This window comes from Stegodyphus dumicola, chromosome 2 (assembly GCF_044657685.1).
Source record: "Stegodyphus dumicola isolate Sdum_Otavi_A_Nest chromosome 2, ASM4465768v1".
NCBI lineage: Eukaryota > Metazoa > Arthropoda > Arachnida > Araneae > Eresidae > Stegodyphus > Stegodyphus dumicola.
Window position 1 is genome coordinate 187,478,439 of NC_140769.1, and position 144,179 is coordinate 187,622,617.

The 144,179-nt window shown below is 33.3% G+C and overlaps 1 protein-coding gene across 1 annotated transcript; it reads left to right on the plus strand.

Moving 5' to 3' along the window:
* The first annotated feature begins 24,002 nt into the window (after nt 1-24,002).
* On the plus strand, nt 24,003-120,437 carry LOC118188113 (uncharacterized). The gene is made up of 7 exons (XM_035358471.2): nt 24,003-25,683; nt 71,977-72,161; nt 74,556-74,815; nt 102,717-103,014; nt 107,267-107,434; nt 110,961-111,037; nt 113,625-120,437. The coding sequence occupies exons 1-7, from the start codon at nt 25,521-25,523 to the stop codon at nt 114,082-114,084; spliced, it is 1,611 nt and encodes a 536-aa protein (XP_035214362.1). The 5' UTR covers nt 24,003-25,520; the 3' UTR covers nt 114,085-120,437.
* The last annotated feature ends 23,742 nt before the right edge of the window (nt 120,438-144,179 follow it).

Below are 144,179 nucleotides of genomic sequence, written 5' to 3' on the forward strand. Positions count from 1 at the left end.
ACTCAGAAGAAAGTTTAAAATAAATTACTATCTTCCTAACAGTTAGTATAACTTTCCATTAGGTCACCTAACCTGTGTACTCAGGTTAAAAAATCTCAAATGGAGTTTGAAATGGAGTTTGTAGCCAGAGGATACTTAAGAAAATAAAACATCAAATCTTTAAAAATAAACGTTTACAGTAGCAAAATTTCCCATTATTGGCTGAAATTTGTAGTGATCAAACAGTAGATCATTGCACAATCTTTCGTTTGGCTACTAAGCTTTCATGAAGGACTTGTCAGACGGACATGATGATTGAAAATTAGGAGGGCAAATACCAACAAATTAAAAGAATAATGCTGGCAGAGCCAGGGCAACCGGTGTAGCTGCAGAGCGGCAGTACTAAGGGGTGAAACATTTTAGATATGCTGGGAAGCAAAATACCTCAAACCTAGTGCGATGTTTACCGGTGACTCTAAACTAGTGCCGCAGAATGCCTCTAAACTAGAAAGAAGGAAGGTCATCAAACAAGAAATCGAAAAATGCGAGAAAATATCACAAGCTAAAGAAATTTAACCGATATCAGTACGCCGGTTTTGACAGAAACTTGGGAGAAGAGAGAGGTTTGCGGTTTGTTGATCCCTCATTGCTTGATGCAACATTATTCATATGAAGATTTGATGATTAAGGTGAAAGATCTCTAGCTGGAATAACAATCTTTGATAAAATGGGAATTAAACATTTTGACTAAAATTTGAATCATTGTCTAACCAGTGGTTCTTCCTACGACTCCAAATATTTCAGCATACACAACCACTGGTGAAATAAATTATGACCTCTACTTAGGACTACCAATGAATTATAACGAAAGATAGAGTTTCATGTTGGAAAAATATTCATTAAGCATAATTATTGTGAATAGGTTTGAAATACATGAAGTAAATGCATAAAAATGCCTGTCTTGTTTAGGGATAGGAAATTAATTTTGATGGAGTCCGCAGATAATTGAGACAAGTCGCCTAACCAAGTAAGAAGTTGAAGGTTCTCTATACCAAAAATAAAAATCCTTGTAAAATTCTTCCACAGGTTAAAAGAGCTCTATATGGATTGCAAGGCAAAACAGCTTTCTTCAGCAGTTTACTCATGCCATTCAAGGACTGAATAAAAGTAGTACCTTATAACGAACAGCAAATCTTCCAGATGGATCACAACTGTTGTGAACAATAGGATCACACTGGAATGTAACAGATGTTGCCTGAAGTACAATTAACTTGGGAGAAAAAATATTAGGGAGAATTATTAAATAAAAATATTAGCATCGAGTTTTAGATTAACTTCGTATTAGTGTATTCCGATGACCATTATGTTCAAAAAGTAACATAACCGGAATAGTAATTACCAGAAATGGAATTATCGTTAATTTTACTTATTTGTTGCACTGACAATAAACCAGCAGTGGACAGTTTGAAATCTATCAAATTTTTACATACATAATATCAGAAATCAAATTAGCAATTAGTAAAGAAACGCTGCACTGCATTATTTGTATTTCAAATTCCATTTGTATTAAGAGATTGCACTATATTTATTCAAAACAAGTCGCATATCAGATAGCAAAAGATCGCAAGTAGCTCGCGAGCCGCAGTTTGGCCATGTCCTGTTATATACTTATAACAGTGAATATAGTATTTTCTGATCTTCACTGTTTTCTGATCCACTGATGATATTTTCTCGCTTACCCACAATCACTGGCACAGCGTGGTGGGGTGGCGGGGATAGCCCGCCCCGGGTGGCACTTTTTGGGCGCGGACAAATTTCTCAATAAATAATAGTAATATTTTGTTACCTGAGCTAAAACTTTGAACCATTTCTTTTGTCACACCTACAATTCGGACCTATAAATATGAACTCGAAACTTTGTAATTGTACTATAAACCGTGACGGAATCGGAGAATCTCCTTTAAGTGAGTGCAGTCATGTCGCTCGCTTTAGCAACTGCCAACACCATCTGTACTAACCAGCTGCCTTGCGGTAATTCACCGTGTTTTATTTTGTGCCCGGTTTGTTCACGACTAATATTCAGGCAGAACTTATTCTTTATATAAAGAATGGAGTTTCACTATTGTATAATAACACTTGCAACATAACCTGCTACAGTTCATGATTTTCTTTAAGTGTGTGTTGTGATCATTAAATTACTGAATTTTGTCGAAAAATTGTACTAAACTATAAATCAATGGACCCTGCGCATTAAGCTGCAAAATTTAAAAAACAAGTTAAAAGAATATGGTATGGCCAGAAAACAGCGATATTAAATAATAAATTTAATAATTTAACTGAATGTCTGTGCCAATTAAGAGAAAAATTGAGACAGTAGAAGAAAATTATTTTACACTTTTACATTAGATCAATTGAATTAGCCATCCATCATCTTCCCTTGAGATTTAAATAAAAATTTCAATTCAAATAATATAAATATGAGGTAAATGCCAGCTTTTTTTAAAGAATTTTTAATGATAGCTTTTGCAAGATTGCTTTGTAAGATTTTAATGAAGTAGAGTATTTCTTCTTGCAGGAGGTCTGCGTTATTACAGATTCTTTTAATTCTAAGAAGTGCATTAATTGCATTGATAATGACTTTTTTAGAAATGTTAGAAAACCAGTTAGTAAGTTTTAGTGTATGAAAATTGAAGTCTCTGCGTTTGTCAGATATTTTAATAAGATTGTAATTAAGAACTTGAAGATCGAGATAAATAATATCATTTTGAATAGCATTAGTGGCAGTAAGTTTGAGGCAAGTAGGGTAAATATTTGCATTTTCTAGTTTATTAAAGTTGTTAAAGGCAATAACATCATCATATCGAATGATGTGTTGATAATATTTTCGTTCTTCAAGATTAAGTGAACGTACAAATTTAAATTCTTGCGTGAAAAGGAATAGCCCACAGAATGTAGTTGAGCAGTTTCCTCCCATAGGTATTCCCTGTACTTGCTTAAAGATTAAGTTATCAAATTGCAAATAATTGTCGAAAAGTACACTTTTGAGGAACAGTTTCCATTCTTCTAGAAAAATTATTGTAAGAATCTGTGGAAAGAAATTGGGGAGAGTAAGTAGGCTACTATGAATTTCTAAAGGTAAAGTGGTATAAAGGTTCTCGAAGTCGTAACATTGTATTGTTCTATTTCAAGCAAATTTAAAGTCTCGAAAATTTTTTCTTTGTTACTAATCCTCCAATTGCAGTGTAGATCTTGAAAATCATAATTATTAACAACATTCAGAATTAGTTTAAGTTTCTGGACAAAGAGATAATCAATTTCTTTTAGATAACTTTTAGTACTATTAGCAATGAATCTGAATTTGACTGGAGTTTTATGAAATTTAGGAAGAGCATACTTATTATTTAATTTGTTAGGACGAATTTTGAGTCTCTTATTTGAGTCTAATTTTCTTAGTGAATTTTTTTAAGAGAATTTTAGTTGTTGGAGGAAACTTGTTGATAGGTGCTAGTGCTAAGCAACTCTTTTTGTATAAGACCAAAATAAAATTTTCTTCAAGTAATACTGAAATTATTACTCGTTTTGTCTATTTTGGTAATGATGAAACGCTTTTGCAACTTCTAGATGTCTTTCTAGACTAATTTGAGATTCTAGATGTCTTTTATCGTGCAGTTGATTATAGCTTGTTAGATTAAAGAGAATTTGTTCAAAATCTTTACAAATGGCAGCTTTCCATTCTAGAAAGGTAGTAGTTGGTAAGCTAGTTTGATTGCTAGCTAAAATAATAAATTTATTCAAATCATTGCAAAATTGCATTAAGCATAAGTATTTATTCAGATAGAAAGTGGGGACAATCTTGAAGGATGCTAAGATCACCTGTAACGATGTGCTTGTGATAAGAATTCATAAATTTATTGTTATCAAGAAATTGGCAATAACATGTGCTAGAAGCTACTACATTGTGGTGATTAACAATCATACTTCCTAAAGGTTTTTCAAACTTAAACCATGGTGTCATTTGGAGCTGTTGGCTTGGGGGCAGATTTTGGTATTTTTTGAAAATTTGAGGAATTTGGAGTTGATCATACATTGGGCGCTTGAACTGTACAGTACAGAAAATGTTTTTATGGAAAAAATTGCTTTTCTTTAATTTAAAATTGCAAAAGTCGATGATCAAATCCTTGACAATATGTAGACCTAGAAAATGCTTCTTAACTTTACCAAGTAGATTCCATAAAGTGACATTTTTAAAAACATGTAATAAGTTAATGGAATTTTTAGCAAAGGACTCTTTTTGAAAGAAGGTACAAATTCTTTTAATTATTAAATCCACATCCTTGATTAGAAAAAAAAAATATTGCTTGAATTTCCTCCTCTTTCACCTCTGGAAGTAAAACGGAGTTTAAAATACATATTAAAAGGTGTATGGCATATTTACCCCATAGCAAAAGAATATCATTTGAAAATTTTAATGGAAAATGATGTTTCGAAATTTAAATTAATAAAAATTACCAACTGAATTTATATACCATTTATATATCACTTATGTTTGGAGCAGCAGCTCTTGGTAACTTTTAGGCGAGCTTACTACAATTTTTATATTTTACTTATTTTGCAGCATATTGCGCAAGATGTTTTCTAGACCAAAATTAGTTTTTCAAAATGGTAATTACTACCTTGCTTGATATATTATGTATATATATTTTAAACAACAAGACTTTTCAACAATTTAACGGATGCGTATTTCAAATTAACACTTTGCTGAGCGTTATTGCGAAACACTGCAGAAACTGAGATCCCGGCACTAAGCATTTCGCGCCATTTAGAACAAATAGCATGAAATGCTTATTACAGGCCCAATATAGCCAGCAGATGAACTGGTTCAGACGGTGAAGGCTCCAGTTCAGACGGTGGTGTAACTATCATATCTCGTTTAAACCGAGCTTCGTTGCTAGGTAACCAGACTTTGCTACGTCCTAAAAATTGGCTTTTTAAGCAATTTTTAAGCATTTTGGCATAAAGTTCGAAGTTTTCAATTTTGCCGACTTGATATAAGAGTTGACCAATCAGAATGAACACACGAAACTTATTGAGCGGAAAAGCTGTAGACACATTCCCGCAAGCGCAAATTTAGCTTCTCTACTTGGCTACGGCTTAGATCCTGACTCGCAGGTGCGAACGGAACTTCCGCATTTTATGCCTTATGACTATGCCTCTATGACATTTATGCCACCGTCTTAACGGAGCTTAACGTCTAAGCACATAGATCAAAGCAGCACATTTCTTTAAGCTTTACAAAAAACAATATCGACAACACTTAACTTGTATAAATTAAATTACAGAAATAAATTAATTACTTCACTGCATCAATATGAAAAATCCAAGGTACTTACCCGCCTGGTTTTGTAGACTTCGTGTCCCGCTTAGGCTGGAATCTGTGGTTGTTTATCCCGATTTAAAATTTTTATGGACGCTTATGGTCCTTACACTTTATTAAAGCACTTCTCACAAAACACACACAGTTTCGGAAAATAACGGTGCCACACTTAGACACAATGCTGTAGATCTTCGGACAATGCTTGTCTCACAAAACTTAAGGTGAGCTAAACTGAGCTTAAGGTGATTTCGGAGTTCGGCGATCTTCTTCTCTTCAGTAAAACATTTACGGACACTGGCAGTCGCACAAAACAATGCTTAAGATCATTTCGCAAAACTTGAGATGAGTGGAATTTCGGAATCTGAATCTACTTTCTTTACCTGGGCTGACGTTTGCAATCTTTTTGAGTAAAACAGTTTTTAAGTTTTATGGCGACATCGTTTGTCATACTGAAGCGCCTTCTGTGAAACTCTTCGCGTGAGATTTCTCTTTCGCCGATGTGGCAAGGAAAAAAAAAAAGACTATTGGAAAGATAAATATTCGTTGGATTTTCGATTTCAAAGGCTACTTATCATTTGTATCAATTCTGTTTTCTCGTTAATAAAATCGTTTAAAGAAGTTTGTTCTTTATAGTATATTATTGGTTCTTTATAGTTTATTCTTGATTTTATTCAACGAACTTCAAGCCTAATGATAAAATGCAGCAAATCCAGTTTAATACGTTTACAAATGCCTTCTTGATGCTACATCCGGTCAAACATTTTTGCTAGGTGCAAAATGATAGCACTAGTAAACAGTTTGGAGTTGAAGCCTTCTGTAGCAGTATTGATAACCTCCAGCAGTTGCCACACACAGAAGTCAAACTGTTCAGAAGGAAAGTGAACAATGATACTATATTTTTGGATGAAAATATTTAGTATGAGCCTTTCTGCTACTTAAGAAGGTCTGATAAGTCTGTAGTTTTGCGAAAAAGTACGATTGACATTTAGCTTTGGGAAAGTCATTATGGCTGCAATCTTCCAAGAATCAGGGAAATGACAGAGCCGCAGACAATGATCTTGATAGTCAATTATCTTGATAAAGCAAGTCACTGTTTTTAAGGGAAGATACCTGAGAGCTTTATTTTAAATTTTAACAGTTTCTGTGGTCATTTTAATTTTTAATCCATTGATAACTTCTTCAACGTAAATAAGAAGAACGTGGAATGATGGAATTGTGCGGGCTTACTTGTTTCAGGTAACTATAAACTACTGAGTTGAGCTATTAACATAAGGGGAAGCATTATTTTGGAAGGTGCTTTCAAATATATTAGCCAGACAGTTTAGTTTTATGCAGCATCCAAATAGACATGCCCCTTGAGCATGTCTAGTTGGATGCTGCATATGTTTTCGTATGCAGTAACTCTGCGCATGTGATTTCGTAAGTTTCTGATTAAGATTATATAGGGCGTTGTTCTCTGTCGAAAAGGAGTTCTTTACATCTTTCTTTTCTTTCCTAAAGACATTTATTAAGATTCTTGTCACACTTTGTCTGCCATCTCTCGCATACTCGAGTTCTTAGTTTAAGAAGTTCTTTGATTTCTCTCGGGATTCTACCTGGAGTTCTATTTAGTCTCGTGTTATTGCAGGAGGTCGTGATTACAAAACTGATTATCGTTGGTGCCCTTTGTCATTGCTTCTTCTATTTCACTTTTGTTGGTAATCTTGGGATTTGCATGAGATCTATCATGAAGACTATCTCAGAAATGATGGAGAATGTAACAGCACCACAGGTCGGGGGTTCGATCCCTGGGCTGGGCAAGGTCGACTCAGCCTTTCATCCCTTAAATGGGTTGATAAAATGAGTAACAAGTTCGCTTGGAGACTAAACACCGGAGGTCCTGTGACAAACTAAACACTTGTCCAGGGCAGATGCTCATGCACCTAGGAGCCTGCGGTCAAGAAAGCAGATTTCGAGGCACTGCAGGCCTTGGTTCACTAGGGTTGTTGCACCACTGGGTTCAGTTTATTAGATGGAGAGTATTTTAATAGTAAAATTTCTGAAGGAAAATATAGACTAAATTATAGTGCTACAAATTTTAATGCTGAACTTTCTGCTTTTGCAAAAGCATTCGGATTGACTGATCGTGAGAGCAATACAGACTTTATCATTGGTAATGAGATTTTCGTTTATACTGACTCACAAAGTATTTTAAAAGCTTTGAATTCTCGAAAATGCCTTTTAGTGAAAGTGGCAGGAATAAGAGATCTTGTGAATGAAATGAATGCAAAGTTTAAAATAAATATTAATTGATTAAAAGGACACTCAAACATACCAGGAAGTGAAGCAACAGACGAAGCTGCAAAAGACGCCACAAAGAAGAATTTAATAGATATTTATATACCATTATCTATACACTCAATTAAAACTACTTTACAGGATAAAATATTTCAAAAGTGGCAAGAAAGGTTTGACTATGATATGTCTGGGAGACATGTATATAATGTTCTTCCAAAGGATAACTCGAAAATACTATATTGTAATAGATTGCTCAATCAATTATTAGCGGGACATGGTTAATTTCTTAATTACTATTATAGATTTCATAAAAGATACATGAATCGTCTCTGTGGTCAGCTGGGCCACCCGGCAACAAGTTCACGCTATATATGGGATTGTTCACTTAACCTATCAGAGCAAAATATTATGAAAACATTGCGAAAATTTATGAAAAATTCCTATATACAACTGAAAAGGCTAAACTGGGCATTACAAGAATTATCATGATCTTAAATAGATATGAAATATTTTATTTTAGGAGATCAATAAATACTGTTATATTAGTAAAACTATTTGAGTTATGTACAGAAGCCAGAATTGTTCAACCCTAATCAAAGATTGATTATTCTGTAGAATTAAGTAATAATACGTTTATAATATGAGTAATGATTGGATTATTTTGTAATACAGTAAGAAACGTTAACACAGTAAGAATTTTATATAAACAGAAAATCTCTGTATATATTATTTTTTATAAAATATGTGCGCAAATACGATTATGTTATTTCTAATAGTAATGTTTAATATTATTATCTTGCTTGCTGTCTGTAACTGAATATAACTGTTTACATCGTAATTTTAATTATATTTCTTTTATATGTATCCTTATCCTCGGAATGTATTCACATCCTCGGAAAGCAATTGGAAGGACGAGTTGTCTTCATTTGTAGTTTCAGTTCCAGTCTTTCGTTATTTGGTTTGTTTTAATTTTCCGGTTGTGCTATTTTGGCGATACGGCTTATTATCTTTAGGTTAGGTTAGTTAGGTCTCTGCTACAGCGTTAAGAGCCACAACAATGATGGCCGTGCTGACAGTCCGTGGTGCTGCAGATGTCGCATTGCCCATGAGGACACTTGTTCTGCACACGGGCCAAGTTCCTCACTCAGGATACGTGACGTGGCTGTAAGATCCTGCAAGCCCGACAGGACAACATGTCTGTCCTCTCGGGCTTTGAAACAGTTGAGGTGTTGAGACCGTGGCTTGGGACAGTTGAGATCTTGTACGGCGTTCCACTTGACTTTTCAATAGATTCCATATTCGCCTGATAATTATGGAATCCCAATTAACATGAGCAGCAATTTCGCAGACGATAAAACACAATCCCGATAGGTGTGATCCTGCCACGGTCAGTTTACGACATGTGCTGGTAATAATTTCTCTTTCTTATATGAACCAACTAACTAAATTTTGGTTATCCACCCCATTCACTTAAGAACACTGCAGGGAATGAAATTTAGACACCTCTTGCCGAAAAAGCCGAAACAAATACCTCATACCAGGCGGCCTGTTAAAACGAAGAGCATGGCGGACATGCAACTCTCACTGGAAGATTTGTTGACGTAGTCAGCTTCGTATGTGGACCTTCTGGTCCTTTATTAAACAAGCATATGCACAAAAAAAAAATGGAAGAAAATGTATACAATATGTACATTATTTACAGATGTAAAGATTGTCCTTTACAATATTGGTTGTCATACAGATGGATAAACGTTTATTCAAAATTATTTCTTCTTCTCTTTGAAAAGTATGCATGAGTCCGAAGATACACTTTTACGTCTTGAGTCAGCACTTTCTTAGGCATGGAAGGAGCGTTGTTTGGCAGGAACTTCTACCTTATATCCGAAAGCAATGGGCATCGCTGAATATAATGATCTGCATCAAACAGTTTTGCTATTGTTCCGCATTCGCCCTTTACATTGCGGTGGAAGAATTGTTTGATGTAGGAAGGAAATTTCCCATGATTTGTTATTAGTTGGATGAGGAGCTTTTCAGCCTTGTTCCTCTTTAATGTCACTTTCGGGAAGTATTGGAAGGCGAGCCTGCTCGTATCGGCATCTTCCCACCTGTCTTGTTATTGCTCCATTACTTTAACTAGAACCATGTGCTTGATAACTCTATAAGGATTTTAAGTTTTACTAACGTTTATTTTATTTTAAAACTTTGCTATCCTCTCTTGTTTTCCATTTCCGGCCAAAATAAGCGCTCGTAGAATTGCTTATGTTAATGAGGTTGCAAACTGTCTAGGTATTTAGGCAACAAGAAAATTCTTATTCCCACTTTTAATTTTGTGGGGTTAATATTCCGAACCAGCTTTTGTTTGATTTCTTCTGAAGTTTTGTTCTCATTCTTGAGATACACTCGGACTGTTCCTCTTCTGGTTTTCTACGTCTTGAGACCGATCGGATTTTGATCTGGGTCTTGCTGGTTTTGAGACTTTTCCTGCATAGGTCTCTTTTCTCTGTGTTATTGATTCCACTTGATCATGGATTTTATCGGCCAGTTCTGCTTTACCTTCCAGTGTAACTCCGGGGCAGTGGTTTATTAGTAGCGATTCTTGTGATCTTGGTATTGATAGTGAAAAAGTTGGATATTTTCTAACTTATATTTGGAGCATATAAGTTATTATTAATTTATTTATTATTTTTGGAGAATCATTTGCTAGTATTCACTTCCACGTACTTTGACGTAGTCGAGGGGGCTCCCTCGTAAGAGGGTCTAAAGCTGGACTCATCTCTCTGGTGTGAACCTCAGGGTACCAGAGAGAACCAGTGCATACACGGAGTGCATAATTTTCATAAAAAGCGTTTATAGAATTATGGAAAACATCTAGAGAAATACTTCCATTAGTGAAATAGTGGACTCGAAAGACTTCTTAAATGAAGCAAATAAAAACATGGACAAAACGAATGAGTTCCTGAGTACAGAACATATACCAAAAGACTGTAAAAATGACACAATGCCTAAAAATGGCTGAGCTTGCAGGTAAAGTGGAAATGACAGCACAGAAAGTAGAAACATAAGCGCAGAAGGCCGCAAAGGGAGCAAAAGTAAAAAGAGGCAAATCGATGTCCCGATCGCTCTCAAGAAAAAGAAGGTCACAGGAAGAACTCATAGTGATGGTCTATCCTAAGGACGGTACAAAACCTCAGAAGAGACGAAGAGCAAATTAGTGCCCAACATGAATCCGACAAAACTCAAAGTCGAAATTAAGAAAGTGAGAAAGATTAACAAAGGAAACGTGTTAATCAAAGTAGCGAAGAAGGATGATATGGCAATCATCGAAGAAGCTATTAAAGAAAATGAGGCACTTAAAGAGTCAATGGACGTAAAACGTCCGACAAAAATAAGTCCTTAAGTCATAATATTCAATGTAGGAGAAGAAGTTATAAAAGAAGCGTTGGTGTAGACCAGTGGTGCGCAAACTTTTTTCGACTGCGACCCTTTCTGTAGAGAGAAATTTTTGGCGACCCCTAGAGATAAATGTTCACAAATACGATGTATATTTCGCGCATTTCTTTCGTTTCGAATAAAAACATCATCATATCTGACTCATATTAATTTTATTTATAATTTTAAGAAAATACTTTTTGTATAACACAAAAATCAGTAAATTGCCCTATAATGAGACGTATGTGGCTGCAAGTTTCTAATTATCTCATCGATGTTTGGATGTATGTTGCTAATTGCAATTCGCATATCATCTTCAGGGTCTAAACGCGAGCGGTATTTAGTTTTTATTGAAACTAGTTTGCTAAATCCAGTTTCACATAAATACGTTGATGCAAATTGTATTAACACTCTGATGGCATTCTTGCATGAAACGGGATATTGTTTTTCCCCGGATAGCCAACATTTTTGGCAAGGCTGAGTCTTAAATTGATTTAGAAGAGTATAATCACTAATTAGATCTATCAATTGCTCTTTCTCACTAATTTGAAGAGTTGAACTGCACATGTCAAAGGAAAATGGATCACGAATCCAACCAAGATCGTTTTCAGGAAAATCCTCGAATCTTCTCGAAAAATTTTCCTTTAACTTTTCAATGTGATTGGAAACGATGTTTTTAAATGTAAATATATCTATATTATTTTCCTTGATAAAATCGTTAAAGCAAGGGAACATGCCGGTGTTTTTTTTATTCAGTTCAGTTTGCCAGAGACTAAGCTTATTCTTAAAAGCTTGAATTTTACTGTCTTAAGTTATGATAGTTGAATTCTCACCCTGAAGCTCAAATTTAAGTCGTTAAGTTTTTCGAAAATATCAACTAAATAGCTCAGCTTCCCTAGCCAAACTTCATTGATATAATAACTTGCCAATCTATGTTTCTTTTCGATTAAAAACATATACACTTCATTTATCAAATATCCGTCGTAGTATTTTCCCACGTGAAAGCCATCTGACTTCGGTGTGTAACAGTAATCTCTCATACATTGAGTTCATCTCATTGCAAAGTATTGAAAAGAGACGGCTGTTGTGGCTGTTGCATTTAATGTAGTTAATTGAACTAACAGCGTCTTATTATATGTTGTGCAACTCTTCATCCATATCTTTTGCAACAAGAGTTTGCCGATGAATCATGCACTGATTAAGCCTCTGAGCCCTTTATTCGAACTTGTTAATGCTGCAGCACCATCAGTACAAACCGCAAAACAGTTTGCCCAGGTAAGGGACTTTGTTTCAAAATATTCATTTATTATTTCGAATATTTTTTCTCCGGTTGTTTTTCCCTTCCAAACTTTTGCAACATAAAAACGTTTCTGTTATATCTTCATTAAAAATAAACCTAACGTAAATAATTAGTTGTGACATGACATTTTAGTAATATCGGTAGTCTCGTCCAGTTGTAAATCAAATACAAATGAATTTTGCATGCGTTTTATGACTTCTGAGTCGTTATTTCGTGACATTTCGGAAATCCGCCGAGACACGGTATCTCTTGATAATGGTATTGTTTTTAGTTCATTTCCATATTTATTGCCATGCATAATTGATGTCATCTTAGTTGCTGCAGGAAGGATAAGGGATTCTCCAATTGTATGGGGTTTCATTGTTTTTCCTATTAGATAAGAAACTTCTAAAGAAGCTCGTAATGCTTTCTGAGGTATTGTTGTAAATTTTTTTAAATGTGCACTTTGAATTTTCAGATTTTCAGCTCGTCTTTGAAAAAAATCGGCATGTTTATTTTGAAGTTCTTTATGTTTAATTTCCAGGTGCCTTTTTAATTTAACTGGTTTCATGCTCTCATTTGCTAATTTTTCGTTGCAAATGATACATATCGGGCAAATGACACATAACAAATAATATATAAAATTTTATCATTTTTTTTTTCGGGAAATTCAATAAAATTAACAGAGATCTTTCTCTAATGATAGTACATACCTGATAACAAAGAGTAGCAAAGCCCGATAAAAATATAAAAAATCATAATTACACAACGTCACACGATAAAACTTGAGGATAAACTAAAAAAATTGCAGGCCAACAGCTACATGCTACAACTTCATGCGAACACTTCACGTCTTCACTCTGACTATCAGATACACTGCGTACCTCGCCATCTGATTGGCTGATCACGGAAGCGAATTTTTCCCCTTTCCCTGCGGTTAACGTCTAGTCAAATAGGCGCTTTACAGTAAAACTGTCAAATTATCGCGAAGAGGGCGCTATCTACCGGAGTGAAAAACTTGCGTCTTCACACTTTACATACATTACGCATTACGGTCAAAGAACGAGCGGACAGCATAAAATTGCAATTAAACAGTGAGTGACGGCGCTTCACTCTTTATATGTACACTGTATGGTATGCAGCATGCAGGCATAATGCATTTCATAAAAATTTGGTGACCCCCAAAAAACTTCTGGCGACCCCTAGTTTGCGCACCACTGGTGTAGACAATACGCACTCAGAACGAAGAGAACGAAGAGGCAGAACTGGATGTGAAATTCCCTATGAAATGAAGATATGGGAATAATTGGATAGTGTCGATTGATTCCGACACATTCAGAAGAATGACGAAGAACCAGAGGGTGAACCTGCGGTGAACACGGAACACTGTCAGGGAGTTCTTCAGAGTGACACAATGTCACAACTGTTTTGGGTTTGGCCATACGAAGCGTAACTGCAAAGAGGAGACAAGATGCTCTAAATGTGGAGAATCTGAGAACTTAAGAAACGCCTGCAAGGCAAAGGAAGCTGCTTGCATTAACTGTAAAACGGTGAATGGTAGGCTCAACTTAGGACTAAATGTCAAACACGACGCCAAGTCGAAATCGTGCAGTTGTCTAAAACGGGAGTCTGAAATTCTTAAAAAAAGATAAACTATGGGTAAAGCACGAATAACGCATATTAATACCCAGCACTGTAAGAGTGCAAATGTACAACTTAATGTGTACATAGAAAAAGACGATACGATTTTAGATTGCGTTCAAGCACCTTACCATTATAAAGGGAAGCTAATAGGCTTTCCCCAAAAATTTCGGAAGTATATGTGGAGTACTGATCCAAAAGCAGCAATTGTAGTGACAAGCCCAGATCTCTCTGTCATGGAGATTTTATGCACCCAGTATGTCTCAGCAGTTCTAATCTCGGGAAGTACGTCCTTTATATTACGTTCTGCATACTGTCCTCCTTCTATGCAACTCAATGAAATACCGAATGATCTAGAGACAATTGTTCACAAATACAAAGAGATAACGGTTATTCTTTCCGGTGATTTTAATACCAAGCATCCATTCTGGGGTCCTTCCCAAGAGGACCCTAGAGGGATAGAATTATGCGACTTCATAGCGGCTACGAAGTTTTCTGCAATGATCCCGGTCCCGCTACCTGTACAGCCAATAGAGGCTGCTACCTGTACAGCTAGTACTACCTGTACAGCTAGTAAATACTAGTCCTGCTACCTGTACAGCCAATAGAGGAAAATTGTGGGTAGATCTTACCCTCATTAGGTGCTGCGGAGACCTAAATATTGAGAACTGGACAGTCGAAGACGTCACAACTCTCAGTGACCATCGAAAAATAAAGTACGATATCTCAGACATCGTAGTGGTTAATAAGTTAAGAAAGAAATTGAAGCTGAAAAGGACCAACTGGTTGGATTTTAGGATCAAATTGTCTGAAAGTTTTATTAAGGACAGTAACCTAACCATGCTGGCAGATACTGATAGAAAAATTGAAAGTACTACCAAAGTACTATATGAGGCATTCGAGCAAACGGACCGATCGCCGAAAGATAGCCACTCAATATCCTAAATCCCACCCATGGTGGAATAGGGAACTAACAGAGTTAAGAAAGAAGGTCAGAGCTTGCAGAAGGAGGTACAGAAATTGTAACTGGAGCGAAGAGGACAGAGTGAGACTCAGACAAATCTATAAAAGGAAAGAATCGCTGTATAAGCGGAAGATTTATAATGAGAAAATGAATACATGGAACTCATACTGGGAGAACCTATCTCCCACATCCACATTTGGCACCTACTACTCAAAAGCCAAGGGGAAGAGTCTGGCTCCTCTCCAGCTGTATCCTATAAAGAAAGAAGATGGTACTCTCACTAAGGACATACAAGAGACAATCCATTGCATTATTGGCCATCACTTCCCGAGTGACGACACTCACGCGGACAACGATACCCATAGAGTGATTAGAGATGGTGCGCGTCAGATTCCAGATACCCCAGATGACCTTCCTTTCAGTCAGGAAGAAGTCAAAGCAGTAATAGCTACTGCCAAGAAAGGAAAAGCTCCGGGTCTTGTTCATATAATTCTAGTGTGCGTAGAGGAGCTGTACCTAGCAAATAGTGATCTATTTTTAGAGATACTAAACAAATGCTTAGAATTGGGGTTTTGGAAAATAGCAGAACTGGTGTTATTCCCGAAAGAAGGCAAAGAAAGATCAGACCCAAGGGCTTACCGGCTGATCTGCTTACTCTCCTCATGGGTGAAAAATCTGGACAAACTTATAGCACAACTGCTTACTTATCACCTAATCAGCAATGGCCTTCTAAACCCACTGCAGTACGGGTTCAGCCCTGAAGAGAGTACGATTGATGCACTAGATAACCTAGTAAGGTTTATCAAAGAGAACTACAGGAAGAATTGGCATACCTGTGTCATCTCGCTGGACGTCATGTCAGCTTTCAATAATCTGTGTGGCCAGGCCTCCTCTCCACACTCAAAGACCTGGACTGCCCTCGTAACATCTATCTTTTCTGAAAGGACTATTTGAATAATAGAAAAGTAGTATACAAAGGGACGGAGTGTACATCAGCAAAGCCTATTAAAGGAGCTCCACAAAGATCCAATTTGGGACCTATACTATGGAACGTTATAGCAAACACGGCGCTGAACCTAGATCTGGGAGAGGATACTGTTTTACAAGCGTACGCTGACGACTTCGTAATCATCGTTGGAGGTGGTAACTAGACCACGATTGAAAGAAAGGCAAAGTTTGCCTTAGAGGAAATAGAAAAATGGAGCAACAAATATAAATAAAATTTCAGCTAAGACAAAATCAGCATGATTACCTTCCCAAAAGGGACGAGTTGCTCAGAGATTCCCCCAGAGTGAAGTGGATGAACACTCCGATCCAGAATAAGGATACAAAGAAGTATCTAGGTTTCATACTCGATAAAAAGCTGACATGGGTTTCGCACCTAACGGAGATTAGAGATCTTCCCATGCACTAATCAACAATCTCAACAGATTTATGACTCACAAGTGGAGTCTCAAAGGAAAATTTATGATGCAACTGTATACTCGTGCAATTGAAAGACTCATTCTCTATGGTTGTCCAATATGGCGGCACTACAGCGACACAGTTCGTGTCCAGACGAAATTATTACAGATTCAAAGGATAATACTACTAAACAATACCAAAGAATTTAGTACAACTCCTACAGCGGCTCTCCAAGTGGTGGTTGGGGCCCTTCCGTTGGATCTAAAAGCAGATCAAAAATCTTTAGACTCACTCACTGTAAAGAAGATGTGATCCTATTACGCTCACAAGAGCAATAATAGAAGAGGGCATACCAAGGATGAGCAGGCATCCCGCCCAGGACTCAATCAAGTGGTATAATAATCTTTCAACAGAAAGAGGTATTGAGATCTTTACAGACGGATCCAAAAGTGCAGCTTTCGTTGCTTACCATAATGGGCAAATTTGTAATCCCCCTTAATTGATAGCATGCTCTTTTTCTGATGCTCTTTTTTCTTTCAATTTTATTTCGGTTGATTCATCTTGTTTGGACTATGATCTTTTTCGATTAATGATATTGTAGACGATTCGTTTTTCGTCATCAGTGATAATTCGTTTCGAAAAAGGGTCGATTCCATTACGTTTGAGACTCGTAATACGCAAGCAAATACTACTAATAATAGTTTCTTTCAAATCATGTAAAACTCAAATATCGAGCTTCTTAACGAGTCCAAGACATCTTATGCGTGATTTTCAGTTGCTGTGTGTGGTACCTTTAATCTTTTTGCAGTCTCTCGCACAAATATATGATGATTCGATTCAATTACGTCTTAGATTCTGTCATCAACTTGTAAGTTCGGCCAGAACGTTGGTCATCTTCAGGTGAAAAATTTCCAGAACGAAATTTTTTATACAAATTCTGGCACATGGGTTGTGTAAAGCAATCAACATCATAAACTTCACATATCTCATTGTGAACCCCAGCGATTTTCTTACCCTTATGAAACTAAAAAGTAAAATATGTTGAAAATGTTTATTTTTGCATTCCATGTTAAAACTGATTGTAAACAAACAGTTATAAACAAAAATACAAGAAATTTGTTTTCTATAGTAACTTAAAAGTGTCAGCTGCCAAATCTCGAAAGAAAGAAAAAAAAAAAAGAAAAAAAAATATGAGATTGATAGAAAAATAACAAAACGAACATGACTTTATCCATTTGTGCAAATCGAAATTACTTTCTCGACAACCGAATAACTCCTTCTGTATTTGTGCTGTGGGTTTTTACATACTAGTCAATAATCTGGTGTTAGCAAATACTATCAAAAAAAAAATAATAATTGTTTTACATAATCGTTTAAATGTTTATTTGAAAATCCTTAGGCAACTAAATTTTCCTAGCGTATTCTTATTGCCAAATGGCTTTTTAATGCCCCTTGAACTGCTCTTCTCAGTGCTCACTCTGGGAAACACTATTTTTACGTACCAGAAAGGAAAGACTACTGAGAAAATTTTTATCTTTATAAACATTTTCAATTAAAATTTTTATATTGTTATGTAGGTTCTGTGATGAATTAAATTTTACAATATTATGAAATTAAAGCAGATAATTTCTGAAAGGCAGTGCTTTGCAAAATTCACACCATGTCTCATTTCTGTTTAACGGAGTTATGGCCACGGTAGCTTTTACTCAATAAATTGCACTCATTGACGCTTCTGTTGCGTTCTTTAAAAACCTTCATCCGCCATTTTGTTTACAAATCTGTAGTTTTGTAATGAAATTACTGGAATGAAAGTTTGTTAAATTTGAAGAGTTTATACCTTTAATTTAATCCGAATTTGTAGCTTCCGAAGTTTTGGATGTTTGAAGCTCATTTAATTGAAGGAGAAATCTCAAAATAATAAATTTCAAAACGTAACTTAATTTTTTAATGCATTTCATATTATAATTCTTTGAAACAAAAGACTTTATTCTTATTACTGCCGAATAACAAAATGGCGAAGTCCTTGTACATGGAAGCGCTAAAAAAAAGGGGGTGGAGACATCTATGATAATAATGTAAGAAGGAAAATTGCAATTAAGTTACAGTTTCGAAAGGCTACTCAGTTTCTGTTACTGATAAAGGAAGAAAAACCACCCAAAACCGAGAAAGTGATTAGCGAGGCTGACTACCGTACCAAAGAGCACAGGTTCGAATCCCGAAGAAAGCATGGATGTTCGTATATGTATAGTGTATGTGCGGCAAGGAGCACTCTAAATATGAGGCGAGCTGAAAGTCCTCTCGAGAGGTTGATGGTAGGGGATGAGAGGTGGGATGCTTTCTAATACTTTCCTCCAGGGGTGGTCTCCATCAAAACTGGGGGCGGAACTAAGCAAAGTCATACTGCTCAAGGCTATTGCCTATGATTCTTACATTCCTTGTTATGATAAATTTCGTGGCTTGCGCTGATGTTACTGTCAGACAATGAGATTGTCAACACAACAACGAAACAAAAAAATTGAAGTCACAACAACCAAACAAATTGAAACAGAGATAGATGTAATTATTCGTTAAAATATTCGTTACAACTTTCATAGTTATGATGAAAAATGAATTTTATCTATTTTTGACTAGCTTTATTTATTATTTATTTTGCATATATTTTCATAAACTTTAAATTTTCATTTGTGTTAGCAGAGACAAAGCTAATTTTTAATTTCGACCCCATTTTACTCGCAAATCTTCACTTCGAAATTTCAAGCCGAAAAACTCCGCTCACTCCCGATATCTTCAATATCTGTCTTGTTCACACAATATACATTCTTGTATGTGTTCTAATATACATACAATACAGAGAAAAGGAAAAAAAAAAAAAAAAAAAAAAAGACTACACATCGCTGTTAGAAAAAATAAAAGAGAAAAATAAAAAATGTCCAAAAAAACTGCTTAATAGTTACATACAAACCGCAACGTACTGATTCCGATGCAATTTTCCTCAATATATTTGTAGCATATTTAAAAATTAATTTAAAAATGAGACAGCAAGTTACATAATTATGTCAATCTCACATATTAAAATATGCGCATGTGTAACGTTATTGTACTGCCTAATTAATTTATTTATTCTTTTGATGATTAAATAACTGAACGTTGCCATTTCAAGGCCAAGTAAATTTAAAAATTACTTTGCTTTTTATTAAAAATGCATCAAAGCCACACTGCATCGAACATTTATCAAGGCGGTTGGGGGGAAATCTGAAATGTTTCAGATTTTAAATTACGTACAAAGGGGCGTTTTTTTTAACATTTTGTGTGTTAAATTTATTTATTAAATATTCCGTTCTACTAACTTAAACCATAAAATTCAGTTCAAGAGCAATATCGCAAAATAGTTTTAAAATGAGCATATCTTTAGAATTTCCGATACAGAGACTTACGCGCTGGTGATAAAAATGTTTTTTTTTTTTTTTTTTTTTTTTTTTTTTTTTTCTGTACAACGTTGACATTGCTCACTTTGAAATCCTTGAGTTTGTTAATCAAAAATTCGTTGAAGTTTTACAAAATAGGAAATCGATAATGAAACAAATTCCAAATTTCAAATTAGGTCTTCCACATGCCCATATTCGTAGGAGGATTACGTCATTCGATGGCTCCATGTACCGTTGTTTTATCACAATACGATAAATGTACATACATTTAAGCAGATTTATCATTATTTAATTTCTCCAAATATAATGCAGAGCTCTAACATTTAGTGACAACAGTTTGAAAAGTGATTCGCCGTTTGTAGTAAATCGACGCAAAATCGCAAAAAGGAAAACAATAATCATTCAAGGACAAATCCCTTTGGACTAAAAAAACCCGCTAATCTTTTCCATCTTCCATCCAAATTTAAAAATTACTTTGCTGTTCATTAAAAATTCATTTAAGCCACACTGGATCAAATTTTTACTTATCAAGTTTGGGAAAAACTTACTTGTGCATCCTTTCACAGAAAAACAGCTTTAAGAAGCCAGCCCCGGCATATGTCTGAAAAATGTAAATAAATAAGTACTTGAAATACACAGAAATATTTATAAAAGAATAATATCAAAAGGGACTCAGGTAAAATATCTAGATATTATTCTTGTTGAAAATTTAAATATGAAGGAAGGTATTATTTATACAAAAGATAGCTTATAAGGCGCTTTGTTTATTCTTCAACTTGTGCTAATATTAGAGCATTAAAAGCTACTTAAGCTGCCCAACCTGGACAATAGTTAGTGACTCTGACTGCCGTACGAAGAGGCCGGGTTCGAATCCCGAAGTAGGCATAGTGTCTGTGCGACATGGGAACACTAAATATGCGGCGAGCCGAAAGTCCTCTCGAGAGGTTGGTGTGGGGAAAAAGATGTGGGAGACCCTCGGTCCTTGTCCGCCCGGGGTGCTGTCCATCAAAATTGGGGACGGAACTGAGCAAAGTCGTACTGCCACCTGTAATGTGTTCAAGGCACCTGCCAAAGACAGGAGTAGTCTTGCATTCCTTGCCACGATGAATTTCGTGGGTTTGTTCTGATGTTACTATTAAATAAGTGAGATAAGTCACAACAACAAGGCTACATACTTAGCTTGAAACTTAGAAAAGAACTACCCTAAACTCCTTTTCCTTAAGAATTAAACTTAAGTCCTGACAGAGAAGGAGAATATTTGAAGATCCTTGTTTGTCTGCATTTTATTCGCTTTTCGCTAGTAAGAATGAAATGGAGCTATGTTTATTGAACATGATGTTGTGCATATGCACATTTACGTGGGAAGAATTAAGAGTAATTTGGGATTGGACACATAAGGAGAATTTATATATAATATAAGAGATCTGATGTGATTACTCACCTAAGTTACAAATGTTGACTGAAGAAAAATTCAAGATAGTGTTTGTTCACTTGTTGCTAATAAAGTAAATGTAGTGCAATAAACTTTTGAGAGATGAAATTTATCCCGATGGTAAGAAAAGCCTAAATTACAACTATAACTGTTTTCGTCAATTATAATTGATTTTTCAACTTATGTGATTTCAAGGATTTGCCTGAAAGCCTTCGACATGTGAATCGCGGATAGCATAAAAAAAGCTTTATATTAACAAAGAAATACGAAGGGGTATTTCTGTCAACATGGAGATTCGAACACAAATCACAGTGCTGAAATGTTTAAATTAGAATATTTTTGCCGGTGGCAGGTCGGTTGTAAGTGCAACAAAAAAATTCTGTATACAGCGAAATACGAACTGTTATTAACTATACTAATTGTTACCAATTCGAAATCGAATAAACAGAGCTGAATATCTCAATATATAAGGTAATGTAGAAATTATTAAGATTTTCAACTACCGCTGGGATTCGAACCATGGTATTCCAAGTGTTAATCATTAAGACTACGAGAGTGCTCATAGGGTATATGATAATTCCTTAAATTCTTCCCTATTTATAAAGCGGCTGGGAAGAAGCACGTGACCCAGTCGACCAAATCCATATGGTAAGGATATGTTTTTGTTCGGAAGCCACTGTAGAGATTTTCAGATTTTTCCAGAAAACATGAAGAATCAGTTGTGCCCACACCAATATTCCAATCATTCAGTCTCTCAGTTGCTAACTGGACTCCCTAATCACTTATACCCCGAGAGTACGGGAGTTTACGATAATTACTATAAGGGGTGTTGGAAACCCCTATACCGACAATGTTAAATTGGTTATTTTTGATGTACTTTTTCTCAAAATCTGCTGTAGATACACGCTTGAAATTTTTTGTGTAATTAAAGCATACTTATGTAATTATACTGAAATGAGCTTTTGAAACAATTTGAATTTTAGAGTAATTTACAGAATATTTGTTAGGCATAGTAAAATTTAGCACTTTTTTCACACAAAATTTTTCTAATTTTTTTTTCTTAGTTTATCACAAAAAGCTCATTTCAATAAATATTAAGAAACATAATAAATAAGCCACAAAAATTTTAGATACCTGTGAGCAGTAGTTTCTGAGAAAAGCTACATCGAGTATTAAAAAAAAAAAAAAAAAAAAATCACGTTTGGAGAGAAACGCGATTTTATGTAAAAATCCTCATTTATCAAAGCATTCGATGACAAATTAAAACTAGAATTTTTACAGTTCTAATTTTCATAGAGATTAAATAATGGTATTTTTAGAAAGCTGAAAGTGTAGAGAATTTGAAAATGCAAAAATCCGAAATCACCATTTTTTTGCTTCTCCTTAGCGTTAGTGAATTTCGCTGATTCGATGCATTTATACTTATTTTATGGTACCTCCTTTATTTATACAGCTAACTACTTTAGCAATAGTAAAAATGCATATTATTGTATTTAGAGGCTACATTTTTTTCAGCACAGCTAACCTTTCTAATAACAGAACACATGCGTGATGTTTTTATAGTTACATGTTAATATGAGCGAAGTTTCATCTGCGGAAGTTAAAAATAAAATAATAAATTTAATTAAAAGGAAAACTTTGTAGTATATTTTATCATATTAAACTTTCTTTAAAATATCTTTTTTCTTTTTTTAAGTTTTAGAGCGTTTTTCTCGTTTTTTTCCGCAATATCCTGCATTCGCCTCAGCACCAAGATGTAGGCAAGTATAATTCCTTCTTGCTATCTGGTATACGTTAGTGTACTTGCGAAAGCCTTTAGCCGGATGATTATATCAGAAATTTCTGTGGTCTCGTTATTTTTCAAAAAAATTTTTGAATTGTCTGGAAAACAAAACCTTAAATAATAAGAAATCTCGATTGCTTGCTGCTGTGATAATAATGTTTTTACTAAATTTAAGATGAAAAGTTCTGAAAGTTATGTAACATCGTTTTAAGGCGAAAAAAAAAAAAAAAAAAAAAATTATAACCACGAAAACAAAACTAAAACTTACATTTTGTTAAATCGTAATACATGTTTAAGAAGATACCGGTGAACAAACACTGCCTTGAAAATTTATTTTTTACACTTTAACAAAATAAATAAACTTTTTAAATATTTCATTCACCTTCGGTATGTAAAATGTAATTTAAAATAAGCTAAACAGGACAAGCATTAAAAAAATAAATGAGAAATTTCCATCTGAACTAAAAGTGAATTTGTAGGTTTCAATAAGGTTCCTAAATAGCATTTTTTTTTTTAAATCGAAATAATGGAAAATAATCATTAGAAAGATCTCCGAATTCCGGCATCAGCAAAAACGGAAAAGCAATTTGATGATTGCTCACAAATATTTGGTCTCACTAAACACACCAATTCATCTTTGCAAAATTAACAATGTTTAAAAGGGAAGTAAAAAAGAAAAAGCAAAAAGAAGCGGCGCTCATCTTCGATAAGGCACTTAAAACCCTGTCGTTAAATGTTAAGATAAGCGGCAGCGAAATATACGAGACAAAGCGTAAAATCTGACACTCAAATAAAAAAAACGGCATCAAGAGCCATAATTAATTTACACTTCATTCATTAAGCGATCATATCTCTTAATTTCTCTCGACTTGGAACAGTCTTCAGCAGCTGTTTTTGTACCGCCTCTGATAGGAGGAGCTACCTGTTCCATCCACTCAGGACTGAGGTAGGCGGTATAGATATAATCCACACCTCCTCTCAGATGCGTCCGCCTTCATTGGCTGGTAGGGCCGCGTCCATGACAAGTGCACAACGCAAGCGCGGACGCGGTATCAGTAGTTAAGTGAAAAGTGCAGTGGATAAGTGTTTGAATGTCCTCTTGGTGTCAAGTGACATCCTCCACGAGGGTAGCTGACACCACGGAGATGACCTCTGCCTCGGTATTATGACCCCTTTCGTCCGCCATATTTGATTCGAACAATATCGCGTGTGGACAGAGCTTGTTTACTACTTTGGAAGTCGAATGGCGGTTGTTCTCTTCGCACGCGTGAAGCGGCATTGCGTCCTTTCTGCTCGCGCGGCGTGTGAACTTTGACCTTGGAGACACTGCATTGTTTACAATCAAGATAAAGTTCTGTGACAAATCTCTTTGTGATGGTCAAACTTTTCTTTCAGCGTTGAGAGCAAAATTATTGTATTGACTGACAAGAGAAGAATCTTCTTCTGCTTCAGGTAAATGAGCACCTAGCAATTTTTCTCATCTAAGAAAGAGTTCTCATTGTCTACGAGAAAAATAAAGAAATTTTAATAATGAATTAAATTAAAAAATATTAAAAAGGTGATAATTATTACTGCTTTAACTAGCTTCTGAAAAACTAATTTAAGTAACAGGTATAATTAAATAGCGATTGAAGTAATATGTATCAGTAACATTTGTTTAGAAAGATACCAAAAATAGTACTAAATCTGAAATGCAATTTGTCAAGCAACTGTCCGAAAGATCTTGAAAAGTTTCCATTCGAAAACTGAAATGAGTTCTAAGAAAGAAAACTGAAATATTGAGAGTTTGATCACCTGAATGAAAGCCATAAAAATAACGGGAATTGAAAATCATGTCCCTGTGAACTGAAAGATAAAATTTGCTTTGGAAAGTAGCAATTAAGAAACTGAAATATTGTTGCAACGTTTCACAGTCTATTGCTTGATGAGAAAGCATAAAAATGTTCTATGACGTATTCGATTCCATTAGAAATTCTTAAAAAGAGAAATTAAATAAATGAAATCTGATGCTTAAATATTATATTCCTGGTGTTAAATATATAACAATAATAAGAGCAAAGCAAAAGTCGTAGAATTTTATGTTAGTCTCATAATTTCTTTAAACAGAGAAAGACAGATATAGATACCTCATTCGAACCAAAATATGCAAAAAGAATTTGTTTTGACAAGCAGAGAACATTTTTATGTAACGAGGTCTTCTTAGCATTCCGCTTCAATCTTTGGAGGCTAGCAGATCACTTAATCCTTAGAATAACATTTATTTAATTTTCCAGTCATCGTCGGTGACAGTATTAAAGACTAAGCCTTGTTGAAGCATTTGTGTGTCCTCTTCGAAATACATTAACTTTCGCAGCTTAACAAAACAGTACCGCTTACTGACCCAAACAAGAAAAATTATGTGTTTAATTCGTGCTTGTTTTTTCCCTGCAAAGGCGGCAACTTAGACATTGCCAGAGACAGGACATTAAACATTTGCAACTCAGAACATATTTTTGAATTGCCAGTGAAGGCAAATCCATCGACACCGTGACCAATGCTGTTGATGGGAACGGAGCCTCCGACGCCGGGAATGCAGGACACCCAAGCCTCATCTGGCGGAGTGCCGCCCGGCGGGAAAAATGCCGCTGCTACTGACTTTTCTATTGCTGCTATCATGGCTAGGGGAGCCCCTCCCATTAAAGAGAAGACAAGTGAAAGTAAGTACTGTTTTTGTAATTTATGTCCGAACCATATTGACTGATTAAATAATACTGTTAATATTTAACTGAAGTTTATTAAAAAATATTGTTTATATTTAAATGAAGTTCAGTAAATTGGATAATAGAAATACACACCAACTTAGATTTCGAAAACAGGTGAAGTTTATATTTGCATTAATTTTGACACTTCCATTTCATTTTAAACGAAACCCAGACTACGGTTGGTCATAAGAAATTTTTAAACGAGGTTAGGCTTTAATATCATTAAGTTTTACCTATAAAGTAAGGTATAAATACTTTATATAACATTTTTTTGCAATAGCATTCTTGAAATTTTAGAATTCTTTCAATTATTTTCGCGGTATTTGGAAGGAGGGGAATAAAAGGTCATGTGCGTTTATCCACAAAATAAAAATGAAAAAACAAAAATGTCTATAATAGGCTTGATGCTGATAGTATGTTTTCTAATATATTACGAGAACAAACGCTTTAATTAGTCTTTGTAAAGTAGGTATTGGTTATATATGCTGATAAACTAAAATACTGAAATATATCTAAGAAGAATAAGACTCTAAACATGATAGAAATATAGGTTTTAGGGATTGAGCAAATTATATTCTATTTATCTAGTCATTTATTATATTTATTCTGAATAATGGAAGAATAAGGAAAGTATGGAGGGAGGTTAGTTTTCGTTGACTTCTTATTAGTTGTAAATTTATTTTGACTTGTATAATAACAATTATTTGTAATTATTTGGCTTTTCATAGTTTACCAATCATAATTATTGACCGTAGAAATATTGTGCATTAAGATATTTATAAAATGTTTGTGGCGGAGTAAGAATTGATATTCCTTGTAACTGTATAAAACATATTAGCAAATAAATAATTAATCATGCTTTGTAAGCCGTTTGAAAATATATAGATTCAAGAAAGTTTTAACTCTGTCTTCCCCCACTGAAAAAAAGTTTATTTCTCATAAGATGTTGATTACATAAGAACGGATTCTTTCCCGTGTATATTTCAGTTTTTATTCACTAAGAAACATAATTGATATAAGAAGGATTTCCTATCTAAAATGCTCCAGAGAAAATGCTTAGTGAATCTTAGTTTTATGTTGAAAATTGTTTGACGTCAGTAAGCTTAATTTTTAATCAAAATATTACGATGAACAAATTCAGCGATAAAAATGACATCTTAAATTTTTCTAATTTCTACAAGGCGTCAAAAATATTCTCTAAAAATTATATTCTGTGAGTACAAAACCATTCATCTATGAAAATACATACATATTGCTGTTCAATGTTTATGAAATTAAGAGAGTAATTTAACTTGTAATCAATTTTTCTCATTTAAAAAAACTACTTTAACCATTTGGTATTTCCCTTCCTCACCTTTTACCTTTAAATCACTAATAATACATTACTCCAAAACGGAAAGGTTACACAAAACACCTTTAATCGCTGCACTTTTTAGCCTAAAGAGGCAATTTGCCCATAAGGGCTATTAATTTCGTTTTGGCATTTTCCGTTGTCCACTATAAAAGGGCGTTTCTCTTTTCAAATTGTTGCCACTAAATATTAGAGCACTGGATTATATTTAAAGAAATTAAATAATGAAGAGTCTGTATGAATGTATATATGTTTCTCGCACTGTGAAAAAACAACGGTACCTAGAACCATCAAATTTTGAATAACATAAACCCTTCACCTGAACATGGGCACCTGGAGGCACGAATTTCGATTTTGTTTTATTATCTATTTCATATTTTGTAAAACTTTAACGAATTTTTGATTAACAACCTCAACGACTTCAAAACGAGCAGTGGCTATACCATACGGAAAATAACATCTTTATCTCCAACGCGCGAGTTTGTCTATCGGAGATTCTACAGATTTCGCGTTTTTAAATATTTCGTGATATTGCTGTTGAATTGAATTGAAGAACATGCTATTTAATAAATAAAGGTAACTCAAAAAGCGTTAATAAAACGCCCCTTTGGGCGTAATATATAATATGAAAGCTTTCAGATGTTTTACTTTTTTTTTTTTCCTTAATATAACTAAATGGAAATTTTTCAAATATCCTTTTATCACATCATCGTACTATATGTTCAGACCTAGAAATTAAAATATTTGTGGCAACTATGTGTGTTCCCAAATGTTAAGCAATTTATCGCTTCTTCATCTGAAAATGTTGGGCTTCACTAGCTTTCCAATAAACTTATTGATTGAAATCCAACCCAATAAAAATTATTTATCCCATTTTATAATTTTCCTGCGATAAGTGAGACAAGAATGCATGTTTGAAACTAATATAATTTTAGTAAATGCAAATATAAATTGATGTGTGTTTAGTAGCTCTATATTTCGAGTTATAATTTCTGTGCATGTTTTTTACATATGAATTATCATTTCTATTTTGCGAATGAACCAGCACTTCCGAGTTCAGAGTAACAGATCATGAAAATTAATATCTTTCACATATATGATTATTCTGATTATTTTAGGGCCCATTAAAATATTTTAGTATGTATACATCGTTAGTTCATATTGCATGCAATATGCAATTACTTTATCCTGTTCTCGAAAGAAAATGTACAAGCTTCCCTCGCTTTGCGACTCTGTCGACTCTATTTTTTATTACCAGGACTCGCATATTTGAAGCATAATGCACTTTTCCGATATATTTCATCATCTTTCGGAAATTTAAAATATTTTTTTCCTGCACAGAATTTATTAAATACATTATTTAACTCATGTAGGTATTCACGGGTTAATTATAGTGCCATGTTTATCGCTTTTAGTCGTACAAATATTTGTATAGCTAAAAATATATTAACGAATTAAGATAAGATTTGTTTTTTCTGTTTATTCGACACATGGCTAGTTCACATGCAGCCTAGAATGAATGTTATTATTCCTAGATAATTCTTATTTCTGAAATATTCATAAAACCCGAAGACAATCGGGGCTCATATATCTACATATTGCTTAGTATAAGGATATGCGTCTAAAGGGAAATCAAACGTATATTGGATATTTTGATATCAGATACAAGCAGTACTGGAACAAATTTTTTAAAATTTAGAAGAAGAAAGAACGAGAATGTTAATATAAAAAGTGCTTGAATAAAACATAACTTGAATAAAATTAACTACATACTTAATTAATTTGAATTAATTATAATTTCAAATTACTTCCAATAAGCATGACTGAAAAAGAGAGAAATTAAATTTTTTTTAGAAGACTCAAATTAATATATATTTTTCTTTTATAACTAAGAACTGAAGAAAATTTTAGAGTTTATTTATTAGGAAAATATATTTTAGATGATAATGATGCTCATTTTAGAACATTGTATTTAAAAAGAAGAGTTGCTTAAAAATAATTTTAGTGCAATCAAATTTCCTTCTGGCTACATTTCTTTGTGTAAACGCAACACTTAAATCTCCCTTTCCAGACTAAATGGTCGGACGTTTGAAGCTCTTTTAGAACTGGTGGAGTCAAATTCTGAGATATATTTGAAAATGTTAGTAAAAAGCATATTCAGGCCTGTGTATAGTCAGTAACAAATAAAAAAAGAAAATAATGAAGTTCGTGAGTTAAACATTTAACCTCAAAACGACTTCCTGTAAATAGGCTTTATAACAACTTGATGAGACGCCTTTTGCAGCCTCGTGTTTAAAGAATAGATAGTAGTTAAAGAGATGAGAAGAGAGTCATTAGAATGGTGTACTATAAGCACTGTTTGCTGTACGTTGTATGGGGGAATTAAAATACGTTTTTTCTGACTTTATCGAGAAGAGGCGTGCGATAGAAGAACATAACAACTCACGTCATTTAAAAGGTTGAACGATTTGTTGATGTGAAATTGATGATAGTGCATAATTAAACTTTATTGCAGTAACTTAGGGTGAAAGGGTTTTAAACACCACAAGGGAGAAATCTACATTCAGTTTCAGGTACATGATTTAGCAAATGGGATTACTTGAAAAAGAATCTCATTGAAATTTTTTTTAAGCCACCTATTAAATACTTCGATAAGGGTTAATTACTATGAAGTTAAACAGTTAAAAAAGAGTATACTGATTAGGAAAAAATTAGAAAGAAATTTAAACAATAGACCTCCAGGGTCAAAGCCGCTTTGGTCTAAAAATCTGAAAGGTTTCAGATTTTAAATTACGTCCAAAGGGGGTGTCTTTTTAAAGTTTTGCGTGTTACTTTTATTTATTAAATATCATGTTCTTTGCACTTAAAGCATAAAATTCAGTTCAACAGCAATGTCGCAAAATAATTTTAAAACGAGCATATGTTTAGAATTTCCGATACAGAGACTCACAGGCTGGGGATAAAAATGTTTTTTCTGTACAACGTTGCCATTGCTCGCTTTGGAATTCTTGAGTTTAATCAAAAATTTGTTAAAGCTTTACAAAATAGGAAATCGATAATAAAACAAATTCCATTTTAAATTTGGGCTTTCAGATGTCCATATTCGCAGGATTACGTCATTCAAAATTGGATGGCTCTAGGTACCGTTGTTTTATCACAATGCGAAAAACATATATACATTTATGCAGATTCTTCATTATTTAAATATAATACAGAGCGATAGTTTTTGGTGGCAACGGTTTGAAAAGTGATACAGCCTTTTAAAGTTTTCAAAGAAATCGCAAAACGAAAACAATAGTCCTTCAAGGACAAAGCCTCTTTGAACTAAAAAAATCTATTAAAGAATGAACATTCGAATCCCCCAAAGTTCCAATTTCATGACGAATCTGAAAAATGTTTGAAAGTTGAAAATTCTTGCGTTTTTTTTTTATTCGAATTCTAACTTTAAAACACTTTAATAATATTTTGATTTATAACTTTAAAAATATTCGTTTTTTTACGCCTAGCAGAAACTTACATTAAAAAGAATGCGATTATCAGAACTTCCTGGACCACCAGTATCACCTTGTGGAGACCTTAAAGGCCACAGTATCTCAACGACCTTCTAGCGTTATATATTACGTCTTGGGTTCTATGGCTAGAATTTCGTTCCTTCAAGCAACTAATAGCCCAGGTGTATAACCGGGGTATACTGCGTACATGATTCCAGTTGTCTACTATTTTCAACCCCTAACTAATCATTAACTCTTAAAATAATCTCCCCCCTTCTTCCACTTTCTTTGATTTAAAAAGATTCTGGGAAAATGCAAAAGTAAAAATCTCAAGTATTACTAAGAACATTTTTCAAATTACGTTAAGAAAATGAGCCTCAAGATTCAAGAGTTTTAATTGTGTTAAGAAAAGGAACTTAAAAGATTCAAGAATTTTAACTGCGTATTTCATTTATATCGTTTTAATACAGTAGCTCTTCCTAAATACTGTGATTAATTTTCATTAAAAGTATATTTAAGATTTTGCATAGGCAAAATTTAATTATTAGGTAAAAGATTTTTAGCCTTTAAAAGGGCGCTAACTCAGAAGGGCTATTAATTTCGTTTTGGCATTTTGCATTGGTTCGCTATAAATGTCGGTTCACTTTTCAAATTGTTGCCACCAAGGATTAGAGCCCTGTGTTATATTTAAAGAAATTAAATAATGAAGAATCTGCATAAATGTATGCATGTTTCTCGCATTGTGATAAAACAACGGTACCTAGAGCCATCCAATTTTGAATAACGTAATCATCCAGGGATATGGGCGTCTGGAAGCCCTTATTTGGAATTTGAAATTTGTTTTATTATAGATTTCATATTTTATAACATTTTAAAGAATTTTTGTTGTTAATGCAAACTCAACGATTTCAAAGCGAGCAATGGCAACACTGTACCGGAAAAAAAAAAAAAAAAAAAAAAAAAAAAAAAAAAAAACACCTTTTTTAATTCCTGCGCACGAGACTGTGTATCGGAAATTCTAAAGATATGCTCATTTAAAAATTATTTTACGATATTGCTGTTGAATTGAATTTTATGGTTAAGTGCGAAGAACACGATATTCAATAAATAAAGGTAACACACAAAACGTTAAAAAAAAGTCTCTTCGGGCGCAATGTAAAATCTGAAAGCTTTCAGAATTTATTTTATAAAAATTAGAATTCGTTCTATCTCTAGCAATTAGTACTTGTAGGTGAAAATAATTAAATTAAAATTCTCGGACATTAAATCTTTTTTCTCCTCCTTCTTGATTATAGTTGAATAAATGTATATTTTATTTTTTAAATCTTTCTAATTTTTTTTTTGTACCTTCTGTTATTCTAGCTGTTTTATAGTAATATAACTTAATACGTTTTATATTTAGAATTTGGTTTTATTGCTTTTAAAATGAGTTTCGTTCAACTTATAAAGCATTTTAGTCTATTAAAATACTTTATATCAGCCTAGATTGCATTGCTTGCATCTTCGCGAAATATTTAGATAATTTCAACAATTTTTTATTTAACTTCGCAAAATTTTTGTATTTATTTTTTTGCTAATCATATGGATTTATAAAAAATTGAATACGACATACTTAGTAAAGTTACAGGTTGCTGTTCGAAATTTCTTTCAATAATGAAATTTATGACATACACTTTTTTACACATTTTCGTTCTTTCAGGAAAACTTATCGTCTCAAAAAGAGATTTTTGCTTACTGCGGTGACTTGCGCCCAACTTAGGAAGTTAGATGGCTTTATTTGCTCCTATTTATTAAAATGTGCTGATAATTATTCTTACCTTTTTCAGTTACACATAATAACAAAACTTTCAAGTCAATTAATATGTACTGTCTGAGACGTTTCCAGTCAAATAATTTCCCAAATTAAAAGTTTCCTCCCAGATGTAGAACTTCAGATGTAAGATAAAATGAATCTGGTTTTTTTCTAAAAGTCTTTTAAACAAATACATTTTTCAAAAATGATTTTTTTATCCATTCAAAGCTATTAGCTATTTATTTATTTTAAATCAAATTCTTGAGCTATATAAATTGCTTTATTTATTCAGTGTTTATTATTTAATTAAATAAATAGAGATAATTAATATGTAAAGATAAGACCATTTAATTATATCTTAAAGACAGAAGTTCTGACACTTTTTGGGAAAAAGAGGAAGTACTGTAAACTTTTGAGTTTGGTTTTAAAAAGGTAATCATATTATTTATGTGTATCATCCAGGATGTATAAGAAACAGACATAATAATCTTAGCCTTTTGTCTGCTTTGCTGCTTTAATGCTATACTGGAATTGGGTGAAAAAAATTATGAAAAATGTAAGTTGAAGATTTTTCCCTCGACTAATGAAACCTATTTATTGCATTTACTAAATATTTTATAAAATCCTTTTGATTAAATTTGAATGAAAGACTTTATTATTGGAATAATCGTTAATTGAACTCATTTTTCATGGACCTGATTAAATTAGATAATTTGAGCAATCTTTGAGCCCATCTTCTCATTCGTCAGAGATCATGGAAAATGCTCTAGAGTCCGAATAGAGGCTTAATTTACATATTACAGCTGCTTTCCTGAAAGAATAATAGCTGATATTTCTAAAACTAAATGCACAAAATGCATTTAATAGCATAGCTCTGAAAAGCACATGCAGGAGCTAGAAATATAGATAGATATTTAATAAACTCAAAATATAAGAAATCATTTGAAAATTATTTTTTTAGAATTATGATTATGTTGCATGCCAAATTCAAAGGATAAAAATTTTTAATGCCTTTATGCTTTTCCAAATGCAATCTAACGAAATAAATAAATAAAAATAATAATTTAGTATGGAATGTATTTTACCATTAGTTTTAAGAAATGGCAAAAGCATCCTATCGATTATGAGTTAAACTTTAGTAATATTCCTACGATCGTAACTTCAGTAACTCTCAAATCAGAACTTTTATTTCCTATCAACGATAAATCAAACTGAACCGATGTTCGATATTCAGGCAACGGAAGACATCAAGGACAAAGTTATGGGTTTTGTTTGAAAAAATCTTGCAAAAACAAACCGTAACATTTTTAATAGCAACTTTTTTTTTTTTTTTTTTTCTTCTTTCTTGTTTCATTCTGCTTTGCTGCAGTTTAAACATTTCAACTGTCTGCGAAATTGTCAGTTGATGTTGGAGGTATTCTTTGTAATGATATGATTGCATGATTCAATAGAGCATTGTAATAATCAATAGCATTGTAATATTTTTAATGAACTCTTTGACATATTGTGATATGAAATATTTACTCTAAAACATGTATTATTCATTTAATTAAAAACAAATTCGAGGTCGATTCTTAGCAAATCTCTTCAATCAATCTTTAATATAAGAAGGTAGCCCTCGAGTGTTCTTTCTTAATTAACGAACCTCAGCTAATTAATTTTAACACAATATTCCAGTTTAACTTATTTATTGGATACTGATAGAAAATAAGTAAATTATGAATCCTAGTAAGTAAATTATAATTTATATCCAAGGTGAAATTCTCAAATGAGTATGCATAGGAATATTATACTTCAAGATGCTATTACTTACGTACAGGACTCTGGATAATGTATTTCAGTTTCAGAAAATATGTTCGTAAATATGAAAAATTATATAGGTTGGGGGGGGGAAATAAAAATAAAATTTAAAAAAAAATTTGGAATGCATTCAAATTTTATATTACGCCCCAAAGGGGCACTTTTTTCATTTACACACACATACACGTTTCGAGAGCATTTGGATTAGCGCTCCTTTAGACAAAAAATATTTAAAAACAGCATACTTTAGAATTTCGTATAGACAATCTCGCGCGCTGGCGATAAAAATGTTTTATCCTTTACAATGTTGCCACTACTCGTTTTGAAACCGTTGAGATATTTTAATCAAAAATTCGTTACAGTTTTAAAAATATGGAATAAATAATAAAGCAAATTAGAAATTCAAAATTCGGACTTCCAGGTGCCCATATTCGAGTGAAGGACAAAGTTATCCAAAATTTGATGGCTCTAGTAGCATTATTTTTTCACAACGCGAGAAACATACATACATTCATACAGATTTTGCATTATTTAATTTCTTTAAATATAATACGGAGCGACAACATTTGGTGGCAGCAATTTGAAAAATCACTCAACGCTTTTAGCGATTCGTCGCAAAATCCCATTTCGAGACTAATAGCTTTTCTGGGCTAGCCTCCTTTGGGCTAATAAATGAGAGACGATGGAACAAATGAGCTAAAATACATTCAGAGATGTAAAATGATTTCCATCAAAACTAGTAGAAGACGAATATTAAAAATTAAAAAAACATGCGATGACGAGCAAATCAAATAATCCCTCATTCGCACATCCTAATTCTCACTATTTTATTGGAATTTAAGGTAGTTCACGATTTCTTGTTAAGTAGATTAACTAATTTGCAACAACAGTAAGTGTAAAATACGATCTTGAAATTTCTTCAGGTCATGGATTGAAAGGAAGACGATTCAATATGTTGCTAATTTTCAAAGATAACATTTTAGTGATGAAAATAAGAGCAAGAAAAATCGAAAGTTTTTAAATAGCAGATAATAAAAGTATCGTTAAAAGAAGCGAAAGATGAGTTTTTTTTTTTTTTTTTTTTTTTTCATTTTAAATACAACAGTACCTTGTGCAGTGTGTGTAACGGATTCTGGACTATTTGAAACTGGACTAACTCAAGAACTAAATATGATGCGAATACAGAAAATTATAGGTTTCCAAAAAAATGGTTATTCCTGTTTTTCGTGATCAATAAATTCGAATTTCTTCATTAGAAATAATTTTTAAATTTCGTGATTAATTTTTCTATTCTCTAAAAATTGCTTTATCGATGCTTCTTTCTCATTTGGTGTTTTCATTTCATCCTTTTTTTTTTAGTCCAAAGGGGCAATTTTTACACAAGGACTATTAATTTCGTTTTCGAATTTTGCGCTGGTTCACTGTAAAGTTCGATTCACTTTTAAAATTCTTGCCACCAAATATTAAAGCCCTGTATTATATTTAAAGACATTAAATAATGAAGAACTGCATAAATGTATGTATGTTTTTCGCATTGTAATAAAACAACGGTACCTAGAGCCATCCAATTTTGAATAACGTACGTTTCCACTTGAATATGGGCATCTGGAAGCCCAAATTTGAAATCTGTTTTATTATCCATTTCATATTTTCTGAAACTCTAACGGATTTTTGATTAAAGAACTCAACGATTCCAAAGCGAGCAATAGCAACACTCTACGGAAAAGCGTATTTTTATTTCCAGAGTGCGAGACTGTGTATCGGAAACTCTAAAGCTATGCTTATTTTAAAATTATTTGCGATATTACCGTTGAAGTGGAAACACAAAACCTTAAAAAAACGCGTAATGTAAAATTTGAAAGTTTTCAGATTTTTTTTTTCTTTGGTAGTCATTACTTATCGTTCGGAGTATTGTAAAGCTACGTTCAGTATTAAGGATCAATTTCTATAATATACTCTGACAAGGTTTCAACTAGTCCAGTAATTTCTTAGAGCTGATTATTGTCATCCAGGTATTTCAGCATAGTCTTCGTTGTCTAAATTGTCCTCCCATTCTTCATATTCGGGGTTTTATCTATGATAATAAGTGTTTCATTACCTAGTTCATAAATTTTCCATTTGATGCACTCAGTTATGTTGACGGAATTTATCTCAGTCAAGTTGTTGACCAGTTTTCACTATGCTATTGGTGATTTTCAATAATATGAGTTTCAAAGTAAGTGAAATCATTCGTCCAGTGTAGGATGATATGTATCAAATAGTTTATATGAATAGTTTATATAATCAAATTAAGCACAATTTCTAGTTTATATATTTATAGAAAATCAGTTTGCTAAAACTTTTAATTGATAATGTTACAACTGGCTTCACTTTCGCGATGAGGGGATTAAATTTATTTAAAAATATTTTCTCTCTCCTTTCCGCATGCCTACGTGGTGTAACTGGAAGCACAATTTCGAAGCGTGTTTGGGCGGTCCCGAGTTCGAAACCCGGTGAGGCCTTGTACATTTTCAAATTCCTGCATCTATATAACTTAATGACTCTACAAAGTGATTTACAAGTATATTACGCATATTTTCTTTTACTTTTAAGCCATGTTCTTTTATAGCATTTAAATAAAATTAATTTTAAGGAAATCTCATTAATTTTACGTAATGTGTAAAAATATATAATCTTAAAATTAAGTTCTATTACAGCGGCATTTTTCATTAAAATATTTAATTAAATTGGTACAGAAAACTATTTCTTCATATATTTTTATTTTGTAATTAACGCCAAATATAATTTATTTGCCTTTCACAATAGAAAATTTGATTCTCAAGTTGCATGTTGACACTGATTTCTAAGCTTCATAACTCTTTAAAAAATTTTTGAATCCCATATATCTGATAGCAGACCGGCAGCTATTATGTAGAAAACGGTTTTGTGTACTTAAGCTTTACTTTCAAAAATTCAAAGTAATATACTTTTCAGGAGATTAAGTTTCCTCCCCCTCCAGTCCTTTCAGACTGTATTATTTTAAAAAAAGGTTACTTCAGCCTTTTGGGCTTATCGAGTTGACCTTTTCTTTTTCTCCTTTTCACAATTATCGTAGAATTTATAGATTCACTCAGTCATCCTAATTACTTTGTTGTTTCACTAAAAATAAACAATCTGGCAGTACATCCTTGATCATAATGAATAGCGTTTGTATTTGTAAAAGCTTTCTTTTCTCGAAGTTGATTTATAAGGTATTTCTCCCTCCTTCTTAGCATGCCTTCGTGGTATAATGGCCAGCACACTCGGCGCGTATTCGAGAGGGTAGTGGTTCGAGTCCCGGCGAGGGCAATGCACATTTTTCACATTTCCTGCTTCCAAAAATTCCTAATGTCTTTACAATGGCGCCCGAATTTTTTTTTTTTTTTTTAAAAAGATGGTAGATGGTGATTCTCAACCGCCAGGATTAGGCGATTGGGTCCCCTAATCCCTAGTCGCCTTTAAAAGGGGGAGTATATAAGGTATTTCTCTCTCCTTGTTAGCATGCCTTCGTGGTGTAATGGTCAGCACACTCGGCGCGTATCCGAGAGGTCCGAGGTTTGAGTCGCGGGGAGAGCATTGCTCATTTTTTATCTCTCCTGTTTTCAAAAAGTACCTAGTGTCTTTACAGATTTCATCTTGAGAGACTTAGTACTTGTCTTTAGATCACTCTATTCGATCTTTTTTGAGCCATTGAGAACTCTTCCGCCATTTTCTGAAGAAAGGAGCTTTGGGAGTGCATCTAAATACGGTAGAATAGCTAAATATTCGTATCTACTGCAAAGTGAAACTGCGAAGCGCACCATTTTCCTTTGCTGCTGTAGTTTCTGATATACTCACATCACATGGCCCTGAATTTAGCCAATAACCATGTAATTACAAAGTTTCACTTTCTGGTAAAGAAAGTCTGTTACACTTTACACAAAATGATCGACAACCATTTCTTCATTCGATGCTATGATAAAACATATATTGCGGAAGGAAATTTCAATGTTAATCCAAAGTTTTTCTACTTTAAAGAAGAATATTTTCAAAGTTCATTTTTATTTATTTGAAAGATTATAAATTCCGAAATTTCTGTTAAACGTATTAATGTACAAAGAATACAGAACGAAAGAAACAATGCTTCAGAATTTACCACTAATTATTAAAATTTTATGCAAGCTTAGCTGCAAGTAAAATTATCCGATTCCTAATGCATTTATTGTGAAGATTTCGTAACATGTATGGTCAACTGAGTGAAAAATTTCTGGCTTGAACTGAAGATTTCGTTTCATAGCGATGATCAAAGGATTATTAACTTGCTTTCATACGAATTATTTCTATTCTACTTAAACAGTTTTAATTATCATTACAGACACAAACACATATAAAACGTGTTGTTTTAATATAGCAACATGTAAATTCTTTTACAAATTTGTGATTTAAGAATCAATATTACTCGCAGTATGGTACAATACGCAGTGCAATACTTCAAGACTGTATGATAAATGTTTTATAAAATTAAACGAGCTATTTGATGTTAAGGCAGTTAGCTAAGTGTTGCGTTTAAGTTTAAACTGTATCATTGTAGGAATTTAATCAATTTCTTCCAGACTGTGCTAGACTGACAAGCGAGGCATCTCTCCAGTCTGAACTAAGACGACAGAGTCCTGCGAAAATTAAAATAACCTTTTCATTAATTCTTTGAATTCAAGAGAGGACACCACTAGCGTTTACAAACAAAACTCCCTCACTGGCGGATATTTCAAATAACTGATTTGAAATTCAGATTCAAGTAACGTAATCGGTAACTACACAAACTGGTCTACCTGAGTTGGCTCAAATATTTTAACGGCGCGTTTTAATACCGGCTAGCGAAAATGGATAAAGCCGAAATAATCTCTGGCAGAACTGGCAAATAGTACGTAAGTGCAGGTAAGGCTGCCGAAAGCTTTAACACTAAAACATTCAAAACGGTCGAATTAAGTACTCAAATAACTAATATGCATTCTGGTTTTAGTAAAGGTTTAAATCATAATAATTGGTTAATTACCATAAAAAAGTAACACATTAAATTTTCATTTAAATTGTCTTGAAAGATTATTTGGCTCATAACATGGACCTTAAAAAAGAGAATTCATGAAGAACTGCTGTTTGAAGCCCGAAGGTTTACTGAAAGTGGATTCCCTTTATAGCACTTGAATGTGCGGGATACGATGTTTTAGGGAGGCAGGTAATGTTGCTCTGAGGGTATTTTATTCCTAGTCGAAAGGAATATTGTAATATTATCTTTAAAATTTTTAGAAAAGTTATGGCTTCATTATTTCCTCCCATTAGCACTTACAAATAATACGAAAAGAAACAATCCAGAATTAGAATTGTACTGCTAACAATAATATAACGGAGAAAGTAAGTCATATAGGTAACCAGGGACGGCGCTAGGTTTTTGCCGCCTGGTATAGTCTTTACGTTTCATAAATTCTGTCGCCCGTTGCATCTTTAATTTTTAAAATTTTGGCGCCCTAAATTCTGCCCCAGTGCGACCACGTGATTTCCACCGGCTTTGCTTAGTTCCCATACTGCAAAACACCACACTTAGAAGCATCCTATCGGCTGAAATCGATGGCAGTCAGCAACTCTACTGTACCAATAAGGACGGCTAAGAGCTCTCTAAATTACTTAAGAGGAAGAAGGACTACGTGCAAAACACAGTAAATAACAAGAAATATTATACAAATTAAAATTTTGTAAGTTAGAAAGGAAAATGTAATCAGTTATTAAATTTGGCAAACTTTTGCTGAATATGAAAATCTTTAAAAAAATTAATTAAAATAAAAAAATTAAAAATTAAAATCTAAAAGGTTTCAGATTTTAAATTACGTCCAAAGGGGCTTTTATTTACCGTTTTGTGTGCTGTCTTTATTTATTAAACATCATGTTCTTCACACTTAAACCTAAAATTCATTCAAGAGCAATATCGCAAAATAATTTTAAAATTTCCGATACACAGTCTCACGCGCTGGAGATAAAAATGTTTTTTCTGTACAACGCTGCCATTGCTCGCTTCGAAATCCTCGAGTTTGTTAATGAAAAATTCGTTAAAGTTTTACAAAATATGAACTCGATAATAAAACAAATTCCAAATTTGAGCTTCCAGATGCCCATATTCGCAGTAGGCTTACGTCATTCAAAATTGAATGGCTCTAGGTACCGTCATTTTATCACAATGATAGAAACATGCATACATTTATGCAGGTACTTCATTATTTAATTTCTTCAAATAAAATACTGGGCGATTATATTTGATGGCAACAATTTGAAAAGTGAAACGGGCATTCAGAGTGATTCGACGCAAAATCGCAAAACGAAAAGTATGATATAATAAGCATGAAAAATAAAGATAAAATGATGATAATATAATAGTAATAAGATAAATAAAGAATGATTAAGTAATTTATAGCAACGAGGAGCGAAAACTTTATAGATTTCTTGTCTTAGAAACCAAGGCTCCTGATCTCTTTTACATTAAATTTCAGATTACTTTAAAATGATCAACGTACAAGAGTTTGAGTAAACAACGCAGTTCTCTAAATTTCATTAGATTTCAGGTAGAAGATTTCTAAAGACTGAAATCTAAAATTTCATTATTAGCAAAGGAATTAATTAATATGAAAAGCGAACATATGAAGAATTCGTGCAATTTGTTGCTAACAGAAAGATAAAAAGAATGCCAACTAGCTTATTGTGATTACATTTCAACAGGATTTCGCAGTGAAAAAAACTACATTTAGAAGCTTGATTAGAAATATGAGCAGATGAATTTCTGTCAGTAACAAAAGCCCGTGATTGATTTCTTAAGTCATGCACAAATTATAACTGAAAATAAATAAGCATTTTCATTCCCTTAAAGTTAAATATTAAAGTTAAAAAATGTGAGTTTTTATTAAATAAGGTTTTCAAGTTTATGCAATTCTGTAAAATAATATTTCGCGATTACAATACTTCCTTTATTTCATGCAAGGAAGTAAAAAGATCAGATTTAACAACTTTCACGAGGAATTAAACAACTGTACAAGAGAAGTAACAGTGTAATAAAATAGCCCGAAAAAAAATGAAAAATACGATGTGCCACCCTTTTTGCACTCAACTGAGTGGGTAGATCAGATTTTAAATTTAAGTTCTTAATCAAACTGAAAAATTCATAAATTAAATTTGTATTCTTAGACAATCAATCCAACGCATACATCAGTTCGGACTGTTGTGCAATTCTGAGTGCCATTATTCTGCGTGCGTGATTCAAAACTTCTGATAAAAATCTTAATCATATCATGAATAAATTATTCTCAAAAATGATTGATGAAACTTGATTTCTCTTTGTTTTTGGAGCACATGCATAGACGATCGCTTTTGTTTCCTTTTATTTTATTTCCCGAGGTTTGATGATTGTACTGTTACCAGTCGACTAGTGACTCAAAATGTAAGAAAGCAAAAAATTAGTTCTTGAATTACGCATGGAAGTGCTAAAGTTTATTTTAAAAAATACTTGCGAAATAATTGCAACCGTTCTTGCGAAATTAAAGATGTAGATTTGTGACTTCTAATTTGTCTATAAGCCTGTACGCATGGTGTTCGATTCAAAAGCTGATCGCATATTTGAGAGTACATAAGTTTAAGCATATTTTGTTTGCAGTGGTACTTCGAATCCTGTATTGTTCTTTGTTTGTAAAAGTTCTAGTGGGGAGGGGCAGCAAGAGTTCTTTCGAAGGAGAAGAGGCGCTTACGAGTCATTTCTGAGAGCTAGTATTGAATGTCATGCTGTGTATTGCGTCTGTGATTGCTATTTTATAAGAATTTCATTCAAAGAAATGTTTCCATGCTAGATCATCAATTTTAGCTTGCTGAAGATAATGGTGTAGGTTAGGAAACAGAGATGAAATTTTCTAGATTAACGAGGGAAGCTGTTGAGATCACGAAACATCAAAATATTTTGGAAACAAAAATAGTTTAAAGTTTCCTGTTACTGTGATGCTGCTTATCGACCCGATATGAAAGAATCTGTACGTATAACAGGTCCACGAATTAATAGTAGTCAAAAGGAAGAGAGCGCTTGTTGTTAACCAATGCCTCTGGTGCCTTAGGCGAAAGTACGACTTTTTTCAGCTTTATACCAGTTTTAATCGAGAACATGGCGAGTCGATATAAAGATAATATACATTTACAAACATCCATTTCTTCTCCAAGAATCAAACCTAGGCTCAGCCATATGGTAGCTATCTCCATTAACCACCATACTGAGCAAGGCGACAGTTTAAAGAAACTGAAAAAGGAAAAGAAAAGCCTAAAAAAGGTATGGAGGATGACGGGCACGAAACAAGTTTTTTATACAATTTTTTTATGTAAGAAAATACCTCAACATTAAAATATTCGAGCATCAAGGAACAGGTGTGTGTGTGTGTGTATTTAATTATGACAAAGCACACCAGGGCTATCTCCCTAAGGGGAGGGAGGCCTTTCGTGGAGGACTTTCTAAGGGAAACTGGCTCGTATACACGTTACACATGGGGAAAACCACGAAAACGCCCATGCAGCCAGCCCGTTCGCGGGATTCGAACCTCGGACCGAACTACCAGTGTTCAGCGACTTTACCGCTCGGCCGCTGGTGGGCCTGCATCAAAGAACAAGTTGAAATAAATGTTAGCAGTTCCAAGAATATAACGTATTAAAAAGCGTATATGTCGGAATATGGATAACCTGTGTTTCGCAACAAGAACGCACAGTATGGTGTTTGGGACTAAGCTAAGATAAAATATAAAAGCATCCAAACTTTTGGGAAAAAAAAAAAATTAACCGATGAATATCGTTGCCTTGATTTAAGAAATTCTCAAGAATAATTAAATTTCTTTAAATATTTTGAAATATTTAGGCTGTAAATATTTCATGCCGTCCTTCACTACCACCCAAAAAAGTGTAATTTTTTAAAAAGATTTTTCCGATATAAAAGATTCACATAGGAATCTTATTATAAACTTTATCAAGCCAGCATGGCAGATTTTTGACTCTTGAATCAACGAAAAATGTTATCTAGTGATTGAAAAGCTGTAGTATTAGAATTCGCGGTAACATCATATAAACATCATAGCATTAAAGGGAAGGTGACTGTTCATGACTTAGAATAGGTATTATCAACGGACAATGATTCTTGAAGAATTAACAATGGTACGTCTTTGGATCAATCAACAGTAATAAGTTGCCTATAGTCTTTTCTTTTATCTCCTCTCCAATGTCATTAAACTCCATTTCTTGAGAAGTTGTAAATTTAAACTCTAACATCAAATGAACGACCACTAGTAGAATGGGGTAATCCGCGAATTAAGATACGGAATCTGCCCTTGTAAATTTGTCATTTCTGTGCATCGCGCAAAGAAGGAAGAATCCTGCGCAGACAGCAAATTTGATGATCATCATTCATATTTCAAGTATTAGAATAATTCTTAAAAATTTGTTTCCTTTTCTTTGAAATACTACAAGAAACAGTTATCAAAGATTTATTATCAATGATATTAATCTGATAGGTGACCATTTGCATAAATTTGTCTTCGACTCAGAATCGAGCCTTTAACTTTTCGGTTTTCAAATAAAAGATCTGCCATCATCGAATATGACCATATACTTATAATTTCTATCAATTGAATTTTAGATCTCATGCTGTTATGCATTAAAATTATTTTTTAGATGATTGTCGTATTGGGCAGACAAAAATCCAGTTATATCGAAACAGACAGCTCATATTAAATACAGTGTCATTAATAAAACAGATTTAAAAGTTTGTAACAGGCAACAAATGCTTTAAGAAACTATGGTTTCAAAATTTCAGTTTCCTAACCAGACAAGAAAACCTTAGAAATTCACAACATTAAAAGGGAATTCAATAATTTTTTTAGCTTGTACTCTTTAACTAAGGGTTTGAAAAGTTTTAAGAGTTTCGACATAATTTTACGTTCACCAACATTTCTAATGGTCCCTAATGATCTTAGGGATCTTAGGAACAAGTGGCCAGCGGTAAAGTCGCTGAACACTGGCAGTTCGGTCCGGGGTTCGAATCCCGGCGAACGGGCTGGCTGTATGGTCTTTTTCAAAGTTTACCCTATGTTTGACTTGCATACGAGACTGTTTTCCTCAGAAAGTCCTCTACGAAGGCATCCCTCCGTCTAGGCAGATAGCTTTCGAGTGATTCGTCATAATTAAATAAACAACAACAACAACAACAAAAAAAAACCTAATGATATTGTAAAGAAATTAATTATAACTCCAGAAATGTCCCCCCCCCCAAAACACTTCAATACATATACTAATTAGAGTGTCTTTATTGAAACAAGAAAAATGTTAGTTATAGAACTGTAAGTCTGAAATTTTGGCATGTATTAATTTGTTTTTTTTTATCCACATTGAGACAGATCGTTGGTAAATGGTGTGTAGAATAGCCAGTATTCAAGGACGAATGGAAGAGAGTAAAGGGAACTTGTTACAAATCTTTATCTTTTATCAATACTCCTCATTCTTTATTATATACGTAACAGCTCTCCAGATTTCTCACTCTTCGATAAAGAGGTTATGCGTATTTTGGTATTTTTTTCACAGATACACCTTTTAACTAATTTTTAGTTGGCAATGAATAAAAGTATTTTTTGCTTTATTGTTTGAGGAGCTTTTTTACCCAGAATACTTGCAATTTTAATTTTTTGGAGCAAGCAGTGCAAGCGATTCAAACTTTCTAAAAAATCGGAATTCTAAATGTTGACAATTAAAAGGAAAAAAAAAAAAAAAAAAAGGAGAGCGCGAAAGAGAGGAGTCGAATTTAATGTTTAAGATAAAGGGCATCTGTTGACAATCATAATAGAATATTCCCCAGCTCCACCTTTAACAGTGCCCAAACACTACTATAATCTACTAGATTCTTCAAGCATTCTAAATTAATTAGTTAAATTTTAATCAACGAAATTAAGTGGATTAGTTAAATTATATCAAACAGATGTCTGGGGTTTTCGAAAGTTGATGCTTCTAATAAGGAGTTAAAGACATTAGCAGAATTTTTGAAAATATCAAGCAACATTATGACAAGACAATCTCTGAGCAGTCATGGTAATAAAATAATTCATCTTTTCTAAAAGAGATTATTCACATGTATTTTATATATATACACATGTCTTCATATGTACTTTACGTGTATATATAATATATACATGTAAAGTATATATATATATAACATAAGTTTATGCATATCTATTCTTGTGTATTGTATAAGCATATTTCAACGCTTGCATATGCCCCCAAAGTAACTATCTTCAAGCTGCTATTATTGAACTTGTACTGTATTTAATAGTTCGTAGAAATTAGAGATTTTGAAAACAACATTGAGTTTCTGAATGGGATTTAATGTTTTCCTTAAAAAATGCTTCTGTTGTTTCACTTCTTCTTGGACACTTCAATAAATCTCTTTAAGTAACACTGAATTACTGCATTTTCTTATTTTTGCAGAGTTCTTTGAAATATTATATTTACTTTAAGATTTTTATTTGTGTGTGTATGTGGATGGATATTCACATGACACTCTTTATTCTTAAATAATTTTTTCACGAATTTGCTAGTTGTTATTAGCTTCAACAGAAATGAAACGAAATGTTTATGAGCATGTTGACTTTCACATTAATAGTGATGTAACTATAGTTGATAGGCAAACTTAAATTTAATATGATGGATGAATTTGCTTTCTAGAAATTATGTGGAATCGGTATTGTACTCGCTGCTTTGCCCTTTTGTGATTCCACATGATCAAGGAAAAAATTGCCAATTATTTCAAACTTTAAATTTCGAATTTCTTTTACAGCATTTTCTTTTCTGTCCAATAACAGTGAAATATTAACATGTACTTTTAATAAACTTTAAATCATAGGAAAACCATGATTTTATTACCCTTTATACTTTGCTGCAATAGTTATTTCGAACTAACAACGTGAAAACGTACTTTGCATTGGAAAAACCTCATTTTGTAAATCACGATATTCTTACGCTGAAGATTTAATACACTAAGGGAAAAGAAAAAAAAAAAAAAAAAAAAAAAAAACTGAAAGCTTTTAGATTTTACATTACGTCGAAAGATGTGTTTTTTTCTTCTTTTTTCATTGACAGATATGTACACGATTTGAGAGAATTTGGGCTAATGCCATTTTGAGCTAAAAATATTTAAAAATAGCATATCTTTAGAATTTCCGAAAGATAGTCTCGCGCGCTGGAGATAAAAATATTTTATTCCGTACAGTATTGCCACTGCTCTCTTTGAAATCATTCAGTTTTTTAATCAAAAATTCTTTAAAGTTTAAAAAATACGAAATAGATAATGAAACAAATTCGAAATTCAAGATTTGGACTTCCAGATGCTCATATTTGGATGGAGGACTACGTTATTCAAACTTTGATGGCTGAAGGTATTGTTACTTTTTTACAATGTTAGAAACATACATACATTTATTCAAACTGTTCATTATATAATTGCCTTAAATGTAATACAGGGTGATAATATTTGGTGGCAGCAAACGAAAAAGTGATATAGCCGCTTATATATCGTAACAATTTGAAAATTGATATAGCCGCTTATTTATCGACGTAAAGTGCCGCTTCAAGACGAGCCCTTTGGGCTAAAAATTTTTGTTTGGTACCCCCACCGTTTTAGAGTAATAGGAAAATAACGGTTAACAGTTAATTTTAAATTTTCTGTCTTCTTTTTAATAGAAATAATAAAATATTTGATAACTATTGAATTATTAAGAATTTAGTATTAATTTTTCAAATCATTTTTATTTATTTACGCTCATGATACAAATTGAATGCCTTATTTGACACTTAAGTATGAGCGCAACCCCCTTAGCGAAGTTTGGCAATTTTTTACAAAAGAACAAGGTGATTCGGGAAATTTTCAGATTGCTACTTACAATGGACATGGTTACCAGAGTTTGGCGACTTTTCAAACGCTGGCAATTTCTACTAAGGTGGCTACGATAATACGTTAATTACTCATTATTTTACTCCCTTTCGATGAAATTGGACTCCGTCTTAGAATTTCTCACTCTTTCTAAGTGTGTAGTTTCTATTTTTCGCAAAAAAATTGTGAAGCATAGCAAATCAAATCAGCTGAAAATATATGAAACAAAAAGGTTCATTTTTAGTGTTACGCATTAACCTGCCATTAAACTTTTATTTTACTAAAATTTGTAATCAGATCAAATCCGCTAAATTTCTAGGCAAGGCCGTATATATACGGCATGAAGTGTTTTTTTGGGATATCTCAAAGCGTATGTAGAGAGACTGTTCGTCCATTTTTTAGACGACTATGCTTCGCTATAAAAAATCTTCTGCTTGGAAAAATGTTTTTAACTAGAACTATGTTTTTGAAAGTGTAAAATATCGCCTGCTATTTGATAGTTTTGACAAAAATGGCGATTTTAAAGAAGCGAAGCAATGGACGGAAGGCTATGTTTGTGTTCTTTCCGAAGAAACTTATTCGTATCCAGTTATTGAAAAACGTTGTGAAAGCTATGGTTTTTAGATATCTAAAGCTACGATAGGTAATGTTGTCAACAACAAAGAAAAGAAAAGCGTCATAATTTAGCTTCAAGTGAAAAAATTATTCCAGATTCCCAACGAAGAAACGGAATATTTCGAATGTTGCAAAAGTACGGTTTTTGATATTAAAAGAAAATCCGCCAAATCGAAAGGACAGTTGCAAAATCATTGAAATGCTCAGTGTCAACTATAAACAAAGTGATTAATGCTTATTTGAATCTTAAAAAGGCTAAAAAACATAATGTGCTTTGTCTTCCTCCATGATATATCGTCGAACGCAGAACTCGCTGCAGAATTCTCTATGAGAAACAATTATTCGGACAAAAATGGAAAACAGTTGTCGCAATAGATGAAACTTGAATATATTTAATGACTACAATAAAAAGAGATCCATTTATTATCATCAAAGAGAAGGAAAAAATCTTAGTACATCGTTCAAAGAATCTAGAGAAAGTTTTTCAATGGGGATTTATGATTGTTGATGGTTTTTTAAGTAACGACAAATAAAAATTAAAGAGAATGCAGAAAACTGTTAAGTTCAACTCTATATATTATCAGGAATACATTTTATACCCAATTTTCAAATATGAAATACCTCATCTTTACCGACCGTGCCATCATTCAGTAAAATTGCATCAAGACGAAGCAAGAAGCCTCACATCGAAATCCATGGTTAATTTTCTGGAAGAAATGGAACAAGAAACGTGTATCAAAACTCATACCCCTACTAAATCTCATGTATCATCCACGGATTTTTTTCCTTTTTGGACTTTTAAAAACCGGATTGTTCGGTTTTAAAGTTACCTACAACCTCCTTGGACTTCGCAAAGCTGTTCAAGAGGAATAGGATAAAATACCTCTTCCACTATTAAAGAAAGCTTTATTGTCTTGACAATTACGGTGTAGAAAGATAGTGAAAGTTATCAAATGAGTCATCACAAGAGTTATCAAATGGAACTTTTAAAACTCAAAAATTTTAGGTAAAATATTTCTGTAAATACAATGAAAATCGTCTGAAAAATATGTTACCAGCGCTAATAACTATAGCATACGCGCATCTTAAAACATATCCTAGAAATTAAGGTAATGGGTTAAATGTATATAAATCTATGTACAAAGTACCAGGTGCATTTCGTCATCAACATCAAAATAGTGTCTGGAAATTTGTGGTTTCTCAAGCGAAAACCCCGGCCGGTCAGAGGGTCATAAAGAATGTGATGTGTTTTTAATTGAAAAAAAGGTTATGCAGCAAGAGGAAGTTTTATGTTTCTATTTTAATTCTGCCCATTCATAAGAAATTTAAACATTAAAAGCATGCAAGTAAATAAGTTCACAGTTGGGGATGAATAAGGAAATGTGAACCATATGAAAGCAACAAAGAAGCACTTGGTTAGGTATATGATATGCCTTTCTGTATCGCGGCAAATGTAAAAGCAGGATTACTAAAATGTTAGACATGAACTTTGAAAGCAACTCAATCGAGTAAGAAGGGAGGTGGAAATGCTGTTCGCAATTCACCTTTACAGTCCCCTAAGGTGTTCTCTGCGACTCCCCTATCAGAGTGAAAAAAGATGTTGATTATCACTTGAAGAAAGCCCGAGACTGAGTACAGTCTATTATTTTCCCCCCACTATGAAATTAACACTTCTAAAATACGGCCCCTACAATCAAAAACCCATTAAACATGAGCGGGGGGAGGATGAAATGATCCACCAGGTGTGCAGGAAATTAAGATATCTTTTGGAAAAAAAATTAGAAAAAAAAGTGTTTCGAAGAGTCAGATATTTCTGGTCATCGTATTACGCGAAGGCCAAAAGAATACTTCTGTGAAGTATTTGGTAGGCAGGGAATGCTTCTGGCCATAGTAAAAACTCTTTTCAGAATAAATCATGAATCTCTTTGTAAAGTTAAATCCGTATTCGGGAGATTCCAAAAAATAAGCAGGCGTTATTTATTTCCTTACAGATACAGTGCTTAGAAAATCCATCTAGCAACTGGGAGATCAGCGGTTCAGTTCCCGGCATTGTCTATTACAGCATGCGATTTTATAACACGACAAATCGTGTCTTCGTCTGGATTTGGCCGACTCATCCCAGTCGCTTTTTAATTGGGAAAGAATGTAAGGACTTAGACATTCCTTCTACATGTGTCCATGAATAAGCCGTGATAGTGGTTAGCATATCCAGCCAGAAAATGGGCAATCAATGGATTCCATTTTTAACTGACGGCATTGGTGGTTTTTCTTGGCTTCAGGTCCGAAGACCTAATAATCTATACACCGACTTACGGATTGAAATGTGCTGATTGATTGATGACTTGCCACCTCTTGGATAGAATCAAATGAATCTGGAAAACTGTGATAGAATCAAATGAGTCTTGTGCTTTTACGTTTTGCCTACAATGTCATCCAATAACAAAATTCATATATAAGGGTAATAATTATATTGATCAATAAAAAAGAGCTTAGTAGTTATATATAGAGCTTATAAGTTACCTAAATCATGGTGGTGATTATATTGTCTAATTTCGGAAGTTTTGAACAGGTACTTAAAAGGAACTTAAATATGGTATACTAAGATTTTGACAAACTCGACGAATAAAATAATAAATCGACGAAAGACCTGCGAAGGCATTTGAAAGGACATTTATAACTAATTTGTAAAGAGATAAGTTCGACTCTTCGTTTCGTAATGCTTGCATAAGTAAGTTCCTAGAAGTCCAAACACAATATGTTGAAAAAAAAAAGTGACCTACTAAGTGAAAACGCAGTATATTACGCATAACGGCCAAGCGGTAAAGTCGCTAAGCACTGGCAGTTCGGTTCGCCCGAGAACGAGCTAGCTTCCTAGGCGTTTTCGTAGATTTCCCTACGTGTAACGTGTACACGAGCCAGTTTCCCTTAGAAAGTCCTCCACGATGGCATCCCTTCTCTTAGGCAGATAGCCCTCGAGGCTTTGCTGTAATCACAAAACCAAACCAAATTTCCTATCTTAATGGCTATGTTTTTAAAAGTCGATGAAGTAAAAACCATAGATAAGTGCAATTTTCTACAATTATCAGGTATACTATTTAGACTAACTTATTACGGCAATTTTTAACGAGAGCTATGTGCCTTTTGTGGAAAACTGAGGTAAATTGTTTGATATTTACATTTGCATAGGGAGGAAATTTAGGAAAAAAAAATATTTGTATTCAGCTCTTTTTACTTATTTGACCAGCAGTGGATTGACAGCAGTGGAAACTGGTTATTTAAAATACTTGAAAAGGAACGAAAACGAAGAGGAAATGAATTATAACTGATGTTTTTTATGAAAAACTGAAATAAAACCCTAATTTTTGAAGGGGGAGAAAAAGAGAAGAGCTATTTCGATTATTTGTTTAGCCATGATTAAAAGCAGTTTTTCGATTGAAAAGTAGTCGACAGAAAAGAATTACTTTTAATTCAATAACTTTAAAATTTGAAACTTTTTTTGGCTTCATTTTAAAATTATCTTTTCATGTGGTATTAACTCTAAGCAAGCCAAAATTTGTATAGTTTTTTTTCCAACGGCAGATTGTGAACAGTTACAAATATAACCCAGTCTATTAATCTATACAAGGCCGGATGTGGTGGTCTTTTTTTTTTTTTTTTTTGGAGGCATTTAATAGATGGGCCACCATCGCCTTTCCTATGAACGGACGGACAGTTAAAAACATACCTTCTCCGGGATTCGAACCCGGGCCCTTCGGCATCGCAGTCAGCTTCCCTGACCACTATACCGACTGGGCGGTAAATTTGTAGAGTAGAGTAACTGAAATTTAAATTACGAAGTATATTTTTCTTTTGAGATTAACGTACACATTCATTAAATTCTAACTTTGAATCTAGGTTTGGCATTATTTCAAAATTACATTTCTATTTGAACTAACGTCCAATAGATAAAAATTTTGGTTTTGCGACAGTTAAGTTATTAATTTATGCGCACCTTTTCAAAGATTAGAATGATAATAAGATTTATTTTAAATTAATTTTTTTTTTTTAAATTTGCATCCAGTCTAATATTTATGAGACAACAATCATGGATGTCGTCGTAAATGCTTGTAATATCAAAAGTTATAATTTGATGCAACAATATTTTTCTATAAAAATTTTTTATATAACGCACTTAAATTTGCTTCAACAATAGCATTGATACTTTAGCATTAATGGTTTTAGCATTAATTGATACTTTAGCATTAATCTACTTTTTCCTCATACTCTTATTATGACTACAACTTGCATTTTCTGTCTTCAAAGTTAGCATTTATTGAAACAAAGTTCCAAATTATTCACGTGGAATATGAAGTGAAAAACATTTCTTGGATGACTTGTTTTCTTTCATTCTTTAAGTTTCATATTTATATTCTTTCATTCTTTTTAGACGTCAAAAACGTAAAAAATCTATATCTGTCACCGGAACTCAAATTACAGATCTTCTAACTGCTAACTGGGCAACTTGTTTCCCAACAGCCGGAAAGAGGCACGAGACTTACTCGGACAAATCCCAAATGGTGAAGAATTATCCCCCACCCCACTTTTTTTTTAAAATTATTTTGAGCATTACTGTGGAGATTGTTAGATTTTTGGAGTAGGAAGCATGAATTCAGTTGCATTCTCGCTAAGATTTCAACATTGATATATCTGTTTGTAAGCAAGATGTGCAAGTTACTTATATATACGGTCGAACCTCGCTATAGCGAACTTAAAGGGACCAGAAGTTTGGTTCGCTATGTTAAGAATTTAAAGAAAGATAAGAAAAACTGATTATTTCATGTGGAAAAACTGAATAAAGAATAAAGAAACAAACAAACGAAAAATATATATAAATAAATAAAATAAAATCTGAAAGCTTTCAGAATATAATAATACAGGTAATATAGCGTAATATAAAGTCTGAAAGTTATCAGATTTTATATTACGCCCAAAGAAGCTTTATAACGCGTTGTGTGTTACCTTTATTTATTAAATATCATATTGTTCGCACTTAAACCATAAAATTAAATTCAACAGTATTACAAAATAATATTATATCAGACTAAAGAATAAACGTGTTTCTCATATGAAGACCATGTTGTCCAAGTTTTTCTTTTCTTTTCTCTTTATTCACAACACATCTCATACATGAACATATTAGACTGAAATATTAAACAGGTAATCTGAGGAAAAAATAAAGAATAAACTAACCTCGTAAGCAAAAAATATCCGTTACATTCCGAATTCTAAGTATTTGTTTACATAAACATTTATCGCAAGGCCTGCCGGGAAAAAGATATCAGATGATTGCAAAAGCATATTGCCAGAGATCACGTAATCATTTTATTTTCAACAATTTCAAAAGTGAATCGACGCAAAATGCCAAAACGAAATTAATAGTCCTTCTGGGCAAATTGCCCCTTTCGGCTACTAATTCAAACACTCTTGGAGGTTCGCTATTGCAGTATAAAATAGCATTAAATGTATAACAACCTCGACGGAATCAAAAGGTTCTTTCATTATAAGCTGGGTTCGTTATAGTAGGGTTCAACTGTACTACGAAAAAAAAAAAAAAATACACGGTAAAAGATGCGATAATTCTATATTCTCTTTTCACTTAAAGAGAAAACGGGGAGAAGTATGAGACCAACTCAATCAATATTCATGTGGTGACGATTTATCACTTATGACACTTTTAGTATGGGCGCCACTTTAAACAGTATTAAATGTAATAACGATCATATGTAAACAAAAACAACCAGTTATAAAAAATGGTTCTGCACCATGGCTAAATATACCATGGTTAAATTCTGTTCCCGGTGTGGCGTTTGGAGGCCTCGGAAATGTATTGCCTCTGGCCAGCGGAAGGCGAATCACCTGTAAACAGTATTGGATTTTTCGAAGCCTTTAAACGTAAGAAATAAACCATGCTTTCAAAAGGATTCAAACCACGGATCTTCTAATTGCTAGCTGGACGTGATAACCACTTACACCATGAAAGCAGATACAGGAGAATGCGATAATATCTTACAAACTTTATGAATTTAATCCAATGGAAATCCAGAGTTATCCGTTTTATGTACTCCTGGACTTATTTGTCTCTCTCTGTTTCTTATGTAACAATGCTGGAAATATTTCTGTTTCTTCGAAAGATTAGCATAACATAGATTGAGAGAAAATCACGCGAATATTTAGAAAGCAAGATTCAATTTAATAAGCCGTTCAAAGGGGAAAGAAGAGGCTAAATAAATAAAAATAAAATAAAAAAAAAACATTGTAGAAGCCCCGAAAAGTCGCGTAGGCTGGGCATATGAAAGTACCTTAAGTATTTCAAGTAGGTTAAATAGTTATCCGTGTACAACAACACAGGTCACAAGAAAACAAAAGATATTTTATACTTAATGATATATTTAAATTGTCAGTAAGTACATAAATCTTACACAAAACAGTCAGTAAGTCATTAAACATACAGTCAGTAAGTACATCTTGCATATGTTCTTAAATAAAAAAAGGGATTTATCTCCTACCATAAGGAAATTATGGTAGGAGATAAATGTGTATTGTTTCTTTCCCGACTTCTGGTAACTTTTTTTTCCTTCAACCAGCTTTCGGATGTCTGGAGACATGCTGCTTGCGTTAGCGATTTTCAGAACATAGGTCAGGTGCATGTTTGAGAGCCTGAAGGTCTCTCATTGTGGCAAATAATACCGGACCTATTGCCAAAACTCAAGAATGAGGTGTCCCAGGATTCCTGTGCAGACCCCGCACTTTAGAATCTCCCCTTCAGTTCTATACTAGCTGTCTACTGGCTAAATATACACATTCAGTCGCATATTCAGATGATGTTGCGTTCCTGATCAGTGGTCACACCAGTTCACAGCCCTTTGCAATAGTTTAAAACTACAGATCTCAAATAAGAAAACGTCAGTACTTATCATCCCACGTCCAAGCACCAATCCTTTAGGACAACAACTCAGGCACTTAGGGCTTATTTGGGACAAGAGTCTCACCCGGTTGCTGGAAAAGCACTCCAAAAGTCACGCCATTGCTCGTAAAGCTTACCAATTCCAAAGTGTCATCTGGGAGCAAAACCCACACATCAACAATATCATCTACTATACAGTTTTTGAAAAAATGGTCCTATATGCAGCTGCCAGCTGGTCCTCTCCATTTTAAGGCCTCAAACTAAAGCATTCCTGGTGTTTTAACAAACCTTTGTTGCAAGGGTATAGTACTCCTCCTAAATCTCTGCAAAGGGCATAGTACTACGACTACCAATGCCGCAATAGTACTCACTGGGTTGCTCCCATTGCACTTACAAACGGAACAAGAAGTTACCATCACTCGCATCCTACAGTTAGGGAAAAATGCAATCTTCCACAACACTATGTATAGCCCAGCATTCTGCGAGCGTTAAAAACACCTCAATCAGTTGCGCTCGGGATACAAGGGACAAGGAATACGGATTAAAATCAATAGCACAAGACCCCCAACTCATACGACGGGATGCACAGGTATTCTACACTGACGGCCCAACACGGGTCACCTTAAAGGCCAGGGAGCAAACAACAGCAGAAAATAATCCAAACTCATTAATCTACTCTGACAGCAAATCATTTCTTTTGGTCATCCTAAATCTTTCTCACACCTCTTCTCTCATAACAGTCATACAAGAACAATTATAGAAAAGCAGACATACCAGCATCCAACTTATATGGGTTAAAGCACATGACTGACTGAAAGACAATAAAGTGGCTGACCATCTAGCCAAAGAGCCGACATATAACATTGACGAAAGGCACATATCAGCGCCCTCGTTTCACATCAAACGTATTTTCCCCTCCGAAGCATTAATCCGCTGGTAGCAAGAATGAAATAACAGCGGTCGTGCTCACTCCTTCATTCCAAATGTCTCCACATCTCCATTCCACAGCTCACTCGTTTTACCACCAGCCATGACACTTTTCCAACTTATTTCAAAAGGGATTAGTATCAACAATACTGATGTCTGTGTTTGCGGCCAAGAGGGCAGCCCTGACCATTACATGTACAGTTGTGCTCTTGTACTCTTGAAAATGGTCTTGTTTTCATTTATCAGCCCTAGGACAGGATATCTGTTAGGCTGACTGAGCAAGGCATTCCTATGGGAAAAATTTTCATGTCCCATTGAGTACCATCTCATCTGTACAAAATATATGTATATGACTCATGACAACCGATGAACCTTGAGTAACGTGCAGTTTAATGTATTGAACTATGAGAAAATTTTGGTATTCCGTGTATAGTTGCATAGTATTGTTTATGCATTTCACATAGAGTTTTGGTTCCCATAGAGTTCATTTTTTGGTTTATATTTTATGTTCTTTATCGTCATTGCAATACATTTCTTGCATCCTCTGCCTCTAGAGAAAAATAGAAAAAAAGAGGCATCATATTGCCATCTAAGCCTTGTATCACCGTGAAAATTAGATTTTTAAATTCTTCAATAAACTTTGGATAGTGCAGGCGAGTGGCATACACCTGCTTACCTCTGGTAGACTCCAGGTGCCCCCCCGTCCTCCGTCACTTGTCTGAGAACATGGATCTCGGTGGAGATTCATTCTTTTTTATGAGTAAGGGAAGTTGTTCACGCTGATACATACGATCAAACATGGAAATCTCATACGATGCAAATTTGCGGTTTTCTCGAAGCCGCGTAAGGAAGGCTTTGTGAAATTTGGGGATACCTACTTCAGTGAATTTTTTCTTTATAGTTAAGTCAAACTGAACTTAATTCCATCTGTAAATAAGCCAGCCCTTTCTCGATGTCCACTGATAAAATTTTTTGTAAAGAGACGTCTTAAGTTTTTTGCTATTATATTACAATTAAAGTATACTTCTCTTTACTCTAGATGAACCGAGGACCGTGAGTCTCATATGCTGGATGTTGCCCGTCTGAATTTGAATCATTATTGAAATCATAAGAATTTGTTACAATACCACATTTTCCTAAGATTTTTCGCATGAAATATCTTAGTTATTTTTCCAAAGTGTTCAGCTGAATGATTTGCAAAAGTAGCTAAGAAATTCATTTCCAAGAAAGATATTAAATTCCCAGATCCTTACAGAACTTTATATTCCTGAAAAACCACCGAACATTGCACATTATTCTGAGTGTAACGTTCTGTAATGCAGAGGTTTGTGCACTTTGGATTTTGGAATGTCTAGATATGGTATAAATAAGTACTGAACTTTGTAGAGTCATTATATTATTTTGAAGAAGACAAGAAAAATATGCAATGCCTTCATCGGGACTCGAACCTGGACTTCTCGAATACACACCGACCGTGCTAACCGTCACACCACGAAGGCATGCTGGAAGGAAGAAGAAAATACCTTATATACTTCCCCTTTCAAATGGCGACTGGGAATCAGGGGACCCAATCGCCAAATCCTGGTGGTGAAGAATTATCATCCACCACTTTTCAGTTCGGGCGATACTGTAGAGTCACGGTCGGCGTGTATCCGGGACTCCGAGTATGTCCTCTCCGGGACTCGAACCTGGACCTCTCGAATACTAACTGTTAGACCACGAAGGCATGCTAGACTGACGGAGTACTACATTATAACTTGTCGTCTTGAGCTAAAATGGCCTTTTGAGAAATTAAGGAGAGAGTCTATATTAAGAAACTGGAATTCATTGGAAAATAAAATAGAATGTTTTGGACGAAGATGATCCAACTATGTAAAATAACACTAATATATCTAGATAATAGTAATGTTTTATTTACGGCAGAGTTTTATTGCGCATTTGAAAAGAATATCGAAGTTTACTTCTCTCTTGAAAAATGAAGCAGCAGATTTCACTTTTGTAATAATTTGTTAATAGATTAGACGTATCTTAAGTGAATAGATGTAACTCTGTAAGGTTGCGACAGCTGAGCACATGTCATTACATGAACGCAATTTAAAACCATTTCAAAACATAAAAGTTGGACGAACGTTTTCATAAACCCTAAAGTTTCACACTTGAAAGCAGCTTAAATTTTAATTCAGCGAAATTTGTTTTGGAGAGAGGAATGAGCGTTAAAATTTTCGCCGTATTTTTAACTTAATAAAAACTTCTTAAAAAAAAGAAACTTCCTTCGAGTTATAAACATTTAATGAGCAGAAGCAATTCATCATATCAAACATTAATAATTTATTGCTTCTTGATTGCATCAAAACGCAATTTTTTATATTAGAGGGCAAAATATGTAATGCTACTTTACTGTAAACAAATTTGTTTTTTAGATTATTGCTCGCTATGAAATAGTTGATTATCAAAACAAGTCAAAATACTGTGTAGATCTGAAGAAGCAGTTTAAGACGAAAGATACATGTCCAGAAATTCCAAGCGAAATTGCAATGTAAGCATATTATGTTGTAAACAAATGTCGGAAAGATCCTGCTGCAGATTTAGGTTTTAATAATAGAAATCATAATCAATTAAATGAAAATAAACTTGTTAATCAGCAATATTTTGAGCAATCAGATCATCATTTTTGTTATAAATTTATTCGTCACCAATATTTTGATAAATTGATACTTAGCATTAAAATCCTTCCTTCTCTTGTGAAACTGGTTAAAAATTTATTAACTGAAACCAACCATCTATACACTTTAAAAAAAAAGTTTTTTTTTAAATTTAAGCTTTATTAATATTGTAAGAATTTTTTTATTCTTTGTGCTAATGGTATTGCAAACGTTTTAGCGGTGTCCTTATGCATCACAGTTTTTCCACAGCGCTCAGAGTGAAGAATAGTTATTAGATGGAACGTAGTCTACCACTGCGCAGCTGATGTAGGTTGGCTGATTAAATTGAAAATTAAATGGAAGATGTGTTACAGCTACAGAAATGTTTTATATCAAATATACTAAATAACTACACATTTTGAACAAACATATCATTGAAAAAAATGAGTCGCAAGTAGTGGGAAGCATAAGCCTTTTTTCATGACTCAACTTTTGAAAATAGAATCAAACGGAAATTATTAAAATATGTCCACAAGATGGCTCAATAAAATTTGTTTTAGTAGAAGAAAATCGGATGACTCTGGTAAGGTCTTGAATCCATCCAAATCTTCTTCATATTTAAAATAAATTTAAATTATCTCTATCAGATTTGATTTTTATAGTCTAAGCATATAGGAAACAGGGAAGAAAAGACGACATTGTACCAGCTGCGCGAAATTTAATTCAAGAGAATTTTATCAATGTGATCAAAGAACAATAGCTAAATTTTCTATCTCCTACCTTAATTGGGGAAGAGTAAATTAAACAATGGAAATGCTAGGAAAACTGCGGAACTGCACGACTTTGCTTCTGCCTTTTCCTCTTTTCTAGGAGCTAGAATTCCCGAGAACATCCCTCGCCTTAGGCAGATAGCCCTCGTGCATTTTACCGCAGTTAAAAAAACCAAATCAACTCATTGGACTGTTTGTCTCGAAATGCACTCAATCTTCTCATTTGAAATCAGATCAAACTCGGTTTGCAGCTGGCCTATTTCTAAAATTTTAAAAATTACAAACATTATTTATGAGTGTTCATCTTCTTGTGATAAAATAATTTAGGAAATAATGGCAAAGCATGTTAGAGTTAAGTGTTTAAAGAAAGATCTTTAAGGAGGAACTTTCTAAGGAAGCTGGCTCATTTTTAAGTATACCAATGCGGAAATTCATAGAAAAACGTACGTAGTTATTATTTCCAGTCATTGAAACACGAATCTGAAATGAAACTTACAATTTTACAAAACTTTAATAAATGAAGAAGCTTTGTAGAGTCACCAGGTATTATACAAGTTCGTTGATCACAAAAAGTGTCGAGAAAGTTTGGGGGTAGTTGAACTTTTAATATATTTCGAATGCCTGATGGTATAACAGTATGCAAGCATTCTTTTACTCAAAACTGTAATTTTATGTTCGCTTGAATGACAGCAAAGTGTTGTTTATTGCTAATTCCATATAAAATACAGGTTCTTTTTTTTTTTTTTTTTTTTTTTTTTTTTTTTTTTAAATAGCCCAAAGGACTTTAACCCAGAAGGGTTATTCATTTCATTTTGGCATTTTGTATTGATTCACTATAAAAGGCGAAAATTTAAATTGTTGCCACCAAATATTAGAGCGCTGTATTATATTTAAACAAATTAAATAATGAAGAATCTGCATAAATCTATGTATGTTTCTCGCATGGTGATAGAACAACGGTACCTACAGCCATCCAATTTTGAAAAGCGTACGTCTTCACTAGAATATGGGCATCTAGAAGGCCAAATTTGGAATTTATTTTATTCTTTATTTCAAAGTTTGTAATGCATTTATGAGCTTTTGATTAAGAGACATGATTAACAGAGATTTCAAAGCGAGCAATGGCAACATTGCACAAAAAAAAAAAAAAAAAAAAAAAAAAAAAAAAATTATCTCTAGCGCGCGAGACTGTGTACCGGAAATTCTAAAGATATGCTCTTTTAAATATTTAGCGACATTTCTTTAATAAATAAACATAACATACATAAAAAAGGCCCCTTTGGGCGTAATATAAAATCTAAAAGCTTTCAGATTTTTCTTTTCTTCTTTTTCTTTTCTTTTCCTTTTTTTTTATTTTTTTATTTATTTTATTTTTTTTTATTTTTTAAGCAGGAGATTGAAAAATGGGCAATGCCTTTGGAGGGACTCTTGGACTCTCGGATACACGCCGACCGTGCTACCTTTACACCACGAAGGCATGCTGGAAGGAGGGAGAAAATATCTTACATTTTCTTCATATTCAATGCATTAGGAAATCAGAATAAATGTAATTTTCCTTCTTATATGAGAATACTTTTATGAGTTTTAAAAGCCGGCAGGAATTTAATATCGCGTGATAATATCAAATGAAAACAACGGAACTCTTAAGATTCATGCTGCAATTTTGCCGCCAAACGAATTGGCAGCACTGATGAGTTATTCGTTTGTTGTCTTGGAATTGAACGTGTTGAGACACCGTGTCTAAAAGAAAACGCTTCCAGTGAAAGTGGAAAAATGATCATTTTGCACGCTATTTCTTTAAGTGAGAACTTCATTAGCGTATTAACCAAATCAAAAAAGAAGATGTTAAAGCGAGGAGCTAATTACCTGAATCCTCTGATACGTTTAATTATTATTTACGGAAAAATGTTTTCCATGGGATCACAGGGGGGAAATAGACAGGTCCCTAACTGTGAAACTGTTTTAATAAAACAGGCTGCCTATATTTCATTATAAAATATTTTTTTATTACTAATCGTTTCTTCAAGTACTTACTTCCTATTGAGCATCCACAAGAGATTCCATTCAGTAATTTAGCCTGAAAAGTTTCAGAATGTGCAGCATAAGTACTTTTTTTAATTAAACTGCAGCTTTGATTCTTAGTTTTATTACGAGTAATAAAAAACTGCGTCTTTGTTGACATTTTAGTAAATCCATTTACATTCTTAAGAAAAAATATTGAATCAAGTCTAATCTTATATTTCAATATTATAGAGTACTGCTTCAAATATGTAACTTTTTCAATTAAATTACCTGAAATAGTTGTCATTTCTGTACTTTTTTTTATTTTGTACATCTCGAAGGAAGATACCGATGTGCTATGCTCTGCAAAATTGAAAATAAACATCACTGAGAGAGGCAATGCTTTACTTTGTATGTAATCCAACTTAAGATATCGGACTAGATTAATTGAACACTGCAAAGCACACCAGGGATATCTCTCTAAGGCAAATGATACCTTCGTGGAGGTTTTCTTAAGGGCTCGTATTCACATGTGGAGAAAGTCACTAAAGCCAACCATGCAGCCAGCCTGTTCGACTAATATCGAACTAAGAACTCCAACGATTCATATATCTTTAACCACTGGGCCACTGGTGGGAGTTTTAGAATATCGGAATGCATCAATGAGTGTAGGTTAAATCCCAAATTAATTCTATACAAGTACTGTATTATTAGAAAATATGATAATAGTAATTTCGGTTAGATCAAATACTGAGGCGTTATTAGTGAGCTCTGGATATGTGCCTGAAATTAGAAATAATAAGACATTTATACATTTCATTGCTAATTATGCAGAAACATCTTAATTTAATGCAGCTAATTGGTATTGAAAGAAAAGGATATGAATGAGGAAGACTGAAAGTGTATTTAACATTCTAGCAAAATTTCAACCCTCATTTTTAGACAGAAATTGTTTAACTAATTTCATTTATTTCGTTTAACTTTCTTAAAGTTTTCAATGCCTCCTTTAATCCAACAAAAGATAACACTAAAAGACTAAAATAATAACACTAAAAGAGTCAAATTTAAATTGCAAAATAAATTTTTATGACTCCTAGTACTGTGAAAGCGCAGACTGTAACAGTGAACTGTAATTTTTTTGGCACACAAGGCATTATAAATATAAAGTGTACAACAGTTTTCTAGCTCAAAAAACGTGAGACTAATACCACAACTTTATCAACATCCGCAGTCTTCTTAAATCTTCCCTTTTTCGAGGATGCCCCCATCCCACCAAGTTAGAAGGTAGTTTGAAAGGACTAATTTTATTTTTATATTAATAGTTATTGCTTTAATGAAACTTTCCTATCTTTCGTACGCTCGTATTCGCACTATCACTTGACTATGAAATTCATGCTTCCTAAGGAGAAGCCGTCATGCTAATTGCTTAGCGTTTAAATACTAACTCAGTAATTTGACAACCAAGCTGATCTAAGCTGATTGAAGAATCCTTCAAGTGAAACTGAGGCGCGACTGAGTGTTTCCTGTGCTGTCAGCAAAGCGTAATTATTCCAGAAAGTTCGCATCGTATGCTTTAAAGAAACGAAAAAGTACGAAAACCACAAAATCAACACCACAAATTTTCTTTTTAACATAAGATTTTTAGATTCAAAAGTGTTTGAGATAAACTACCTCGTATTTCTTTTTTGTCTTTTCGTGAAACGTGCTATTTTTTTTTTTTTTTTTTTTAATAATTGGAAAAAGTATTACTTTAGTCATGCACAGAGGTTTAAAATGTAATCCATGAAATAAATACGAAAGAAGCTTGTTTTATTTATACTTAAGATAAAATTAAAAGAACAGATCTCGAAAACACCCTAAAGTTTGGATCCTTACATAAGTTTCCGCGTGTCACACCGCCGGCGATAATTTTATTTCCCAAGATATCTCAGGAACTCAGTATTTTTAGAAGGATAAGAACTTGGAGTTTCCTGTGAGCTGTCTGTATTTCGAGATACTTGACGTTAATAGATGTTACATGAAATGTGTGCTAAGATTGTAGTTATCACGAAGATACAGAGACTGCTTATAAATTTTGCTGGATGACATTTTAAGTTGCCAGCTGCCAAAGCAGAAAATCTTATTGCTTTACAGTTTATTAACATTCTCAAAATTCTTTACTTTGTGACAATCCTGTTAATTATTTCGAGCTATTGCCGAACATTTTAATCGTAATCAAATAAGTTTATCGAAATTTCTATAATAATTTTAAACTACAAAAAGGCGTTAGAAGATTTGTCAATGAAGATTCACTTAATAGTTAATAAAGTGAGTTAATTCAGTAGCTAATAGTTAATAAAATTTTTTTAAATAAATTGGCCCTTAGATATTGCTTTTTAAAATCTTTCGCGCTATTTTTAGATATTTTGTTTTAATACTACGAACAGTAATGTTTTATTAGGACTAGCACTTTTTTAATCCATTAACAAAAATGCCTTTTTTTAAATATGCAAAATTTTACAAAAATAGTATACGAATGTATTTCCAGAACTTTTTTGAAGTAAAAACGTTTTCTTAAGTAGAACTCATTTATAATTTTAATAAAAAATATATAAAAAGTTCATCACACGAATGCAAATATATTATATTTAATTGTTATAATTGATTGAGCAACCTAGTTAAGAAATATAATACTTTGATACATTGTACAATAGCATAAAATTACTAATAATATACTTAGTTTAGAAATTTTAAGACTAGATATTGAGAAGTAAATGAAATTGTACTGCTTTTTTAGCGCAAAAGGGGCTGTTAGTCTCGAAACGGGATTTTGCGTCGGTTCACTGTAACTTTTTAAATTGTTGCCACCAAATATCGCCCTGTATTATATCTAAAAAATTAAATAATGAAGAATCTGTATGAATGTAGTATGTTTCTCGCATCGTAAATAAACGACGGCACACTCTGCACAAAAAATGTGACAATTCTATATCTTCCGTTCTACTAGGCCGATTGATGAAATTTAACTGAAATTTTTCGTATCTCGAAGCCACACGGCTTAGGATATATAGTCCGTTGTTCAAAAATAGATATTTTTGACACAAAATCTGACCTTTTTCTGAAATGACATACCAATTGTATTTTTTTCCATATTTATATTCTACGAAATTAAATTATGTCAAAGTACAAAGTTCTGAAAAAATCGCACGAGTATTTCTGAAAACATTAGCTCTCAAATTTAAGCTCCTAAATGTCAAATGAAGTTTGTAATATTTATTAATATCTCTTTTATTTATTAAACTTACTTAATTTATTCTTTCACAGTTCGAAATTTAGGCTCAATCCAAAGAAAATTCGCAGATATTTTCGGATTTGTTTTTAAAATTTATATTTTTTTGTAATCTTGACAAATTTTTTGAAAGAATTTTTGAATTATACCTGTAAAGTTGATATCATCACCTTAAAGGAGATGTATTCCTAAGCATATCTGCAAAAACATTAGAGTTTTTTATTCAACATTTCCCAAGATATACATGAATTTATATACTGATGCGTTTCGAAATTTGGCATATTTGTTATAAGCAGTATTTATTCCCAAATGTTGTTTACGCACTTTGTTAAAATTACTTGAAAGAATGAACGATGCATCTGTTTTTCCTCCCGTGCACAAAGAAAGGGATGAAAAGTAGGTTACCATAAATTAAGAATTTCATCAAGTGAATTATTCTTGGTTCAAACTGGTAAAGTGCGCCAAGATAAATTTTCGAATTTCTCGGTACGTTTCTCAACAATTTGTACAAAAGTTAATACTTAGGCATAGTTTGAACCATAGAATTGAAATATGGAAAAAAAATCGATATGTTATTTAAGTAAAATTCAGATTTTGTGTCAAAATACCCATGTTAGAACAATGCCATATATAAATTAAATATACATTCTGCGTTGCTCTTTCGAGACATGAAAAACGCAAATTAAATTTCATTAATCGGACTAGCAGTACGGGAGATATAGAACAGTCCCCCTCACCCCCCTTTTTTATGCAAAGTGTACATATTAATCTCTGTCTTTGCTTAAGGTTTATTTAAGGCAAAGGTATTAACAATTGAGATTCTTGACAAGGCAAAAAATATATACGGATATATAATACGAGCATACGGGTTTGAAAGCTTACATGCACAATACATGGCGCTTCTAATCCCATCTACTGATCTTACTGTGTTACTTGAGATTTATGATGTTACGGGCCAATATATTTTCGTTTCATTGAATAATTTGCATTCTGGCATGAAAACGGAAAGGAGAAGTGACCATAAAGTTCCAAAACATAAAATAATTGGTCAATTAACATAAAGGACAAAGTGAATAATGGATCAAGGTAAATAATGGTTTTTCCCATGTGTAACGCGTATATAAGCCAGTTTCCATTAGAAAGCCCTTCACGAAGGCATCCCTTGTAGAAACTGTATTGCACCAGATGGCGCTGTGTGCGCTAGAATTCTTCGGACTAGTGCAGAACCTTGATGATTGCGAAAGATGTAACAACATCGCGAAACATTAACCAAAGTTTATATGTGCCTCTATTTGTTGTAAATGTATTTAATTGTGTCGTCAATAAAATATGTAGAAAATGATAAAAAGTGGAGAATGCGTCTGACAGGTAAGTGAGGTTTCTTTATATATTGAATTGAATAGAGTTTTAGCGACAAAGAATGTAAATGCGTATTTACATCCCTCCTTTTAAGCAGAGAGCGCTCGAGTACTATGCTATAATTAAATAAAACTACCGCAACGATCATCTTTTACACGAAATCTTTTCAAATCGTAGAAAATCTTTCAATTTGAACGCTCATACAGATTTAATTGCTCCCCCTCGAAAAAACTTTAATTTGATATAAGCTAAAAGTGACATGTAAAATTAATGAAAATACTTAAAATTAAAAGTAAGCTACATTGAATGTATTTAATCAATTTACATAAATAAATAATATCGTATTTTAATGATCATAATCTAAACATAATTTGATAGCCCTTGCGTATTTTGCTGTATTTGACTGAAACAAACGTGCGTTTTTCTTCTATAAGTGATATGGAGAGCAATTTTCAAATTTACAAATTAACAGTGTTACACGTTTAGACTCCATGGACAGTTTAATTTTAATGGAATTTAATTTTTCATAAAAGAGCTGCAATACATAAATAAAAGCGTTCAGCAAATTTATGACTATGTGATAATTTGAGATAGGCAAGTTTTTAAGACTCCAGTAAAAAAAAAAAAATGTTTCTAGAAGAAGTGTTCGTTACGTAACTGGGTACGAAGCATGGGCGTGTTAAAAACTGTCAAATAAATTCCACGCTCTAAATCTCTTTCAAAAGGTCTTTTCACCACTTTATTCCTAAGAAAATTGTCAAAAAGGCGGAACCTCCTTATCATTAGACTAGTGTTAAATGTTCATCTGCATTTTATTCGCAATGTTTTCTTTAAAGCGCGATTAGAAATTTTAGAGAAAGGAAAACCCTAGCAGTGTAAGATTTAATGATAAATCTCATACTAAATTTTTAATATTTTAGAATAAAAATTATGATGCATGAAACAGGAAATACGAATGAAATTAAATTGTTTATAGTGTAACATGTTTCTAGGAATATTATGCATATGTATCACAAATTAATACGCACGTTAATCAATGAAGCATATGTACGCTAGAATAATCTAAGATTTACACATAAATGGTTTACATTAATATTTAAATCGTCAATTAAACATACACAGAATAGGAAAATCCAAAACATTATTTTTCTTGTGAATGTTATTTGCCCGAAAGTTAGAAATTCCAACTCTTTTCACTTTGACTGCGGAAACATTTCGCATGAATTTTAAATGTCGCTGTAACCATTAGAAATGCTACAATGGCAACAATGGCAGGCATTATAAATACATCAACATCAGCCGTCCCTACCTGTCCATAATCCTGTGCACTAACCGAAACTAAGAAGCACATGCTCTTCGGAACATCACGTGCTCACCCGTGCGAACAAAATCCCACCTTCGAAGACAAGGTACGTCTGTCATCTGCAAATGCAAATCTTCAAGTCGAAATCCAAAGCCCAATCACCGCCGCCCATCAATTGTCATTGTTTTAGATCTATTATTGAAACACTTAGGACAATTTCTCCAGTAAAATGACTGGTTGTTAAAATGGTTTTCTTGCACTTGTCACGGTTTTTTATTTACGACATTGCAAGAACATGGGTGATAACTTTAGAAGTTAACAGACGATGAAATGAGCCATCTTCGCCGAAGACCTGGGCATTAAGGGGTAAGGTGGACAGGATTTCATAAAACTTTATTGTCCTTAAGATAGGTGCTTCGGGACTCTTGGAATACTTGGTGATGATTTCGAAGAGGAAATGGCACGCAATTTAGAGAAATAATTCTAAAGCTATTGTTGCTAGTTTCAAGTCATTGGTTGTAGAAACTGATTTCTATGCAAGGCGTAAAACCAGTTGTAAATGGGCTGCTTGATGCACACATCATTTCCGTTGCTGGAACAGTAAGCTCGAGGAAATAAATTGAAATATCCCTCTTGAACTCGGTATTATTTTAACAATGTTAATATAAAAATTGCAACAAATGGAAGAGGTAAGTAATAATTTAGTATGGCAAAGAACGTGAGGTACATATGATTATATATGGTTGATTCAGTGAAGGACTTTTTTAAAGAAAATAATCGTTGCGTTTAGGAACATCCGCCATACCCATGTCGCCAAATGGGGTCCCCGATTCAGAATCGAATCCTATGCTAAATCTCAGGGTTCCGTAATCATATTTAGGCATCCTTCTTAGCGTTGGAACAATAAGGAAAAAAATTCCATACCATTACATTTTTAAGAGAAATGAAATTCCAGCATTTAAAACCTCCCCCACCTTCGTTTGTAAGCTGTTAGTTTGCTATTTGCTGAGAGGAATGTTCTGAGCTCATACGATAAAATTATTCCGAACGGAAGTGAAGCGAACATATTTTTTTTCAGTTCAAAAGATAAAAAATAATTTAATGTAATATTAATCAGTAATTTGATTAATAATGTAACAAATTCATAATTTCTTATCTTTCTTTGAAAGATAAATTAATTGTGAACAATCTTAAATTATAAATTCTTTTTAGTACGAAGGACCCTATTAGTCTCGAAATGAGATTTTGCGTTGGTTCACAATAAACGGGTATTACTTTTCAAATTGTTGCCACCAAATATTATTATCCTGTATTATTTTTAAAGAAATTAAATAATGAAGAATCTGTATGTGTGTATGTATGTTCATAGCATTGTGAGAAAACGACTGTAGCTAGAGCCATCAAATTTTAAAAACGTTGTCGTTCATCCTAACATGTGCACCTGGAAGCCTGAATTTTGAATTTCGATTTTATTTTATTATATATTTCATATATTGTAAACTTTAATAAATTTTTCATTAACAAATTCAACGATGTGAAAGCGAGCAATGGCAACTCTGTTCAAAATAAAATATTTTTGTCTCTAGGGCGGGAGACTGTCACCATTCGGAAAAATGGTAAGAATTTATATTTCAGTTTTAATTAACAAACTCGGCGGCCGAAAATAAAGTATTTTTAGCTTCCCCGCGCCAGAAGATTTTTCAGTAATAAACTAAGTGATAAAAGCAATAAATACAGTTCTGAAGAATATTTCTTCCTACCTTTTTAATGTGATTGGTTTAAATATACATGTGTTAAAATCATGAGATGTGAGAGAAAATTTCAACATTTGTATGAAATTACACTAGCTGAACTCATTAAAGTCATTACACACATTTACTTTTAAATGAAAACTCTTTTAGGCTAGTTGCGGCACTAGTTTTTTAAAAATATGTAGCGCAACCTCTAACATTCTATCGAGAATTTTAAAGATATGTTTTTAAATATTTTGTGATTCAGCTGTTGAATTAAGTTTCATGTGGCGTAAGAGCGAAGAACGTGCTATTTATGTTTATTTAACGTGCTATATGTAAAGTTAACGCATAAAAGTTAAAAATATAAAGACAAAAATTTTTTGTAAGCAGGCTTACTTAAACTGCATGTTGATATAATGAACTGAGAAAAGTCTGAAAAATATTAAAATGCATGGAAACACTTAACATTCCATCGAGAATTCTAAACATAAGTTGCTACGCAACTTTTAAAATTATTTTGATTTTGTTGTTGAATTACATGTAGCTTGCAAAGAAAACGATGCATAATAATAAAGTAAAAAAAAAAAAAAAGGGGGGGGGTGGAGTGGGTTTAGTAGGACTGAGTGCAAGAGCTGGCTAGCTTAGCAAGAGCGTAAAGAACGTTAACAAATCCTTTGGGGGAATCATTTAAATCTGAAACCTTTCATATCTTATTTTTATTTAATTATTTGTTTATTTTTCTGTTGTAATTTGAAAGTACATTACTTAACATTAAGTTATATATTTTATTGAGTGCATACTGTTAGAAGATATTTTATCCAAGATAATTTTTAATAATAAATTTATTTTAAAAGAGGGAAGTGAGCTATTGCGTTTCCAGTACCCGTATGAGCTCTCTGGCAATGACTTTATTGTTTTTTGAAAAGCTGGATATAATATACTACACTTGACAATAATTTTAATACTAATATTTTTAATGAAATTTTTTTTTTAATTTAAAAAGGAGGAACCCTATTTATAATTTTGCCATTTTATGAAAACGAGATTTTTAAATCATATTTTAAATAAAAAGTATCAAGTTTAATGATAAATGAACAAATTATTACTATGGAAGTTATAAAATGAATAAATGATAATACAGTACTAGTATTACATCAAGCAGCGTAAAATATAAACATAAAAATTAAATAATTAAATTATAGTCTTAGAAATATAGAACTTTTTTAAACGCATTTCAAGAACTCATTCAGAGTACTAAAATTTTTAAATCACCAAAACAGGATAAAATCTGCCGTTCAAGTAGAATAAAGAATTTGAGATAATTCTTTTACAAGTACATTCATTGCCTTTGTTTTGAATTCCCCCCCCCACCCTTCTCACTGATGATACGATACCCGTGATAAGTTGCCAGCAGCAAAAATTTGAATAATTCATTACATTATTGCATGGCATCTTCGTATGTAAATATTATGTGCACATCAAAGATGACGATGATAATGAAGACAAAATGAAACTATTATACAAATGGGAGCGATTTCTTTTTCATACTCATTTTTTGCCTTTTATCGTTGGCAACAATAAAGGCGAAAAAAAGAGAAACTGTCCGAAACTAATTGTTGCACTGATAAGGGAAACTCTTTATATTTTTCCAGGCTCGGAATAATCTGGGCAGGGGAATTTTATCTCTTTTCCCTTCTCTGAAGTTGGAAGACTACAAAATTTGAATCGCAAATTTTGAAGATGGGATCGTGTACATTTTTTGTGTCGCCTTGGGTGAATAATTGGACAATTTTTTTTTATCATTATAATTTCAAAATTTGAGATGGCAACAAGAAACTCGTTACCATGAGAATGAGAGTTATGTTTTTCCTATTACACATAAAAAATAATACTTTTTATGATGCAGGCAATGATATATTATTGTCCTGTGACATCTCATCGGGAGAAAACTTTCTGTTCCTCAATATCATTAAAGTTTATTTTAATTTTTGCCGTTTAAAGACTAATAGCCCTTTGGGTCTAACGCCCTTCAAAAACAGATTTCAAATTTTGTTTTCATTTAAATATTAAATAAAAGTTCATTCTCCATCTCTTCCTCTTTTTATTTTTATAGAAAAGACTCGAGGTATTCGAGAACAATTTAGGATTTAGATTGGGGGGAATTTAGGAAATTGCTTTAGCTATCAGTGTAAGAAGATGAATTACTTAAAAACGATATTTCCTTAGTAATATTTTCCAACAAGTAGGATTAAAGTTATCCATATAATTAATAAAATGTAACAAAATCAACATATTTGTACCTTCCCTATAGAATATCTCATGAACTCTGCTATAAAATCACCCCAGTCTATATCAGCCTAAGAAGAGTTATAAAATCCTTCAGTAATTACGAATCGCAATCGCTTGTGTGATACTTTATTGCAACTCTATCAACTATATTTAAATATAATTTTATCTTGTTTCTGATAATACAAAGACCAGCGCTAATATTAATATTGAAATTCAATTTCATTAAAAAAAGCAGTATTTTTCTATTTAATACTTAATTCGTTTTGCCTCACAGATGATAAATTTTCAACAAATGCTTCAGTAGTTTAAAAAAAAAATCCTCAGCCATTTTGTTGCATTTTAAGTTGGAGATCTATTTTGCGAAATTAAAAAGCTGCGTCGATGTGTCGCCATGAACTAGGAATCAGCCAAAAACCTATTCAGAAGTAAAACTAGAATTTGAATGATAAATGAAATTTTTTAGAATTTCTGCAGTTTCCGGGTGAAGAGGTAATCAAGGCAGGATTGCACTTTAGAGAATAAATAGTAACCTGTACATGACAAATCTGCCGAGTATGAAGAATAATTAAAAACTATTTCAGATTTGCGCTAGCAAGCTACATCACACTAGCTATTTCGGGCAAAAAAAAGCTCCCCCCCCCACTTTTGCTTAACAATTCTTCCTATAATGTTAGGTAAGAATTGCATTAAAAACTCTTTCTCGTAAGTGGACATTTTAATGGAAATAAATTTAAATGTGTTAGTTACCATGGTCTCCAGTTATCGGTTAGTGGCTTTACTTGGATTAGTTGAACATTCATGGAACTTTGCAGATGCACTGTTAATACCATAGCTGTCTTTTTACGCAGATTTCCTTTTCTCTGTGTTAACTTGCAAAATATGTACGATAAATAATTCCTAACTAAGATTTTGGTCTAATTTTACGTAAGTTTCCTACTTCTTCCCCTTTCCTAATGGAGGTAGCTAAGCATTTATTTCTCTTTATTTTCAGTTTCTTCTCCTCTTCCATCAGAACTGTTGTCATGGCCAATGAGATCTCCCTTTGCTTCTGATTCTGAAAGCAGTGGCGGACCTTCACCATCGTGGGACAGGATCGGGGCTGCGAGCCAGAAGAGAGATCGAGCCACACCTGCTTCCAGTGTTCCGGAGGAGGACGAGGAACCTGAAGTCGATGAGGTGAGTTAAACTGTCATATCCACACGTTTCTGCTTGAAATGCATGTAATATTATAACGAATTACGGCGCTTGTAAGTCTACTTGTTAAGTAACTTCGCGAACTGTGAATAAGAAGTTAAGGCTAAAAAGAGAGAGAGGACTTTAGTAGCAAAATTTCCGCTTGTCCAATCGGTAGACTGCGGTCTCTTGGATTCTACAAAGTTAAATTTAGAGCATAGACTTAATAAACAAAATAAATTAATATTATTCAACTTGGATATGAACATTTTAACGGGAAAAAAGTGTATAAAAACTTCTTTGAAATACATAACTAAAGATAAGAGCACAAAATTTACGATTCCATAAAAATTATCACCGTTTTCAGGAATTGTCATTTTTACTCGTACGAAGTAAAGGAAGTGTTGTAATCGCGAAAAATTTCGGGTATCATATTTCAACAAAAATATTTATTTTGCCTGCTCTCGAAGCCATTTAAACGATGTTTTTGCGTGACATCTTGTACTTACGGACAGAATAAGGCACCCTTTCTCCAAAAACGGATTGAAAAATGGATTCAAAAGAGATTTTTTCTTGATGTCCGTACGTATGTATGCGTCTCGCATAACTCAAAAACGAGTAGCCTCAGAACGTTAAAATTTTGTATATCGGACTGCTATAACATGCAGTACAGCACCTCCCTTTTTGGTTCAAATCGATATCACCAAAAGAAGATATATAGGTATCAAAATTTAATTCCGCATTTTTTTTGTGCCTTTTTTAAAGCAATTACAGTAAAGCGTTATATGTGATAAGAACTAATATTATGTACTGAAATCTAATCTCTTTTCTGTGACATTAATTTCTTCCTCGTAAACTTCAGAAGCATAGAAATTGGATCATATAGTCTTAAAATTTCTCTAAAAAAGAAATATTTTTATAATAATTGCATATTTCTGATCTTAAGTCACACTGAACAATTCTTTTATTATATAAAATGTTTTACAATAAAATTATTCTTTTGATGAAATAGGTATCAAAGACTATTCTTTCCGTATGAAATCACAAGCTTCTTTCCTCCATGAATTTTTCATATTTTAAACAAAAATTATTGGTTTTGATAAATAATATGGCTACTTACGATTTCAGAAACAACTCACGTACCACTTACTGTTTCAGAAAATACTGCTTTTCCCCTCCCCATAACATCTCTCATCATTCAATATCGTTCATCTTGTGGAGTTATTAGATTATTTTGAAGCAGACGATATGAAAAACATGCAATGCCCTCACCGGGGCTTGAATCTGGACTTCTCGAATACGTACCGAGTATGCTACCGTTGCACAACGAAGGCATGCTGAAAGGAGGGAGAAAATGCCTTATATATTCACTCTTTGAAAGGGCGACTAGGGATTAGTGGACCCAATCGCGAAATCCTAGTAGTGAATTATTGCCCAACATCTTTTAGTTCGGGTGCCACTGTAGGTTTATTATGGTTATTTTGAATCGGGGATGTGAAAAACGTGCAATGCCCTTGCCGGGACTCGAACTTGGACCTCTGGAATACGCATCGAGCGTGGTACCGTTACGTCACGAAGGCATACTGATAGAAGGAGAGAGAAAATACCTTATAATCTGGTTAATAAATGAGGAATATTTGTTGATATAAACTCGTTCTCATAATAGTTAGCTTCGTAACTTACTAATACACATAACTTTTCTAATAATTATCAGAATGTTTAGGGGAAGTTTTTACTTTATGACACATATTTCTTGAACTGAATAACTTGAGTGTCCACTCCCAATTCAGATTCTTTACTTCAGTCATCATTTCATAAAGTTATTTTATTTTACTTTTATATTTTTTTAACACTTAAGAGGAGTTCATTACTTTCAGTTCACTTATTTCATGTTCTGGTAAAACAGAAAGTAATGCTATTTGAAGAAAATATTTATTGCAAGCCTCGTGCGCAAGCGATGATGTAATATAAATACGCAGCTACGCCTTGACTAATTGATACTTTTCTTTATTAAATAAACGAGCAAGTCTCCACTTGTCGTTATTTACAATGTGATAATATTATACCTCCTCCTTGCCATTCCGTTTATCATTTTAAACAGCTGCTTTTAAATATAAGATTTTACTTTCTGTATTCTCAGTTTCTAGAGGACTGATTTTTAAACTACGAAGCCTATCGTAATTACTTAGCTTAAAACTGTTTAAAGTGAAATCTGTGTATCACTATCAAATTACAATTTCTTTTTAATCTGTTGATTTTTATAATTTCAGTTTTGTAATCTTTTTAACTCTAAAATTTTTAGTAATGAACTCTATAGAGCGTTAGACTGTAAGCTGAAGTTTTCATGTTATACGTTTTTGAAAATAAAACATATAATTCTTTTGTTTTCGTCTTCAGGGTAGCGACTTCAACGACGAGGCCGTCGACGGCAATTCCGGTAAATCGCCGCGGCCGAAGAAATCTCCGAGTTCCGCATCCACGAAGCGGCGCTCCTCGTCAGATGGTTCCGCCTCTGCCGCTAACCCTTACGCGGAGTCTTTGAAAGGTCGTTGTAACTGTCAAGACCTTCTGAGGGTGGACTGCATCCTCGAGAACAAGGACTTGTGGGAGAAGTTCAACGAGCTGGGGACGGAGATGATCATCACCAAAACTGGGAGGTGAGGAATCTGCTTTCTCTGCATCTTTTTTTCTCCCAAGAGTTTTCTCCTTTCTTTCCCCTTGTTTACATCAGCAACCGCTTCTCGACCGACCTACCAATTATGCACTACCATACTGCACATGTTAATGCATAATTGTAGGAAAATTAGCATCATATCTACACCGTTTTTTAAACTAATTTATGATAATTTGCATATTTTTGAAGCTTATATAATTTTTTATATGGCATTTTAAGTAATCACATATTCGTGTACGATCAATATTCGTGAACGCTAATCAACTCTTATGCACAGTGGTATGTCATACGTAAAAATTGTGAAAATTGTTACTAGTCCTTAAAATTTGCTGTTATTAGAATTTAGAGTTATATTAAAAGAATTTTTTATTAATTTTATTTTATTTATTTATTCTAAATTTTTCAAACAGAAATTCAAGTAATATTTAGGCATAGAAAGCCTGTTTTTTTTTTTTTTTTTTTTTTTTTTTTTTTAAATTAAGTAAAAAATTGTACATTATTCTGCAGCGAAGAATATTGTTTTTTAAAAAGCAAGAATTCCAGTCAGATTGTCTTTATAAGCGCATTTGATTAAAATCAATTGCAGTTTCAAATTGAATTTTTCGTCCAATTAAAAATGTTTCAGTCCTTATTATGCCGGCCCACCAGCGGCCGAGCGGTAAAGTCGCTGAACACTGGTAGTTCGGTCCGAGGTTCGAATCCCGCGAACGGGCTGGCTGCATGGGTGTTTTCGTGGTTTTCCCCATGTGTAACGTGTATACGAGCCAGTTTCCCTTAGAAAGTCCTCCACGAAGGCATCCCTCCCCTTAGGCAGATAGCCCTAGTGTGCTTTGCTATAATTAAATACACACACCTTATTATGCCATTGCTTCTTAACCAACTCCTTATCAGCCTCTAACTGAGCACTCTGCTCTCAATTGCAGAGTGCACAGTTAGAGGGTACGATTGAACGAGCGAAGTAACATTTCAGATTCTACTCAGTTTACATTGAAGAGAAACGTTACCAAACTACTGCAAAATTTCGTCAAAGTAATTTCATTTCAGTTATTCAGAAATAGCCGAAAATCAAAAAATGTTTCTTAGCATGTTTTTTTTTTTTCTGCTACATTTTTTCCAAAAAATACTTGGCGTCAGGTAATATAACATTATATACAGAAGTGTCTCATTTATTGAAATTAATAACCAATAATCATGAATTCAATTTGTTTATACAAGGCTGTCAGTTCCCCAGGCTAAAACTACCGATCAACATGTAAGCATAAAAGAAGAAAAGTATTTTATGGGTGACAACTTATCGTTTCTGAATTTTTATGCTATGCCTAAAAGTATTAGTATAAATACTTCTTAGTATCAAACCTGAAAATAATTTTCTCCGTTAAGAGAGAATAAAAAGGAAATTTAAAAATTTTTTCATAAAAATCGCATTATTTTATATCACGTAAATATTATTTTTCATCACATAAATAAATATATTTTAGGAATTTTACCTCAATCAATTAAATTTCGAGCCCAGTGAAAATTTTATATTTAGTAATCCTAAAATAACCCTTGATGCTCTTCATGATAACCTTGATGCTTTTCAGTAAAAAATACTTTTCCTAGTTTAGATAATTTTTCACTTTAGTAACTCATTTTCTGCTAGTATTTTCCTTCTATAGACAGGAATGTATTTCAATGGTATAAATAAAGAAGCCTTGTTTGCGTAATCTGATTTATCCTGAATTTTTCTTATTAAAAGGGGCCTCAAGGCCTTGTCTGTATAAAAAAAATAAAATGAGATTCAGACATACAAGAAATTATAATTATTATTTTATTTGTTACGTGTTCTGCCCATAGGCACTACACGGTAAGAGAAAGATACCCCGGGGAGGACTTTTTAAGAGAAACTGGCTAGTTTCCACATTACATACATAGAAAATCGCGAAAACGTCCATTCAGCCAACCCGTTAGCCGGGACTCAAACTCCGAACCAACCGAACTATTTGTGTTCAGCGGCTTTTACAGCTCGGCCAAAAAGAGGGAATTGCATAGATCATCTATATAAGTTGCAGAGAGAAAAACAACGTTTGTTAGTTAAGATTTGATATATCAGATAGGACCTCTCAATTACGCGCTGAGACCACCACACCACGAAGGCATGCCAAGAAGGCGGGAGAAATACCTTATACTAACACAGAAGATCGTGGAGAACCATAAGCCACTCAGCCATAATCTAGTTGAGATCGGAATAGACCTCTGTAAACGCGAAGCATATAACAACTATTTGCACCCCAGGAGGTATTCAGCAAGACCTTGACAAGATTTAATTTTTTAAAGCATTTCTTCCTCAAGTTACATGTGGAAGGAAGTCAGTTTTCAGTAAAATATTACCTCAATTTCACTCCAGAACCAACATGGAATGAACGATCCATGAATATGCAGTTCAGGTTCAGGATGGAGATTTCGCTTTTTGCAAAAATGAACGCACACGGTCTTCTGGCGTGAAAAAGCGAAACCGTGCTGATTTGACCAGTTAAGAACCTTGTTTACTGCGATGTGCAATTGTCCATTCATCTGTCTCATATCCGCACCTTGACAAAGTATTTAGAGGTCATCCAAATACTTGTAACAGAAGGAGGAAGATCTTTTAACACAGAGCATGTCTTTAGGCTGAACAGAATTACACTTAGGACCCTCCTTTGAGGTACACCATCTTCTTGATGGAAAATATATGACAAAACAGAATCAGTCTTCAGTTGGAAAGATCTTGTCTTAAAAAAAAAAATTTGGCAGGTTTCCGCCTAAACCAGTGTCAGAAAGATCATTTAGTATGCCATGCCTCCACGACTTATCATAAGCTGTTTCCATTCTGGAAAAAAAAAAAAAAAAAAAAAGATTAAGTGATTCTTTTTTACCAAGGCCTTTCATATGGAGCTTTCTAAAATAAGAATATTTATTATCCATTGTTGATCATCCTTTACGGAAGCCACACTGATAGGCAGATATTATTTTGTTTTCCTCTGACAAGGTGGTTGTTATCCATCTTCGAATAATTTGCAAATGAAACAGGTAAGTGCTATCTCTTGATAGTTCGAGGGAATCTTCGGATCTTTTTCTGGCTTAGCAAGTGGTATAATGATATCTTTCTTCCATGCATTCAGGGATATATTTTGGAAGGGAATATCTCTTCACCCATAGTGCTACGTATCAGTTATTTAACACTAGTTGTAAAGTTTTTCTTTGCTGATAAATTTGATAAGTAGGGAGCTTCAGAGATGAATAAAGAAGGCGATGTCGTTCTGCAAGTCAAGCATAATCGTGTATTTGTATGTAGTACTCCTGAGTTTCTGGAAGGTTCACACTGTTGTTTGTTTTTTGGTGTTGTTCAGAAAACGTGGTTGTCTGGCTGCCTACCAAAGGAGCATACTTGATACAAGAGAAACATAAGTTTTAATAGATGCTTTTCCTTGATATTTACAAAACAAATGAACAAGGTATGTCAATGTATGACATAAGAAACATTAGATGGATAACAGGTGATTAACTTGATTGATATAAATTGCTATGTTATGTCATTACAGCCTACTTGGCAATTCATTTAGGCCGCCACGTACTTGGCTGCAACAATTCCATGCTTCAAATCGCCGCACCACGCTGCAGACAATCACGGCTTCTACCATTGTCGACAACCAGAACGACGCACATTCCGGTGGCCACATCAGGACGATACACAGGCTTCACACATTTCATGGCTTATACCAAAGAATTATATATAGTACTGGACATTTCACTTCTTCAGCACTGCGCAGACGCAAGGGAGAATGGAACCAACGCTTTCTCTTGCAAAGCTAAAAAAGAGAATAAAACAGGAGGAAATCCTTCATTAGCTAAAGTTCAAGACCTAAGAGGTTCATACATTTCTGCTGCAAATATTCTGCTACCTCCTCCAAAATCTTAGCTTTCATAAGTAGCAAATGCGAGTGCATTGTCTAATTAACGCTATATATGCTGCTTCAATACTTGATAGTGCTAGACAGATCTTTGCTTGTGGGAATCTCAAGACATCTGGCTTCTTGCTAATAGGAAACCACAACCACTGAAAGGTTTGCTGTCGAGAGTATTTTTAACCTCATTCGCGTCTGCAAACATTTAAGACTATTTTTTTTTTCGCTAAGTTATCTTCATGTTAACTTAAATTTAAGGTATTGTAGTATGCATTTTGCTTGAACCCAGTGAAAGTATTTCGAGTTAGTGTTAAATTTACTAAGTCTACTAACAGAATTTGTGATATCAGTTTACTTAGGTATAGCTAAGTAAATTAAAGACTGGTAAACATTTCTGTGTACACTTTAATTTTCTTTGGTGACGTTTGAAAATTCGCTTAGTTTAAAGTTAGAGTTTAATGGTGTTGATATAGACTTAAATTCTTGCATATCACACTAAGCCAAAAGTTCTTTTATGAACTGAATTTGGCTGAATTGACAAATTTTTATTTTGTTTAGTATTTAAGCCTAAACAATCTTTTATTTTACCCAAAATCCCTTATTTCAGAGGTTTTTCCGAGGGTTTTCTTTATGTGTATCGTAGAAGATTCACTTCTAGTTTGAATTATCAGATCATGTACCTATATAGCAATTATGAAACAGTTGCATGTTCTTTTCTGACTTTACAGGTATCCAGCGTTAACTTTTTGAAGGGACTCTGTAAAGTTCCATTTAATTTTAAGTTCCACATTCATCCTCCTTGCTTAAGTCCATAGATTCAGTTTTTCAGCTTGCAAACTTTGACTTCTCGTTGAAAACCTTCTCGTTGAGACATGAAAATCTCTTCATCAAATTTTATCATTCAGATAATCTGTTTGAATAATGATTTGTTGTATTTTCAAATCTTATTCAGTAGCTAGAGCGAGCAGTACATCGAGTTATATGCTATTGCATCGAGCAACAGGTGAAAAACGTTTCCGTATAATATATTCCATACTTTTGCAAGCATCCTTTAGCCCTTTAGCGGCGAGCTTAGCCTAGTACCGATCGACTATGGCATCTGCCTTTCGCTTTACCAAGGATATGCATTTGCAGTTTTTCTAGTATCTGGCAAACATATTGTTCCTCATTAAGGAATTGTATTCTTCTTGCTGCCTCTACCTTTTGGATCCCCCAAATTTTCAGAGTTTACCAAATTAGCGTGTTTTTGCTGATAGATTTTTCTTGCTCTGCTCAGTTTTCCTCTTTTTAGAAATGTAGGTCTTCCGATCCTCTTTCTGAAATTTAACCTTAAATTACATTTCCTTCAACATCTGCTCTTCCATTAGCTGACATTGCGGAAGTCTTGTTGGCTTCGGATTTTCTTGAGTAGGAATAAATTCGATGAATACTTCTTCGCTAGCTGTTGAAGTTTCTGATCATGGAACATGTTGAAGTTCGACTTTGTGTTACTTCACAAGTTCCAGATTTCCATAGGCAATATGCTTCGTCAAAATATCAAATAAGAATTTATTTTTTCGCTTTTCGGAAGAAATTTGTTTTTATGATCTAGGTGGCTAATGCAAAAGCTTTGCTTTCTGCTATTCTGAAATGTGATATGACTTTCTTTTAGACCAAATTTCTTCAGGTGGTTTGGCCCACCAGCGGCCGAGCGTTAAAGACGCTGAACACTGGTAGTTCGGTCCGAGGTTCGAATCCCGCGAACGGGCTAGCTGCATGTGCGGCAGATAGCCCTCGTGTGCTTTGTCATAATCGAATAATCCAATCCAATCCTTCAGGTGGTTTGATTTTGCTTTTAGCAAGACATCGGTTACAGATGTAAGAGCTTTTGACACCATTTCTGGCTACAATCCTTGGGCAAATTTTGATTTGAACAGTAGACATGTAGCCATTTCAACTAGGGTACGATTGGTGCATTCTGTAACTTCATTCTGTTGCGGTCTATATTCAACTGAGAACAGGCATTTAATACCTTCCTTTTCTGAGAATTGATAAAATTCGCGATTTTGGAATTCTTCGGCAGGTTCCTTGCGAATTTGCTGCCCCGTTTGTTTTCCAGCATGAAATTTGTACGCTTAGATGCTTCAAGGTCTTCAGACCTTTTCCGTAGGGCGTATACAGTAATTTTCTGATATTTGACGTCGCTGAACATTATGAAATATTTTGCTACACTTAAAGATGGGAGATTCATAAGACCACAATTACCAGTATGTACAAGTTCAGGAAAATCACAGTTTACTGTGTGTTCTTTCCTTCGGGAATGGTAACCTATAGCTTATTTGCATTTTGCACAAGTTTAAAAAAATAAAGTTTCATTATTGTGCAATACGTTTAAGTTGGCTAAATCTAAATCACTACAACTTACATACCACAGTTTTATTTTACTGTTTGGCAGAGCTTAAATTACGCCGGAGCCTTTAATGAAAGGACTCCCTCAGTTCTTTTATGCAAGTGAGCAGCAATTTAAGAAAACAAATTTTATTTTTATCATAAATATACCTCAAATTCGATTCTAACTTCTGAACCCAGATCTTTCTCTCAGACACGAATCTTCGAAAGAGGTTGAGGCTTTTAAGGAACAAAAAGCCTCCACCCATATATCAAAGGCTTATTCACCAGGAAGTGAAATGAATTTATGAGAGCGGGTTAATTTTTCATTCCTGAAAGTACTAAAAGTGATCATCGTGGTCAAGCATTTGCCACGCTAGTGATTTCCTATTGCAGAACTCCTGCAGACCTTTTGAAGATACAACCAAACGCGGAGAACCACTACCATCACTTGTATAGAGGAGTGTTATGTTTATTCTCATGTTGTTATCGAAAAGCATTCAGCGAATATGTCTGCTTGGCTATATCCACAGGGGCATCGCGATTAGAAAGTCTTAAACTTTTCCCTCTTCATTTTCAAGACTACACTTTTCTGTTAAAATTTCCTTCCATATTATGATACAATTTAAAGAATTCTCACTATTCTCATTTATGACGCTTTAATCGTTTTATCGTTTTTCATTGGTGAGCTGAAAAAAAGAATTGTTGTCTTGTCTATCTTCCCTTGAAATACTGCATTATATGCATAATCAAGCCTTAAATTTAGACGGAACTCGGCTGAGCGACTTCTTAGCTTCTGAATGAAATTATAATTCCTGCCGGAGCCCCAAATAAGACGAGGTTCGATAATTTATTTTTTGTTTAACTATTTATAAGCAAGTTAATAATTCATTAAATTTCTAGTTATCTCTTCACATTTATTTTTCTTTTAATTTAATTATTTAATTATTTTAATGTTTAGTTACCTTACTTACTGTTTCCTTCCTTCTTGACAGTCTTCCGTAGGGCTCCGGCACTTCTAATCTCAGAAATTAAGCCCCGCTGCTTGGCGTATTTACGTTACCCTTTCCAACATTTGAAACCTCGGTTACGTCTTGTTGATTTACGACATATTGGCCATTTTGCTTCATTGCTCGTAAGAGTGTGCGGTTATTTTTGTTTTTAACCCACGCGTGATTATTTCTAAAGCAAACAGTATATTTTCGTTTCATCACTAACTCCCTTTGACTTTTAGAAATTCATTATTTGCTAATTGAACTTCACTTTCAATTTTAGTTATTGATGTGATTTTACTTCTGTCATTGCTCTTGAATCAAGATACTAATTATATATTCCTGATTCTCGCATTATATTGGTAATGCTGAGAGAATAATTTTGTTTAGAGGATCCTTGATTGGGGTTCTTGCTTTTTTCCTATATTATGATACATATGTCCTTTTCTCTTGCAGTTATAGCACGCAAAATCTTTTGCGTTCTTTGACTTATTTTTAGCGATGCCGTGGTATTTAGTAACTAACGCATCCTGCACTTATCTGTTTCCATACTCTTTAAATTGGCGACATTTAGAATTTTTCAGCAACTTAACTTTCAGCGTGTTTAAGTCGAGCAGTCTGTTACGAGATTCTAACGCTATTCTGAAACTTCCGAATTTTTCAGTTAAGCTAACTAGTGGCAAAATACACCCATGTGCAAAATTAAGAGTTACACGTAAACGGAAGGTCTTCTGGCACACAGATCTATCTCATGAAGCAATCCGGCAACTGTATACAGTGAAATTCGAGTTCTAGTAGCAACACAGAGTTCATGTGAGAGCTGTGAAGCTGTAGCAGACCTGTAATTGTAAAATAACCCAGAATGTAACCCAATAAATAATGTAACCCAGAAATTGTAAAATAACGATTCTCATTTCTTGTTGTGTATCTTGGACGACCTTGTTTAGGTCTTCTCGATATGGATCCAGTTCCTAGAACTGTTTTCACAAATTGCAGACAACACTGAGCGCTACATTAAGCTCTGCAGCTATTCTGCGCTTGTTACCTTGTTGCCTCCTATCGACCAATAGTTTTTCAGCTCATTTTGTCATCCTTGTGTTCGTGGCTACTCCTTTTACCTGATATCTTTTTTAATTTACCTAACTCTTGCGAGAAACAGGGCGAATGTGGTGAAGGTGTACAAGCATACAAATCGCCAAATCTTCACTTAATTATTTCATTTTATTTGATATAATTATGAATAATTTATTTTATTTTATCTTAAATTTGACTATTTCAGCATAGGCAGTTTAGATTTATAGAATCACATAGAATATACAGTGGTTAAAAAAATATTGGAAATTGCCTATAATTGATCAATTTAGCTATCAAAGGAAAAGCTTGACAATTTTAGCTGGACATAATGAACACAGAAGGCAATAAAGACACAAATCTAATGAAACTTTCGTTTTACTATGTCTTTTACACAAAATATACACCAAAAACGTAAATTTGGATGTCAAAAAACTATTGGCAAGATCTCACAGCAAAATGTGGGAACAAAATTTAATACTTTGTATTCATACCTTTTGCCTTTATAACAGCTTGTAATCTATTTTTCATAGAAAAAAACCAATGTCCTGTTTGTTGGAAAAGTCCTGTTGGTAATTTTGTGCCATTCTTACAGGAGTATACGCTTAAGTTCATCTTTACACAAAATTTTGTTTCCTAACTTCTAGGTCCAATTTGTGCCATAAATTTTCAATTAAATTTATGTCGGGCGATTGAGGCGGTATCTTTAACTGGCGAGGAGCGTTATAGAGTAACTATTGTCAGGTGAGGTTCAATGCGTCTTTAGAGTCATTATACTGTTGAAACACAAATGTATCCTTTAGGTCATTATCCTGTTGAAACACAAATGTATCCTTTAGGTCATTATCCTGTTGAAACACAAATGTATCCTTTAGGTCATTATCCTGTTGAAACACAAATGGTGTTTGTTCCTAAGCCAAGTTTTTAGGCACTGAATTTCATGTTATGGCGCAATATGTCAATATACGTAGAGCGGTCATAATACCATCAATGAAGCAAAGGTTACCAATTCCGTTTGTGGCTGCCACACAGCCGCAAACTCCAACATGTTTTACAGTCGATGTTAAATGCTGTTTTCCCACATCGGTGTTAGGCTTTCTCCACACATATTGTCTTTCATCACTCTCAAAAGTGTTAAACTTTGATTCGTCGGACAAAATACCTGTGTTCCAAAATTCATCTGATAAATTAATATGAGATTTTGCAAAATCTAATCGCTTTCTCCTGTTTATTTCTGAAATGAAAGGTTTCTTTCTATAAGCTGCCCTTCCATAATAACTTCCTCCATGTCACACATAGTCTGTACACTAAAAGTTTTATGCGAAGTATTAGCAACATCTTTGGCTATCTAGGGTGCACTTATTTTAGGGTTTTTCTTAACCACTTTGATAATGCCACGTTTTCCCTTTTAGAAAATATTCGAGGCCGTCCATTTCTAATCTTATTTTTCGTCAATCCTGTCTCTTTGAACTTTTTTACAACGTTTCTTACCTTATGACCGTAAATGACCTTATGTTCACTTGTATTCCTATAGCACGATAAGTTAAACCCTCATTTCTGAGCTGAATAATCATGTTTTTAACACTAACATCCAACTCCTTCGAATTTGATGTGTATACGAGCCAGTTTCCCTTAGAAAATCCTTCACGAAGGCATCCCTCCCTTAAGGCAGATAGCCCTCGAGTGCTTTGCCGTAAACCAAAATAAAAACAAACCAAAAAGATCTTCGACTTTGAAGCTGTATTAGCAAAATGACTTTTTAAAAGTTTAAGTAACACTGCAGACTTTATATACTAACAGGGTTTCTTATCGGTCTAAACAAGTGCCTCAACATAACAAAATTTGTATAGCAGTTAGAACTGTGCCAATACTTTTTTGACATGCAAATTTACGTTTTTGTTGTATATTTTGTGTAAAAGGTATATTAAATTGAAAGTTTCATTAGGATTTGTGTGTTTATTACCTCCTGTGTTCGTTATGTCCAGCTCAAAATGTGAAGCATTTCCTTTGTTAGGTAATATGGTCAATCATAGGCAATTGCCAATACTTTTTTACCCACTGTATATATATATATAAACATAGGAATAGATGTATAAAAAATTAGAACGGAATTTAGCAATACAGAATAAAACTGATGAAAATCATAATACTGTTGTTGGTTAGGAATGAATATGATTAAGTTGTTTTTGACGAAATGTTGTTTCTCAGGCTGAATTTGTAAGATAAATACTTTGAGTAAAATAACCGAGTATTTTACTTTACCATCATAATATTTTATTTCTTATTACTTAAAATGCTATTTAATATTAATGGAACAATTGTTATTAAAATAATTTTCAATATTACATGAGTAACAGTTCTGAGAAATTTATCAGACATAAAAAGAAAAAATATCAAAGCTTATCAGACATAGAACCTCTGTGTTCCGGTGGAAATAACGATTTCTAACAGAACTATTGTATACACGGACGTTTTAGATCTTGAAGAATAAAAGCTGTGTTCTGATGCCATTTAATGAAATTAACTTTAAAAACAGTTCATGGCAAAGGAAAATGCAAAATGTTATCATAGAAGTTATTAAATAATTTTATTATGATGGACTTAATTGGTTATTAAAATGAATAAAGGGACGTAATAAATGGATAAATGAATAATAGATTAGCGCTAACGTTTGCATTATGCACTGAATTCAAGAGGATTGGTTCAGATCTGATAAAGCTATGCTGAAGCTTTCAGACAGATGTGGAGTAAGACAGTCAGTCATGCTCGAAGAATATTTAGCAACACTTTGGATTCAGACGTTACAGAATGTTGCCAACCCAGATCAGAGTGAAGTGTTAATTTAAATCGAAGGTGAGGGAAAGGAGGAGGTGGTAATGTAGTGTGAAAGCGACGATGGTGACGCGGAGTTAAACGAATAGCATCAATAGGGTGTTCCTTCGGCATGCACCAGAAAAATCTTCTTGGCGACACGTTCTGAAAGATTTAGCTGTCGCGTTCCATTTGTCTCTGTCATCGATTGTCTTTTGTTACAAATGCGTGGGAACATGCCTTTTCTTTACAACTGGAGATGTACCCCCAAAAGGGACTAGGATCCAGTTTTGCTGAACCAGCTAGCATTCTCATCATTGCAAGAGCTTTTGCTTGGCGAGATGTTTAACGTTATCTAAAATTAGAAAATTAATTTGCAAACATTATACAAGTTCGTTGATCACAAAGGGTGTCGAGAAAGTTTGGGTTCGTTGAACTTTTAATATATTTGCAATGCATGATAGTATTATAGTATACAAGCATTCTTTTACTCAAACTGTAATTTTATGCTCCCTTGAATCGCAGCAAAATATTGTTTTTCCAGCGCTAAATATTGCTAATTCTATATATAATAATACAGTTTTTTTTTTTTTTACTTTTTAGCCCAAAGGGCTATTAATTTCGTTTTGGCATTTTGCATAATAACTACAAAGGAATTCTTCGAAGAAAGATTTCTTTTATGTCAGGAAAAATATATATTCTCACTTCATAAGAATGGATTTGAAGTTTTCGATTTCTTTAAATAACTCTCAGTAACGACGTTTATGATATTAAGAATAAGATTCTGAGTATATTCAAAAAGCTTTAGATTCATTGGCTTAAGCTTTAGATTTATTGGGAAATTCTGTATTTAAAACATTCTTCGATATTTCTTTTACAAAATTTTTTGACAGAAATGTGTTTGCATAACGTCACTTAAAGTAGCTTCTTAAAGTTATTATATTTGTTATATAGCAGAAATTGGGTTCTAATTAAGCTGAATTTTATTTACTGGTAGTTTTAGCAAACGATTTACTGTTGACATTTCGTCTATACGATGCATCTTTTCTTACACTATTTACTCATATAAATCTTTTGGAAAGAGACAATTACATACTTTGAGAGAGATTTCTTCCAGGTACTCATCATCTTCGGTAAGCGGATTTTGTATCATGGCAAAATATATAGTAAAGCCATTTGAAGAAATATATTTTGGAAACCGGACGCTTAAGTTATCCAGTAAAAGAAATAAGCCAATACGCCTAGAATAATTACGTCCTATCTTTATTAAATAAATGTGCAAGTTTTTATATGGCATTATTTACAGTAAAATAGTAAAACGACAAGAAAATTGTCTTCTAATACTCGAATTTTGAATAATTAAATTTAAATAGAAGAATTTGCTTTCGATTATTCTTAAAGTAGTAGTCTCGTCATAACTGCTTAGCTAATTTGTTTTCTCGAGTGTTAAACTGGAATCTGCATATCAAATTTAAATTTTAATAAATTTTTTAAAGAAGTTTTAATCAATTTCCTACGATTATACTTCTTGAAGAAAGGCAAGATACTCGTTCTTTGGAAAAACAAAACAAAACAACAACAACAACAAAAATAAAATAAAATAAAATTAAAATAAATAAATATATAAATAATAAAAATATTAAAAAAATAAATTAGTACTCTGTCTCCTGAAAGTTAATATCGGTTAAAAATTTTTAAATTAAAAATGACATTCAAAGTGATCTTCAGTTTTTGAGGCTGTGATCTTCTCTATTTACTTTTGTTTCCTATTATGAAAGATGGAAATACGATTTTAAAGACGCAGTCACAAATGAACGAAAAGTAAATGGTAACGAATGACTTCAGTCATTAGAATAAATAACTTTTGTCGCTAGACACTGATATTAATCTTTCCCCAACTTTCCATTTCCATCTGAAGTTCATTCTCACTTTCCAATGACAAACTTATCAGTTGGAGACGAATAATTCCAAAACTTATTAACGACTAAGAGCTTCATTTCAAAAACCGGAAACACGCAACACTTCAACCCTTTCAAGTGACTCCCAGACAAAACAAATTATTCGGCGGTTCAGCCTAACCGTTCCTTTGGCCGGATCGATATTGAAGATCTTTTTAAGCGGAGAGATCCGGCGGAGATAAAGTCCGGCCATTGCGCTAATTTACACCCAGGATGAAAATCTTAATGGCGTCTGTTTGTTGAAGGTCAGCAAATGAAATGACGGCGGAGGTGGTATTTATGATGGAAATTTTTGACGGAAAGGGACTTCTGATTGCCAATCCCTCGAGAACAATTGCTTTCGTTACGATTTTTAGCCGCCTTTGTGACAGGAACAGAAGCGCGGAAAGGTTGAAATAGGTGAAATGGATGGAGATTTTATGCAAATGACGATATATCTGACTACGGCCATCGGAAAAGGAGAGTAGATTTAGACGATACTGTCTCGTTGTTGGTTAAAGAAGTCGATAAGTGTGAACAAGTTGTCTTTAATTCTTATCTGGAATGATAAAGTGGCAATTAGCGATGACTTACACATAATTTAGGCGTAAAGTGGGCTAAAAGCTTTGTAGAACTTGCGTTTCTTCCTTTTCGTCACAATCGAATTTGAATTCAGACATATAAGCTACTATTAAATAAATTAATGTTTTTAGATAAATATGAATTGGCAGGCTTCAGTTCCAGTAGAACAGTAGAACTTTCTCTCTTAGGCTGATGTGCAAGTTAGAAATACGTAATGTATGAATATTCTTTTAATTACAAATATTTGTCAGTGTAAAATACGCATTTTTCTTTCGTCTGCTTTTGAACTTACTTACTTTTTTTCATTTTAATTTAAAACGGATCATTCTTCTTAGAACATTTTCCATTTGCTGATTTTAATTTCAGCATATATAGCATAATCACGTAACAGTTCTGATTAAAAATACTCTGCGTCAGACCGAAACGCGACAATAAAAAATCAAATCATTCAAATCAAATAGCAAAATCGTTCAAATAATGAAAATCGTTAAAAAGAATAGACGAAAGTTGGTTGGTTTATGATTTAATTGGATTATAGCAGAGCACTCGAGAGCTGTATGTCTAAGAGGGGGGATGCCTTCGTGATGGGCTTTATAAATGAAAATGTCTCGTATGCCCGTTATTCATGAGGAAAACAAACCACGAAAATGTCCTTGCAACCAGCAGATCGAGTAGAATTACCAGTATTCAACGATTTTACCACTCGGCCGCTGATGGGCTAGATGCACCCTATTTTATTATAGTCACCCAATTTTTATATTTGTTCATACGGAACATACTTGCATTCTGCTTGTAAGATTATGATGATCATAAATGAACAAAGCATTAAGTTTTCAGCATCCCTTTAAACTGAAAGTTATAAGCTTATAAGGTGTATTTCAGATAACACATGATTTTTATGTGAATACTCTTCTGTTTCTTCTTCCGGCCTTCACCAGAATATAAACTACTTTAAATGACGAACGAAACTGTCATTTAGAAAACGCACTCTACCACCATTTGCTATTTCGTTTTAGCCTCAGAACAGTTCTTCATTTAGCCAGCCAGTAAATTGGTAAGCGGTTATGTATCTTTTAAAAATTGGGATTAGGTTTGGTTTATGTGATTACGGCAAAGCCTCGAGGGCTACTTGCCTACGGGGAGGGATACCTCCTTTAGGACTCTCTAAGGAAAGCTGGCTTGTATACATGTTACACATGGGGAAGACCCACAAAAATGCCCACGCAGCCAGCCCGTTCGTGTGATTGGAACCTCACAGAGCTACAGGTGTTCAGCAACTTTACCGCCTGATTGGAATTAGGATTTCATTTGCACTAGAGCCGAGTTAAATAGTCTAAATCTCTAAATCTCAAGTTAAATAGCTGTTCCATTGAATTAAATCTCGAGTTAAATAGTTATTCAATTGAATTAAATGTTTTGAGTTCTTGAAACCACGCAAATCATGGTGCTGTTGCTGGCCACATTTAAGTCACAAACTATGAAAAGTACTCTAATAAATCTTTTATTCAATTTTATGTCTTATCTGTGTTAATGAGGTTTCAGTTTGATTTTTGTTCACTTTCGAAGACAATAATTTGTTTATGAAAGAAAGATTAAACAGGTGTAGTAGTCAGAGCAGTTTATTATCCTCACCACGGGATCGGCAGAAGTGATCCGGTGCATTAGTCAGCAAGATCGCCAGACCTTACTTGCATTGACTACTTCCTCTGGGGGTACGTCAAGACACTGGTGTACAAAACCCCGTAAGAAGTGCTGTGGAACTTGTTGCACGTATTGTGGCAACTACTGGGAAAGTCCGGGACATGCCCGGTATTTTCCAGGACATCAGATCTTCCATGCGCCGGAGATAAGAGGCCTGCATCAGAGTCGGAGTCGTAATTTTGAACAACTTCTTTGATGACGATCGTTGTCTATTTTTGTTCTTTCTTCTTGATTTTTCTCCTGTACTAACATAGTTCCTCACCCTATTCATATTCTTCCTTTCTTGTGTTTGTCGTCACGATCCCGCCAGGAAAGCCTTTTCGACCATGCTTCTTACGTGATTTACGTCTAGGTGTAGGTGTATTCTATCTATCCTGAAAATTTGTAACCGAGTTGTTGAACACCTTGTATACAGTCAAATAGGACTCAAGAACATTTTAATAACCTTAATTGTTGGTATTATTGTCAGCGGAATTACTGTTTCTGTGCAGTTCCAATGATTTCGTTATTATTTGGAACGAAGATATTGATTTTAGTGAATATTTCATTAAAAATTATTGCATTGGCGTACGTGATACAATTTCTTGTGATACGCATTTTGTAGCTTCCTTACACTTTCTACCAACCCATGTGATTCTTCTACCGTGTATTTTTTCACTACCCCACCTGCACAGATTTTTACATTACGATTTTAAACAATAATTAAAAATTTAAATACTTATGTTAACGATGTTCTGTTCGGAAATTGTTACTTTTTTAAGTCTCCGCTACTACCTTTATAAATAGTTTATTTTAGTGACTGTACTATTAATTAATTAACGCGCCTTCAATGTATGGACTAGAAAATTCTGAAATATAATATACATATATATCCCATAGCCTATTTTCATGTCAAGTTGTATACGCATGTATCTTTTTCTGTTCGATGAATAGTTTAAACCTACGTATATTAGCTTGAAATTTAGGAACATGTTTACAAACACATTATTTTCACGTGATTTTGATAATGTCAAAGTTAACATTTCTTATCAGATTTTTTTTTTTTTTTCTCTCCATAAACTTCTCCACGTTTCTTTTAAAACTGGAAAGCTTCACTTTTATTCAGTTAAAAGCTCTAAAAGAATCTGTTAGTTTATTAAATCACCAAGTGATTATTATTTTTTTTTCCTTATTTACATGTCATTTCAATGCAGACTAAATAAATTAAGTTTATGCTAACCACACAATACGTATTTTTAATTCCTCATTCAATTATGTACTCCTCCAAAGTTCATTTATAGCAAAATAAATGCAAATAATAATAAATAACACTCTAGTTGATATTTAAAATTAAAGTTCCGAGAATTTTCAGAGTTTAAAGGTTATGGACAAGAATATTTCCCATCCTGGCTTCCAGATGCTTTTGTGTTCGAATTCTAATTACGTTCTTTGTCTATCAGATAAAACAGCAAAGAATATATTTTTTAGTCTGGTGGGAAATAAAAAGAAAGGGGGGTAGAAAGAACAGATCCCAGAAGAGATCGAGAGTCACGGGGCAGTCCGTTTAATTTTTAAACACCGTAGCCAACACCTTGCCATACTTAAGATCCATTTATCAGCTGGCCTGACAAAACGTCGCCTCAGGCTTAAATTCGCCGCACTTTGGCACGTGAGGGATTGGCGCTTCTTTTGGCAATCTCGCAACGATACTCTTTCGCCAAAACTATTCGCCAAATTATCTTTTATCGAAGTTACTTCAATAAAACGGAAAATTTTATTCTTAAATAAGTTTTTTTTTTTCCAATTTTTAGGGGGGGGGGGAAGAATGAAAATAACAATTTCTTTTATGCGGTTATTTGCGGAAAGGATTTCATGAAGTTTTTAGGAAATGATTCCTGCTTTAAAAAAACTAAATTCCTTAAATTATCCCTTTGTTTCCAAGAAATCAAAGCCTGCCTAAGGAGTTGTTAAATGCTATACAGAAATTTATAAGCAAGCCATTTAAATTCAAAGGAAATTGCTTTAATAGTACAGTCTTAAAAAATGTTTCTAGTCGAATGCCTTTAATTTTTTTATATTAATTTGCGAAGTTAGTGATCACTTAAAACTCAGCTTAAGAAGAAAAGACAAAAATAAAAATAACCAGACGATCTAAACAAAGAAGAGCCAGAAATAAAAGCAACAGCTTAGTCAAATGAATGTTCAGTTATGTCACATTTTAATGCACATAATTGCATTATCATGTTCGATTTAATAGCAAAATTTTAATATCATTTATATTTAAAACTTGAACAATTAGTTAAACTGATATGCAGCCTTATTTAACCTGTGATGCTACTAAACGTTGTTAGAAATTATGTCATTCAATTGAGCGTGATGTCGCAGTGTAAGTGGTTAGCACGCGTAGCTGACAAATGAAAAGATCCGGAATTTTATCCGAATGAGGGCTGAATTGATTTCTCATGCTTTCCGGATCCGGAAAAATGAACGTTTTTTACACCGTTTGCTTTGTAATCTGTTAAAAAAATTTAGAACATGTTATTTAATTAGAAATATTCTAATTATCATCTTCCGAGAATTTTATTCCGACTATTTGCGTAAATTCCAAATAGTGGAGAATGTTTAATTAATCTTGAAAGTTAATCCTTGCAAAGCGAATCTTACGAAAACAATATACGTAACGCAAAGGCTTACACTGAAAATAAAACTTACAATTTTTTAAGTACGGTGTATGTAAGAAACATTTTCCCCGTATTTTATTAGTTTGTACTAGTTCTTTCGTCTGTACTAGTTCTTTTAGAGCAGGCGGCCGTCGACTTTCGCATAATTCGCTATTTCGCACATTTTTAAAAATTCAATTTTTTAAAGATTTTATCGATATTGTAGAAATTGTTCGCTTCCATGCAGTCGCTCTGATTAAGTTGATAAGAGTAATGCATCACCGGAGTTTTCGGGTTTGTGACCCAAAATCCATCGAGAAATAGTCCATGCCAGTACATCAGCAATAAATGTTGCATGAAATTTAAAACGCGATGATATCAAGTTCTACGTTCTCGTCAAAAAAATTTTTCGTAAACCTATAGGCGTCTCGTTTATCCGTTCCGCTGCAATTTAAAAATATCACAAATGGCTCGTTTGGAAGTTGAACAGTAAGTTTAAATACATAATATGTTTTAGGTCAAAATCTGTATTTCGTTGTATATTATCTTTTTTAACTGTTCAGATTTGTTAAATATCTAATTCCTTTGTGTTTCTGTATCCATTATTCTGCATTGCTTATTTTGTTTTACATTGTCTTTTTTCTTGGTCTTATTTTCCCCTAGTTTACTCTATTATAAATATGTCTCATTATCGGTTCGGGGACATCAATGATTATTAAATACATATTTTAAATTATCTTAATTATCTTTTTACTTCCTTGTACGAAGTAAAAAAGGAAGTATTGTAATCGCGAAAAGTATCAGGCAGCATATTTCAACGAAAATATCCATTTTGACTGCTATCGAATGCAATTTAACGATGTTTTTGAGTGATATCTGTAAGTAAGGACAGAACAAAAGACTCATTTCCTCCAAAAAAATTATAAAACTGCTTTAAAATTAATTCTGAAGAGAATTTTTCGTGGCTTCGGTACCAACGTATGTACGTACGTATCTCGCATAACTCGAAAACGAGTAGCCTCAGAACGTTGAAATTTTGTATATAGGACTGCTATAACATGTAGATGTGCACCTCGTATTTTGGTTGCAATCGGCCGCACCAAACGTATATAAATATATTTATATATATATCCACTCTGTTACCCGGCTCCGTGATCTCAGTTTCTTTACTCTTATATGTTTGTAAATTGTATATTTTTTGCTTTAAAAATGATTGAATTATGTTGTTCTTATCTTCCGGTTAAGGTTTTTATGCCTTTAGTAAATCTGTATGCAATATTTTTAGAATTATCAACAATTTTAAAGTTGTTTAAGTGCCGCTAAGCCTTTTTTTTTTTTTTTTTTCGGCCATTAATTGTTTACATTTGAATCAGCAGACTAGTGGATTTGTTGCCAATCTAGAGAAACTTAGCTTCGCAACAACAAAGATAACGCGTTCATTTATTATTGCCAATTAAATCATGCTTAATCCTTTCTGGAATTTTTTCGAGGAAATCAGTGTTTAAGATTTATTTCGTAATTTTTAATATAGATATTTTGAGTTTTTATGCATTTTTGCCTTCTCGCGAAGTGAGAACTGAATTAATTGAATGAGAAATATTCAATCGTCTGTGAAAAACTGTTTCTTTTTTTCTTTTGTTTGCTTAATTTCTTTTATACATCATTCTAGCTTTATTATAATATTTGAATAGAACATGTGGCAACGATTAGATAATTGTATTCTTTAAATGATATAAATTTTGTGCATTATGAGTTATAATATGTACGAAATATAATACTGTTAAGTGAATCTAGCACATGTCGCTAGGGTAAACAAATACTAGAGTGAATTTTAAAGAATTCATTTATTCTTTTGGGATTTATGCGCTATCGGCGAAGTAGATTTAATTCAATCCAATAAGTTTAAATGAAATTCAAGAAAAAATGCGTATAATTTAATATTCCGTACAAGGAAGTTATGTGGTGTACACATCAGATTTTTTTTGTTATTTTTGTGTGCAGCAAAAGGAATTTTTAGTTTGTATTCGAGGATCATTTATGACGAAACCCGATAATCCACAAACTATTGTGCATCTGTGTAAGGAAAATGATTTCCCCTTGAAAATCAATTCTGCTTTGGCAAATAAACAATGATTTAATTTTAATTATTGCATTTTAGTTCGTTGTAAAAGATGTTTAACGTCTCAGTTTCATTTGTATAATTTTATAATCTTTCATACATATGTTCATGTAAACTTTAATAGGATTTTTAACGGTTACTATTGATAAGCCCAGTTTGACCTTTTTTCAAACTTGTCGAGCTATATATTAATTTAACTTACTCTATTTAAAATACAATAACATTGAAATACTGTTTTGAAAAATTTTACTGAGTTTTTATTAAGAGTCTTAACGATTTGAAAGCGACTAGTGGCAACACGATACATAATAAAACATTTTTATCTTCAGCACTCGAGACTCTCTATCGGAAATTATATGCTGTTTAAATGATATACTGTTTTTAAATATTTTGTGATTTTGCTGTTGAATTGAATCCTGTGTAGCGTTAAGTACAAAAAATGTGATATTTAATAAATAAAATTAACAAACAAAACGTTAAGAATTAAGAGACAAAAAAAAATTTTTTTTTTGGAAGCCATCTTACTAAGAAAACTGAACATTGAAATCATGAACTGAAATAAATAGTAAAGTGCACTCCAATAGTTAACACTGCATCGATAATTCTAAACATTAGCTGCTATGCAGCTTTCAAAACTTCTTTGATTTGTTAAATAGTTGAACTGTATGTTGCATAAGTGAGGAGAAAACGACGCTTAATAATAAAGCTTAAAAGAACCTCCTTCAAAAAAAGGGGGATTAGTAGAGTACGTGCAAGAGCAAATTGGTAGACTGCAAGCACAGGGAGAGTGTAAAAAACCTTAACAAGTTCTTTTAGAGGACCATTAAAATCTGAAACCTTTCAGATTTTTATTTATTTATTTATATTTTAATTTAAGTTTTTTTTTTTTTTTTTCAATTTTATATTTTATAATTAACACATCGTTTGCTTTGTTATTAAATATTTTAAAAAAATCAGAGAATGGGTGATAATCTCGCCAAGCTAGTTGCCTAAATCAAGAAACAAAAAGCCTCGCAAATTGTCACACATTAAGAAGTAGTCGTTACCCGCCCTCGCCACTAGGTGGCGCACAGCGAAATCACAGGTTCTTATGCGCCCGCTCTGTTATTACGGTTGCGGGTAATGAAGGGGTGCCCGAAAGTCACACCTGGGCCCCGAGTTGCCTACCCCCACACTCCTATGATACCTTCTCCAGGAATAAAGATCAAAGGCACCGCCACGCTATTACCTCCTTGATTGCCCACTGACCAATGAGAGAGAAAGTGGTGGAGGATATTTTTTGGGGGATGAGAATTTTTAGGTCTTTGGGGACTCTCTTCCTTTCGTAGCAAATATTTCTGCATTGGTATTTCTCTGGCGGTTATCCTAATTTATACTTCATTTTTCTTGAAGATTAAGATATTTTTAAAATTTGCTTTAAAATGTTTAATTGGAGTTCTTTTCTTTTTAATTCATCCACTTATTAACGTAGCATCATTGTCGATTGCTTTGGCATCATTAGGTCAGAATGGAAGTTTATTAGTTTTATTTATTGAGAAAGGAATTATATTTTTTAATGCCAAATTTGCAAGGAATTTTTGTTTATTCTTATATTTTCTGATCAAGATTGTCTATTTGATCAACTTTAACTGTGATTTCTTTAATCAAGACCTAAAAGATATGTCAAAAAATGCATTGAATTATTTATCACTGTCACAAGCCTCTTTTATTGATGGCAAAATCAAAATATCTATTCCATTAAAATCTGTGAGCGTCTGTCTGTTTGTTTGGCATTATCTCCTTCGAAACGACGGGGATTTGAGTTTTGAGAGAGGTACCCCCCGGATTCCAAAAATTCGTTTGAAGCCATTTCGATTACTCTCATCTTTGTACGAATTTAATTAGCTGAGATAGTAATTAAAAACTCTGAAAGCGCTAATTTTCGCCCTTCCGAGTGGCAACAGTCTCGCACGCTGGAGCTAAAAATCTGCTTTATTTCGAAAAGTGTTGCCACTGCTCGCTTTCAAATCGTAGAGTTTGTTAATAAAAAATTTGTTAAGTTTTACAAAATCTGAAATAAAAATAGCATTGCCAAACATTAAATATATTATTATTATATAAGGTCATATTCTGACGTTGAAGAAAGCACGCGATTGCACGTAACGTCACTGTATGTGGAAAATTTTCGTTAATGTCAGCATTCTAAATAAATAGCTGTTGTTGGCAATTTTTTTCTTTCAGGTTAGGATAACTGACACGATATGTTATTGCCACGTTCATTCTTTTATTGATATTGAGAAAAAATTGTTATATTATCTTAAATTTAAATCATGATATCATATGTATACGTATTAACCTGAAATGCCCAAAGTTTTTATTTCCTGGTTTGGCAACAAAAAAAATTCTTTACGAATTGGTTGTTGCTTGGAAAGAATGAATTGACTTCATTCATATTGAAATGTTTCTGATGCACTTTCTTTTCAGGTATACACAGAACTCATAAATTTTACTATGGTCGCAGCTGGGAACTTTGTATAGAGTACATTAAATTAATAGTTAGTTTATTGTCAGTTTTTCAGTGCATAGAATTTATAAATATTGCTTTGGTGGTAGCCCGCTCATCCGCCATTTCTGATGAATTCGTTTCGGGATTTCAGATTAATTATTCTTCTGAGCTATCAGGAGTGAGATAGTGCTTACTACTTATAGCGGGAACTAACGCTTCACATTTGCACCTTTCCATATTCATAAATTCCAGTATAAAACATTTACAACCTCAGTAGCTACTGCCTTTTTAACATGGTGGCAGGAGGTTTTCAATAGCTCGGGCCCAGGTCCGAATCCCGAAGAAAAGGCACCGTTATTAATAATTGCATAGCAGCTTTGCGAGACCTATAAATCTGACTTAACGAGATCCATAAATCTAGCTTGGGAACACTTCAAATACTATCAAGCCAGAAGTCCTCTCGAAAGGTTGTTGGTACTGGAAGAGAGGTAAGAGATCTTGAGGTGTTTTATTAAATTATTATCCCTGTACTTTAATATTCTCCAGGGTATGTTTTAAAAATTGTCCCGGTAGATGCATATTAGACTATGTCATTATCTTCAAATAACAACGAAATATCAAACGAAGATAATGATTATAATAATGATCATGTACACATTAAAGTTCGCAAGTTCTTCCTTTTAATATTTTAAACATTAAAAAACCTTGGCGAAACATAAATGCAAATAAATTTCCTTATATTGTATCAGTCTTGTATACACAGATGGTTAGTTTTTTAGACTATTTCAAAACTGACCTTCAATGCTACGTTTTAATCATAGACCAAGGAGTAAGTAATAGACTGTTAATTAGTTTGGTGATCTTAACTCTTGCAAACTTTTAACTTGTTATTTTCCAATGAGGTTTTTAAACAACGAACAAAAGTATTCTGAAACAGGATGCTTGTTCCTTGGTAATAGACTTTAGTCCAATGTAGTGCAGGGTCAATGATATACAGACTGCAACTTAATAGTTCATCGCATACCAGAATCCAGCTCTTTCGGTAACGCTTTTTAATGGAATAATTCTCAGTTTTTTTCATTCTAAAATGCCTGCACCTGGTAATATCTGATGAGGTTGCCATTTAATTTTGGGCGTGTAGCAGTCTGCTGCATTCATGACCATTTAGGGGCGGCAGAAAGTAGAAAACGCCGATTTTTTTCCCTCTTAACAAGAACACCAAGCGCTCTGTTCATTTAAGTATGGTCTATTATGATGCATATTTCGGATTTGGGTGTATTTTGAAAGATTTTCGGAAGATATTTTCCATTGTATGTGGGTGATATGCATCACAAAAGGGTTTGTTGTTTAACATAGGATAAATTATAAAAGACTTGTAAAAAAATGAAGTTTTTTTTTGAAGAAATACTTAGTTTTATGGTAATAAAATCTGGAGAATATTTCTTTGTTTTTATGCATGTCTCGAAGAATTATTATGCCCAGATTTAAGCTATTTAATAAGGTCGTGCAAGATACTTTCTAGATTTTATTAGTCTTTCAGCTGGCGTTGTTACGTTTCCCGTTCCGCCTAAACATATAAAAATATCTCACTGATAAACTGTGCTTTTGGTTTAATTACGTGTGCATAGTTTTAGAAAATTTTGTCTTCTAGGCTATTAATTTCTAATGCTAGCTGAAAATATACATTTTTGTACTTGATTGACATGAAGTAATTAAGACGTTTGAAAATCGAGCTTACAAACATATTATCATCGTAAATCACAGACTTTATCACGATAGTTCTTATATATTCAGCTGTTAGTTAAATTAAGCTTGTATTTATATTTTCTACGGTGAAAGATTTTGAATTTAAGTTAACAAAATTTACCTGAAATTTAAAAACAGCTTCGCAGAATGACATTCAGGTCAATTAATGAGCACATTTCGACTCGAATTTGATGTTCAGCAAATGAATATGAAACCAACATTGTAAAAACACTTTGAAGAAATCCTCAGAGATTGATAACTCAATGCAGTAAATTATAATATACTCTCTGTTTTTTTTTTTTTTTTTTTTTTTGACAAGGGTATGTGTGATGTATTGTCGACGTAAATTAACGAAATGCATAAGGGTGCTAACTCTCCGTCTGAAGAGGCGCTGAAAGATAATTTCTGAGAGTGATCATCGTCCATTCTATGTTTTAGTTCATAAAACCGTTCTGCTGGGGGGGGGGCAAGGGAGTGTACTATATAGATTACAAAGAAAAGTTATTTCTTTCACACTGCTTATTAATTTTCAATAGTCTGAAGACATCTAGTTTCTAGAATTCTCTCCATACTCGATAAAAAAAATTAACCTTATGAACCTGCGGATTTCACAATGCGTTTTACTGTTTGTTTTTGGGTCCAGCAGCGGCCGAGCGGTATAGTCGCTGAACATTGATAGTTCGATCCGCGGCTCGAATCTTGGCGAACTGTATGGGTGTTTTCGAGGTTTTCTCTATGTGTAAAGTGTATACGAGCCATTTTCCGTCAGAAGTTCCTCACGAAGGCATCCGTTCCCATAAGGCAGCTAGCCCTCTAGAGGTTTACACTACGAGGCAGTTACACTTAAAACGTTCCCCAAGAAGACATTTCTTCCATTAGGCAGATAGCCCTCGAGTGCTTTGCCATAACCAAACCAAGCCATTTGTTTTTAGTTTCAAATTAGCTTTTCTGATTGATTTCCTTGTATACCGTACATTTATCTCACATTAAAAGTTATTTAATTAAATATAAGAATATAACTTAATCTCCACCAATATTTTATTTATTTTACTCAGTTTCAACTAACGTTTATGCAACTATAATTAAAATAAAAGATATAAAATATGAATACACTGATTTACAAACCATACAGGATAAAATACGAATGCTGTTTACGAACAGTATCATGATACATAAAAGATAATTTAATTTTTTCAATAAAAACCAGTATCGTATTGCAGTATAATTAAGTAAAAGAAATGAGTTACTAATCGAAGCACAAGTTACATGTTTGATTTTTTTTCTTCTACCTTTCTTACCAGTTGACCAATTAATTCTCTTACAATATTAATTTTTGCATTTTATGTAAAATATTCGTGTCAGACATATTGCGTATCATCAACATTAACGAAGCCCCATCCATGGAAAATACGTCAAATTAGTTAAAAAGAAACTTAATTACAATTAGTTAAACGCGTGCAAAACATAAAGAATAAGCGTAATAGCTTATATGACCTTTCTAGTGTAGTAAATTATCTCATAAGCTTTACATGAATTGCAATTTGTGAGCGAAAAGGCAGATCAACTTAGTGTGTTCTGTATCTCCATAAATATTTTTGTATCAGTTGTCGACTACTGAGAACAGAAATAACCCGATATGAAAGATATACTACATTCAGCATTTAGAAGCGATAAGAAATGTACTCGATTTCAGGAGAAGTCGTTACGCATCGTTAATGAACCAAATGCCGAAGGAAAAAAAAAATACGTTGCTACGGAAACCGTAACTATACACACAAAGGAGAGCAGAGTGTTGAGGAATTAATTGCTTTCGTTATTTGTTTTCAGTTGAAATACGGATCTCTTTACTAAATATGTATAAATGTTTGAAAAAATAAGGTGTCACGTTGATTTCATCAGTTTGAGTTGTATTTGTTGTGAACTGTAATCACCAGTAACTCGAGACTTTTTTAATATTTGCATGGCATTTAAAAGCGCTTTGCTTATCAGTAGATATTTTATTAAGTATTCCATTTCCATGCTAGGAAAGATATGTTCATTTGGTCACATTCTTCATTGAAAATATTATTTTTTCACAAAATTATATTTTCAAAGAAATTTATTGTTATGATCAGATAGGTGATAAATATTAAATAACACTTTCTTTGCATGCTAAATAACCTTGTTAAGTTTTGTAAACTATTAAGAAGGGACATTTAAAATTTAGATAAAAAAACAGCCTTATTCTGGCGTAGATTTTGATCAAAATTTTATTAGTTTCGTGAGCGATCAGATGCAAATCCCTCTTCTTTGGAAGAAGGGAATATGCAAAATGACAGCAGGGACAGCCATTGTTATACCTAAAGCAAGTGAATAAGGATCTGAGTGTGATCGCCCTAGAAATCAACAGAGTTTTATTTAAAACCTATACCAGACTAAGGTTGATTTTCGCTGAATTTTTAATTTCACTTAATTTGGAAGTATTTCACAGCAGAGGACAGATAGAGCTGGTACATTCGAGAACTTAGATAAACCATCATTACTGTATGCTCTTTGGGATGGTATACATTATAGCTATAGCTGCTGGGGGATGGCAATCTGCAGCCATAAGTAATGATGATGGCCTTCACATGTGGGGCTGGAATGAAAGTGGTCAGTTGGGATTTACTTGCATTGAACTCCAAAGCGGTAAGTTACCACTAACAAAAATTGAAATTATTTCTTGTCTTTCAAAAAATGATGAATTTAAAGAATGATTTGAAAGTCATCGTTGTTAGTTGTTGATCCCGTCACACAATAGCTCTTACTGGTACATGGTTACTTACGCTAATATTTCTCTGTTTCTAATGATATAATGTCGTGCTAAACGGTATTGTTTAAGCAATATTCTTCCTGTAGCACAAAGAATTTCTAAATTAAAGCTTCTATGCCATCAAATTAACCAAAGTCACAATTTCGAATTCACCTCAGTGTGAAAATATCCAATCCATTTGCTAGGTCCAGATAATTTGATGAATAAAATAGTTTATCATAAAAGGAAGTTCTTGAGTTCTGAAATCATTCGGATGCGGTTAAGATCTTAATAATATTTAGATCAATATGTCTTTAGGATTAAAAAGGTCACTGTTCATTGGCACACGAGTAATACAGTTAGTTATATTTCGTGCAATCTTACCTTGGCAATCTTTTCTTCCTTCTTGATGAAACAGCAGATTTTTCATTTTTAAAGCCAAGCAGTTACCACGGTAAATGCACCAAATAATCTTTCATTGCCGAATATTTCTACAGAAGAAGCAGTTCTGTTACTTGAAAAATACTGTTGCGATGTGAAGTATTTGGGTAGCCGTTTATTTTATAATATAATAAAAGTTAAGAGAATACTGAGTGTCTTTACTTGTCAATATCATAATGAATCTGTATTGCCTCTTGCTGTATTAAGAGATAGAGTGGAGCTTATGAAATATATTTTCTCTCTAGCACTAAAATGTCTGTATTGCATTCTGATTTTTCACAATGAATAACTCTCTTTTAGGAGAATGTTTCCTACCTTAAGGGTTTCGTTTTCGGGAGTAGAAACGATCGAACCCTTGCAGCATGGCTCCAATTACAAATATTCTGTACTTATGGACATCGTACCAGTAGACCAGAAAAGGTATCGGTATGCCTACCATCGGTCATCATGGCTGGTGGCTGGAAAAGCAGATCCCCCCTCTCCAGCACGGTTATACACTCATCCTGATTCTCCTTTCACAGCTGACCAGCTCCGAAAACAGGTGGTGTCTTTCGAAAAGGTCAAACTGACCAACAATGAGATGGACAAACAAGGACATGTAAGCAAAGTTTTTTTTTTTCTTTCCTTCTGTTTTATGTACGAATATGGCTAATAACCGGCTAGCAGATTTTACAGCTATTTGAAATTCTTTATCTCTTGTTAGATCTGTTTTACTATTATTAAAGCAACAAACATGTCATTTGGTATTAGAGTGATTAATATTTTTATGCCGCACAGAGAACTTTTAAATGTTTCGTTCGATGTTCATTAGCATATTCGGCATTTGTAACAATATTTTGATTTCTTTAAACGAAAGTAAGTTCTTAAATCCAAAGGTAAGGATCGAGAGTTTTAAAATAGCCTAACCTGATCGAGAGTTCATAAATTAATCACAAAATATCTATGCGAATAAAAATTACGTATGCTTTATTTACATTACAGGATTGATAATAATTGGTAAACATACGTCTTCGTTACTGTTAAGCTTAACATCTTCACATTCGCTCTTTTAAATTATTACTATTTTTTTTCTGAATTTATCATGAAAATTAAAATGTATTTTGAAGAGTCAAGATGCCAGAGACATCGCATAACGGTTGGCAAGATCAGTGTACAAAGGGTGAAAACATCGTGCAGAAAACAATGCAAGGGGAAAAAAGTGTCAGAAAGAAAAACAAGAAGAAAACATCGCAGTTAATCGTGGTAGAAAACATCATGGCAGAAAATAAAGCGGGGCAGAAATTCACAGACATACGTTTTCTGAATGAAAACATATTGAAGTGACTAGAAGAGAAACACGCTAATGTGACAATCAAAATCGTAAAAACAACCTTGTATTTAGCGTAGGTATAATGAAACACTCAATCGATTTCGAGGGCAGCTAAAGGTCCCTCTTCATCAGGAAAAAGAAATACCTAGAAAGAAGAAAATAAAGGAGAAAAATAATAATAAATAAAATAGAAGAAAATAAAGGAGACTCTGATTAAAAATCTAGTTATAACCACGTGCAGTGCTGATAAGGACCACGTGTTTCTGTGACTCCTTCTCCTTTATTTTCTTCTTTCTAGGTATTTCTTTCTCCTGATGAAGAGGGACCTTTAGCTGCCCTCGAAATCGATTGAGTGTTTCATTATACCTACGCTAAATACAAGGTTGTTTTTACGATTTTTATATTGAAGTGAATTTTCGCTTAATGATTTGTGACTACAAGAAAAGTAAATAACATTTTTTCCTCTATTTTTCGTATTTTTGAACCAACTAGTAAATTTCTACTGAAAAAGCAAGAAGGAAACTTAAGCATTCAAAATATGGAAATTACTAAAAATTAATGCTATATATAGCAGCTAATAGAATTTATGCAATTTCCTCTTCCTACTCTTTTTTATACTATATTTTTTCATGAAAATCTACTTTAACAACTTTATAAAACAGGTTAATTAAATAATAATTTTTAACAGTTATCAGCATAAGTTTAAAATTCCATTAATTTCTATATATAGCATTAATTTTTACTAATTTCCACATTTTGGTTGTTTATGTTTCCCTGTTACTTTTTCAGTAAACATTTATTTGTTAATACAAAAACATGATATACAGTGGTAAAAATATTACTTATTTCTTTTATGCTTGCAAATTATTACGAAAAAATTCACATGAAATTTTTCAGTTAGAAAACATAAATCTGCGATGCTATTATCATGCAATGAATTGTAGGTGTTGTATTCTTTACCAGGATGTTTCGTACCGATGATGAACTAAAACTGTAAAAGTTTTGCACCGCTTTATTTTCTACCACGATGTTTTAGAACTGCTTTCTTTTCTCCTTCCTTTCACGATGTTTTGTGCAACGACCTTTTTTTTTCCCCTTGTGTTGTTTTCTCTGCGATGTTTTCGGCGAACACATTTGCAACAATGAGGCAGTCTTAAGTGAAGATAGATAGCTTTAATTTTACCACCCCCGTAGTTAAATGTTCTAGGCATGCGTTCTTTCGGATGTGAAATTCTGAGTAAGAATGAAAATTTTTATTATCTATAAATGTTTAACACATAAATTTCGATTCGCACTTGTTTCTTGTAATGACCAAGTCTGTCCTAAGGTTTTATTTAATATTATGTTAATTATGGAAAACTGTTAGTTCTTTTAATTGCTTTAAGATAACTAATTTTACAAATCGTTTGTTTTAGAAATTTCACTGCTAAGCGAATGAATCCAAAGCGTTTTTTATAATTAAAAAATTCTGAAAGGTTTGTCTACATCTAAATAGCAATGTAAAAGAGCACAGGAAATAATTACCAGTTTTATTACTTGTTTTGCAAAACTCCAAGGTGGGGGAGGATCGGGGTTATTATGGATAATTTTCTGATCAGTCTATTATAATGGCCATTTTAATACAGATAACTGTTTCACTTTTGTCAATATGAATCGCAGTGAATATGTCAGCAATCTTTTTAAATCATTAACAAGCTAAGAGCCACGAGAACCACATATGTTATTTAGAATGGAATTTCCTAGTCGGATTGCCAGAAATATTGAGATGATCAGAATATTGCGAATCGAGAAGGAGGGAAGTTTAGGACCAGAAAAATTGCGTGCCTCCGTTGGGATTTTAACAAGTTGAAAGGAGGTTTTTTTTTTTTTTTTTTTTTTTTTTTTTTTTTTTTTTTGTTTGTTTGTTTGTTTTTTAAATTTACGAAAATGTAAGAACAGGTAATATAATTGAGATTAGTTGTCCTCTTTTTTTATGAAGGTATGATCAATTAAAAAGTAATTTTCAGTTTCAAGGCAGTTCAATTTTGTTTTTCGCCTGTTCCACATTTCATTGACTTCGTGCGTAGTAATAAATTTTAAGATTTTTTTGGGCTTATTTCATTGGGGTAGAACTATTAAGTGAGATATTTGAAAAATGAAACTTAAATTTCTAAATTTCTTGTAGCTGCATCACTAACTTGCATTGCAGAGTATTCGCCACACTGATTTATACAGACTAAGTGACTGGATCTAAAAAAAAAAAAAAAAAAAAAAAAAAAAAAAAAATTAATGACATTAAAAATTCTTTTACAAAAGTTCCATCTGGAATTTAATCAGTTTAAAGGTATGAATGTAGTTATAACAATATTTACGTATGTGTGCTTTGAGAGCTGAAAGTTATCGTATATATTCCACCACCAAGAAAGGTTTAAACATGGCTGGTCGCTTAGAAAGTTATGTTTCTGATGATGTTATAATGAAAAATATTTCTTCCACCTGTTATTGTGAAAGAAATATTTGCATACAGTCAGTTATTGTAAGTTCAGTACTCAACTCCAGATTAGAATACGGAATATTTTTATGTGTTTTCTACTCCTGAATTCCTGCTGTGTCTAATGTAAATTCCAACCGTGAAAACCTGTGAAGAGACTGAGATCCTGCATTTTTACATGCGGCTGTGAAAAAAAATAACCATTGTAATTGAAAATCACTGAGAGATAAAGAAGCAAAAGAAGAGAAGAATTTCCATTTTTTTACGCCTTTCCTAAATTGACAAAATAAAAAAAAAAAAAAAAAAAAAAAAAAACTTCTTATGAAAGTAACCATATTTTATCTAACCAACACACAAACCAAGGATATGGTCACCACGTCGTCTTATGTCACGGTTGTTACTTTTCTACTCCTTGATCTTTATCTTTGGGGTGGTTGACAAGTGGACATGTTTATTTCTTTATTTATACAATGATAAATAGATGATTAGTCCTTTGACGTCTGATGGCAGGTGTTCTTAGATTGAAATTCGTGTATATAATAAGGTGCATGGGGGTAATATTTTTCACCTGCTGCGAAAGCAAAATCTTTTTGTAGACAGTATTTGACCTCATTAAAATATATAATATACTGTTAAAAATAGCAGGGTATACAAACAGCTTAATCTCTTTTTTTTTTCTGCTGTCATGTTTCCCCATATTTATTTCCATCCTCAGGAAAATAAATATGTACATTTTTACTGATTGGTTTAAAAGAAAGAAACTCCACAATCTTCGGTTTGCTTAATTTAATCTTTACATGCATCAAAGGTTAACCTTTGGTGCATGTAAAGATTAAATTATGAAATGTCGAGGATATGGGGCAAAATGAAGTAATATAATATAATATTTCTTGCAAGCGGATAACAATGAATTGATAAATATTAGCCCGTAGTAAATAGAATTAATTTTAAAATCCTGCATATGCAAGAAATAAAGCTAATTTCATTTCTTACGGAACTGTTTCAGTGAAACTATTTTGCTTACAAGCTTTAAGCACAAGTTGTTTAAAATTTGTTTTCTGATATTTACAGATAGTTCTTAATTCTATGCACAAGTACCAACCGAGAATTCATTTAGTACGGCGCAGGAATACCCACGGTTCTGGCGGTCCTATCACGGATCTTGAAGCAGAAGAATACAGGTCATACATTTTTCCGGAGACCGTCTTCACAGCAGTTACAGCGTACCAAAATCAGTTAGTAAGTAAAGTTTTTTTTTCAAATAAGCATCAAATTAAAGAAGGAATAATCATTTTTCGCTCGTTTCAAAATAATATTATAAATTCAGCTTGAAAATTAGGCTGTAGCTTTGTAAAGCATAAAAATGTTATAAATGTACTTTTGTCTATAGTTATATAATACACTACAATCCGGAATAATTTAAAGAGTCTGCTATTATTATTACTTTTTAAATCTCTGCTTTATTTGAACCTCTGGATTCTTAGATTTATAAAACATACGACTGCTGTAAGTGCATTGTGATCTACAACTGTATATCACAGTTCGCAATAATTTAAATAGTCTGCTATTATTAGTACTACTAGGTAGCCTGTAGTTTAATTGAACTTTCTGAATGTGATTCGGCTTGTCTGGATTTCAAGAACTAACGTAGATGCATAATATTTTAGTTTTTAAGACCGAAATTTAGAACCGAATTTGAAATATACTTTGCAGAAGGAACTTTAATTATGAAAGTTAACGACAAATAAATGAAGCAGGTATAATTGAGTTTGTAAGATTTATTATTTAAATTAACTAGTTATTTATAATTTTAGCCTTTATTATAACTTCTCCTTTCCGTTTTCTCACCAAAATGTAAATGCGTTAAAGAGTATTTAAACTGAGGTTTTTGGATTGTAAGGCAGAACGTGTTTCTGTCTCTCGCGGCCGTGTTACGTAGTTCCTATCAGCTCTGATAAATTTATAATGCTTCGGCCTTTGCGTTATTCCTGCCGACATTTAAATCTGATACTTTAGTTAGAGTGTTTGAGCCAGCTTAGATTTAAATTTAATTGTGCAGTTTTTGACTACTAGTCTACGTTTTAAATTTGAATATGATTGTTACTTTAGTTTTATCGCCACAAGCAGTGGTTGATTCTGTTAGCACAAAAAGTGCGTTTATGTTCAAAGTTCAGTTTTAATAAAAAGGTTGTTTAAGCTTTTTCAAGATTTTTTAAGCTTTTTTTTTTTTTTTTTTTTTTATGTAATAGTTAATTCAGACAAGCGATAATTCGCGTTACGTCTGTTAGGAGTTTGGAACTAGTTTATGTTTCAAAAGCAAGCCAAAGTGAATTGGAACATTCATCTGAAATTACACTACGAATGAGGATTGGGACTACGAATAATGACTGGTTTGTCATTACAAGAACATGTTTTGTTCTACAAAGAATAATTAAAGAGGAGCTTAATTCTTTATATACTATAAACAAAACATATTCTGAGGCAGCTGAATAACCATGGCTTTAAATAGGATTTGAATGAAATAATTGTCTAAATTTCTAAGTTTGTCCAAACACTCAAAGTCCATACCCTCTTTTACGGACAGACATGCTACAACTCGATGAAGAAACCATCTTCTCATGACTTCTATATAAGATGATATGGGCTTAAACGTGATCTTATGAGGCCCGCAAGCGGCTGAGAGGGAAAGTCGCTAAACACTGGTAGTTCTGTCCGAGGTTCGAATCCCGCAATGGATTCGAACCTCGGACATGTATCTGCATGAACGTTTTCGTTTTTACCCCATGTGTAACGTATATACGAGTCAGTTTTCCTTAGAAAGTCTTCCACTAAGGCATACCTCACCTTAAGCAGATAACCCTCGAGTCCTTTGCCGTAATGAAATAAGCCAAACCATAACAAACTAAACGTGATCTTATCTGGGACTCCATTCGAAATTGCTGTGTAAGTTAATGTCACTAGTCCTGAATAGTCATCTTTACCTTACATCAATAAACATGTTTGCCATCAATAGTCACCTTAATGACAATACCCATCTTTACCTTAATACAAATTGAATGACGTGACAAAGCTATCGAGCTTGATTATAACCAACACGTAAAATTATTTTAACGATCATAGAAATTTCAATTTACCCCAGTAACTATACAATTATGTAAGAATTATTATATTATTACGAATATATTTTTGAATGGACAGTGCAAATTTTGGTAACAATGTAAAACGTTAACGAAGATAAAGCTTTCGGCTCTGGTCTATGATGACTAAAATTATTCAAAATCAGCGTGCAACAATTTTCCATATTGAAAGTAAAGTGAACATTTTGATTATTTCTTTTGCAAGGACTGGCGCATATAGTGATACTTAGCACCTTCCGAAAAAATTTTACAACTTAATAGCTATATTTGAATTAAGAAATATTAAGTGCACGTTTTTTAAAATTATGTACTTAAAATCTTTACAGTTTAGTAAAGCTATTCGAATTATTAATTGCTATTAATAACTCAGATATCAAAATATTCAAATTATTCAAGAATTCGATAGGAGATACTAAATGGCTAATAACTTAAATTACAAATAAATAACTTGCCTTTATTTTTAATATTGTTGCGTGCATACGGGTTCGTAATAGATTGAATGCACACAGGTCTGATGATGGGTTAATAAAATTTATTTTTATCAAATGAAACACTTGAAAGTCCTGTAATTGTCCATAGAAATGCTCGTACAGGTGTTCACAGTATCACAGAATACAATCCGTTGTTACGCTTCAGACTAATAAAAGAGTTAAACTCAACGCAATGCAAAGCTCATCTAAAGAGGAAGCTCCGGGATATCTCAGTTCAGGCTGAAATAACAGCTCGCAACAATAACTGAGAGAGAGCAGATGCTCTCTCCGACCTTACATAGCTTTGTACCGGCCTCCGAGATATTTTTAGTACTTTCTGCTTTTCGAAATTACTGCAAAGCAATATGAGGGTCGAATTACGGTTACAGCTAACATAGTGGTCAATTACATTTATTCAATTACAATACCTATTACGGTGACACAGGGACTGGACCCAAATGTTGAGAAGTGGTTGCCAAGTTAGGCGACTTTTGACGACTTCTCGCCAAATTTGGCGACAAAATAAGTGGCCAGAACCTTTTGTCAGCTGAGCGATATCTCACCAAATTACCGAGATAACCATTTACTCAATGTTAATTGCACTTGCCCCTGTATTTTGTTTTCCGGCATAGCTTTTCTCCCTTAGATTTTTATGTTATATTACACAGAAAAATACAACAATTTCACATATAACTGCACTAAAATCATCTAGCTATGTACAAATTCGTAACAATATGTGATTTATAAAAATAATGCATGGTTCTACAGTTTTCTGTTGCATTGGTTTTTCACTTTATAAATTTGTTGATTTCTTTTAGAATAATAAAAACTATAAAGTAGATTTAATTCGTCTCTTATACAGTCAGAAATGATTATAATGAAACAAAAAATTTATGCTTAATTTTCGTTATAATCAATGCACTACATACTGTTATTTCAGTTTATTAACAGTTAAGGTATTCATGTAAATATTTGAAGGCAATGATTTCGAATCCCGAACAATTATTTCCTTCTTTTCTATCTTCTGTAGAAAACGTCTGTATATTTCTCAATTTTGTTACAAATCTATTTGACTGTCTTTCATTTTTCATTTTATATAAATCTAACTAAAATTTGTTGTTGAAAATTAATTTAAGTATTCAATTTTTCTCTTTGCAGATCACCAAACTAAAAATAGACAGCAATCCTTTTGCGAAAGGTTTCCGAGATTCTTCCAGATTAACTGAATTCGACAGGTAAGCAGCTTTTTCTTTCTACCAAAATTTCGATTGTGTAGTTTACTTATTTCTTTAAATGAAATATTTCAAAGCAAACAATTATAATTACTTCATAACGAGCGCAATCAACAACCAAATGACGCGTTATTTGCTAAAACAACAAAAAGCGCATTTTCAGAGTTTCAAATTACACTTGCAGCGTGCTTATTTTCTCATTATTTTCAATATTTTCTATCATCGAAGAAAGGTTTTAAATTAGAAAATTTCAAGCAATTTTTAAAGCAGATTAATATTTTGAAGAATATATATACAATTTTTTGGGGGTAAAGGAAGTTTGCCCAATAAATTCTCATCGTATGTTTGTTAGATTTTTATGCAATTATCATGATTAAAATTTCTGAAGTAATTAAAAATAAAATGAATAAAAGAAAAATGAGAAAAAATTTAGAAAAATTAAAAGTTGCTTTTTTATGACCAGCTAAATTACATTTTAATTCCATCATATTTGCTTTTATCGAAAAAACTGTTTTAAGAAAATATTTGTTATATTTGATATCGATTGAGAATATAGATAAACAGATGTGAAACGAATTCTTTTTTTCATTCTGACTGAAATGGGAATCTGTTTTTATTCTAATTGAAACGAAGAATTAATTCTGAAGAATTAATTCTAAATTAAAACAGAATTTGCGAAATTTTGTCTAAATGAAAAGCGGGAAAATAAAAAGTAATCTTCATAAATTAAAATTCTATAAAATAATGGTTGGGGCGAATAATAATAATAATAATAAAAGGCTAAGAAGATGGCGTAAAATTATAAAGTAGAACTCGATTTCATCTTTATCAGTTTTTAAAATCATTTCAGGTTTTAGAACACAATAACAACAACACATTTATTTTTTGAAATATATATACGGTAAGTTATAAAACTAGGCATTAAAGAAAAGGAAATGATACTATGATTTTGTTTACTTTATTTGTAATAGTTGTTTATTTGCTTGTACTGAGTTTTGTAAACAAATAAACCTACCCGCGAAACAAAGCTATTTTAGATCTGTTTCTAACCTCATCCTACGGTTATAGTGTAATGCATAAAATTATTTGCTCCAAGTTTCGGAAGCAAGTAATCAATTCCATACGTGCCAGGAGTTTTATCAATTTTATCACGTATCAATATTTTTTCGCGATCGACATTTTCGCTCAGAGAAATTAGGTGTACGATTTGCACTAGCACGACTTTAGCCTATTCCATTGTACCGGAATTCTCATTTATAGATTAATTCGTATCATAGTATTTAAGGGGCCGTTTATTAGACGTAAAAGACTTGTTTATGTTCAGTTAATTCCCTTGCCATCTTCAAATAATATCCAAATTTCGAGCTCCCTCGGAGGAAAAGAAATAAAATTGAAAAGTGCAAAACACTCAGTTCTGTACCTTTTCCAGGAAGGAGGAGAAGAATAGTAACATCAACACATGACACATGCTGAGAACAGACAAGAAAGAATACACAGAAATCTTCAGTAGAGAAATGGGAATTCTCGGGTGACACGTTACGGGCAATTGGCGACCTTATCGTAGAGGGATTCATTCATTCGGTGGGAAATCGTGGAAGGAAATAGTTCCCTTTCTAGTTTTCCGTAAGATATATGGCCTACTTGAAACTGTCTTCTTTGCGGTAGGTCAGTAAAAAGGCCGAAATGACGTGAGAAATAGCTCGGAAGTTAAATTATAATTAATTTTAGGAGCTGATTTAAGAACCGATGTAATTAGAGTTATGCATATAAATAGATGGCTATTTTGACAAGCAGATAGGCTGAGAAAAAGACAAAGACAGTAATTGATTTAAATTTCTGTCCCCAGTGAATATGAGTCACATTGTTGAAAAAACTACCTATGTTATTATATCCGTCTTCAGTCTGATTTTAACGAGCAATACGAATACATTTAGGTACGCATTCCTAATGATATGGTTTAAAAATGCACAGTAAAAAGTTAGCTGTCTGAAACTAAAAACTGTAATTCATCTTAAAAAAGATTTCACATCCTTCATAAATTGTTGAAATGAATGAGTCTGATTGATGCATCATTTCATATCGAAGAAGTACCTACGATCACGTCAGTTATGTATGCTTACTCTGTTTTAAGGTATAACTGTAGTCTGATTCTCCGATAGATTGATTTGCTAGATGGTTAATTCAATTCAAAGTTCGATATCTGTAATGATTTCTCGCCCTGTGTCTTTTTTTTTTTTTTTCATCCATGTTTTGCGCCTTCGAAATTTAAATCCTCGAAAAAAGTAGCAAAAGTTTGCTTTAGAAGTTATGTGGCACATAGTATAATGCAATTAGTGTAGATTGTTTCATACTGATCGTAAAGGATTTTGTTCCAAAATATTAATTTAGTTGCTCTCGTGATGATTATTTCTATTGCGTGCAAATTACACATAATTCTTATCGTAAATTACACAGGTCTATCTGTGTAAATGAATCATGAAAACATATGCATAAGTTTAATTTCTCGAATTAATTTTTACATTCGATTTGCATCAGGACAAGCATATTTGTGTTTTTGAATTTTTATAGATACGTTTCTTGTTCTCCACAGGGATACAATGGAAGCTTTAATTGGGGACCCAGCCTATCTTCATTCACCGTTTAGGGCCCTCCTAGAACATCCTGAACGTGAAGATCTTCAAGCAGCTCTGGCGAGAGAAAACCTTTTAGGACTGCGAAGCCCCATCCTCCCATGGAAACCCACGGGTCCCTTGCCGTCTTTCACGGACACTTACGGCATGCTAGCGAATCTGCCAGCAATGTATGCCATGAATCCGGCTAGTAGGGCCCATATGTGGGCGCAGTGGGGTGCAGGAGGCCTGGGCCATCATTTAGGACTATTATGTGCTGCGAGTGCTGCTTCTTCTCAACCATGTGGCGTTCTTAGGCCTGCATCGCTTCCTCCAACGGAAGCATACGGCATCCATCGGTACATGCCATACTTTTACGGTGCTAAGAAGGACTCCAACGATGTAAAAGACAGTTCTGCTAATCACACTCCATTCAGGTGAGGATCTTGAATGAAATTCTAGACTTCTTGTTATTCGCGAAAGCTGAGAAAAGAGACTTTCAGAAGATGGCCGTTTGTTCCTTCTGTTAAAGAAGAATGTAGTGATGAACTGTCACCAGATAAATGTTTCCCGGTTACGAAATATTATTATTGAGATTGTGTACAGATATCTACAAAAGGAAGAGTGCTCAGTTTAAGTTCCTGCTTAAGACACTCATTCTGAATAAATTCAGACTTTGTGAGAGATAGATTTCTAAATGAACTCTGCTGTACGAGCTCATTCAAAAATGTATATGTGTGCTATCCAAAAGCTGAATAGAGAAGTTATAATTCAGCTGTAATATTAAATTTAATCATTTTTCAAAACTGACGGCATATTAAGACTAAATTTCAAATTCTTAAATGTGAAATTATAATCGAGTAATAGTAGAGTAAGAAAAATTCCTCGTGATCTTAAAACTGATTTTTTAGAGAGATGCAGTATTGACCTTTTATAATTATCTGCAGTTTTAATAAATAGATGAATTAAATTCTAAATGAACAGAAAGTTTTTTTTTTTTTTTTTTTTTTTTTGTTAAAGGAGAACTACGAGAACATTTGTTAAAGGAACTGAGCTTCAAAAAAAAAGTTTTTTTTTTTCAAACTAAATAAATACGTTTTAATTTGTGAATTTCGGATACTTTAAGAAAACTTGATACAATTCCTTAGACAAATTCTTCATTTTTAGTCAAATATTGGTAAATATCAGGAAGTAAAGATTATTAAACAAATTTATGACTCTCTAAAATAAGATAAACAGTGGAAGTAATAAGCACTAAAAATGAAGGAAAACTTCCGTGTTTAGCTTTTGGATATTTTGCAACATGTAGTGTATAGTTTTCATCTTTAAAATTCTGTGCTTTCAAATGAAGACAAAATGTTAAATTTAGATAATATTGAATAGTTTAAATTATCATTTGTGAAATGTGTTTTACTTAAAAAAGAGATGAGCAGCCAATATCGGTTAGTAGCATAAAGACCCTATTAAAGTTTTAACTTAAAAAAAAATGTAAAAATTCTGTTGTACATTTGACAAAGGGGGGGACTAAGAAATTTAAATACAACTTTTAAGTACAAATTAATAATAAACAGCAAAGAAAATGAATTGAATTAATTCAGAAAACCAAATATTGCATGTAATTCCAAAAATTACAAAAGTAAATCATGTTTTTATTCCTGTGATATTATGTTTTGAAAGTGCGCGTTAGTTTTAAAATTTTTTTTTGTTGCAGTTTTTGATGTTAGCTAAATCAGAATGTTGTGCGCTGCATATAACTGCGCAACGTACATTAAAAAATACATCAGATATGTGCGACATTAATATTTATTGATTGACTACACTTCACCATTTCATGATTTGAATTTTTTAAAAGGAAACGTAATTTGAAATAGTTAAAGAAAATTATCGTAAATATGTGTATATAATTTTCATTTACGGTTAATAATATTAGATATAAATTTTCAGCAGGATAAAAAATAATAATCTCTACTTAATTTATTGAAAAAAATAGAAAAATTACATCATGCATAATTTTTTATCATCATACATGATGTAATAAATTATTTATTTAATAATTTATAACCTTCCAAAATTTCCGCAAATTAGGAATAGGGTAAATTCATGCAAAATGCACATGAATGTCTATACTGATCACATGTTTCAAGAAATAAAAAAATAATTCAGCTAATTCATGCACCGTTTCCATTTAAAATAAGATTAATGTGATGCTTATCGGTAAACTAACAATCCTGTAATAAGTATCGAAGATAGAATTGTAACAAATTTCGAAAATAAAGGATTTCAAGTAGTTATTAAATTTTTAAGTAAATGGAATGAAACTGGAATTTTTCTAATTAACGACAGAATATAAATTTCAGCTCTTTCACGTATGATTTTTAAATATGTTATTTAAAACTGAAGTAAATATAAAAGTCAGCTATTAATCATTTTATTAAAATATGGCAGGTTTAAGTTCTTAAGCAATATAACAGAAATTAACTAACAAAAATTATGACAGTTAGATAACCATGATGAAAATTATTAATAGAACTAGTTTATATGGAAAATTAGATTTTCTCCTTGGTTAAGATGATCATCACGATTATGTTAATTTTAGAAAATTATTTTAGCTTCTATGAATCTGAAAGTATTGCAACTTCCTTTTCAATTAAACTCAAAAATCAAAATATTCTACTAATAACTTAAGAAACTTACATAGTACGAAACATGAAATTATAAGAAAAAACGACATATCCTGGCAAGTTATAAATTAAATGTACATTCCTTTTATTCCACCCGAATTTCTCCGTGAGTCAGCATGCGCATGCTAAAAAATAAGAAGTTTCTTGTTTGCTTTCTTTTATAAGTGGCAGTGAAATGAAACAGTTTAAATGTTTTAAGCGATATTATGGATAGGTACAGAATTATTTCGCTCCATTAATTTTTGCTCATAATGTATATTGGGTAATTTAATCCTTTTTTTAAAAATTGTGTTATAAGATTTCTTGTCTGCAAACTGACGCAGTATTTCTTCTAAAAATTCTTTTTATGAATTTTTCTTTGCTTAGACTGGAATTTAACGTACATCATACAAATGCTTTCCTGTATAGCTATTATAAATTAAAAATAGTAATCTGAATGTATTTAAGACATCTAAATCGTTTAACTGTGCGAAACTAATATAGATATAAAGTTTATTTAGGGCAGTTAATACTAATATTAACTGCCCTAAATAAACTTTATAGATTAAACACTACCTCGGTTTTTAACTTGAAAAATCAAATAAAATGAATACAGTGTCCTCTCGATTATCCGGGCTAATGCTGGGGAAAAACACGAATAATCCACGTTATCAATTTTCATGCATATTATATGCATTTATTTCTTTAAAAAATAAGCAGTTACTTTGCTTTGAGAACGTTTAAATATCTGTCGGATTTCACTGCGTGTTTTTCGAAATACCATTTTATTCAAATCCCATTTCATCGAGCAAGACCAACAGTGTTTCAGTAGAAATAATTACTGTATCAGAACTGATGTAGTGAGTTTTTAGGATTTTATCGCTTGTATTTTGAGTATCACTCTCTGCCTCTTCTGTTCTTGTGACATTTGGAACGATATCCGCATCACTCAAGCATCAGTTGATCAACTACCGAACCACTCCTCGATTTTTCGCAATGGACATAATCTTTTCAAAAAGTTTAAAAAAAATAATAATAATAGTAATAACTTTAGTTATTATCTCAACTTCTTCCCAATTAGATAAAACTCCAATTTCTGTATTAAAAAATTCTTTCTCGGCATTCAGATTTGCTCGTGCGTGTTTGTTAACACACTCTTGCGCATAGCGCTTTGAGTGTGCGCGGATAATCCGCAAACCGGATGACCTGCATCCGGATAATCGAGAGTGCACTGTATTATGTTTTCCATATAGTATTCAAAAATAAATTCGTGTATAGTCATAACGTAACTATAACTCGATAAGTAATGTATTAAAAAGTATTCATCTTGAAATTATGTTGAACAATCTTATGACATAATAAAATTTTTGAGGTTATTATTTATCTCCTGAAATTAAATAGACCTTTAAATCGAGAACTGCATGACTTTACCAACATATTCTTCCATTCCATATGTATCGAAAAGTGCTAAAAACTGCTTTCTTATCTAATAAAAAGCTTTAAATTTTATTTTTTGTTTAGTACGTTTCCTGCAGTTAAATATTCATTTAGATCGAAGATTGCAAGACTCTACCGATCCATTCTTCCATTTGTGAGAAAAGTGAACACTTGTATATAAAACGAACGGAAGGACACCCAAGACTTTCCCAAAAAGGAACCGTATGTGATTTTTTGCCTCTATTTCCATTCCATTTCTTAATAAGTCGTCTTGTCAAAACACTTGAGATGCTCTTTCATCGGCAGAGTTGAATCGGGTAGTCTTTTAAGTCTTGATGAATGGTAAGTACTGCTGAGCATCAATCTGTCGAGGACTTGTTAGCTCTTTTCTACAAGAAGACAGCTGTTGAGTTTCGTTTTTCAGTTTCAGCTTGGTAATAGTCGGCGGTTCTATGTGGCTTGTCCAATTAAAGCTTATCTGGACCGTTTTGGGTGCGGCAGTAATGGACTGCCAAGGATTCGGACGCGGTTATTTCACTTGACGCCTAGCATCTCATACTCTAATAAATTAAGTTTTTTTTTAATGCTGACGGCCAATATATTTTTCCAAGTTTCTAAAAAATATACCTAATAAAGACTGCAGGATATTCATGAAATACTTTTTTCTTTATCCTAGATTTTTAAACCCGTCTGATTGCTTCAAATTTTGAAGGTATCGCATTTTTTCTTCACCGCAAGAGCGATGGTTGAAGCCAGCTGATCTTCCCCATTGCCAAACACGCCCAACGTATAAACAGAGCAAGTGATTAGCGAGGGAGGATATATTAATATATATATTTAATATGAGCATAGACTGATAGCATTTTATTGGCTTATCTAATTGACTTTAACGTAATGATTAGTAATTATCATAATTCTTGTGGAATCCCCAGTAAGGTTTGCTATGTAAGTACTGCTCATTATAATATCGATTTACTTGTCGATGTTTACTAAATTGCAGTTTTTCACTGTCTTTGGGGAAGTCATCCTAAAAACATGAACAGTTAAATGAATAAAAACTGACCTAATAAATATGAAAATTATTGTAGGAATCAGCGTAATATTCATAAATTTGCAGAACTAGTTGCAAAGATTTATGTACGGAACTTTCTTTTTCAGCTGCAGAAGTGCAAAGGAGATATGTTGAGAGTTGCCACTGATTGGTTTTAATTAAAACACCTAACAACAACAAAAAAATTACAGAGGAACATTTTTTATGTTCATGTCAAAGAAAAAGATAACAGAAAATTTCATTCTGAGTGTCCATAGAAAATTAATTAAGCTGGTCAAAATGCTCGATAATTAGTTTAGGTCAAGTAATAATCATAACAACCTTTTTAAGCTATATAATAAAGTGATATTCATCCATAAATCCATAATAATTCAATCTACAAAATTTGGCATAAACGTGAATTTAAGTCTAGTGAACTGTTCACAGAAAGGATCACTGAACTAAGATACCAAAAATTGCTTCCTGCTGTTTTCCTTTCCTTATTCATATTCATGTTCTCGAAAAAACCCTTTCAAATTATCAAAACTGCGTACATGCAAATGTAAATTTGATGTAAATTTGAGAGTCTGTCATTCAAGTTTAACAAAAAAAGGGTATTTTCCTTCTCCTTTTCGATTTTCTTCATTTGCATTCAAGTTTGTGCAACATGATCGTCTTTCAACAAATAAACATTATAGGTATTTTTCCTTTTTCCTTTGAAATTCAACAATTGCAGCATTCTGTTGTTAAGTTTATGATGAGACATAAATAAAAGCATACGTTCTTAGTTTTTTTTTGTATAGAATTCTAATAGAATATGCACATTTGATTATTTACCAACAGCTACTGCTAAGATTTATAGCATTATTCGAGTTACATTTTGCTTCTTTAAATTCCATTTAGTATCATAAGTATAATGTCTTTTTTAATTTTTAATAGTAATTAATTTAAATTTTACCTTATGATGGCATGTCCGCTTAATGCGATAACTTTGATCGTAGTGCAGTTATGAAAGAATCACATTTTTGTCATTAATCGTAGAGCTGTTGTGATGTATCTCACAATAGCATCAGATCAAATGATTATGAAGTCCAACAGACTAACACTTTTATATTACGGAAGCCTTTGCAATCTTGAGATTAAAAATATGTTAACTTTTCTTCACTTCTTGTGTTTAAAGGGAAGCATGCATCTTAAGAACAATAAACAATGAGAAAATGAATGGCGTTATTTGAAAACAGCCAGGGCACCATATTAGTATTCGCTGTGTAAAAACAATAACCCTTCTCTTCTGTTTATATGAACATTGTTAATTATGAAATTAATATATAATTACCAGCACTCTGTTGAAAAAAATGACTGACAAGGCATGTAAGTTACGTATATCGCATCAATGGTATTTTTTGTTTCATAATTTCAAAGCAGAAAAATATGAACGTTTATTCTAAGAATTTGAGCAATATGGGTGTCCTTCTGCACTCTTTATATAGATATCTTCTTGTTCCTAAGATGCGTTGCCAGGTTCACGCGAAAATTCTGTGATGTGAAATTGCTCAAATGAACTGGCCGCATCTCATCCCAACCTCCAGAGCTGGTGCATGGAATATGACTGTGTAGTTATTGTTTGTCCTTCTGTATAAAGTAAATAAAAATGTACTGAAAGATAATTGACTCCTTATTTTTTATCATTGTTTTTTCATGTGTAATGAAATATTTTATTTCTTTGAGATAAATTATCATATTAAAATTTTTCGTTATTTAACGGCTTGTGCAGTTTAATTTAATTAATTCTACTGAAATATATTAATGTTCGCATCACTTAATAGCGAAATATCAAGAAACCGAGAAAGAATACTACTAATAAGAGAAGCTTAGCATCATATTATAATGTTATTTTCTTTCCATAGCAATGTTGCCATATCTTCCATAGCAGTGTTGCCACCTCCGCCACTGCAATGTGAATGACTAAACTTCTCTGTATATTTAACAAAGATTGATTTTATCGCATTTTAACAAGATCTTAGATGAATTTTAAACATTCATCTTCACTCTGCTACTCAGCAAATTAAGACTATTGTTTTAAGCAAAATTTCCTGTGGGGCTTTAAATACACAAAAGGAAATGTTTCTAATCTCTTCCTAAACTGTGTCCTTGTTAAATAAACATAAATTGAGTAGATCCTACCACAATTAACTTCTAATCAGTACGAGTCTTTATAGAACTCTACATCAGTTGAAACTTTTATTTTCTGTTAAAATACGCATATCACGAATCAAGTAGTAATTGGAGGGGGAAAAGTGTGCTATGAGCCAATTTAAATATTGTTACGTTTTTTTCTCTTACTGACACCAGTCGTTACGTTTTTCTCTTCCTTCACGTTCGTACGGTGTTCGAGTGGATTTGGAGCGAATAAGGACGACACTACTTGATGAAGTATCGAAACACACTTTATTAGCCAGTATTGTCAGGACAGCTCCAAAACACGTTTTACAGTCGTCGATGAACTACTATAAACACGTTGACACGATCAGCGACACAGCCTTCAGGTTATCAGGCTATCACGGTGGAGACAGCTTCCTTGCAAAGCACCCGACTCTGCTTTCCGGAGTACAGCTCCTGACTCTGCTTGGTCGTTCTCCGAACTCCACGTACTCTCGAGACTCTCCACGCTACAACTCGCGATGCACTCGACGACCCACTCGGCACTCGTTGCCCGGCTGTCAACTCAATCGACTCCGCACGGCTCGCTAGACGAGGCACACTCTCTGAGACGCATTCATTGACTGCGGACCAGCAGGGCTTATACAGCTTTCGGCTTGTGTTCGAGACCATTCTGGGCTAAACCGGTAAGAATTCGTTCCAGAAGGTTCTCCATACGTCCACGGTATATCGTCAATTTTGTCGGCAAATGGGCGATTTCTCGCCAAATGTGGCAACACTGCCTTTCCTTGACATTTTATGGCAACCCTAAAACTGCTTTACGAAGAAGCCACCTTACCGCGCCAGTAGATTTCGTAACAATATATTCTTTTACAATAGCTTTCCTTCTGTACGCTTTTATTTAATATCATTTGCATATTATTATTCGCTTCTGATTAGCTTCCTGCAGAAGTGTAAGGGTGATAAGAACTTGAAAATGATACATTAGATGAGAAAATTAAGTTGAAGATAAGACAGATTAAATCAAAGATAAGAAAATTAAAATCAGCATTCGCGTTTTCTGTTAGGTGTGTAACCATAGGACTTATATGTGACTAAAATTTGCCTAATAAATTTAAATGAAGTATATTTTAATGATATTTCTGTTAACGTTAGAAAAGACTACGGTTGTCTTCCCATTTTACTTGTGGCATTAGGTTACACTATCCCAATTTTAATCATCCATACTGACTAGCACATTATTAATTCTTATAGCAGTTAAGTCTTACGATAAAGGAGCTTTAGCTCAGCTTTCCTGTGACATTGCCACTGATTATTACCAAGAGCAGATAAGTTTTAATTAATTTTTCATAATTATGCATGTAATTATGTATGTATACAAACAATATGATAAACTGAGAAATTTCTGTATAACATATATGTAATAATAAGGGCACAAGGAAAAGCCGGCAACATGTTGAGGCTACACACAAGTCGGCACATTAAATGTACCTATTCCAAAAGGCTTACATTTTTGATAACTTTGTAGCAAGAAAGCAGTAACAGACTGCAGTGCGGCCAGACCAAAGCATAGACAGCAAGTGCGTAATGTTCGGGATGAAATCTCAAGTCAGACTGAGTTAGTTTTGGTTCTCAAAGTATTTTGATTGGATAGTTAATATTGCTGTAAAATTATTATAGGCTGCTTGAGTTTTAGTTCAATTTACATCACCCGAATTACGTAAGAGCCATATGACATAGATTTTTCTCGAAATGACGCAGTGCAAATAGATGTTACTGTTTTTAGAATAGAGAAGAGAAATTAATTTACGCTGCTAATTTAATCTTTTACATGTTCTTTTTCTTACATATATATGATTAATATACTTTTTAATGTATTAAACTAATATTTGTTTACATACTTACACCATCAGCGTACTTCAAGGAAAAACGTTTCTGACGCTACATATTGTGTATTTAGTAACAAAATGGTAGTTTTAGAAATTAAATTTCTTTTCATTACTTTACTTTTTTTTTCCGTCCCCTTTCTTTAAAGTTGTGTCAGTGAGTCTAAGAAATAAGTTAACAATGCAGAATACTATTTTCCTTAAATTATGTAATAAAATAACTGAATTGCCTATATTTTGAGCCAATTCTAGAATTCTATTTAATAACAAAATCTGTTGAGTCCTAATTATACAATCGCTGACTGTTCAAAATTGATACAAGAACCGACAACTATCTCTCCGGCAAAACGAAAACAGATTTCGAAAATGCGACAGTCGCAAAAGCAGAAGGAAAAATGGAGGAAGAGAAACTTAGACCTCACAGGTCGACGAAGTTCCCTCTTCCAGTACAACCCCTAGCGTAAATTGACACTCGGCAGCGAAGACAGAGCGTAAAAACACGCGCAGAATGTCATCTCCGCAAACTCGAGCAAGCAAAAAAGTAAAAACAAGTCGGCTAATTAACGTCTCATGTTAGAGAGAGAAGTTAGATGCCGAGAAAACGAAGGAAGTGAGTTTCTGGAAATAACTTTTGTCTTTTTAATGTAGGGACATTTTTTGGCAGATTGGAAATGCTGAATTTGTGTAAATCTTTATTTCTGTACCTTTAAATTTTAAATTAATGGCTACTGTAAACTTAATAAACCGAAATGGCAATCCTTTTTATCAGTTTTTATTTGACAGCTAGAGGCCAAGGTAATCTTCTTGCAGATACTTTAATGCTGAAAAATATTTTACTCTGAAACATTTTTAAATATGTAAAGTAAATGATTGTTACTCCATATTTAAATTCTGTAACGAGATGCGTCAGATACATATGCAGGGTGGTTCAAAACTATATGTCAAAAATTTAAAGGCAGGTAGAAGAAACCCGAATAAGCATATTTCGTATAGGAATGTGTGCGCGATAATGCCGCATTAAAGCGCTAGCACGTAAAGCAGTACAAATTACGGGAAACTGAAAAGACAAGTAAAGACAAAAGAAATCACAGAAGCACTAGTCCGAGTCCCTAAGGCTAAACCTATGTTGATAGGCCGGAATAAGGCAGTGTTCAGTGTACAGCTGGGTCAATATGGAGCTTTCTGATTTTAGGGCTGACGAGACTGGTTAGGAAATAGTCATGGATGATACGCCTTATTGTATTTTTGTCCCATTGCCTTTGCTAGCTGTTACCCACATTTATTTTGAGTTTTGCATTCAGTACTGACTCCGGGTTGCTAATTCGTACCCTAAGCGAAAACGTATATGTCATTGCTATCTTTGTTAACTTGTCCGTTCTTTCATGTCCCTCATACCCGATGTGGGTTATTTTGATCCATTGCAGTATGATAAGACCATCGATTGAGGAGAAGTTCCTTGACAGCATATGTTCATTTTTAGAGGCACCACCACTAATAGCTTCGATACTAGACATGCAATTATTCTAAAGACGTATAATTATTCTAAAATTTTTACTGAGTACTCAGTCTGGTTAAGTACTGAAAAGTATAATCATTCTCCGTCTCTGTGCACAAGGCACAGTCTTTAGTCTTAGAGCTATCGGTTTATGTTTCAAATTCTGCTTTTGCTATATTGCTGAGAAATGCCTCGCCGCTACATCTTGGAGGAAGGATCTTTGCCAATGGATCTTTTTATAGTTTGTGCTCATGTACATGGCATCGTGTGTGGTGACATTTACTTTTAGCCTTAAGAAATTTACTGCGCTGCCCCTTTCTTGCGCTACCAGGTATAAGGGCTTGATACCTGCAATACTCAGTATTGCATCTGTGGACGTAGTCTGTACGCTTTGGTGATTAAGAGGTTTGTCTTCTTTTTCAGGATGAAAATGTTTCTGACTTTAATGGGGACACCAAGTTGATACTAGATGGCATATTGTTGACACTGTTGCTGTAGGACACCATAACAAAACAAAGACAACAAACAACTTTACAAAAGCTCCTCAGCTTTTGTAAAATTGTCGCAGGATTTTTCCTGTCATTCTTACACTGCCAAAACGTTTATCTTTCAGGTTTTCTGTATGCTGAATCCAACTAAATTTATCCCTTAAAGTAATGTCAAGATGTTTTATCATTTTCTTTATCTTGACTGACTGATTATTTTGAAGATTTTAAGTCTGATTAGGATTTTGAGATTTCCAAGTACTACCGTTTTTTCGTGTTGCAGCGTAAGCTTATACTAGGAGCACCAGTTTGCGAAATAGTTTAGCGCTTAATTTGCCATAGTCTGTTAATCTTCTTCATTCACCTCTACTATTATTAGGATGTCCTGCATAAGCTTGTGCATGTATATTCCGGTTGATACTGTCGTTAATACATTAATCTTTCTATTCACGACTACGTTTTACAAGGTCGTACCAAGGCACAAGTTTGTTGGTAGCCTGTGTTTGTGTCTCTTTTGAAGATGCATTCATCTGTAGTAACTTTTAATGTTCCGTCTGACAAATAGCTGGTAATTATTTGAACTAATTATCGTTACTAACTTGTAGGGGGTGCAGTGAGACAACTATATCTGGTCAGCAAAGGACGTCAATATCAGAGAGATCATCGCCGTGTTTTTGCCTCTTTTCAAGATTGCTGCCTCTGACTGTCTTAAGGTTGTACAGTGCGTGATCCACTGAAACCTCTTTCTAAGGGGGGTTTTGTGTAGTACAAATCTTTATACAGATAATTTTGCAATCTTCTTAGAATGAGACTAATTTACTCAGCTCGGCCGTCTATGTTTTTATTTGTATTTGGAATGAGATATAAACCGAAGAAAACCTGTATACAGAGCTAGTACTAGCAAGAATCCTACTCTCTAATTTTTTTTTTTTTTTTTTTTAATTTTTTTTTTAAATTTTTTTTTTTTTTTTAATTTTTTGTAAATTCATTTTGTATTATTTAAGCTCTTCGGTTAAATTCTACCATTGAAAGTAGGCTCACTAACGCTAAGCGGCTGAACAAGCAGTTTCGATCCCTTCGAAATTCATCGGTTCTACGAATTCCGCAACTTGTCTTTCTTTATTCTTCTTATTTCCCATTAGAAATTTTTCATGAACGAAGCCGTTTGAAAGCAAATTACTCCTGCAAACTAATATTTTTTATGGTAAGTTTACAATCACTATTGACCATGACATTTGCAGCATCTCATTCGTTTGACTTTAGTAATTTCTTAGACATAGCTTTTAAAGGGGGGGGATTGGTTTCTGCTTGAATAAAATTAGTTGATGATATTTCTTTTAATATTTATTTGTATTTATTATTTTGGGATGCTAATATTATAATACCATCTATGGGTCATAGGACTACATATATATTTCAGATAGGTATTTCTGCACTAAACTTCTATATGAAATGAGAAGATGCTGAAATCTATATTCAGTAACTCCCAACGCACTTTTTTAATACATAACAGCGAATACCAATTGTTGAATTACTGAAGATTACAGTGAAAGAATAATTTTACGGAAAGATGAATTTCTTGGTTCCATAGGAAATTATTATGCCCTCAGAAATGTTAGATTCAGACTGCAACAAAAAGTTCACTATAATACCGGCTATGGTTTTGTTGAACCCACATGTTCTAGAAATATAGTCCTCTAAACACAAAGATCGTGTGAATAAAGAGAAAACAACAGAAGCGTTTTAACATTTATATTTACTAAATAATAATATGCATATATAAATGCAATAAATGAAATATATTCAATTTATGATTTTACATGTTATTTGGAATACACCACTCTAATAAAAGGGGGGGGAAGAAACGAAATTCTAATAAATACTGAGAAGTGAGGAATGAGGTAATGAAGTCTGAGAACCAGTGTTCTAAGTAATTTGCAAACCACACCATTGGCCGAGTACGTTGAATTAAGAACGCTGAAAATATTAGGAGTATGACTTCAGCTCGATTCCAGGCGAACGAGTTGACTGTATGGTTGCATGGTTAATTTTCCTGGTTTTTTCCATGTCTTGATGAATATATATGTGAATGCGAACCAGTTTTCCTTTGAAAATCGTCCACGTAGGTATCTCTTCCCCCTAGATTTCCTTATCTAGGGGGAAGAGATATCTACGTGTATCTTATCTGTCAGATAAACCTTTGAACGCTTTGCCGTGTTCGAATAACCTAACCTATGCTATTCGTAGAGGCAGGGCAGATGTTTAAAACAGTTTTTCAAGAGCCCGAGAAAGTTTTTTTTAAAAGACTGAAATGTATGCTGAGTAATTTCCGGGTTTGCAGTAATTCTTTAACTTTCATACATTTATCTAAATTTTTATTTGTATTTAAAACTTTTACCTATATTTTTACCTTTCTGTAAAATATTTTGGAATAGTAGATTGCGGATTGGGTTCGAGATAGTGCACCGCATAATTCAGATGACCGTTGCCAAATTTTAAGTTTTCGGAAATTAATTTTTGATAGTTTTTATTATTAAATCATAATATTGCACTTATGTTCTATTGATTTTAGTAGAGATAACGAGGGCTATCTGCTTTAAACGGGATGCTCTCATGAAAGTTACTTTAAAGAAGATTGATTCAAATTAACGTTACACTGGAAGACACACAAAGCTCCCCTGCAGGCAATCCATTTAAACCCTAGAAGCCTTTTTAATGTCCAGCAAATGCATCCATTTGGTCATCAATGTGAATTTCTTAAAAATATCTGATTTCTAATTTTACAGGTGAGGAACGTTGCACTTTGCCATCTAAAATAAAACTTAAACAAAGAAAAAATATTTAGAAATATTTGTTCCGTAATGGTAAGGGCGAAACGTAAAAAATTGTGATCAAGTTATCTGAACTGTGAACTGAATTATTAATAGTCGTCAGCTTTTGGATATAATTTGAAAAATATTTCACATTTTATGCTAGTATGCAACGTCAAACCATGATGATTACTAGCAAAGAGTTATTTGGCATTTAAGATGGAACACAGTTGGAATGCCGGTTATGCCATTCGTGGTATATTCTGCCATCCTTTTTAACTCCCCCTTCTCCTGGCAGGCTTCTACAGAACGAAATTTAGGGGCAATTAGAGAATGATGACACTGTCTTGAAGGATCTCCTGAAGATGAGCTAAAATAACAGCAAGGAATGGAGGGAAGAAAACTACTAAAAGAAAAAATTAAAGGAACAGCGGTATGCTTTCATGTTGGCAATCCGTCTGACATTTCAACGCAATCACATAGCTGGAAAGAAAGGTGCAAGTACTTCTCTTACTTCATCTTTTCATATCTAGATATCCATTTTGCAGCGCCATTTGGAGTAATTAAGAGAGAGATGTTGAGGTTATAAAAAATAACCCAGCTTTCGATAGTAAATGTGCGCAAACAGGCGACGTATTTTTTGATATTTTAATGCTGTCTTTCAAAGCCTTTCTACAGTGGGCAAAATAATTTTGAGTTTTCAGGGAGCTTCTACCTAAAACTATTATAACTAATGAGTTCGTGTATGGATTTGAATGATTATTTAATTATGAATTCAAGAATGTACTGATAATTTAGAAGCCTGTTCGAGCGAAAAAACATTTTCATGTCGATTTGGATATTTTGTTTAGTTGTATGGCTTCCTCTTCCTCTCCCCTCCCCAAAATAAGATTTTATTACTAAAGCATGAAAGATACAAGAGCAATTTTATTTGCGTTAAAACTATGATGTTTATTATGAAAAAAATCATAATGTTGTTTATTTATCTTCTACTCCTCAAAATTAATATTTTTTGAGAAATTTTAATAACATTGCATGCAGTCTAATACTTAAACTGCTTAAATAAGATGAGGTTTAATTATTTTATTTTGTTTACCTTGGAAAAATTAATTTTCTCTTCTACAATAATGGTATCCTGAAATTTCTAGCTGCATATTCTAGAATTTGAAAGATTTCTGTCTACTCTAAGTAGAGAAATATTGTTCTAGATAGTAATGTTTGGATTTGCTTTTTGAACACATACTAATCATTTAAATTAGAATTTTAAGGTTTTATTTTTGGTTAAATTTACTGATTATCAAGGGAAGGGAGTCTTTTCAAAGGTAACTTTTTCTGAAAAAGAAAATTATCGGATTTTCTGGCGAAAATCGCCGCGAAACTTTAAGAGGTGATCAAGCACGAAACAAAACAACATGTGCAGTGTGTAGCATGTCAAAATCTCTCGCATCCTTTAGAACAGGGCATATAAAGCGACGAGTGCGCTCTTAACCCTTTAACTGTCGAGTTATTTTGATGATTTGGGTACACAAATTGTCAAATTTTTTTATTGGAAAAATCAAATGTTTAGTACAAAATAAAATATACTTAAGTAGTTAAAAATTGATATTTTGAAGTATATGGGTAAAATTTTTAAAGTTTTGTAGCCACTACGTATTTGCTTGAGGCGGCTGCCACTCAACATGGCACTTGTAAAGTTCGCTTCTAATGGAGCATTATTTTCTAAAAATGAAAGAAAATGAATTATTTTCTAAAAAATAAATAAATGAAAAAATAAATAAAAGTGAATACGTATTAGTAGTTCAGTAATTCAGTCTTGTGTGGTACAACTGGAAACACTTTTCCAAGCACAAACCAACTCCACAATCACTACACCAGAACCGTGTTTCCTTCCTTATCTTTTTCCCATTTTTATCCTTTTTCAAACAACACACTTTGCACTGTCTTGTAGGCTCACGTTTCACAGGAGTAGGAGGAATACAGGAAATATTGTAAAATGTCGTTCAGTAAAACGGGCAGCGTTATCTATTGTAGGTGGTCTGCCAACATTCTTTTGTCCAGAAGCTGCATCATCATATTTATGTAAAAGCTCTTCTACAACTTGGATTCGAAATTCTAAAAATGTAATACGTTTCCCAAATACATTTTTATAGAGTAAATATGAGTTCCAAAGTACCTTGTCTAGTAAATGTAAAAATATCTTTTTATAATATTTTTTCTGACGTTTTCGGATTTTTGGCTGAAAGGATATTTCCTAATCACAGCGATCTACACCACCCATAGTTAGACTGTAGTCAGAAACATTCTTCGGCTTGAGTATATCTTCATTTTTTTTTTTTTTTTTTTTTTTTTTTTTTTTTTTGAGGCTGACCATGGAAATATCATGAATACTGCACATCAGACACACATCTTTCATCTTCGGTTGAAGAATCTAAATCATCTATATAACGTTTCAAAGAACTGGACGCCATTTTACAATAAAAAGATCCCGTGCAATTTGAACCAAAGAACTTATAACCTCTGACCTTTGAAATCTTCAGTAAAGTGCTGTCATCTATTGAATTGAGCGCACATTAACTTTTCCCGAGATACTGTCGGGTTTGACAAAGAAATGAAGCCGAAATAAACGTCTCCCAATATATATTCGGGTATAACAATACGATGCACTCAAAAAAAAAAAAAAAAAAAATTACCCCGAGTAATACTCGGGCGTGACATTTTCGAATACCAGTGCTGTGCCCGAGATTAACTCGGGCATGACAGTTAAAAGGTTAATATTCGCAATCTTAGATCTGCAAGCGTAATATATGTGGGATATTTGAGACATTCCATCATCAATAGAAATCCCATACGCTATAATAAAGCTGCACACGTGATACACATACGTCACTGTATGGCATGAAACTGTGATGGGAGAAAGCAGAATTGCGAGCAAAGTAGATGCCTGGATTTCGATCGGGCTGTCGGCATAAGACTTAGAAGTAGGAAAGTTACATATGACACCGAATATTTAAGGTGGTAAAGGAAATATGTGCTGAAATTCAAATTCAGATAGCTGCTTATGATATTCAGATAGCTGTCGTTAATGAATTGCGAGCTTACATGCTTTCTAGAACTTGGCAAATTCGCGACTTTATTGTGCCACACTTGACTCAAGAGAAGCGACAGTTTGTCGCACTTAGTTCAGTGTTATTCTGTATTTCCTGGCAAAGTCCGGTAGAGTAAACAACTCTCGGGATCAGTCAACCAACTGGGTACATTTATGTCTCTTTCTTCGCTCCTGTTTGTGTCAAAATATAAGGATTACAAGCCATTCGGCCAAACGAATAACATGCTTGGTACTCCGCAACATTATCTGTTAGCGGTTCTGTTCTATCTGTTACCACCCAAGTTCTGCATCACACTACTCAATCAATAGTCACTGGTATGTGACACGCCTGCCACTCGCTAAGAATGCGCTTTAAATGGCGGCGACTTTGTAGTCAATAGATGCATTATGTTTGCCAGTTCGTTTCTATAAATACTATGGCCGCGCGTGTCATTTTGTTCGTACTGTTGTTGTAGTAGATTAATATATACTTGAACATTCCTGAAAATTCCCTGGCTGCTGTCATCAGGAGTATGATAGCTTTCCTACGAGATATTTAATGTTTTCAATAAGCAGATTTGGCGCCTTAATAAAATAGAAAATATTGGCACTTCAGCGAAATATTTATTAGAAGTCTCACATACAAGAGGTATTATACACATTATGAATATTTTTTTTTGTATTAAACGTACTCACGAACCTTCTTTTTATGATAATTTATGTTCATAACAGGTTTCCCTTTGTACCGCTTTGCAGTGTTATTTTTGCAGGTTATATAAAATATACGATTTTATATTCTGTACCTTGATTTTCTGGGGGACTAATTCCAAAATCAGTAGGCTAATCGTAGCAGCTTAGCTTAAAATTGTTTTATACTTTAAACTGGAATCAGCAGAGCAAGATTAGATTACTCTTTTCTTATGAAGTTAATGAATTTCATGTTTTTAAGCTTTTAAACATTTAATTTTTTCTTACTTTAAAGGTAAAGACTTCAGGTATGAGAAAGGTATGGGATTTTAGACTGCAGTTTAATTTTAGTTTTAATTTTATTTAGTTATTTATTTATGTCCTAGTCATTATCATCGTATCCAGCTTTAAAATTTCAGATATATTAGAAATAGGTAAAAGCCATCTAAAATTATGTACGGTCACTTTACCTAGAACATAAAATTACTTATGGTCACTTACCGGGTAGTGAGAAAATTATATAACCATTCACATCAGACTATGACTACCTGTTCGTCGTAAAAGATAAAGAAGTGCACAACGAAAAATAAAAGCAGAATATAATATTTAATGAAATAATAAGTGCTGCTGTGTTAATAAAATCACAGCAAACGTATGATGTCATCATTATAAGTATTACAAAAACATATGATTTTTTACATCATAACCCCAATTCATCCCAAACAGATTCCTATTATTTTAAAATGTAAGAAAAATATCACAGTCAGTAGATCGTACATTAATTTATGTTACAAATTTATTACTGTATTGGGTATAAATTAATAGATATGTATGTAAAGGATTAAAATTGTTTTTTAATAAATCTTACGATCCAAGCTTTATTTGAAGAATATAGACTTTTTGATTTTAGTGAAGGTATTTTAATTGCTTGAACTCAGCAAAGTGAAAATTTATATTTCCTTGTTGGCAACAATGTTAGACACGGGCTGTTAATTCCCAGGGAGAAAAAGGTTTCAACGGATTACAAGCAGTGCACCCTTCCGACACAAGTGCCTACTTGCAGGAAACTTAACTCCATCCAATAAAGCAAGCGGCTGGAAAAGAAAAAAAAAAAAAAACTTTTTAACTTTTTTTCTTTTTGAAAAGCAACTGTATTTATACATCTCGCATCCAGACGTGTCGGTCTATCACAACAAAGCTTGTTTTTATACATTTCCAGTCGAATGTAACGCATCTTTCTGTCGCCCACCTCTTCCCAAACTCCCTGTCGTAACTTTTTTTGACACCCGGACTCCTGCACTGACATTTGCAAATCGTCACCAGTTCCAGCCACCCAAGTTTCTGTCGCCAAAGTTCTCGCCAATTTTTTCTTCCTTTTTTTATTCCTTATGTTTCAAAGCTCAGTTCTTTTCTTTATTTTGGTAGCGATAAAGAGTGACTAATGCTTGAATACGAATTCGAATCTGTCAAGTAAGTGCCTTCGTGTAACCGACGATTTTGCACCAGATTAAGGGAAGGCTATTTGTATCCTACCTTAAGGAGTGATAGGATAAGGTCTAGTTGATGACTGGTCATGCATTATAAACGTTATATGATAAGATACGCCTTGTTGATAACTTCTCGTTAGATTTGATGTTCAGTTGACACTCCAAAATGCAGTCCAAGGAATGTTTCATTTAATTAACACAGTGCTGGGAATAAATATCTTTAGTCTGATTAGAAGAAAGAATATGATCTAAGGAAATATAACTAAAAATAAATCGCAGTTGTTTCCGTAGCATTGCAACAAATGCTCAAAATGCGAAATTCGTCTTAAAAAATGTGATTGTAAGAGTAAAATTTACTTATTTATGACTAAAAAAAAAGATTTATTTAGTGGTAAGAAATTTACCTACTTCGGAATAATAGCTGGAATTATTTAAGATATTAATCTGTTTAAAAGCTAGAATTCTGATTTATTTATAGGTAAGAAATTTACGACTTCAAGGGTACCTATTTAAGGATACCTTTGAAGTGCTAATTTCTTATCCATGGAGGAATGGAGGGGAAGAAACAAGCTAAGCCGCTTGTAATTTTATAACTTAGCCACCCATCTGTTATAGTGGTTAGCGCCGCTGGCTACCGTGCCGAAGGACCAGGGCTCGAATTCCGGAGAAGGTGTGAATGCTTGTAAATGCGATATGGGGTACTTTAAATATGCGGCAAGCCGAAAGTCCGCTGGAGATGTTGGTGGTAAGAGAAGAGGAGTGGAAGACACTCGGACCCTCCTCCTTCCATCAAAATTGGGGGGCGAAAATGAGCTAAACCTCGCTGTTATCTGTAAGGTGCTGAAGACTGTTGCCAATGACATTCGTAATCTTGGCCTTCTTGCCACGAGAAATTTCGTGAGTATGGGCCGACTATAGATCAAGCAAGTGAGCCTCAGTAACAAGAATAACAATTTTAGAAATTAAGCCTTGCTGACATGATTTCTATCTTGGCGATGAAAGAGTACATTTTCAGAACATCGACATCAAGAATTTTTCGTATGCAAATTTCCAAGAAAAATAAGCTGCTTCGATATTTGCAGAGATTATTATTGTGATAATATTGTTCGAAATTATTTTGGGATGGCCACGTGGGTTGCAGATACGAGTAGCTAGTAAAGATGCTTCTAAAAGTAGCGTCTTGCAAATGGGAACAGACACGAAGCACAGCTATTGTACTGTGAACGATTTCGGATGCGTCATATTCCATACCTTCTTCAGTATTGATAAAAGGCTGTTTGAAACCATTTGTTTCAATACCTCAAAGGGAGATATGGCATATAAGCCGGAAATGGAAAGACGTGGGTCGGAGAATTTCGGAACAGCTCTTTTCACAAGCACGCGACTGGTGGTATCTAACATTAGAGTTTGTTACAATATAGTGTGTAATGTCGTATATGAGGTTCGCATGCATCCATTCCACGTGCAGAATGGCCAGTCCTTTAACATAGATGACCATCCCTGCAACTGAGTTTGTGAGGAGGTGCTTCAGATGACAACTAACAATTCGCAATTTTCTTCTGGCGTGGCATTATTCAGTCATGAATCATGAAACTTTGTTTATCAAGCAAATCATTTTCAACATTCACAAAAAACACTTCTGGACTGAAAGCAATCTCCATGTCATTGTTCCTCATAAACACCAGCAACGATTTGCTGTGATCATCTGAGCAGATAATCTTGTGACTGCCTAGTGAGTCCTTATCTGTTGCCAGGACATCTGACCCTTGTGCATACCTCGTCTTCCTGCATATGTAGCTCCCTATTTGTTACAAGCTGTTTCACTTATTGCACAGGTACATGCAGAAGTAGGAGGACAAAAGAAATTCACCATTGGCCATTTACAGGTAAAAACTGGATTAGACGTGGTGGACGGTGGACTTGTGGCACATAAAATCAAATAGTGTGTCAGATATCTGTGGAATCCATGGAAGATCTGGTCATGAGAAACGTTGTTGCAGTGGACACGATACGAGGAGTTTATGAGACAAACACCAGTACTTTATTCGCCAGTGTGAATTGTACCTTAGATGCCATTTTGAATCTTTCTTTGATCTGAGCGGGTTTTAGCATCTTATGATTTCGTTAATTCTGTTTCCTTTTACTATTGAAAGTTCATATTTGGCATTAAACTTTACATTTTTTTATACTCTGATTGAAATGTGACCCTAGGTTCTACTATAAATATTATTCTTCTTGAAAGGTACTGTCAGTCTTCTTATTTTGTTGACAGTTTATGAAGACGTTGTTTAGATATATCACTAGAGAATTATCTGACTAACCCCAACCTCAAAAATTGATAAAATTTGAAAAATTGATCATTTAAGGGAATGGACAATAGAAAGACAATTGCGAAGATACTGTGTCTTTTAACTAGACAGCATGAAATAATTCAGCCTTTCTATCCTTTCTATGCTTACAGTATAGAAAGAATCGCAGATGGAAGTCTTGTGGCAGAAAAAGCTTCAAAAGTCAATTAATTTAGCCTGATCTTGTTAAAACTAATTTTTTTTTTTTGAAGAAATAAATTGGCAATTGAGTCTTAAATGTCCTTTATTGTTTTTTTCTGGAATTTTAGAAAGCACCACTTTGAAAAGAGATCTTGTTAAAGAGCACTACACCTATCCCTCGGATTTACACAGTTTTCGTTTTACACGATTTCGGTTTTACACGTTTTAAAAATTAATGGATTTCAGAAACTTGGTAAAAATGTGTACTCGGCTGCATATACACAAATAGATATATTTGAAGTCATTTTTGAATTTCAGTTCGTTTGGTAACACTAGCGGCAACAACAAGGATGTGGATTCCCCGTGCTGTAAAAGGAGAATCCCCGTATTATATGTATTTCACAACAGTATGTATGTATATGTATTTCACAACAGTAAAGCTACTTGGTTTATGTGAACTAGTGCAGTATCAGCATTTTAGCAGCAAAGCTTTCATCATTCTTATCTACATATTTTGAATGTTTAATGGTAAGTTTCAACATCTATATTTTTGTAGCATTTTTATAATTTACATAATTTTTTAAGGTTTCATAACGCCAAAAGATTTGAAAAAAATCAAATAAAAAGAAAAGTTATTTCTTTAGAAACAAAAATTAAAATATTAGATTGTCTACCTAATAGAGAAAGAGTAACATATGCTGTTAAAATTTACTTCATGAATGAAGCCACAATAAGGACAATTAGAAAAATTGAAGACTCTATTACAAAAGTGTAGCACCTGGAACTTGCAGAAGTAAGAGCACAATTTCCATGTGTAAGAGATGATACAATGGGAAATTTGAAAAAGGAATTAGTGATATGGATAGAAGAGCAAAATCAAAAACGGATTCCAATTGGTATTAATGGTATTATTACAAGTAAGGCTTTAAAGATTTATAAAGCACTTAAGAATCAGTCACTATTGACTTCGTCAGATGAAAAAATGGTATCTTTTTCCGCAAGTCATGGTTGGTTTGAGAGATTTAAACAAATACGTTGTTTACATAATCTAAGATTGAAAGGAGAAAGCGCATCTGCTGATTCGGATGCAGCACAACAGCAAAATTTATTGAAATCATTGCCGCAAAGTCTTACACTCCTGATGAGACCTTCATGTTGACGAGTCTGAGTTGTTCTGGAATAAAAGTGTCTGAAAGAATCTACTTAGATAAAGCTTGCAAATAAGCTAGTGGTTATAAGGTAGTGAAAAGTCGTATAACGATTCTTTTCTGTTGCAACGTTTCAGGAGATTATATAATGAAACCATTGGATATTAACAACTCAAAAACACGACGCTCATTTAAAGAAATAAACGCAAATAACTCTCCGTTTATTGGATGGCTAATAACAAAACATGGGTCACTGCCACAGCTTTCAATGAATGGTTTCATAACCTGTTTGTCCCAGATGTCAAAAATTATTTAAGTAAAAAGGGATTGCCTTTTGCGGCTCTTCTTCTGTTAATTGATAATGCACCTGGGTCATTCTCAAGATTTATAACACGAAAATGTAGAAGTCTTTTTACCAAAGAATACAACTTCCTTATTATAACCGTTAGATCAAGGAATAATTTCGGCTTTTAAGGCATTTGTATATCAAACAGACTTTCCAGTATATTTTAGAACACATGAAGAAAGATTAATCTCCTACTCTTATGATATATGGTCACTTTACTTAACCTGTTTCGCCAAACTAAGTTAATGGCACTACAGGGTTAGGACGTCATTTTAGTCATTGCTAGCAATCTGACGGTTAGGCCGCCTTTCTACGTTTTACATTAATCTTTAGTTTCTTGGATATAATTATTTTCATTCACTTGCTTTATTATCTCTAAGATGCCCTTGTTGCAGTAATAGTCCGTGAACAGTTCACAGGATATGTGATGTAGTTGGAAGAAAAGAACTGCTGTCGAAGGTACTCTGTCAGAGGGCAAGAGAGCAGGTAATGAAGTGCGTCCGCGTCTTCGCCGCGAAAACCGCAAGAACAGTTGACGTCCCGTCTGAGGAATCGTCTGTAATACGCTGGGAATTTCCCGTGGTTGGTACAGGCCTTTGAGGAAGAGTCGGTTGCATTTGACATTTGAGCATCTTGAGTGAAGGTATTGGGAAGGTGTTGTAAGTAAATCTTCCTGTCTCTTCTTCCTGCCATTTGGAAGAAATTTTCAATCTTAGATTGTGTTAAGCATGTTAGAGTGTCATATACTCTGATTAAACAATCAACGCTTACCGCATGCTGGAAAGCAATGTGACCGGATGCTGCTAAAGATGAGAATGATAGATTACCATTAGAGCATGAATATTCTCAGATCACTAAATTGGCCCAAGTTAACATGATTCGTGAAACAAATAAACATGATGAAGAGAATGATTCTGATGAAGAGCAATGTGAACTAATTGCGTTCCAACATGAGTAATCAGCGTAGGAATTGGGAAGAAAATTAGGTAATTATTTTTTTAAATATGACATGAATGTTGAACGAGCTCTTCGATTCCAACGGGAGCTTAGTAAGTGCTTAAATCAATATAAGGTAGTCTATAAAGATTTAAAAAAAAAAATAAATAAATAAATAAAAAAAACCTAGTTACGGTTGCTAATTACGGATTTCACTACAAAGTCTTGTCAATCTGAGATCTTCCCTAATTCGTCAACCATTGAAGCAGAATCTTATCAAGAACGCTCAAGTGATGAAAGTGACATCATACTAATCAAAAAGAAAAAAAAAATGAAAGTGATGACAGTGATTAAACTTATAATAATTTTTTGAATGATCTTGTATTTTCCTTATGTAAAATAAATTAAATATGTACTTCTATTACCTACATATATTTGTTATTTTATGAACGAAGTATAACTTTCTTTATTTTAAGATGCTTTACTTTTGTTTTATGTAAATAAATGACTAAATTTTGAACATTTAGTGTGTTTTTCGTTTTAAACGCTTTTAAATAGCAAAATCCAAGATTTCGATTTACACAGTTTTGTACAGAACCTATCTTCCGTGTAAATTGAGGGATAGGTATGTTTCGTTATTATAGTGCATCAACATTTTAATTGTAATTAAACAAATACTAATGCAAATACTTTTCTATAGAATGTAAAACGGTATAGTTTCAGACCTCCGCATTAAAGAAAAGAATTTTTTGCACAATAAACGCTTTAACACAGAGAAAAAAATATTTAAAATCAGATTAGGCAGGAAGGAAGTTTGATAAATTCTCTAAAACTAAGGCAGCCGCAGAGATATCATGATTTCTTACACACAGTTTATTTTCAAAAGCCCTCCCTACAGTGGCCCATTAATAAACTTTTATTACTTTTTTAGATCTTTAATAAATTAGGAAGAATTAAAATTGAACTATAATTTCCTTCTAATTCCAGTGCAAAATGTAGGATTAATTTTTGTAATCAATAAATAAAGAAGTATTGAATACATAAGAAAAATAAATAAAAACTAATTACGCATTAAATTAGAAAAATTACTAATTAAATTATTACATGAGTTAAATTATGTGACGTTCTGAAAAACTAAAAATTTGACTAAATTTAAGAATTCATTCAGCTACGCCATTTTTTGTTTACAAACTTACCTGCTTGTGGATGAGACTGGATTCCTCCTTTAAACACTGTATTTTACTTCTAAATTAAATTAATTAACAATGGATTTTATGGCTCATAGCATGGACAATTATACTAGCAATGAATTTTAAGTCTTTTTTTCCTGATATCTTAAGTTACGTTTTCTTTGGAGGAGGTTCGAGGGCAGTTGGGTGTAATATTAAGGAAACTGCCCAATATTTCAGCATAACTTTATTCCTTTTGTGACCAGGTGATAATATTTGCGAATTAATTTTATTTCAGTATATTTTCAGACGATACATTCCCATGATGTTAGAAAAAAATTCATATTTTGAAACGTGATTGCGTAGCTTAATAACCATATGAATCTTATGAATTTTGAGAAATATCCATTTTGCAACAGTGTTCAGACATGCCGAAGCCCACCTGAGTCCAACTCTGGTGCTTTTCAGTTTTAGGGATAAATCAGCACCGGAGCCCTAAATAAGCTGAGCTCCGGTATTTCATTTTTATGGAACTTAACCTTTTCATGGAATTGTATCAATACTTTTCGGGAACAAAGCTCTCACACTTAGTACTGTAAACTCCTACAGAATGTTAACTTCACTGTAGCCAGTCCATTTTATGGTAGAAGGCGTTTTAGTATTCCTTCTGTTCGAAAGACAGGGGTCATAAGGAAATTTTCTGAATTCAGCTTGAAGATAATTATAAATGCCGCTATTTTCAAATCAACTAATAATCATATTCACTTATATTCAAAATGTGTAGTGCAGTGTTTCGTACAAGTATTCCGAAATAAGTCTAATAGCCATTAAACTGCATAAGAGTGGCTTTAACGGAGTATTTTGTCGCTACCTTTTTGGGGGGAGGTGGGGGTATAAGTTTGCCGCCAACATGCAAACATAGAAAAGTGAACTATTTGGATAAATGCAGCTTAAGTATCAGAACTTTCTTACACAAAAAAATTAGTACACTCTTTTCATAGTTTTTCTAATAATACAACGAGTAGGACAGTCGTATGATTAATATGTTCAGTAGATCTTCCTAGTGGTCTGGGATCAAATATTTCCTTCAGCAGAAAATCATCAGAGGCCTCTTTTGCTACAGTTATACAAGATATGCGGTTTTTCGTTTTTTCTGTTGAAGGAAACGTGAAAAATCATCATGGATTTTGCACTTGCTAGCTGGACGTGTTAACTACTCACACTACGGGAGCAAAACGAGAAATACGTATATGCTTATTTTCTTTCTCCTTTAGAGCTATTGGTGAGAGACACAAGACACAGTCGATCAAATTTAGGTTGCAACCTTATATTGAAATTGTTGTCCACGGCTTTATAGTTCAAGAATTACTCTTAAAGCTATTAGATTTTTCAAAACAAAAACTTCAAAATACAGTTTTGCTTTCACTAGAATTTCAACCATGGATCTCTCATTTCTAGTTTCTTGGGATAACCATTTACATCACAAAAACACGTACAGATAAATGCGATAGTGTCTTACATAATAATGGATTTTTTAAAAAATCGCTTTATCGACTTCTTTGGCAAAATTTCAAGCAAAAATGAAAGCTTTCAATCACTTTTAAGCATGTACTTAACTTGCTAGAAAAGTACAAATGATATATGAAAATAAATGAAGTTTTACAGAGTGTTATACATACTATCAGTTATTGGAGAATTAAGGAATATGCTATGAAATGACAGAAAAGTGAATCATAATGATTAAGTTATGTTGCAAGACAAGATTATATACATTCTTTTATTCAAGATTTGACCAACACCGGAACAAATGATGAGATCTAAGCATATTTAGCTCTTCTTGAGAGAACTCTCAGACCAACAAATTTTAATGCCTACAATCCACAAAAACTTACACTCGCAAGTGTCTTTATTTATCATATATTCAAGCTTGAACCCAACAGTTCACAAAGCTTCAACAAAACATCACACCAACCAAAGCGATGCTAATTATGCGTGACATAAATCTGCAATTTTTATCACTAATTTTTTAACTAGGAAAACTAAAAAAAAATAATATTTCTCATCTTAAACGTTTTCAGTTTTAAGAAGATTTTTTTTCCATCGTTCCTAGTATAAATTTAGCGCATTAAAATAGCTGGTTATCGCTAATGCAAAATCGCGATCACCTCGTTTTTGTAAGACGTTATAGAAGACTTCTGGATTCTTAATTTAAATTGTGAGAATTGAAACTCCAAGCAAAAGTTAGATTTCAAGGAGGAAAAGGTGTAGTCTATTTTTTTATCCTTTTAAATTCCGTATTCTCACCAGAATCTCTTTTTAAGTGCAATTAGAAACCCATTTTCTAGAAATTCCTTCATAAGTTTACGCCTTCCGTTGAATAAAATGTACGTAACCTAAATTGCATCTTGCTATCATTTTTTGTCCTTGCTGTTACTGAACAACATACAAGATAATACTTTTCCTATGCTTAACCATTCATGACATCTTACCGCTTTCGTAAAGTGATCGCGGATATGTTTGTCGGAAACATCTTCTCCTGCAGTCGTTTTTATGTCAGCTACATTTCAGACAGTTGCTTTTATTTACATTTATCTGCAATTATTTTATTTACATTAGCTTATATAACATTTATCAGTTCGTATAACAACTGGCATTATTCGAGCTGAAGGCATTCACAGTAGTTTCTATATCCGTCGCTAAGATGTTATAAGACTCAACATGGGTAAGTGAAACAGCGGATAATAGCGAACGCTATATACTAAAACAGGATATTAATATAATACACATAAGTTTTATATAGAGTTAATAAAATATGCAAACAAGGCAATGCCAACATTAAGTAAAGCAATATTAATAACAAAATATTCTCCATATTGCAATGTATTATACTATGTAAAATGAAAGAAACTTTTTAAATATATTGTACATAGGGAGCATTCTTTCTCTCGAACGCGTAAAAGATTTTGACATATTGATTCAATCCTCAAAAGATGAGTGAAAAATAAAGGAAGTTAGCTCATGTATCGGGCAGCATAAAATACCGTTTCAAAGAATGCCAGGAACAAGAATCGTTGATTTTCCTAACATTAATGCACATACAGTCAAGGCTAGCGTCCGAACCTATACAATGCTAGTGCGGAATCGGGTGACAAAATTTTTATAATTTTGAGAATTAATGAGCAACAATATTTAAGGACGGAAAAAAATTTAGAATTTAGGAAAGTAACTGGGCAGTAGAATTTAATGGTGGCAACATTTTTAGAATTTTGGGAGGCACCGGCCAGCAAAATATAAGATCCGCAAAGATTGCACTCGGTGACAAAATCCTTTGCCCTTAAAGCTGTTTAAGGTTACGGATTTTTGGCACCGAGGGCAATCTTTGCGGCCGTTAAAATTCTTTCCTTAAATCGGCCCTTAACGTTGTTTCCAAGCATTTGTATCAGCAGTAGTGTCACACTTGGAACCCATGTTGGGGTAAATGAGAAGAGGAAATCTGCAGTAATCTTATTAATCAGGCTAGAGTGAATTCTAGTAAGAATAGAAGCAAATTTAAAAAGAACAATTCTGGGTACGGAAATAAAGGTGAGTCAAGTAAATTACTCTCTAATCACCGATAGCCATGATTCTACACCAACATCTTTATAACCATCAAATTGGGTGTGATATCAGAATTTGAAAAGTTTTATGTGATTTGAGAATATCTATCAGGATTTCTGCTGAATGTCTGCAGTGATCATTGCTATTCCCTACATATAGTTACATCGGCTCGAAATGAGGGCGTAGATGCTTTAAAAGACAATACTGGGAATGATAAAGTTGCTGATTTTGGCTTTGTTAATGAGTGTTGTCATTTCGCTTGCATTTTTAAAACTACGCCAAATTTTTCTCATTTTTGCTGCTTTGAGCTTCACATTCAAATCATAGGTTATAAGGGCATGGTTATGCATATATCCAGTATTGTTCACCTGCACGAGAAAGGGGGAGAAACAATGCCAACTGCATGAGGGGTTTTATGATCTAAAGCCGAATGAGAAATATTAGGCAACAACACACTGATACATAACTCTTGCTTAGAATCTCTCAATATAACTACGACCGGAGAGCCAAAAATGACAGATCTCATGCAGTAAGGTAAATTTTTAGAGTAACTAATTAAAAATCCTGAATGTTGTCCAACTTGCAAAAATTCCAGTGTCTGATTCCAAATATTGAGTTTGTCACAAACCAATAAAGTTACATATTAGAGAAAGATAGTTTAAAATTATTGCAGCGAAATTTTCATTTCTTTGACTACTTAATGAGATGTTAAATTTTAATTTCAGAATTTCGTGCTTTGTGGGAATTCAAATGCAAACAACTGAGATAAGAGTAAGTTTATCGGAAGCAAAGTCAAAAGTTGTTTGGCGAGAAGTCGTCACGACGATCCTGACTGCCGTTGAGGGATCCAGATCCGGAAGTTCTCCCAACTGCTAATTTTCTCATTTTCTCTCTCCTTCCCGGAATAAACGTCAACGGCGCGGCTCATCAGCATTCCCAAAACAACTACGACCGGAGAGGGAGAAAAAAATGTCTTCATCTGTCACCAGGAGTTCCTGTGGGTGAGCGAGGGTGCGCGACACGTTCTACGACCCGTTCGAATTCGTGGCGTGCCTCCACCCCTTGTTACCCGGGTGGGCCGACTTGGGAGGTCTAGAATCTGACCCTAATTAAGCTTCCCTTGACTGTCAACCAGAAAAAGTTACTTCGAGAAGTGAGAGGAACAAGCGATTCTCGCCGCCCGCCGTGAAATGAAAGACGGGTTGTCAGAATTTAAGCATCATCATCAGTTTGGCAACTTTAGATTGAAAAACATTGAATTAATCTGAATGAACTATAGAAGCAAGCCTATCATTAAAAGAAAAGAAGAAAAGGAAAAGAAATAGAGGGAAAAAAATAAAAAAGGAAATAAAAATTATACATGCAGCACAAACTTGTCCAAACCATTGGGCAAAATTTCTCTCTAAAATAGCATGCAAATGATTCATGAACCTAAAATATTGTGAACAGTTACTTATTCTCCTTTTAAGTATGTATACGCTTCTTCCCACACCCATATATAATAATTATTTTTGTAATACTAATAATTTTTGTAATAATAATTTTTGTAAATTAATTAATAATAATTAATAATAATTTGTTTATAATAATAATTTTTGTAATTTTGGTATTTTAAACAGTTTAAACATT

What these genes read in the sequence shown, in the direction of transcription:
- LOC118188113 (XM_035358471.2), top strand. Translation starts at nt 25,521, where the DNA reads ATGCTGTTGATGGGAACGGAGCCTCCGACGCCGGGAATGCAGGACACC. An exon ending in CAGCGTACCAAAATCAGTTA is followed by an intron (nt 107,435 to 110,960) that starts GTAAGTAAAGTT and finishes TTCTCTTTGCAG; the next exon opens with ATCACCAAACTAAAAATAGA. An exon ending in AGATTAACTGAATTCGACAG is followed by an intron (nt 111,038 to 113,624) that starts GTAAGCAGCTTT and finishes TGTTCTCCACAG; the next exon opens with GGATACAATGGAAGCTTTAA.